Below are 144,179 nucleotides of genomic sequence, written 5' to 3' on the forward strand. Positions count from 1 at the left end.
CCAAACTCGGGAAGTCATATTCATTAGGAAAGCTTGGTTTGGGAAGATCATTGTTGTCTAAACCAGACATCAACAATGGGAGAAATTCATGTAAAGTTGATTTAAGTCCTTAAGATAACACCCAATATGATATATTAAGGCTAGGACTCAACAAACTATTTTATAACTTGGAAGAGGGATGTCGTAATCCAAGCTATAAAATATTTGAAGGTAGGTGAATGACGATTCACCAATTTCCACCAAGATAAACGAAATGTATTATTAGGTTTTAATTGGTTTTGAAAACTCATTTTTGATGCTTATCGTCTCTAAATTGACTTGCCCGTATCTACGGGCGTTACAATTATCTCCCCCTTAGGATGATTACGTCCCGGAATCATCAACGAAATAGGACTTGTATAATGATTCCATACGTTATCTCTTCATCCTAGGTAATAACTGTAAGTTCTATGTTTCCTCGAAAGAGTATCTAACTCTTGGACTTCTCGATAGTAGGTAGTGCTCAATCCTTCATCTGCTCTTCGTATTATGTTGTACTTTCAATCGTAACCTTCGAGTTACAAAATAAATCATTATTGAGGACTCCTTCTTCTTGTTAGGATAAGTACTTTCCTTTATCTATTGTAACAGACGGATGGGTCGTGTTATAATGACCTCTCATCGTATGATGCAACGCTTAGACTCAAGTCTCATAGAGTCAAATTCCAGAATGGAATATACCTTCCTTCATATTCTAATGTGATATAATCACATTTTTTTACATGTAGCATTTCTAGCTACAAGCTTCCTTAACAACGAGCGCGATGCTATCGATCGCATTGATTTCAATCTTCTGACTTGAGTCAGATGCTACCTCGAACTTGGTTCTATGAACCATGTAACAAACTCAACGTAGTCGGACACAATTTGATATGACCGCTAGGGTCAGAATATCAATCATCTTCTTAGTCACTACCGAAACAATGGTAACGACATACTTGAATAAAACGAGATCAATCACTAGCTTCTTGGTAACCTTGTGACTTTCCCTGATCCAAGTGTGAGTCATGTGCTTCCGGTAGTATATGCATCTACTACCTTTCACACCTACTCATACTCGTCCCAAGTATTGGCCCGGAGTCGACCAAGTCACCATACAAGAAAATCACACAATCATACAACACATCAGATAGCAAAACTAGGGTTTATATTATTTCTTGAAACGATTACACAAAGGTTCAAGTTCAACCTATACTACGCCTCTAATAGGCTACACTTCCTGATACAGACTTTATATATATATATATATATATATATATATATATATATATATATATATATATATATATATATATATATATATATATATATATATATATATATATATATATATATATATGAAGTCTTCATCCTTGAATCCTCGCGTTGTTTTCTGCTTCATCAAGGATCATGTGGAATGCCCTTGGCTTTGGCGGTGCTTCTAGCCTTGCTGCTTCATTTTTCTTTGGGCAGTCTCTAGACATGTGCCCCTTGCCTCCGCATCCGTAGCACACCATATCAGTGTGTGTACAGTTCTTGGAATAGTGGCCGATCCTTCCACATTTGTAACAGGTTACTTCTTCGTTGCATGTTCCAAAGTGCTTCTTCTTGCACTTTTCACACCACTTGGGTCCATACCTTTGGTCATCTAGGTTAGACTTTGCGAACTTTCCCTTATTATCAGGTCTTGAGGATCCTTCAAACTTCCTCTTTTCTTCAACTTCAACTTTATCTAGACCCTTCTCTTTTATCTGAGTCTCGACATTCTTAGCAGCTCTAAGGGCTGCCTTCAACGTACTTGCCATTTTGACCGTTGGGCCAAAGTCTGATGGCAATCCGTTAGCAAATTTCTCGATCTTGGAGAGCTCAGTCGACAGCAAGTATGGAAACAATTTCATCTTTTCGATAAACTCAGTAGCATAATCATCAATGCTAATTTTCCCCTTTTTCAAGTTTTGGAACTCATTGTTCAGATCAATCAGATCTATCTCTGAGCAGTACTGCATCTTTAACTGCTCCAGGAATGAATCCCAAGACATCCTCAGGGCTTCCCCTCGAGGCATCATATCTGCCAGTAACTTCCACCAGCTCAAGACTCTGGTCTTCAGTTGTCTAACTGCAAAGACAGTCTTCTGTTTGTTGCTATAGTCGCAACTCTCAAACACCATCTCCATTTTGGAGATCCAGTCGATATTCTCAACAGGCTTTGGACTTCCAGAAAGACTTGGCGGCTTAGCGCCCAAGAAATTTTTATGCATACGCCCATACCTGTTTCTTTCCCTTTCCGGGTCATTCCTTTCTGCCACTGGGGGTTCTGCTTGTCCAACAGTCCCACTGTAGTTACCTCCCTCCGAATGCCCTCCATTCAATTCAGGCTCTTCCACTTGAAGTGACAGTTCCTCACGATTCTGTTGGAGTAATCGCCTTGTCTCTTCCATTTGGTGATCCCACATCCTCTGCATCATCGCTTGCACCCCAGCCATCGTCATTGGCTCTGGTGCTGCTGCTACAGCTGGCACTTGCTCAATCACAGGTGGTTGATTCCTGTCTTCGTTCACATTTCCAACTCCACTTCTGGTTCTTACCAATTTTGATCTACACACAGAATATGGTGAATTCAGATCCTCAATCACGATTGATTTATCACTCCGAAACGTTTACATGCTAGTTCTAATATCGTAGTCGTACGCTTAGAATCCTAAACACATAAGGTTTTCCAGATCCGGTCGGCAACAGATCATAGATCCGAACAAGCAATATACTATGTAGCAAACATATAGCATTTAGCACATAAAAGCATTTTAGGCACCTTTCCTAAAATATACTAGTGCTCGTGTCTAAAATATGGTAGACACTCGTCTCACAATCATTGCTTAGCATTCTAAGTTTAAGTCTAGAAATTTCCTACAAGTTCCTAGTTCGCTTAAACTAATGCTCTGATACCAACTGTGACATCCCTAATTTCAAGGCCAGAAAAGACCGATTTGTTCCCAAAACAAAACATGATAAGCATTTATCAAAGCATTTCTTTAAAGAAATGTATTTTCATTATATAACAAAATCTCAGGATGTCTTGTTCAATACAGACCAAAAGCATAAACAGAACAACATAGACCTTACACAGATAATCATAACTACGGGCCTATAATCCTTATCTCTCGTTACGTCATCCAACTTATGCTCTTGTGCCACAACCTATAATACAAAGAAAACTGAGTGGGTCAGGCTTGGGAGCCTGGTGAGCATATATATATATTCAATCATCAAAGGATCATTCCAATTACCCATCCCCATTATCTTCCTTACTCTTAAGGGTCTACCCTAAGAGTCATCTATTCGTTCACTCCGTATTAGGCACAAGGACACTAGCTGCCAGGATTCTTTATTAGGCACTAAGACAATGGCTGCCAGGATTCTTTATTTGGCACTAAGACAATAGTTGCCAAGGTTCTTTCGTAAAGCACTAATTCCATAGCTACTATGGCTCATTCATCGGGTACTAAATCCATAGCTACCAGTGTAGGTACTAAGTCGATAGCTACCAACGTTTATCTAACAGGTACTAAGTCCATAACTATCATCGACTATCTAACAGTACTAAATCCATAGCTATCATCGTCTATCTATCAGTACTAAATCCATAGCTACCAGCGTTCGTCTATACGGTACTAAATCCATAGCTACCAAGGTTCATCTATACAGTACTAAATCCATAGCTACCGAGGTTTATCTTTATAGTACTAAATCCAGAGCTACCAGTGTAGGTAATAAGTCCATAGCTACCAACGTTTATCTAACAGGTACTAAGTCCATAGCTATCTTCGTCTATCTAACAGTACTAAATCCATAGCTATCATCGTCTATCTATCAGTACTAAATCCATAGCTACTAGCGTTCGTCTATACGGTACTAAATCCATAGCTACCAAGGTTCATCTATACAGTACTAAATCCATAGCTACCGAGGTTTATCTTTACAGTACTAAATCCAGTGCTACCAGTATAGGTACTAAGTTGTGACAAAGTCAACTTTGGGTCAAACCAAGTCAACAAGTCAACCAAGTCAACACGACTAGTATTAAGATTTTAGTATAAGCACTATGTTTTCTTAATGTTCCTAATGTACAACTTGCAATTATAATACAAAGTATCTATCTTTTTACCAATTATCAAATATAAACCCTAGTTAGGGTTAGTAACGTAAAAACTTGATAATTCAGCTATATACTATTTGGGAATAAATAATACTCGTAACACAATGTAGTAGGGTTCATAAACCTAACACTAGGGGGCAAAAATCATAGCAAAGGCTACAAACACAAACTTTTGGTAAATTCGTCACCAAATACGACAAAGTTTATACCCAGTTAAACACAAACTTTTAACGAACCAAAATTTTGAAATTCAACCTAACTTTCATATAATGTATTATTATTTTGATGATAATGCTTGTTATAATAGTTTGAATATTTATAATTCAAATTAAATATTTTATACGTCCTTTATACCATATTTATTTTATAAAACAGCACCATTTTTATAAAAATATCAAGAAATTATAAAGGGTTGACTTTTTTTTATAGAAAGTCACTAGTTAATACAATGTTCCCCCAACATAAACAAGACACATATAAGCACTTACACAAACCCTAAAAGTAGAACACCTTTAATTAAATCCATGTTCCCCCATTACCACCCCTCATAACTCATTTCACCCACCCCACCCAACCTCTTTCCCCCTTCCTTCTAATTCACGGCCAAAAAGGCCTCTCCTTTATTCATTTTCTTCATTTCAAGCTTCTCCTCCAAGATATTCACTCTTTCACCAAAAGCAAACATATCTCTCTCTCATTTCCTCTCTCTCAAAACTCGAGATTTCAAGGCTGATCTTGAACTTTTCCTCCACATTTGGTAAGTATCTTCCTCCTACACTTGAATATTTTACAATCTTTCACCGAAATCATGGAATTCTTATACCAACATCGTCATATTTGTTCCTAGATCTTCAAATCTTCAAACATCTTCCAAGTGTTCTTGACTTGGAAACTTCTTTTCTTCATCATCCATCCCAAGAAATCAGTCAAGGTGAGTTCATACCCCTACATTTTCATGTTTTCTTCAAGTTTTAGGGGGGAATACAAGTTAAAACTCCTTAATACAACTTAAACTCATGGTTCAGCTCTTCACAGAAGAGTTGGGTCTCATTCACGGACTGTTTTGAACATGTTAAACATTTGGTCTTTCAAAACTGTTTTACATGCAAATAGCTCAAACTTTTTCCTTTAAATGACTACTTGCACATCTCCATACGATTTTTCTACAATTTATGGTGATTTTTATGAAACAGCCTATCATTTCAAAAACAATTCGGACCAGTCTGTGAATTTAGACATTGTCACACAAGTTAGAGGTTACTAAAAATCATAATAAAAATTATGAACAAACTAGACACAATTTCTAAACTCTCAGAGTTTACGGATTTAGTTTTCGAGTCCGTATGATTTTCGTGTGATTTTTCCAAAACAGTGCAGAAAGGTTAAAAGTTTAGTTAACAGTTTACAATTCTATTAACACTTTGTAACATGTTGAGCAAAGTGTAAATCAATAAGTTTCTAAGTGTTGATTGTATTTAATGTTAGTTTAACATCCTAAACAGATGTGGTTATTCATGATAAGTATTGTATACTTTACAAACACATAAAATGAACTATAAGAGGCATAGTTATGGACTTCACATTATAAATACACCCAATGAACTATATTACGTATAGTTATGGTTTTTCACATTACAAACACATACATAAATGGGATTAATTTTTCTACTACACATAAAGTGTTTTATATACACACACACGTAAACTCGTTAACGTAAATTGTGAGACATTCTTCATAGTACTCCTAGAGTACGGGTTCAATTCCTGATAGTTATAACCAGAGTCTCTTGTAGGGAGAACGTGATAGTTTGTGTATAGATCTATATTGGCACTGACACCCCACACTCCAGCTGTTCACAACAGTCCAGTCGGCAGGCCAGGAGTGACAAATGTCATATCTTTCCGACGCCTAAAAAACGTCGTAGCAGGTTCAGTTAGTCATAGTATGGTTATAACGACTCACATAGGGAGTTAACGAAACATAAAGTTTACGGGGAAATACTACATTGAAAATGGGTTTTATTTATTTAAAACTACACATATCATTACTAGTACAAAACTTACACTTACATTCGGTCTTGGGATTTAAGACTACGTAACACTTTTTAAGGAAAATATTGGATTTTCTTGGTTATACAATACTATTACAAGCAAAGGCTTTTCAACTCTACTTTCAAAAGCTTATTAACTCACCAACTTAATTGTTGACACTTTTTCTAAAAAAAACTACTTGTATTCTCAGGAAATCAGTGAAACAGGTAATCAACGGCTTTTGGGGATGGGACGTTAAGACGTCAAACTTTTCATTTTTGTCATCATAATGTAATTGATTTTGAAACATGTAATCACATACTATGATGTAACTTTTTCAATTATATTGATGATGGTTGTATTTCCTTTGATCACTATTATACTTGTTGTTATGATACTACACATGTAGTCCGCCACCCCCGGACGTTTCCGCCATCCTTGGTTTGGGGGTGTGACATAAGTCCATAGCTACCAACGTTTGTCTATACGGTACTAAATCCATAGCTACCAAGGTTCGTCTTTCGTCTCATCCTCAAACTCATCCGTCATCACACACCAACTAATTCGTCTACCCATGTTCTACCCAACATATTTGTAGATATAACATACATATACAATTTAACTCATTTAAAACCTATATAAAACATCCATTCCACGCTTATCTCAAATAAACAACAATATATAAACACATAACACGTATTTCGTAGCAAATACTTAATACTTATATGTTAGAAGAAAGTAACTATACACTCACTCATAACATAGATATAATACATTCAACCAATACTTGTATTAAGATCGTGTTTATGAAAGGGACTATACACTCACTTTATCAGAAGATGATCGGACAGCACTACGGCTCCAAGAGTAGTAGCTCTTCGGTGAAACTAGAATATCTTCAAATACCTGGCTTCTCGCAGGCATAGCTTCAGCTCGGAAACTCCTTTATCCTCGGGATCTTCGGGGCTTCGGGACTCGCATTGGGTCTCGGGATGATATCGGGGCTTCGGGGGGGGGGGGGGGGGGGGTTAAAATAGGGCTTAGAGAGTGTATCGGGAGTGAGAGAGAAGAGACGGAGCAACCAAAATCAGCTAACCCTTGATTTCTATTTATAGGGTGAAATTTCTGCACTCACGTCGTGAGCACAGTAGGTCACTGCGTTCGTCACTCGTCCACTTGCTCTGGAGGCTCCAGAAGGCGTCAGAAGTCAGTTCACGTCGTGAACACTGTTTTCACGTCGTGAACCCTGACAGTTTTGGGGTTTCGCGCCCGAACTTCAGAAATTCATAACTTTCGCATACGAACTTCGTTTTTGACGTTCTTTATATCGAAGAGAAGGTGAGATTATGCTCTACAACTCTCATTTAGACTCCGTTGGCTAATTTTGACTTTAATTTTAATATATTATTAATATATTATTTTTAGTAGGTCGGGACAGGAAAACTCCATTCGAAATTCATAACTCCTTCATCTGAACTCCGTTTTCATCTGTCTTTTTATCGTTGGACTAATATTGATGAGATCTTAAATTCTCATTTAGAAAGTTTTGGCTAAATATCACTCGACCTCAATCTCGAGTTTCGGGCTGCATACTGCTAATGCTGAAACTTCGAAAAATCATAACTTCCTCATACGAAGTCAGATCGCTAAGGCCAAATATCGCTCTAACATATCACTCGGTTTGACGTATTCTACGACTTTCATTTAGATCGTTAAGGCCAAATATCGCTCTAACATAAATTCACTATTTACGTCGCGCTGTGTCGTGTCGGTTCTGTCGCGAAACTTCCACAGGTCATAACTTCTTCGTTATTACTCGAATTTCGGCGTTCTTTATATGTACGTAATCCTTGTAACATATAATACAACTTAGTTAAGATTACTCCTTCCAAATAATCTTCCATCAAAAAGTCATTTTTGATGCTTATTAGTTAAGATTACTCCTTCTTCGTTATAACTCGAATTTCGGCGTTCTTTATATGTACGTAATCCTTGTAACATATAATACAACTTAGTTAAGATTACTCCTTTTAAATAATCTTCCATCAAAAAGTCATTTTTGATGCTTATCGTCTCTAAATTGACTAGCCCGGATCTACGGGCGTTATAATATGGGTGCTATTCCTAGTTGCCTTGACGTATATATATGGGGGGGGGGACCATTGAGACGAAGCAACCATCGAGCACCAACAAGGCAAGCCCCAAGACCTGTGAAAGAGCCCACCCCCTAACACTTTGCCTTGATTGCTCGAACGACGACCCAAAAATTAGCACCGTTGCCTTGATTCCTCGATCATGTTGCCTAGATTTGTCGAATGAAGACCTTGAAACTAGCCCTGTTGCCTTGATTCCTTGAGCATGTTGCCTTGATTTTTTAACCGATGACCTGAAAACTATCCTAATGGGTTCTATTCCTCATTGCCTAGACGTATGTATTGGGGGGGGGGGGGGGGACCATAGAGACGAAACAACCATCGAGCACCAACAAGGCAAGCCCCAAGACCCGTGAAAGAGCCCACCCCCCAAACATGTTGCCTTGGTTTCTGTAACGACGACCCAAAAAATAGCCTCGTTTCCTTGATTCCACGAATATGTTGCCTTAGTTTGTCGAACGATGACCTGATGACTAGCATTGTTGCCGAGATTTGTCGAACGACGACCTTGAAACTAGCCATGTTGCCTTGATTCCTTGAGGATATTGCCTTGATTATTTGAACGATGACCTGAAAACTATCCTAATGGACAACCGGGGTGGTATCCTCATTGCCTTGACGTATAATATTTGGGGGACCATAGAGACGATGCAACCGTCGAGCACCGACATGGCAAGCCCCAAGACCCGTGAAGGAGCCCCCCCCCCAACACGTTGCCTTGATTGCTCGAACGACGACCTAAAAACTAGCCCTGTTGGCTTGATTCCTCGAACATGTTGCCTTGATTTTCGAACGATGACCTGATGACAAGCATTGTTGCCTAGATTTGTCGAAGACGACCTTGAGACTATCCCTGTTGCCTTGATTCGTTGACCATGTTGCCTTGATTTTTAGAACGATGGCCTGAAAAGTAGCCTCATGGCCTTGCATTCTAGAACATGTAGTCTTGATATCTTGAACAACAATCGGATAGCCATACCCATTGCCTTGGTGTAAACATTGGGGGACCGTAGAGACGAAGAAACCACCGAGCAGTTACAAGGCAAGCCCCAAGACCCGTGAAAGAAGCCCACGCCCAACATGTGGCCTTGGTTGCTCGAACAACGACCTGAAAACATGCCATGTATCCTTGATTCCTCTAACATGTTGCATTAATTTTAGGAACGATGACCTGATGACAAGCCTTGCTGCCTAGATTTGTTGAACGATGGCCTTGAAAGATGCCTACCCAAACACGTTGCCTTGTTAACTAATTCGCTGTTGCCTTGATTTCTCCAACATGTTGCCCTTATATGTTTAACAATATCCTGAAAAATAGCCCTGTTGCCTTGTTTTCTTGAACGGCGACCAGGAAACTAGCCTCGTTGCCTGGGCTGCTGGAACATGTTGCCTTCTTTTCTCTAACAACGACCAGAAAACTTGCATTGTTGCCTTTATTTTTAGAACGATGACCTGAAAACTAGCCTCGTGGCCTTGATTTCCTGAACATGTTTTCTTGATATCTTGAATGACGACCGGAGAGCAATGACTGTCGCCTTGATTTTTTGAAGGAAGACCCTAAAACCAGCCATGTTGCCTTGATATCTCGAACATGATGGATTGGCTTTTCGAATTATGGACTAAAAACTTGCCCCGTTGCCTTGATTTCTCGAACAATGCTTTGGTTTAAGTAAAATGTTGTCGGCTTTCCTCGGACGACGGCTGAAAGCTGGCATGCCTTGATCACACGAACGTTGTCCTAAAAGCGAGCCTCGTTGCCATGATTTCTAGAACATGTTGTCTTGAAATCTTAAACAACAACCTGAAAACTATCCCCGATGCCTTGATTTATCGAACGAAGACCAGAAAGCTAGCCTCGTTGCCTTGATGTGTTTTTATCGGAGGTTGCGTCACCGTTGTTGGTGAAATATGGCCCGGTCACCCGGTTTTATTATTGTAAGTTCCTTTATCCTTGTCCAATTCGTGCCAAACCGGAGTCATTTTGGCGTGTTATAGAGAATTAAAGCGTCTGAGATTTTTCGACTCGGCCAAGACTAGATACGCCCAAGTTTAACCGGTGACGAGATGACCCAGCCCGATGAAAACCTGGCCAAAATCATATTTTGCTCGGTAACTCGAAATCCGTGCTCATTTTCTCGATCACGAAAGAAAATTTACCAGGTAAATCAATGATTTCGAGCAACTTTCATTCAATGGGATTTTGCTAATTCGGAAGTACAATATCGTCCGGTGACCAAAGATGACACAACGCGGTGAAAGTTAGCCAAAATCGAATTTTGCTCGGTAACTCGAAATCCGTGCACATTTTCTCGATCAGGAAAGAAATTTTACCGTGTAAATCAAGGTTTCCGAGCAATTTTCATTCAATGGGTTTTTGCTAATTCGGAAGTACAAGACCATCCGGTGACTAAAGACGACCCAACCCGATGAAAGTTAGCCAAAATCACATCTTGCAAGGTAACACAAAATCCGTGCACATTTTCTCGATCACGAAACAACATTTACCAATTCGAAAGTTAAAGTTCGGTAGTGTGTGTGTACAAGTTTCGAAGCTTCGGTCCCCGGGTAATTACGAACAAAAAAAATATTTTTTTATTGAAACGTACATTATTTGTGTTAATAAAGAGCCACGCAAAATTTCGTCAAAATCGGAATTAATTTTGAGGGAGTTATGGAAGATTTTGCAAAATTATGCATCCCGGGGGAAATCAATGTCTGTTCCTATCACCAAGCTCTTTGGGCAATATGTATATATAGGGGAAGGGTGGGAGTGACGCCCCACAGGCGCCCCGAAGATGGGTGAGCGACCAGCGACGTCGAGGCTGTTACGAACAAGGGGAAGCCAAGGCAAGGCCATCGGCTAAGCTCACCGGTGATATCCAAGTTGCGATGTGCGTTTGCTCGGTGAAACCAGATCGCGACCAGCCACTCCTCGACGAGATCCTCGCAACCGACCCATTTTCACCGATGAAAATGTTGATCGCGACCAAAATTGCCCCACGTCATGCTTGTTCAAAAAAATTATGCATCATTTGGAAAATCAATGTCTGTTCCTGTCACCAAGCTCTTCGTACAATATGTATATATAGGGGGGACCATGGAGACCGAAGCGACGAACGAACATCGAAAAGGCAAGCCCCACCCCCCAACACGTTGCCTTGATTGCTCGAACGACGACCTAAAAACTAGCCCCGTTGCCTTGATTCCTCGATCATGTTGCCTTAATTTTTCGAACGATGACCTGATGACTAGCATTGTTGCCTTGATTTGTCGAACGACGACCTTGAAACTAGCCCTGTTGCCTTCATTCCTTGAGCATGTTGCCTTGATTTTTTGAACGATGACCTGAAAACTATCCTAATGGACAACATGGGTGCTATTCCTCATTTCCTTGACGTATATATTAGGGGTGACTGTAGATACGAAGCAACCATCGAGCACCAACAAGGCAAGCCCCAAGACCCGTGAAAAAGCCCACCCCCCAACACGTTGCCTTGATTGCTCGAACGACGACCCAAAAACTAGCCCCGTTGCCTTGATTCCTCGAACATGTTGCCTTAATTTGTCGAACGATGACCTGATGACTAGCATTGTTGCCTAGATTTGTCGAACGATGACCTTGAAACTAGCCCTGTTGCCTTGATTCCTTGAGCATGTTGCCTTGATTATTTGAACGATGACCTGAAAACTATCCTAATGGACAATATGGGTGCTATTCCTCATTGCCTTGACCTATATATTGGGGGGACCATTGAGACGAAGCAACCATCGAGCACCAACAAGCCAAGCCCCAAGACCCGTGAAAGAGTCCACCCCCCCCAAACACGTTGCCTTGGTTACTCTAACGACGACCCAAAAATTAGCCCCGTTGCCTTGATTCCTCGATCATGTTGCCTTAATTTGTCGAATGACGACCTGATGACTAGCATTGTTGCCTAGATTTGTCGAACGACGACCTTGAAACTAGCCCTGTTTGCCTTGATTCCTTGAGCATGTTGCCTTAATTTTTTGAACGATGACCTGAAAACTATCCTAATGGACAACATGGGTGCTATTCCTCATTGCCTTGACGTATATATTGGGGGCGGGGACTGTAGCGACGAAGCAACCATCGAGCACCAACAAGGCAAGCCCCAAGACTAGTGAAAGAGTCCACCCCCCAAACACATTGCCTTGGTTGCTCTAACGACGACCCAAAAACTAGCCCCGTTGCCTTGATTCCTCGAACATGTTGCCTTAGTTTGTCGAACGATGACCTAATGACTAGAATTGTTGCCTAGATTTGTCGAACGACGACCTTGAAACTAGTCCTGTTGCCTTGATTCCTTGAGCATGTTGCCTTGATTATTTAAATGATGACCTGAAAACTATCCTAATGGACAATATGGGTGCTATTCCTAGTTGCCTTGAAGTATATATTGGGGGGACCATTAAGACAAAGCAACCATCGAGAAACAACAAGGGAAGCCCCAAGACCTGTGAAAGAGCCCACCCCTAACACTTTGCCTTGATTGCTCGAACGTCGACCCAAAAATTAGCACCGTTGCGTTTCTCGATCATGTTGCCTAGATTTGTCGAACGACGACCTTGAAACTAGCCCTGTTGCCTTGATTCCTTAAGCATGTTGCCTTGATTTTTTGACCGATGACCAGAAAACTATCCTAATGAGTTCTATTCCGCATCCCCAAAATCACGGCCAGAAAAGACTAGTTTCATTTATGCTTTTACAATAATTTCAGAGTAAATCCTTTGATTTAAAAGAGTTGCGAAATTTGTTCCCAAAACAAAATATGATAAAATAAAGTTTATCAGAGCATTTCATCAAGAGATGCATTTTCATTATATAACAATATTCGGGATGTCATGTTCCGAAAAACAGACCAAAAGCATAAACAACAAAAGATAGACCATACAACAGTTACATATAACAACTGGTCTAATATCAAAAGATCTTGATAAGTCATCCAACTTATGCTCTCGCGCCACTACCTGTAATACAACAAAACGGAGTGGGTCAGGCTTGGGAGCCTGGTGAGCATATAGGGTTTTCAACCCACAATAAAGAATTATATTTAATTTCACCAACAATCCAACAATAACCCGATTACCTATTCCCGTTATCCTCACTTTACGTCCCTAAAACAACATCTATTATAAGGGACCTAATCTAGGAATTTCATCGGGACGGACATTACTGCAAAGGGGTTTCCTCAACAGTAGATGTCCTAAAGGCAACCATGAGGGGGATAGAGTACACCGGTGAACACATCGTTCACAACACCTACAGGTTATGAGCCTGCTAGCGTTCCACAAGACTGTCTAGAAAGAGTCTGTGGTCGTTATCCATACTCCGTTGAATAACTAGATCAACAACAACAACATCGAGGCGTCTCATCTGTTTATCACACATCAACTATCTACCCATGTTCTACCCAACATATTAGTAGATAAAAATATATATTTTTATACATAGTTTAAAACCTGTATATCATTCTCATTCAATACATATTCCAAACAATAGATGAGACACATACACATAACACGTATTTCATAGAGAATAAATCATATCTATGAGATAGAAGAAAGTGAATATACATTCACACATATAACGACAAAATATGCACATAACACGTATTTTGTATAAAATATTTCATAATTATGCGTTAGAAGAAAGTAACTACACACTCACTTGATCAGAAGGTGATCGGACAGCACTACGGCTTGTAGAAGTAGTATTCTTCGGTAGATCTGGAAGATCTTCACAAAAATTGGCTTCTCGCGGGCAGAGCTTCGGCTCGGGAATCTCACTTCTCGGGATCTTCGGGGCTTCGGGACTTGCTTCGGGGCTCGGGAATGATACCGGGGCTTCGGGGTATAAGTTGCACGCAAAATGGGGTAAAAACGTGAGAGGATGGAAGAATGGAGCAAAAGATCTCGGCTGCCCTCGCATGCCTTTTATAGAGGCTGAAGCCTCGCATTACGCTGGGCGTAATGCTCTACGCGGGGGGTAGGCTTCGGAAATCGTCACTGCATGTGTCATCGGAGCACTCGAGTGCGAGGCTGGTCATGCTTCGGTGTACGCTGGGCGTACTCAACTACGCTGGGCGTAGTTCGGATAAGATCGGTGACTCCTTCGGATATCCATCCGAATTAAAGATTAAATAATAAATATTAATTATTTAAAAACTTCATAAATTCATATCTTCTTCATACGAACTCCGTTTTCGACGTTCTTTATATCCATGCGTAGATGAGACTGCGCTCTACAACTTTCGTTTAGATCACTAAGGTTAAATATCGCTCTAACGTAAATTCACTTTTTACGTCATTCAACGTCGTGCCGGTTCTGTCGCGAAACTTCGACAGGTCATAACTTCTTCGTTATAACTCGGATTTCGGCATTGTTTATATATTCGGAAACCTCGTTTCAACTACTACAACATTATCCATAGATATCGGCTTTATCTAATATTTCATTTTGACGCTTATTTTTATTCTTAATTAAATTAAGACACACAATTAAGCACATAACACATAATACTCAAATAATACACTTCTATTATTTCAAAACGGGTTACAAAGGTTAACCTTGACTACTATATCAACATTAATGACAATCCCAGAAGCACAGGCGTTAGAATTCTCTCCACCTTAGAATGATTCTGTCCCCGGAATCACACACCAACAAACAAATGCGGATAGCGACCCATCATATCACTCTCCATATCCCAGGTGAGATTCGGCCCATTCGACCCATCATGTCACTCTCCATCTCCCAGGTGTGTTTCCATCGGACAAGCACTAACTCGACCATCTTGCGTCGCAACTTCTTAGTCTTTCGGTCAACGATTTCCTCTGGTTCTTCAATCAACCTTTTGTTCTCATCGATTCTCAACTCCGAAAGTGGAATCATGTCGAGAACTTCTCCCGTGAACTTCCTCAAATAACACACATGGAAAGTGTTATGAATTCCATTCAGTTCTTCTGGTAGTTCGAGCTTGTAAGCTTGGTTTCCAATCCTCTGAAGAACTTTAAACGGTCCAATAAACCTTGGACTTAATTTTCCCCTTTTACCAAATCTTAGAAGTCCCTTCCACGGCGAGACTTTAAGCAAAACCGAATCTCCAACTTCAAAAGTCATCGGTCTTTGCTTGTTGTCAGAATAGCTCTTTTGACGATCCTGAGCTGCTAACATTCTCTCCCTAATTATTTTCAACTTTTCAGCTGTTTGATGGACTATCTCTGGTCCTATAGACTGCTTTTCCCCAGCCTCAAGCCAACAAGACGGCGTACGACACTTCTGTCCGTACAAAGCTTGATAAGGTGCCATCTTAATGCTCGAGTGGAAAATATTATAGTAGGAAAATTCTACCAAAGGTAAATGTTCATCCCAATTACCTTGGAATTCCAGCGTACATGCTCTCAGCATATCTTCAAGCGTTTGTATCGTCTGTTCGCTCTGACCATCAGTCTGTGGATGGTAAGCTGTACTCAAACACAACTTGGTACCCAATTCCTCTTGTAGACTTTTCCAAAATCGTGAGGTGAAACGGCTGTCACGATCTGACATAATCATTAACGGAACACCATGAAGCCTTACAATTTCCTTCACGTAAGAATTCGCAAGCTTATCCATAGACCATTTCTCCTTGGCTGCTATGGAATGTGCACTCTTAGTGAATCGATCAACGACCACCCAAATCTTGTCGTGACCATTCTTTGTTCTGGGTAGTTTATTGACAAAATCCATAGCAATGTCTTCCCATTTACCCATTGGCACAGGTAAAGGTTCTAAACTCCCATATGGTTTCTGATGTTGTGTCTTGACTCTCGCACAAGTCACACACTCCGCCACGTACTTTGCAATATCAAGTTTCATCGTCGGCCACCAATAATAGGGTTTCAGGTCCCTATACATTTTAGTGCTGCCAGGATGAAATGAGTACATGGTTTTGTGAGCTTCTTCCATTAGAAGATCTCTTATTCCTCCTGACTTAGGTACCCAAATATGATCTTGGAATACCTTCAGTCCGTGACTGTTTACACCGAACACTAACGTTTTGCCCAAATGTTCTCCCTTTCGGTCATTCTTCTCAGAAGCTTCTTCTTGAGCTTTCTTTATACTTTCCACAATGGTCGAGACAACTTCTATTCTCAACGCTCTTGGCCTCTTTCTTTCAAGATTGACTTTCCGACTGAGAGCATCAGCAACAACATTAGCTTTACCGGGGTAGTAAAGTATCTCACAGTCGTAGTCCTTGACTAGTTCTAGCCAGCGTCGCTGCCTCATATTCAATTCTTTCTGATTAAAGAGATATTGGAGACTCATATGATCAGTGAAAAGTTTTTACTCCGTGCCATAGAGGTAATGCCTCCATATCTTTAGAGCGAAAACTACCGCCGCCAACTCCAAGTCATGAGTCGGGTAGTTCTTTTCATGCTCTTTCAATTGTCGAGACGCATATGCGATCACCTTTTCCCTTTGGGTCAAAAAACAACCCAACCCAACACCTAACGCATCGTTATAAACAACGAAGTCTTCAACTCCATCGGGTAGAGAAAGTATCGGTGCCTCGCATAGTTTCTTCTTTAGCTTCTCGAATGCTTCTTTATGCTTATCACTCCAAGCATAAGTAGCTCCTTTGTGGGTCAAAGCTGTTAATGGAGTAGTGATCGAAGAAAAGCCTTGGATAAACCCTCGGTAATATCCGGCTAATCGTAAAAAGCTTCGGATCTCCGTGGGACTTTTCGGTTGTTCCCACTTCATCACAGCTTCGATCTTTGCTGGATCAACCATTATCCCTTCTTGGTTGACCAAGTGACCCGAGAATTGGACTTCTCGAATCCAAAAGTCACATTTGGAGAACTTAGCATACAGCTTCTCCTTCTTCAAGACTTCTAACACTTCTCACAAGTGTTTGCCATGCTCCTCTTGGCTTTTCGAATAAATCAGAATGTCATCTATGAACACTATCACAGATTTATCTAGGAACGGATTACAAACCCTGTTCATTAAATCCATGAATGCTGCTGGAGCATTGGTTAGTCCAAACGACATAACCAAAAACTCGTAGTGTCCATATCGTGTTCTGAATGCAGTCTTCTCTATATCTTGCTCTCTTACTTTCAGCTGATGATATCCTGACCTAAGATCGATCTTCGAGAAATAGCTCGAACCTTGTAGTTGATCGAATAGGTCATCAATCCTCGGCAATGGATATCTATTCTTTATTGTTGCCTTATTCAGCTCTCTGTAGTCAATGCACATTCTCATGCTTCCATCTTTTTTCTTTACGAATAACACCGGAGGTCCCCCGAGTGATGAACTAGGTCTTATGAAACCTTTGTCCAATAACTCCTGAAGTTGCATCATAAGCTCCTTCATCTCCGTCGGTGCTAATCGGTAAGGTGCCTTTGCTATTGGCGTCGTCCCTGGTAGCAAGTCTATTCTAAACTCCACTTGTCTATCAGGCGGTAATCCGGGAAGATCTTCGGGAAATACTTTTGGATAATCACACACGACAGGAATGCTCTACATCTCCTTTTTCTCCTTCTTAGCATCGATCACGAATGCTAAATATGATGTACATCCTTTGGCCAAACATCTTCTGGCTTTCATTAGCGAAATGATTCCAGAATTTACTCTGCGTTTGTCCCCATATACCATAAATGACTCTTTCCCTGGCGGGTTTACTTTTACTATCTTCTTCTTGCATAAAATCTTAGCATCGTTGGCGCTAAGCCAATCCATTCCAAGCACGATGTCGAAATCGTTAAGTTCGATAGACAATAATTCCTCGTGGAACTTATTCCCATTTAGGTCGATTAAGATGTTTTTCGTACGATGGCTAACAGGTACAAACTTACCACTAGCAACTTCGACTAATAAAGCATTATCTAGTCTATCAATAGGCAAAGCTAGTTTTCTACTAAATTCATGCGAAATAAAGGAGTAGTTGGCTCCAGAATCAAATAAATTTTTGGGCAGGCAATTCGTTAACGAGAAAGGTACCTGAAGCGACATCAGCTTCATCTTTAGCAGCTTCCAGTGTCATCTGGAAGGCTCTCGCCTTCGGCTTTGGTGGAATTTTAGGTCTTGCTGCCTCCTTCTTTTTCGGGCAGTCCCTAGACATGTGTCCCTCCTCACCACAACCATAACAAACTTTCTTGGTGAGAGTTCATTCATTGGCATAGTGTCATGGCTTTCCACATTTAAAGCATGTGGCCACTACTTCACATTTTCCACGATGCTTCTTCTTACATTTGTCGCATCATTTGGCTTCGCTTCCTCCTCCTCCTCTCGAACTAGACTTCGAGAACTTGTTTTTCTTGTTGGACCCTGAAGGTCCATCGAACTTCCTTTTCTCACCAACCTCTATTCTCTCCAGACCCTTTTCCTTCTGCTGGGCCTCCATATTCTTAGCTGCTCGAACAACTATTTTCAGAGTAGTTGCCATCTTGACTGTCGGGCCAAAGTCGGGAGGCAGTCCATTAGCGAACCTCTCAATCTTGGAGAGTTCTGTTAGCACTAGGTACGGAAATAACTTCATTTTCTCAGTGAATGCAGTAGCATAGTCATCTATGCTCATCCTCCCCTTCTTCAAGTTTTGGAACTCATTGTTTAGATCAATCAGATCTATCTCTGAACAGTACTGCACCCTTAGTTGTTCCAAGAACTCCTCCCATGACATTTTCAGGGCTTCTCCTCATGGCATAGTATCTGCCAACAACTTCCACCAGCTCAAGACTCCGGTCTTCAGTTGTCTAACTGCAAAGACAGTCTTCTGTTTGTTGCTACAGTCGCAACTTTCAAATACCATCTCCATTTCGGAGATCCAATCCATAATCTCAACAGGCTTTGGGCTCCCAGAAAGACTTGGCGGCTTGGCGCCCAAGAAATTCTTCTACATTCGTCCATCCTTGTTGTTTCTCCTTTTCGGGTCGTTCCTTCATTCTCCTTGAGTCCCAACTTGACTCACAGTGCGAGTATTGTTTCCTTCCTCTGATTGTTCGGGAATCAGCTCAATGGGTATGATAGGTTCGTCCCTATTCCCATGCAACATCTGTCGCATTTCTTCCCTTTGTTCGGCTAACATAGCCCGAATCATGGCTTGCACTCCATCCATAGTGATCTGTTCTGATGCAGCAGCAACTACTTGTTCAATCACAGGCGGTCGATTCCTGTTTTCATCCGCGTTTCCAACACCACTCCTGGTTCTTACCCTTTTTGATCTATACAACGAATAAGGTGAAATTAGATCCTCATCCATGATAGATAATTAAATCATCCTTATCACTCCGAAACGTTTACATGCTAGTTCTAATACCGTCGTTATACGCTTAGAATCCTAAACACATAAGGTTTCCAGATCCGGTCGGCAACAGACCATAGATCCGAACAAATAATATCATATATGGCAACATATAACATTTAGCACATAAAAGCATTTTAGGAAGCTTCCTAAAATATACTAGTGATCGTGTCTATAATATAACAGACACACATCTCACAAGCTCCACTTAGCATTCTAAGTTTAAGTCTAGAAATCCTACAATTTCCTAGTTCGCTTAAACTAATGCTCTGATACCAACTGTGACATCCCCAAAATCACGGCCAGAAAAGACCGGTTTCATTTATGCTTTTAAAATAATTTCAGAGTAAATCCTTTGATTTAAAAGAGTTGCGGAATTTGTTCCCAAAACAAAATATGATAAAATAAAGTTTATCAGAGCATTTCATCAAGAGATGCATTTTCATTATATAACAATATTCGGGATGTCATGTTCCGATAAACAGACCAAAAGCATAAACAACAAAAGATAGACCATACAACACTTACATATAACAACTAGTATAATATCAAAAGATCTTGATAAGTCATCCAACTTATGCTCTCGCGCCACTACCTGTAATACAACAAAACTGAGTGGGTCAGGCTTGGGAGCCTGGTGAGCATATAGGGTTTTCAACCCACAATAAAGAATTATATTTAATTTCACCAATAATCCAACAATAACCCGATTACCCATTCCCGTTATCCTCACTTTATGTCCCTAAAACAACAACTATTATAAGGGACCTAATCTAGGAATTTCATCAGGACGGACATTACTGCAAAGGGGTTTCCTCAACAGTAGATGTCTTAAAGGCAACCATGAGGGGGATAGAGTACACCGGTGAACACATCGTTCACAACACCTACAGGTTATAAGCCTGCTAGCGTTCCACAGGGCTGTCTAGAAAGAGTCTGTGGTCGTTATCCATACTCCGCTGAATAACTAGATCAACAACAACAACATCGAGGTCTCTCATCTGTTTATCACACATCAACTATCTACCCATGTTCTACCCAACATATTAGTAGATAAAAATATATATTTTTATACATAGTTTAAAACCTTTATAGCATTCTCATTCGATACATATTCCAAACAACAGATGAGACACATACACATAACACCTATTTCATAGAGAATAAATCATATCTATGAGATAGAAGAAAGTGTATATACATTCACACATATAACAACAAAATATACACATAACACGTATTTTGTATAAAATACTTCATAATTATGCGTTAGAAGAAAGTAACTACACACTCACTTGATCAGAAGGTGATCGGACAGCACTACGACTTCTAGAAGTAGTATTCTTCGGTAGATCTGGAAGATCTTCACAAAAATTGGCTTCTCGCGGGCAGAGCTTCGGCTCGGGAATCTCACTTCTCGGGATCTTCGGGGCTTCGGGACTTGCTTCGGGGCTCGGGAATGATACCGGGGCTTCGGGGTATAAGTTGCACGCAAAACGGGGTAAAAACATGAGAGGAAGGAAGAATGGAGCAAAAGATCTCGGCTGGGCGTAATGCTCTACGCAGGGCATACGCTTCGGAAATCGTCACTGCATGCGTCATCGGAGCACTCGAGTGCGAGGCGGGTCATGCTTCGGTGTACGCTGGGCGTACTCAACTACGCTGGGCGTAGTTCGGATCAGATCGGTGACTCCTTCGGATATCCATCCGAATTAAAGATTAAATAATAAATATTAATTATTTAAAAACTTCAGAAATTCATATCTTCTTCATACGAACTCCGTTTTCGACGTTATTTATATCCACGCGTAGGTGAGACTACGCTCTACAAATTCTGTTTAGATCACTAAGGTTAAATATCGATCTAACATAAATTCGCTTTTTACGTCATTCAACGTCGTGCCGGTTCTGTCGCGAAACTTCGACAAGTCATAACTTCTTCGTTATAACTCGGATTTCGGCATTCTTTATATATTCGGAAACCTCGTTTCAACTACTACAACATTATCCATAGATATCGGCTTTATCTAATATTTCATTTTGACGCTTATTTTTATTCTTAATTAAATTAAGACACACAATTAAGCACATAACACATAATACTCAAATAATACACTTCTATTATTTTAAAACGGGTTACAAAGGTTAACCTAGACTACTATATCAACATTAATGACAAGCCCAGAAACACAGGCATTACAACTGTTGGGTTTTAGTATACTACAACATCCTATGGTGCACATACAACCCTAAATACCTTGGATCTATGTTTTCTCTATTATACATGCAAATATGAAGTTTCCAAGATATTACCCTATACTAGCATACAAATATCATATACTTGGGTAATAAAATAGATAGAATACATACCTTTTTTGATGTAACTTGTCTTCATGAAGCTTGAGTGCCTAGTGCCCCAAGTGTGACACCTCAAATGGTTCACACAACACCATGAACACTTGGAATAACCTTGAGAATAAGGATACTTTGGTTCTCTCTAGTGAAATCGGCTTTGCCCTTTTGTGTACACACACTAGTTCCAATTTCACCAACCAAGGACATCTTTATATAGTGTGGAGATTAGGGTTACAACTTAATACCCATGACCTTTCATTTCATATGATCCATGGGTTAAACACTCCATGGAATATCCATGAAAGCTTAGCCCAACCTAAATGAACTTGGCCCATCACACACATATATCTTAGAGTCCATATTTAATTAGTTCCTTTTGATCACTTAATTAATTATAAATTAATTCTTGATCAATACTAATTAAATAATATGATTATATATTAATATATTAGAACTTATAATATATTAATATAAATCACTAGTATCCTTTTTCCTCATCTTGTCTATCCAATTGTCCCGATGCCATGCAACCCAAATGGACAATGCCGGGTCGGGTCAAGTCTTACTAACTGTAGTTATGGACTTAGACATTAATCCAACAGTTTCCCACTTGGATAAGTCTAAAACTATTATTGAGTATGACTTCAAACCCCGACTAGCAATCATAGCTCTCAAAAGCTTATGTCGAACTCTGACCTTGCCGATGAACTCTGACCTTTTTCAATGACTTGTCCATTAGATAAGGGATCATATATTCCTCCATTCTAGATATCATATGGACTGAGACATGGATTATCAATCATTATCTCTGTCCATTTGTTGTTTCCCGATTTCCGATTTATGATGACTGACTGATTGAACAATTCAAATCAGTCCTGGCTTGGCCAAGCACTCACATGTGTCATCGCTAAATCATCGAGGGGACCACAAATATCGCTTTTATCCCGAAGGTAAAAGGAATGGATGAACTTCGACTCATATGGCTTGTTCTACTACTTGTTGAATCTTACACAAAGGCACATTTTATAACATCGAGTTACCAATGCGTTTTCGTGCAATCAATGTATAACCAACTCATAGTAACAACTCATATCTCTAGGTTTTAAGAATATAAGATATTATCGTCTCATGATCACTCGTGATAAAATCCATGAAGTGATTCAAATGAGCGTGGGTTGAATTCAATACTTAGAACTTATGAGCACTCATGAGTGTTGTAGCACCGCTTTGTCCAACATCTTAGACCTCTACAAGCCAACCCATGACAGTCTTGATTCATATCTACTTCCAACATATGACCGACTGTGGATAGTTTAAATAACTTATTCATTCAGGAAGAATGACCTAGTTTATTCTGGAAGTCAAAACATGCAAAATGAAACACAAGAATAAATGAATCAAATATGGTATCAAACCCTATGAATATAAATAGACCACTTTTATTTATCACCATACTGATTACTCATTATTTCATTGTTTCGGTTTTATCAACTTTATACCTGAATTAAAAACACTAGTTGTCCCATCTTCCAAGCATGTACACTATGTTTTTTTAAACAATAGCTTTTCCATACACCAATTATGCACTCTATGTTTGTCTATGATCCTTACTTTGTGAAATAAACCAATTGAACATAATTTCAATGATTCTAATTTCACACTCCCAAATCCTTATCGAAAAATGTGAGAATTTCAAATTCCTATCATTTATCGAAATCTGTTTAGATTTTGAACTTATATGCACTGACCCTCCTCTAATGAATATGTACAAAGTCACAAAGACTTGTGAACATTCATTATAAGATATTCCAATAGAGATCAACTCCATGGAAACTAAGTCTCATATTCAAAGTACATTGCTTTGGACATGCTCCTTGCATTAAGTTTTCTAATCTTACACAGATAACTTCCACCTATGGAGACAACTCCATATTCTCATTTTGACTATCACTTCTGAACAAGAGATGCCTCTTTTCAGAATATGTCAATATGGTCCTTCCAAAATTAGCACTATACTTCCAACTGTCCCTGAGCAACCAATCTTTGGTAAACCTCAGATTGTCCTCGACAATTGCTTAATCATTTTAGTCATATCCAATTCTAGACTTTTTCCCTTCTTAATGCCTCTGGGCATTTGGAAAAAATTAGAAATGACAAATATTATAGCACATGCAATCGATCCTGTACCCAAAGCAAATAGTACACGATTCATGATGTCTCACATAAAGGCATGATTCTAGACCGGTCTTTTGTTACAATATTTTTATTTGCCACGTTTTCAAAATTTCACTATGAAGAGGGATGCCGTAATCATAATCGAATTTTGAGAACGCAATATATAGAATTTCCTTAAGTTGAACCAATCCAACATGAAATTCATATATATATATATTCTTGACTAAAAATGATTAAGGTCTCAATCTAAGCCTTTAGAACTGAAATGAAGTATATCCTCTCGCTTAATTATAGCAAAACAACTTTTTCAATCCATGCAGCCTCACGAATTGAAACTTTTGTTTTCTATAATTAACATTGCTAACTTGCATCACTAACAATAATTATCATGTTCCCACTAACATGATGATTATTAGCATAACACTTATGCTCCCACTAGCTTTGACATGTACTCAGAAATCAGCTGGACTTCTAGAAATCAATACTTTATTGACTTTCTTACCAAAGTTCAGATTTCTGATACGAGATGCTTTGATAAAACTTTATCAAAATCATACACCTTTCCTTAGATAGCATGCATGTGTGTCTAAACAATTTCAGAACTATGAAAAGGGATGTCGTAATCATAGTCTCAATTGTTTAGACCTTTTGCCATCTGCTTCAAATCTACTTGGTGTAAGTGTTTCCTCACCATCATTTTCATGAATCGGAGAGAAACCTTATGACCCTTAGATTTTATGGTGTATGTGTTCTTATCCATGTGAATCGTCAAAACCATAGTCACAAGACAAGGATAATGACAAATCCAAACTCATATGGACTGAACTTATGCAATCTTAACTTCTTGCCACCTGGCAATACAGGGCCTGCCATTGCTTCCAAGTTGTTATGCAACCAATTGAGAACTTTCAGAACTCCTATGCAAAGCCAACTTTAACTGGAATGGGCACAGAATATGTCAACACGATAGGTTATAAACCTCAAGTCGTGTGCTAGTGAAGAACCTCAGGTTTTATTCTTGATTAGTTCTTGAAATTCTTTTTAGGATCTTTAAGACTCCCATTGTCCTCTTGACATATAAGACTATCTTGCCAAATATTCAAGATATAGTGCGGATTCTTTATCAAGACAAACACTTCACACAATTGGCCTTAGTTGGTCTTTGTTTTATCCAAAACATCACAACTTACCAATTTCAAATGTACAAGAGTAGGACACTTTTACTCTTACATTTGACAAGTGTTTTAAACCTTTCTTTAAGATATGTCACTCAAGTTACAATCTTGGAGTATGAATCTAAGAATTGTTTTGGAACGAATTATGACTCATCTTCCTGATCTAACCATTTCAACAATTCATGACTCCTCTTCTTAGTCATAAGAATGCACTAAGATGACCTTTAGAGGACTAATTGTGATATGATTTCTAAATCATTAAGATGATCACAAACATGATAATAAAGTACTCTCCCATCTTTTTAGATTTGAGAAACTTTTATCTTTCTGCCTAATTTGATTCTTCCCATTCGTTCTGCCATACATTGAGACTTTTCCAATGTTTCAGAATTATACTTAAACTTGTAAGTATAACCATATTTACTAAACTTTAGTAAATCAAATAGTCTTAACGAGCTTTATGGTGGACATGACCAGTGCACAAGAATGTGTACTCGATCCCTTTAGTCCTTCACTTGACTCACACATCCATGTGAACAAGTAATTAGTCTTGATTTTCCAATGCTTGAAAGTTCTCATTCATCGTACTATTCAACTTGCATGATTCCAAGTTTCGGTCCAATTGAAACTTGGGCGATGAGGAACTTTCCTGATTTCATAAATTTAGACACTACCACAAATGAAAGAATCAAATCCATTTTCCAATATTGCTGTCAGTGGAATCATATATGCAACAATTTTCCACAAATGCCATTGTAAGGATACTTCAAATAAATAAAATTAAACAATTTTCTTTTATTTTAAAACTTTGTGCAAAAACTTATCCTTACAATCCACATGTAAAATTGTTGTTATCTATTCCTTAGCAATATATCATAACTTCTTAAGCAACTGCTCAAAATTCTGATGCGATCGAAATCCACCTTCGCGATCAGAATCAGCATATACTTCCTTTAAGATTTCTCTCTATTCTTTGATTCTTAAAACATCAACATGTGACCCAGTCACATCATGTAATGAGGCTCTCAGAATAAAACTTAACAGAGTTAGATAATGGGCTATACCTGATGTAGAGTCTAACTTATTGACTTTAACATCCTTAGGTAAATTTGGCAGCTTTGCAATCAACGCCCCTTCCTTTGGCAAAATAAACAAATGGACCCTTTGGTAATGGGACTATCTCAGACTTAGCCTTTCTCTTTACCATTTGGTCAACCGGGTTGACTATGGCCAATCCCTTTCCATTGGGAAGAGAATGCTTTTTCTGGATTTCCAGTGTCACCATTGTCACTGTCCATAAAGTTATTCGGAAGTTGATCTTCTAATCAAATTTGCTTTACTATCCTTCCGAATCATTGCTGATTCAGCAGCACCAAGCAAATAGATATGATCATTAAGGTTCATGTCATAGTCTGTTTCATAGTAGTCCCAAAGGAACTCACTATGTGACTTAGAAAGTGATTGAACATCCAACTTTCTCAAGACTTTGACACCCAACTCTCCCGGCTTGTCAATAAGTGACTTCATCTCTAAGATGTGATCACACATAGACCTTGCTTTCCATTAGGGCTTGAGTGACCTTGAACTTGTGGGTTAGGGAGAATAATTGGAGGAGGTGGAGGAAGTAAAGTTCCAAGAGATTTGGGAAGATCATAGATGTCTGAACTAGACATCTTTTGGGAGATATTCAAGATAGTTGATCTAACGTCCTTAATATAACACCCATAAGGAAATATAAAGGCTAGGATCTAACAACCTGTTTATAACTGGAAGAGGGATGCCGTAATCCGAGTTATAAAATAGTTGAAGGTAGGTAAATGACGATTTACCAATTTCCACCATGAAAACGAAATAATTTAATTAGGTTTTTCTTGGATTTGAAACTCCTAGATCCTTTGAGATTCATTGAACTTTTCAATGGCATGTTTCAATCTCGAGTGTGCCTTCAGGTTTTGTGACTGGGATGCCGAGGATCACAAAACAAGGTGTGAAGTAACCATGCAAATATACTTGGTACCCTTAATATTTACCCCTGAATCGATGTGTCGGTTAACCACACGAGCTCCACCGATACTATGATAAATATTAAGTTACCCTTTGCCTACTTTGTTAAATCCAGGTTAGTGTGTCGGTTAACCACACATGCTCCACTAACGGTTTAAACAAAGTGCAAAGTGTAATTTCATGGATTAGCATCTTATTCACATTTTCCTAAGTAACTAAGATTGGGAATTTATAAGTGTTTAGTTACTTAGTATTTACCATTAATACTTTTAATGAAGGGAGAATTATAGTTCTTGTCCTACCTGTTCGGCTAACGACCCTCCACCTGTCAAGGAAGCGGTGGGTGAGAGTGGACACCCATTAAGCTGCCATTTTATAGGCAACAACCTTATACCCCCCTTATAGACTGGCTTCGTGAATGAGGCCTACTAATGGTAAGACTGACTTGCTCTTATACATATATATATATATATATATATATATATATATATATATATATATATATATATATATATATATATATATATATATATTAGTAAATTATAATATTATAAAGTATAAGGGTTGAATTTTAACTTTTAAAATTCTAAGGGCTTAACTTGGAATTAAAGTATTCATTGGAGATAACTTTTCAAATTCCAAAACTTGAGGGCAAGTTTTGAAACTATTCAAAACTCTTGGATTTTCATAACTTATGAGTTTTAAGTAAAGCTTTAAAACCTTTAATGAAGAGACTCTTGGACATCCATAACTTGAGGACAAGTTATGGAGCCATAAAAACTATTTATAAGAAAAGACTCTTCATTTTTTTTTTGTAACCTAAGGCATATTTATGAGTTTTTAAGATTCATAAATGTGAATTTTCATATAACTTGAGGACAAGTTACAAAAAAAAACACATTTTATGAACAACTTTTAGATTAATTAGGATTGAAAACAACTAAAACACAAATCTTTTTTCCATTAATCTAAACTAACTCATAAATCAAGGAAACATAGAACTTTTGTGTGACAACTGTCAATTCAGGTCATTCTCGGAGTCATGCATCTTTATAATAACCATTCATGCACATCATGCCATGGCCTAGTAGTATAAATTAGGTCAAAATCTTGCATAAACTAGGATCCATCTAAGACCTAGGACTAATATACTTGACACTTACGATTCTAGTAAGTTGCTTAACTACAATAGGAAATGCCAATGCTATAATTTGAATGAAACTTTCAAGCTTTGTTATAATTGAAAAAGGGTATAAAACCCTAAAAAATAAATTAAAATATTCTAATTATACTTCATTATGATGATGAATATCAAACAATATTCCAAAAACCCTAAGAGAGCTAAAAATCCAAATTTATAAATCATAAAGCTTAAAAACCTTATAAAATTTGGCTATAAACTTCCAAATATCAAATTTTATTAATCAAATTATGGATTATACCAATGAAATAGAAATATAAATTATCATGCATTAATCATAATTAATTAGTTAAAAACAAGATTTTTAAATAAATCAAAAATTGCTTAAAGAATCACTTTTATAAAAATTAGATTTTTATAAAAAATGAAGAGGGAAATTATTAATTTGAATTTTTGGAGAGAGAGGGCTCCTAATCCACTCAAAAACCGGCCATCTCCCCTCTCCCCATGCTCCCTCTTCCCAAAACTCAATCATTAGAACTTCTCCCTCACTCTACCTCTTCTCTCTTCACTCTCTCACACTCCACCCTCCTAACACACACAAACTCTCTTCCTCTCTCTCTCTAACTCACGAAAATCCTCCCATTCCTCTGCCAAATTTCGAGATTTAGAAGACCTTGAAGTGTTCTTACTTCCCTCAAGATCAAAACCAAGGTAAACAACAACATCTTCTTCCATAGTTTCATGATTCTACTTCCTTTTCTTCTTAGTTTTCTCTTCTTTTCGAATTCTATGCCTTTCCATGGCTAGAAATCTTTATTTTCCCCTTGTGGTTTGTAGATTCTCACCATAACACAATGCATGTGTTTGAAATGGTGAAAATCCGGGATCAAACCCATGCAAGGAGTGAAAATGATGCACATATGTTCATGTGACTTCAAAAACAAGTATTACATCTTCTTCTCCATTTCTTTTGTGTTCTTGCATGGTAAAAAGCATTTAAACCATTTCTAGTACATCTTGGATGCTCATTCACTCCATGCATGTGCTAGAAATTGGACCTTATTAAAGGCATGCATGATGTTCTTGTCAAAATGTCCTAAGGATGCACTCAAAGCAAACATGCAATCTGCCAGATTACTTTGTTCAACTTTGAACGACCATAACTCGGTCATTTCTTATCCAAATCATGATATTCTTTTTCTATTGGATAATTTCATGAGTTAACTTTCAAACCCAACTGGTCTCACTGTAAAATATTAAATATCCGATTTTTGGCAATTTTTACAAAATGGTTGCGCAAACAGCTCTTTTTCTATAATCATCATTTTTGCCTAGCATTATCGATGGCCTTAAACCCAACCATAAATCTGGGGAAAAATACTTTAGAAACTTAACATATGCAGTGAATGATGGTTGAAATTTTGTGGCTTAAAACCCCACAGAGTGTGCTTCACAAATTCATGAACTTCAGCCACATTTACATCTCATGCACCATTGCATGCAACATTTCTTATCTTGTTTGGGTTCAATACCCCTATTTCCCTTCTGAATAAATTTCGAACATTTTTCCTTTTGAAAGCCCTCACATGCATGTGATAATCTGTAAAATACCAAAAGCTTTTATTATTTCTTTGATTTATTAAAATTATTGCTAGAAACCAAGGGCATAAATCACATAAAATACTTCCAGAGGTCAATAAATCCGGAACAAATTCATGAATGACCCTTATGATGCATAATGACCCCTCACTAAATTTCATCAATTTTTGTTGCTGTTTGATATGATTTCCAATTTTCTTTTTGTTAGGATATAATAAATCACAAAACCACTTTCGAGAGTGTGAAATTTTATCTAACAATTTTCGCATACCTTACCTGTGATGGATGACTCAGAAAAATAATTTCAACATTTTTCATCATGCCTTGCTATTTTTCCCAATTTTTGGTAATTATAATGGTTTAAAAACAGGAAAAATAGTTCAGATTATCCAAAATTCATGAAAATTTACCAGAACATCATGTTTTACAGTAGGAGGTTACATAAAAATTTTAAGGATTTTTCTCCACTGTAAACTATTTTTCTCTTAATTTCTAAAGTTAATTACACTTAAATACACATAAATACCCAAAACCGGATTATATAATATGAAGACCACTTTTGGTATTTTTCCCAGGTTGCTTATACTGTAAACGATGTTACAAAAAATTTTGGTAATTTATTTTAACTGTTTAATATTATTTCTTCAATTAATGATTATTTAAAGGAATAAAAAAAGGAAAAATAGAAATACCCACTGAAAAATATCTTTTATATTTTTCCCAGCCTAGTTATGTATAATAACAGTCAAATAAAAAGTTTGGGTAATTTTGGAAACTGTTTTCTATTTATTTCAATTTTTATTGGAATAAATGCTCAAAAATTGTAAAATATAATTAAACAGCTTGGAAATCCATTTTTATATTTTTCCCAGCTTAGTAATGTGTAATAATAGTAAAATAAAAAGTTTGAGAATTTTTATCCTTTGAATGCGATTTTTCTTGAATTTATGTTGTTATGAAGGCTTAAAAAATTTGGAAAATAGTTAACCATATCAAAAATTCGAGGAAAATTTTCTGGAAAACCTCTATTGTATTTAGAATGAAAAATACAAGGTTTGTCAATTTTTGGAAACTATTTGATAATATCTTACATTTTTAGGAATTTAAAACACCTTTAAATGTGTTGAAACACCCTTAAATTTATATTACTAAATCTGGAAAATTAATATCCCAAAGTTGTATTTATTGTATTTATCGCATGACTTGTAGAATTTCATCATTTCAGAAAAAGTGTAACCAATTAATATAAAATCCAATATTAGAACATAAATTGGCATTTCACTATATGTAGAATTTAGTATATTAGCATTAGATTTCGACATGCAAACTCACTAGTGTGTGTTTGATGTCGTAGGATCCCGGTAGTAAGACGTTGGTGCATTCCGAAGTACCACTTGTACCTACTCGAAACGTTGTGAGTATTCACGCACTCCCCTATTTTCAGTTTTTATGATTTGGGGTGGAAAAGCATGTCCAGAAAAACTATTATTTGCATGTTGTATTTAAATTGAATTGTATCAAACACGATTGCTATTGTATTGCTATGTTTCTTTATGTATGTCTATGCAACACGGAACATGAGAACTTATCGTACTAAGGCCCTTCCCTTATCTCTAACCATTAACTCTTTGAGCCAATGGTATTTATGGATAGCGCTATTAGGAATTGACAACTCCTCACTCGCCCTATTGCTGGAGTGCATGATACCATATTCATCTATGGAACGATAAGCATAGTTCTCGATAGGGCTTCAGTCATAGGTTTGGTTGAGACTCATTGTTTGCTCATACACATACAAACTCGTTTCTCGTTATAGCAATAAACTTGTTATCAATCATAGCAATCAACTTTGTTTCTCATTAAAGCAATGTACTTGTATTTATGAAAAGCCTTATTCCAAATCTTGATTTTATAAACTTGTGAACTCACCAACTATTTTCATAGTTGACGCTCGTTTTACATGCTTTTTCAGGAAATAATTAGTAAGTGGATATAAAGATTCATCATCATAGAGCATGCTGCATCGTGTTGAAGTTATTTATGAAGTTATATTTTGAACAATGTTATTTTGGAAAAAAAAAACTTGTACTTGTTTCTATTAAGCTATGGGTTGTAAACTTTTGAATATTGCTATGGTGATGTATCTTTATCTTTTGCAATGAAACCGTTATCGCTGTCATATCTTGCGTTTCCGCTTTAGCGGGGTGTGACAGAAGTGGTATCAGAGCTAAAAGTTATAGAGAACATCAGTTTTCCTTTAAGAAAACACAACCTATAACCAAAACTTATAAAAATTCTTTTTACATCAAACATATTACTAATATAATTAGGTCGGGAATTGTATCGTTGGACCTCACTTAAACATAGCCTGATCACCTATGTTTAATTAAGGAAAGATTTATACAAAGCTTGAGCTAATTATAATGGGAATATGTTCAACAAAAATATTTGAGAAAACTTTATTTCAAAAATTCAAAAAGGTTAATTTTGGTGTGTGTAAGCATTGCATATTATAGGTATACATTGTTATTTATTTCATATCTCATTGAAATTATGTCTCAATCCACTATGTCAACATCGTCATCTTCCCACGCTGCCGCCTCAGTCGATGAGTCCGGCTACGTCACTATTATCCCTCGACGTAATCCCCCCGCCTCGATAGAAGAAGACCCCTCGGAAGACACAGAAGATACAGGAAACTCGGTGGAGATCAGCAATGACAGCGCCCCGAGTCAGCGACGCGAGGCATCGCCTACATCGGTGATGCCACAGCCACCACTTTATGGGCATCGCATTCGGAGGACGGCGAGGAAGAGTGTTCCCATTCCAGGAAGGATAGCCACCAGCACAGCAGGACTTGGCACGGCAGGACCTAGCAGGGTAGGACCCAGCATGGCAGGACCGAGAGCACCCCCACCTCAGCGAGTTATAGGGATACCTGTCAGGCAGTTAGGTATGACCCCGGAGGAGTCCCGGAGGATGCATTCGGTGACAGCGGGCCTACATCACAGTCTTGCTGTGATAGCTGAGCATCGGGAAGTTTTGGATGAAGTGTTAACAAGGATGGAAATCCTGTTTCAGCATTCGATGGAGACTGCTGACAATGCTAGTGCTGCTAGACGAGTGACATGTCGTGCGATGACCGCATATTATGTGCTTGTTGGGCTATTACTGATTGTGGTGTTGATGTTTCTTGTTGGGATAGCGATTAGTGTTTGGTTCTGATTTCAGTATTTTAATTTATTTTTTCATGAAATGAAAACCCATGTTGGGTGTCTTTTGGGAAAAACATTTGAAACTTTATTTTGGATTTGATGTATTGGTTTGGTTTTTAAAGACAATGTCAAATGGTAATGAAGAATTTTATTTTATGTTTGAAAACTTTTACTATGAGGTCAAACCCTAGAATTTATTTGGTAAATGGTCGAATAAAGAGATTTTTCTTTTCTTTTCTTTCTAAAATATATATGCCTAGTATTAATGCAAACCAATGATTTGACAACACTTACGGTTTTCAAAATAGTAGTGAACTAAATATTATACATTATTTTATGTATTTATACGTATTTCTTCTCCTGTGTAATAGAACCATGTCAGAAAGGCCTAATCGCGGGCGCCCACAAAACGAAACACCCAATGTTGCTCAAATTGTAGCACAACAACTCATGGAAGCAATCCCAAACATTGTTACTCAAGTAACTGCAGGACTTAATGCTAACCAAGGAAGTAGTGGAGGAAACCGGGGAAACAATGAAAGAGAATGTAACTACAAGTCCTTTATGGCCTGTAAACCTAAGGAATTCCATGGAAAGGAAGGTGCGGTCGGGTTGCTGAAATGGATTGACAGTATGGAGTCGGTGCTTCACATTAGCAAATGCCTCGAACGCAACAAAGTGGAGTATGCAACTTGTCTACTTCAGGATAGGGCATTGACCTGGTGGAATACTTTAGTGCAAACCCGAGGTCGTGCAGCGGCATATCAGCTAACTTGGGAAGACCTAAAGAAGCTGCTGATAGAGGAGTATTGTCCCAAGGATGAACTTCAGAAGCTTGAATCTGAATTCTGGAACCATTCTATGGTTGGAACACAAATAGAGAAGTACACAGTCCGATTTCATGAACTAGCAAAACTGGTACCTCACATGGTTACTCCTGAGGAGAAACGGATAGATCGTTACATCTGGGGTCTGGCACCAGAGATTCGGGGAATGGTTACCTCAGCAAACCCAACTACTATTCAAAGTGCAGTAAGCCTAGCAAATCGACTAACCAATGATGTGATAAGGATGGGAGCATCAACAAAGGAAAGCTCTAGTAGCAAGAGGAAGCCAGCAGATCAGGGAGAGAAGAAGTATGGAGGCAAGTCAGGGAGGAAGCAGAAAGTCTCAAGAAACTTTATGGTAAGAGCCCAGGAGCAAGAACCAGTGAAAACTCAGGAACAGAAAGTCATGGAAGTGCAGGAGCGAAAGCAGTACAAGGGACCGCACCCGAAGTGCAATAAGTGTAACTTCCATCACAAGGGAGCTTGCCCAGTGTGCCAAAACTGTAAACAGACAGGCCATTACCCGAAGTATTGTAAGCTGAATAAGGATGGAAAAAGGGCATGTTACGAGTGCGGGAGTACTGATCATCTACGTAGTGCTTGTCCCAAACTGAACAAGGGGCCTGGTAACAATGGACAAGGCCAAGCTAGGCAAAATTTCCAAGGAAATCAAGGTGGGCGGCCAAGAGGTGTAGCCTTTGTGATTGGTGCAGAAGAAGCTCGTCAGAACCCTGAAGTGATAACAGGTACGTTTCTCCTGAACAATCATTTTGCATCAGTAATATTCGATGCGGGAGCAGATAGGAGTTTTGTTTCTTTAACATTTAGACCGGTACTCGACTTGAAATCAAGAAAAATGAGGAATACTCATACTATTGAACTTGCTGATGGGTATGAAATTAGGGCTAATGAAATAATTCATGGTTGTACTTTGAATTTAGCTGATAAACTCTTTAGCATTGACCTAATTCCTATAGAGCTAGGTAGTTTTGATGTGATAGTAGGGATGGATTGGTTATCCAAACATAAAGCAGAAATTGGTTGTTACGAGAAAGTCATTAGAGTGCCTCTCCCTAATGGAGAAACCCTTATCATACACGGTGAGAAGCCAGGAAGAAGTTTAAACATAGTATCAAGCGTGAAGGTTCACAAGTACCTGAAAAAGAATTGTATTCCATTCATGGCCCACGTGCTAGAAAGAGAACCTGAAGCTAAGCAACTCGAGGAGATTCCAGTGGTTCAAAACTATCCCGAGGTGTTTCCGGAGGAATTGCCCGGTCTACCCCCTATCTATCATTTCTGATAGAGATAGTCGTTTTACATCTCGATTTTGGTGGATGTTACAGAAGGCACTAGGAACCAAGATAGATTTGAGCACAGCTTACCACCCTCAGACAGATGGGCAAACAGAGAGAACAATACAAACATTGGAAGACATGCTACGAGCGTGTGTCATTGAGTTCAAAGGAAATTGGGATACTCATTTGCCTCTAATTGAGTTTTCCTACAATAACAGTTACCACACGAGTATCCAATGTGCTCCATATGAAGCATTGTATGGACGCAAGTGTCGTTCGCCCTTATGCTGGACAGAAATCGGAGACAGACAGTTGACTAAAGTCGAACTTATCCAGGAAACATCTGACAAGATTGCTATCATCAAGGATAGACTTAAAGCTGCTAGAGATCGTCAGAAAAGTTATGCAGATAATCGTCGAAAAGCATTAGAATTCCAAGTAGGAGACAAGGTACTTTTAAAAGTGTCGCCTTGGAAAGGGCTTGTGCGTTTTGGTAAGAAAGGAAAACTAAGCCCGAGATATGTTGGACCCTTTGAAGTCATTGAAAGGATTGGTCCGGTAGCTTATAAACTCCAGTTGCCCCAAGAGTTAAGCGCCATTCATGACACATTCCACGTCTCCAATCTTAAGAAATGTCTAGCCAACGAAACATTGATAGTACCCCTGGAGGAAATTAAGATCAATGATAAGCTAAACTTCGTTGAGGAACCGATAGAAATCCTTGGCAGGGAGGTAAAACAACTTAAGCGGAGTAAGACCCCGATTGTGAAAGTTCGAGGGAACTCAAAACGCGGATCGGAGTACACCTGGGAGCGTGAGGACTTCATGAAGGAAAAGTATCCACAACTTTTCCCATACGATGACAAGCGATGACATAGAATGAATTTCGGGACGAAATTCTTTTTAAGTGGGGGATACTGTGACAACTGTCAATTCAGGTCATTCTCGGAATCATGCATCTTTATAATAACCATTCATGCACATCGTGCCATGGCCTAGTAGTATAAATTAGGTCAAAATCTTGCATAAACTAGGATCCATCTAAGACCTAGGACTAATACACTTGACACTTACGATTCTAGTAAGTTGCTTAACTACAATAGGAAATGCCAATGCTATAATTTGAATGAAACTTTCAAGCTTTGTTATAATTGAAAAATGGTATAAAACCCTAAAAAATAAATTAAAATATTCTAATTATACTTCATTATGATGATGAATATCAAACAATATTCCAAAAACCCTAAGAGAGCTAAAAATCTAAATTTATAAATCATAAAGCTTAAAAACCTTATAAAATTTGGCTATGAACTTCCAAATATCAAATTTTATTAATCAAATTATGGATTATACCAATGAAATAGAAATATAAATTATCATGCATTAATCATAATTAATTAGTTAAAAACAAGATTTTTAAATAAATCAAAAATTGCTTAAAGAATCACTTTTATAAAAATTAGATTTTTATAAAAAATGAAGAGGGAAATTATTAATTTGAATTTTTGGAGAGAGAGGGCTCCTAATCCACTCAAAAACCGGCCATCTCCCCTCTTCCCATGCTCCCTCTTCCCAAAACTCAATCATTAGAACTTCTCCCTCACTCTACCTCTTCTCTCTTCACTCTCTCACACTCCACCCTCCTAACACACACAAACTCTCTTACTCTCTCTCTCTCTCTAACTCACGAAAATCCTCCCATTCCTCTGCCAAATTTCGAGATTTAGAAGACCTTGAAGTGTTCTTACTTCCCTCAAGATCAAAACCAAGGTAAACAACAACATCTTCCTCCATAGTTTCATGATTCTACTTCCTTTTCTTCTTAGTTTTCTCTTCTTTTCGGATTCTATGCCTTTCCATGGCTAGAAATCTTTATTTTCCCCTTGTGGTTTGTAGATTCTCACCATAACACAATTCATGTGTTTGAAATGGTGAAAATCCGGGATCAAACCCATGCAAGGAGTGAAAATGATGCACATATGTTCATGTGACTTCAAAAACAAGTATTACATCTTCTTCTCCACTTCTTTTGTGTTCTTGCATGGTCAAAAGCATTTAAACCATTTATAGTACATCTTGGATGCTCATTCACTCCATGCATGTGCTAGAAATCGGACCTTATCAAAGGCATGCATGATGTTCTTGTCAAAATGTCCTAAGGATGCACTCAAAGCAAACATGCAATCTGCCAGATTACTTTGTTCAACTTTGAACGACCATAACTCGGTCATTTCTTAACCAAATCATGATATTCTTTTTGTATTGGATAATTTCATGAGTTAACTTTCAAACCCAACTGGTCTCACTGTAAAATATTAAATATCCGATTTTTGGCAATTTTTACAAAATGGTTGCGCAAACAGCTCTTTTTCTATGATCACCATTTTTGCCTAGCATTATCGATGGCCTTAAACCCAACCATAAATCTGGGGAAAAATACTTTAGAAACTTAACATATGCAGTTAATGATGGTTGAAATTTCGTGGCTTAAAACCCCACAGAGTGTGCTTCACAAATTCATGAACTTCAGCCACATTTACATCTCATGCACCATTGCATGCAACATTTCTTATCTTGTTTGGGTTCAATACCCCTATTTCCCTTCTGAATAAATTTCGAACATTTTTCCTTTTGAAAGCCCTCACATGCATGTGATAATCTGTAAAATACCAAAAGCTTTTATTATTTCTTTGATTTATTAAAATTATTGCTAGAAACCAAGGGCATAAATCACATAAAATACTTCCAGAGGTCAATAAATCCGGAACAAATTCATGAATGACCCTTATGATGGATAATGACCCCTCACTAAATTTCATCAATTTTTGTTGCTGTTTGGTATGATTTCCAATTTTCTTTTTGTTAGGATATAATAAATCACAAAACCACTTTGGAGAGTGTGAAAATTTTATCTAACAATTTTCGCATACCTTACCTGTGATGGGTGACTCAGAAAAATAATTTCAACATTTTTCATCATGGCTTGCTATTTTTCCCAATTTTTGGTAATTATAATGGTTTAAAAATAGGAAAAATAGTTCAGATTATCCAAAATTCATGAAAATTTACCAGAACATCATGTTTTACAGTAGGAGGTTACATAAAAATTTTAAGGATTTTTCTCCACTGTAAACTATTTTTCTCTTAATTTCTAAAGTTAATTACACTTAAATACACATAAATACCCAAAACCGGATTATATAATATGAAGACCACTTTTGGTATTTTTCCCAGGTTGCTTATACTGTAAATGATGGTATTTTGGTAATTTATTTTAACTGTTTAATATTATTTCTTCAATTAATGATTATTTAAAGGAATAAAACAAGGAAAAATAGAAATACCCACTGAAAAATATCTTTTATATTTTTCTCAGCCTAGTTATGTATAATAACAGTCAAATAAAAAGTTTGGGTAATTTTGGAAACTGTTTTCTTTTTATTTCAATTTTTATTGGAATAAATGCTCAAAAATCGTAAAATATAATTAAACAGCTTGGAAATCCATTTTTATATTTTTCCCAGCTTAGTAATGTGTAATAACAGTAAAATAAAAAGTTTGAGAATTTGTATCATTTGAATGCTATTTTTCGTGAATTTATGTTGTTATGAAGGCTTAAAAAATTTGGAAAATAGTTAACCATATCAAAAATTCGAGGAAAATTTTCTGGAAAACCTCTATTGTATTTAGAATGAAAAATACAAGGTTTGACAATTTTTGGAAACTATTTGATAATATCTTACATTTTTAGGAATTTAAAACACCTTTAAATGTGTTGAAACACCCTTAAATTTATATTACTAAATCTGGAAAATTAATATCCCAAAGTTGTATTTATCGCATGACTTGTAGAATTTCATCATTTCAGAAAAAGTGTAACCAATTAATATAAAATCCAATATTAGAACATAAATTGGCATTTCACTATATGTAGAATTTAGTATATTAGCATTAGATTTCGACATGGAAACTCACTAGTGTGTGTTTGATGTCGTAGGATCCCGGTAGTAAGACGTTGGTGCATTCCGAAGTACCACTTGTACCTACTCGAAACGTTGTGAGTATTCACGCATTCCCCTATTTTCAGTTTTTATGATTTGGGGTGGAAAAGCATGTCTAGAAAAACTATTATTTGCATGTTGTATTTAAATTGAATTGTATCAAACACGATTGCTATTGTATTGCTATGTTTCTTTATGTATGTCTATGCAACACGGAACATGAGAACTTATCGTACTAAGGCCCTTCCCTTATCTCTAACCATTAACTCTTTGAGCCAATGGTATTTATGGATAGCGCTATTAGGAATTGACAACTCCTCACTCGCCCTATTGCTGGAGTGCATGATACCATATTCATCTATGGAACGATAAGCATAGATCTCGATAGGGGTTCAGTCATAGGTTTGGTTGAGACTCATTGTTTGCTCATACACATACAAACTCGTTTCTCGTTATAGCAATAAACTTGTTATCAATCATAGCAATCAACTTTGTTTCTCATTAAAGCAATGTACTTGTATTTATGAAAAGCCTTATTCCAAATCTTGATTTTATAAACTTGTGAACTCACCAACTATTTTCATAGTTAACGCTCGTTTTACATGCTTTTTCAGGAAATAATTAGTAAGTGGATATAAAGATTCATCATCATAGAGCATGCTGCATCGTGTTGAAGTTATTTATGAAGTTATATTTTGAACAATGTTATTTTGGAAAAAAAAAAACTTGTACTTGTTTCTATTAAGCTATGGGTTGTAAACTTTTGAATATTGCTATGGTGATGTATCTTTATCTTTTGCAATGAAACCGTTATCGCTGTCATATCTTGCGTTTCCGCTTTAGCGGGGTGTGACATTTTGGTAATCCATAACTTATGGAGTTAAATGCTTGTTTTATGATGAAACTTTTCATGTTCCATAACTTAAAAATAAGTTATGGAATTCTTTAAAACATTAACACCAAATTTTGTAACTACATAAAAACTTTGAATCAGTTTTTTTTAAAACCTTTTCATATCCATAACTTATGGAGATTTCAAAACACATAAGATCACAACTTTAAAAAAAACTTTTTGAGCTCCAAAATTTTATGAGAAAATTTGTTACTCCTTAAAACATTTAGATCAAACTTTTAAAACTAATAAAATAATCATATCATTTTATCTTTTACTAAATTTGACCTAATTCAACTCATATAGCAAATGATCAAATTTTACAAATAATTAGTTTTTCACAAAACAAGTAATTATCTTAAAATTTGACAAAGTTCATGTTTTTTTTTCTTTTTTTTCAACTTTGAAAATCAAACATTTGCATGAATATAACAGAAAACAACCCATGGCTCTGATACCACTGTTGGGTTTTAGTATACTACAACATCCTATGGTGCACATACAACCCTAAATACCTTGGATCTATGTTTTCTCTATTATACATGCAAATATGAAGTTTCCAAGATATTACTCTATACTAGCATACAAATATCATATACTTAGGTAATAAAATAGATAGAATACATACCTTTTTTGATGTAACTTGTCTTCATGAAGCTTGAGTGCCTAGTGCCCCAAGTGTGACACCTCAAATGGTTCACACAACACCATGAACACTTGGAATAACCTTGAGAATAAGGATACTTTGGTTCTCTCTAGTGAAATCGGCCTTGCCCTTTTGTGTACACACAGTAGTTCCAATTTCACCAACCAAGGATATCTTTATATAGTGTGGAGATTAGGGTTACACCCTAATACCCATGACCTTTCATTTCATATGATCCATGGGTTAAACACTCCATGGACTATCCATGAAAGCTTAGCCCAACCTAAATGAACTTGGCCAATCACACACATATATCTTAGAGTCCATATTTAATTAGTTCCTTTTGATCACTTAATTAATTGTAAATTAATTCTTGATCAATACTAATTAAATAATATGATTATATATTAATACATTAGAACTTCAAATATATTAATATAAATCACTAGTATCCTTTTTCCTCATCTTGTCTATCCAATTGTCCCGATGCCATGCAACCCAAATGGACCATGCCGGGTCTGGTCAAGTCTTACCAATTATAGTTATGGACTTAGACATTAATCCAACAACAACCACAGAGAAGAAACAACCATCGAGCACCAACAAGGCAAGCCCCAAGACCCGTGAAAGAGCCCACCCTCCAAACATGTTGCCTTGGTTGCTCTAACGACGACCCAAAAACTAGCCCCGTTGCCTTGATTGCACGAACATGTTGCCTTAGTTTCTCGAACGATGACCTGATGACTAGCATTGTTGCCGAGATTTGTCGAACGACGACCTTGAAACTAGCCATGTTGCCTTGATTCCTTGAGGATGTTGCCTTGATTATTTGAACGATGAACTAAGCAGCCATCGAGCACCGACATGGCATGCCCCAAGACCCGTGAAGGAGCCCCCCCCCCCAACATGTTGCCTTGATTGCTCGAACGACGACCTAAAAACTAGCCCTGTTGCCTTGATTCCTCGAACATGTTGCCTTGATTTTTCGAACGATGACCTGATGACAAGCATTGTTGCCTAGATTTTTCGCACGACGACCTTGAAACTAGCCATGTTGCCTTGATTCCTTGAGGATGTTGCCTTGATTATTTGAACGATGACCTGAAAACTATCCTAATGGACAACCGGGGTGCTATCCTCATTGCTTTGACGTGTAATATTTGGGGGACCATAGAGACGAAGCAACCATCGAGCACCGACATGGCAAGCCCCAAGACCTGTGAAGGAGCTGTTGGATTAATGTCTAAGTCCATAACTATAATTGGTAAGACTTGACCCGACCCAGCATGGTCCATTTGGGTTGCATGGCATCATGAATTTGGATAGACTATAATGAGAGAAGTAACACTTAAGGTTGGTTAATATATTATAAGTTCTAATATATTAATAAGGTTATTTAATTAGTATTGATCAAGAATTAATTTGGAATTAATTAAGTGATCAAAAGGAGACTAATTAAATATATGGGTTGATTTTGTAAATCATTCATTCTTATATATGTGGGCTTGTGATCCAAGATTCCTTATGTTGGACTAAGTCCATGGGGTGACCCATGGATACTCCATGGAGGTTAAAATCCATGGAGCATAAGGAATGGGTAAAGTTATGAGTTACATGGTGTAACCCTAATAGCCACCATATAAAAGAATCCCATGGCTCAAGAAATCGTGCACTAATGTGTGAGTGTGAGGGCTAGACGATTTCAAGGAGTGTTCAAGTTTCTCTCAAGTTATTCCAAGTGTATTTGGTGTTGTGTGAACCATTTGAGGTGTCACACTTGGGGCACTAGGCACTCAAGCTTCATGAAGACATTCTACATCAAAGAGGTATGTATTCTATCTTGTTATATTTATTATTTTGTATGCTAGATTAGGATAATACCTTGGATGTTCATAATTGTATGTATAATAGAGAAAACATAGATCCAAGGTATTTAGGGTTGCATGTACACTTAGGAGTGTTAGAATGCTCATAACCCAACAGGAGCCACCCCCCCCCCCCCCAAGACGTTGCCTTGATTTCTCGAACGACGACCTAAAAACTAGCCTTGTTGCCTTGATTCCTTGAACATGTTGCCTTGATTTTTCGAACGATGACCTGATGACAAGCATGGTTGCCTAGATTTGTCGAATGACGACCTTGAGACTATCCCTGTTGCCTTGATTCATTGAGCATGTTGCCTTGATTTTTAGAACGATGGCCTGAAAAGTAGCATCGTGGCCTTGCATTCTAGAACATGTAGTCTTGATATCTCGAACTACAATCGGATAGCCATACCCATTGCCTTGGTGTAAACATTGGGGAACCGTAGAGACGAAGAAACCACCGAGCAGTGACAAGGCAAGCCCCAAGACCCGTGAAAGAAGCCCACCCCCAACATGTGGCCTTGGTTGCTTGAACGACGACCTAAAAACATGCCATGTATCCTTGATTCCTCTAACATGTTGCATTAATTTTATGAACGATGACCTGATGACAAGCCTTGCTGCCTAGATTTGTTGAACGATGGCCTTGAAAGATGCCTACCCAAACACGTTGCCTTGTTAACTAGTTCCATGTTGCCTTGATTTCACCAAACACGTTGCCTTGAAAGATAGCCCTGTTGCCTTGTTTTCTTGAACGGCGACCAGGAAACTAGCCTCGTTGCGTGGGCTGCTGGAACATGTTGCCTTCTTTTCTCTAAAGACGACCAGAAAACTTGCATTGTTGCCTTTATTTTTAGAACGATGACCTGAAAAGTAGCCTCGTGGCCTTGATTTCCTGAACATTTTTTCTTGATATCTCGAATGACGACCAGAGAGCAATGACTGTCGCCTTGATTTTTCGAAGGAAGACCTGAAAACCCTGCCATGTTGCCTTGATATCTCGAACATGATGGATTGGCTTTTCGAATTATGGACTAAAAACTTGCCCCGTTGCCTTGATTTCTCGAACAATGCTTTGGTTTAAGTAAAATGATGTCGGCTTTCCTCGGACGACGGCTGAAAGCTGGCATGCCTTGATCACACGAACGTTGTCCTAAAAGCGAGCCTCGTTGCCATGATTTCTAGAACATGTTGTCTTGAAATCTTAAACAACAACCTGAAAACTATCCCCGATGCTTTGATTTATCGAACGAAGACCAGAAAGCTAGCCTCGTTGCCGTATGTGTTTTTATCGAAGGTTGCGTCACCGTTGTTGGTGAAATACGGCCCGGTCACCCGGTTTTATTATTGTAAGTTCCTTTATCCTTGTATAATTCGTGCAAAACCATATTCATTTTGGCGTGTTATAGAGAATTATAGTGTCTGAAATTTTTCGACTCGGCCAAGACTAGATACGCCCAAGGTTAACCGGTGACGAAATGACCCAGTCCGATGAAAACCTGGCCAAAATCATATTTTGCTCGGTAACTCGAAATCTGTGCTCATTTTCTCGATCACGAAAGAAAATTTACTAGGTAAATCAATGATTTCGAGTAACTTTCATTCAATGGTTTTTTGCTAATTCGGAAATACAAGATCGCCCGGTGACCAAAGATGACACAACGCGATGAAAGTTAGCCAAAACCTCATTTTTCTCGGTAACTCGAAATCCGTGCACATTTTCTCGATCAGGAAAGAAATTTTACCGTGTAAATCAAGGTTTCCGAGCAACTTTCATTCAATGGGTTTTTGCTAATTCGGAAGTACAAGACCACCCGGTGACCAAAGACGACCCTGTTGGGTTATGAGCATTCTAACACTCCTAAGTGTACATGCAACCCTAAATACCTTGGATCTATGTTTTCTCTATTATACATACAATTATGAACATCCAAGGTATTATCCTAATCTAGCATACAAAATAATAAATATAACAAGATAGAATACATACCTCTTTGATGTAGAATGTCTTCATAAAGCTTGAGTGCCTAGTGGCCCAAGTGTGACACCTCAAATGGTTCACACAACACCAAATACACTTGGAATAACTTGAGAGAAACTTGAACACTCCTTGAAATCGTCTAGCCCTCACACTCACACATTAGTGCACGATTTCTTGAGCCATGGGATTCTTTTATATGGTGGCTATTAAGGTTACACCATGTAACTCATAACTTTACCCATTCCTTATGCTCCATGGATTTTAACCTCCATGGAGTATCCATGGGTCACCCCATGGACTTAGTCCAACATAAGGAATCTTGGATCACAAGCCCACATATATAAGAATGAATGATTTACACAATCAACCCATATATTTAATTAGTCTCCTTTTGATCACTTAATTAATTCCAAATTAATTCTTGATCAATACTAATTAAATAACCTTATTAATATATTAGAACTTATAATATATTAACCAACCTTAAGTGTTATTTCTCTCATTATAGTCTATCCAAATGCATGATGCCATGCAACCCAAATGGACCATGCCGGGTCGGGTCAAGTCTTACCAATTATAGTTATGGACTTAGACATTAATCCAACAGTCTCCCACTTGGATAAGTCTAAAACTATTATTGCGTATGACTTCAGGAACCGATCAGCAATCGTAGCTCTCAAAAGCTTCTGTCGAACTCTGACCTTGTCGATGAACTCTGACCTTTGTCAATGACTTGTCCATTAGATAAGGGATCATATATTCCTCCATTCTAGATATCATATGGACTGAGACATGGATTATCAATCATTCTCTCTGTCCATTTGTTGTTTCCCGATTTCCGATTCATGATGACTGACTGATTGAACAAATCAAATCAGTCCTGGCTTGGCCACGCACTCACATGTATCATCTTTAAATCATCGAGGGGCCCACATATATCGCTTTTATCCCGAAGGTAAAAGGAATGGATAAACTTCGACTCATATGGCTTGTTCTACTACTTGTTGAATCATGCACAAATGCACGTTTTATAACATCGAGTTACCGAATGCGTTTTCGTGCAATCAATGTACAACCAACTCATAGTAACAACTCATATCTCTAGGTTTGAAGAATATAAGATATTATCGTCTCATGATCACTCGTGATAAAATCCATGAAGTGATTCAAATGAGCGTGGGTTGAATCCAATACTCAGAACTTATGAGCACTCATGAGTGTTGTAGCACCACTTTGTCCACCAACTTGGACCTCTACAAACCAACCCATGACAGTCTTGATTCATATCTACTTCCAACATATGACCGACTGTGGATGGTTTGAATAACTTAATCATTCAGGAAGAGCGACTTAGTTATTCTGGAAGTCAAAACATGCAAAGTGAAACACAAGAATAAATGAATCAAATATGGTACCAAACCCTATGAATATAAATAAACACTTTTATTTATCACCATACTGATTACTCCTTATTCATTGTTTCGGTTTTATCAACTTTATACTTGAATTAAAAACACTAGTTGTCCCATGCTCCAAGCATGTACACTATGTTTTTCTTAAACAATTAGTTTGCCATACACCAAGTATGCACTCTATGTTTGTCTATGTTCCTTACTTTGTGAAATAAACCAATTGAACATAATTTCAATGATTCTAATTTCACACTCCCAAATCCTTATCGAAAAATGTGAGAATTTCAAATTCCTATCATTTATCGAAATCTGTTTAGATTTTTAAACTTATATGCACTGACCCTCCTGTAATGAATATGTACAAAGTCACAAAGACTTGTCAACAGTCATTATAAGGTATTCCAATGGAGATCAACTCCATGGAAACTAAGTCTCATATTCAAAGTACATTGCTTTGGACATGCTTCTTGCATTAAGTTTTCTAACCTTACACAGATAACTTCCACCTATGGAGACAACTCCATATTCTCATTTTGACTATCACTTCTGAATAAGCGATGCCTCTTTTCAGAATATGTCAATATGGTCCTTCCAAAATTAGCACTATACTTCCAACTGTCACTGAGCAACCAATCTTTGGTAAACCTCAGATTGTCCTCAACAATTGCTTAATCATTTTAGTCATATCCAATTCTAGACCTTTTCCCTTCTTAATGCCTCTGGGCATTTGGAAAAATTTAGAAATGACAAATATTATAGCACATGCAATCGATCCTGTACCCAAAGCAAATGCTACACGATTCATGATGTCTCACATAAAGACATGATTCTAGACCAGTCTTTTGCTACAATATTTTTATTTGCCATGTTTTCAAAATTTGACTATGAAGAGGGATGTCGTAATCATAATCGAATTTTGAGAACGCAATATATAGAATTTCCTTAAGTTGAACCAATCCAACATGAAATTCATATATATATTCTTGACTAAAGATGATTAAGGTCTCAATCTAAGCCTTTAGAACTGAAATGAAGTATATCCTCTCCCTTAATTATAGCAAAACAACTTTTTCAATCCCTGCAGCCTCACGAATTGAAACTTTTGTTTTCTATTATTAACATTGCTAACTTGCAACACTAACAATAATTATCATGCTCCCACTAACATGATGATTATTAGCATAACACTTATGCTCCCACTAGCTTTGACATGTATCCAGAAAACAGCTGGACCTCTAGAAGTCAATACTTTATTGACATTCTTACCAAAGTTCAGATTTCTGATACTAGATTGCTTTGATAAAACTTTATCAAAATCATACACCTTTCCTTAGATAGCATGCATGTGTGTCTAAACAATTTCAGAACTATGAAAAGGGATGTCGTAATCATAGTCTTAATCGTTTAGACATTTTGCCATCTGCTTCAAATCTACTTGGTGGAAGTGTTTCCTCACCATCATTTTCATGAATCGGAGAGAAACCTTATGACCCTTAGATTTTATGGTGTATGTGTTCGTATCCATGTGAATCGTCAAAACCATAGTCACAAGACAAGGATAATGACAAATCCAAACACATATGGACTGAACTTATGCAATCTTAACTTCTTGCCACCTGGCAGTACATGGCCTTCCATTGCTTCCAAGTTGTTATGCAACCAATTGAGAACTTTCAGAACTCCTATGCAAAGCCAACTTTAACTCGAATGGGCACATAATATGTCAACACGATAGGTTATAAACCTCAAGTCGTGTGCTAGTGAAGAATCTCAGGTTTATTCTTGATTAGTTCTTGAGACTTTCAAGACCTTTAAGACTCCCACTGTCCTCTTGACATATAAGACTCTCTTGTCAAATATTCAAGGGATAGTGTGGATTCTTTATCAAGACAAACACTTCACACAATTGGCCTTAGTTGGTCTTTGTTTAATCCAAAACATCACAGCTTACCAACTTCAAATGTACAAGAGTAGGACACTTTTACTCTTACATATGACAAGTGTTATAAACATTTCTTTAAGATATGTCACTCAACTTACAGTCTTGGAGTATAACTCTAAGCCTTTTTTTGAAACGAAGTATGACTCATCTTCTTGATTTAACCATTTCAACAATTCATGACTCCTCTTCTTAGTCATAAGAATGCACTAAGATGTCCTTAGAAGACCAATTGTGATGTGGTTCTTTAATCAATAAGATGATCACAAAACATGATACTAAAGTACTCTCCCATTTTTTCAGATTTGAGAAAACTTTTATCTTTCTGCCTAATTTGATTCTTCTCATTCGTTCTGCCATACATTGAGACTTTTCCAATGTTTCAGAATTATATTTAAACTTGTAAGTATAACCATATTTACTAAACTTTAGTAAATCAAATAGTCTTAACGAGCTTTGTGGTGGACATGACCAGTGCACAAGAATGTGTACTCGATCCCTTTAGTCCTTCACTTGACTCACACATCCATGTGAACAAGTAATTAGTCTTGATTTTCCAATGCTTGAAAGTTCTCATTCATCATACTATTCAACATGCATGATTCCAAGTTTCGGTCCAATTGAAACTTGGGCGATGAGGAACTTTTCTGATTTGGTAAATTTAGACACTACCACAAGTGAAAGAATCAAATCCATTTTCCAATATTGCTGTCAGTGGAATCATATAAGCAACAATTTTCCACAAATGCCATTGTAAGGATACTTCAAATAAATAAAATTAAACAATTTTCTTTTATTTTAAAACTTTGCGGAAAAACTTATCCTTACAATCCACATGGAAAATTGTTGTTATCTATTCCTTAGCAATATATCGTAACTTTTTAAGCAACTGCTCAAAATTCTGATGCGATCGAAATCCACCTTCGCGATCAGAATCAACATATACTTAATAGAGTTAGACAATGGACTTTACCTGAAGTAGAGCCAAACTTATTGACTTTAACATCCTTAGGTAAATTTGGCAGCTTTGTAACAAATGCCCCTTCCTTTGGCAATAGTTACCTATGGACCCTTGATAATGAGACTATCTCAGACATCGCCTCTCTCTTTACCATTGGGTCAACCGAGTTGACTATGGCCGATCCCTTTCCATTGGGAAGAGAGAGCTTTACTGGATATCCAATGTCATCATTGTCAATGTCCATAGCGTTTTAGGAAGTTGATCTTAGCAAATAGATAAGATCATTAAGGGTCTTGTCTTAGTCTGTTTCATAGGATTCCCAAAAGAACTCACTATGTGACTTAGAAAGTAGTTGAGCCACCAACTTTCTCAAGACTTTGACACCCAACTCTCCCGGCTTGTCAATATGTGACTACATCTCCAAGATGTGATCACACCTAGACCTTGCCTTGCCAATAAGGCTTGAGTGACCTTAAACTTTTTAGGAACTTGTGGGTTAGGGAGAATAATTGGAGGAGGTGAAAGAAGTATGATATCCATGGGACATCATCTTCATTTAGGAAAGCTTGTTTCAAGAGATTTGGGAAGATCATAAATGTCTAGACCAGACATCTTTTTGGGAGATATTCAAGATAGTTGATTTAAAGTCCTTAATATGACACCCAATATGAAATATTAAGGCTAGGACCCAACAAACTATTTTATAACTTAGAAGAGGGATGCCATAATCGAAGCTATAAAATATTTGAAGGTAGGTGAATGACGATTCACCAATTTCCACCATGAAAAACGAAATAATTTATTAGGTTTTAATTGGATTTGAAAGTCCTAGATCTTTGAGATTCATTGAACTGTTCAAAGGCATGTTTCAATCTCGAGTGTGCCCTTCAGGTTTTGTGACTGGGATGCCGAGGATCACAAAACAAGGTGTGAATAACCATGCAAATATACTTGCTACCCTTAATATTTACCCCTTAATCAGTGTGCCGGTTAACCACACACGCTCCACCGATACTATGATAAATATTAAGTTACCCTTTGCCTACCTTGTTAAGTCCAGGTTAGTGTGCCGGTTAACCACACACGCTCCACTAACGACTTAAGCAAAGTGCAAAGTGTAATTTCATCGGTTAGCACCAAATTCACATTTTCCTAAGTAACTAAGATTGGGTATTAATAAGAGTTTAGTTACTTAGTATTTATCATTAATACTTTTAATGAAAGGAGAATTATAGTCTTTGTCTTACCTGTTCGGCTAACGACCCTCCAACAGTCAAGGAAGCCGTGGGTAAGAGTGGACACCCATTAAACTGCCATTTTATAGGCAGTAACCTTATACCCCCCTTATAGACCGGCTTCGTGAATGAGGCCTACTGTGACAACCCGAAATTTCTATTATGTACAACATGTCAATTCAATAGAAGTCAAATCAGTTATAGTTAAATTTTCAGACTTTTGGATTAAGTTTGACTATTTTAGGATTTACACTTTAGGAGATACCAGGAGAGAGGATGCCCTAGGGTAATAGTGCAACACTGTTATTCCTAAACTTCAAGAAATTGGAGTTTACTGCCGGAATAAAATAGTTTCAGCCAAAAACCCAGAAATTTGGAGTATATATATGACACTTGTCATTTATTGTCTTTTTTCCAAATTTCTCAAGAACAAAAGCAAATCCTCTCAAGTATCATCCCAGGATTTATTCCAGATCCCGATCTAGTAAGTGTTTTCAACCATTTCAAGTTAGTAGATCACATAATCTAGTGTTTTAACACCTTTCTAACCGTGAAATCATTCCAAAAGGTTGATTCTTCCATTTTCACCAAGAACACACACTAGTGTTCTTGGCATTTTGGCTCATTTCAAGCTTCCATATAGTAAGTACTTCTATCCTAGAGTGTGTTTAAGCTTGCTATACTTCATTATAACATAAAAACATCCAAGAAACATCAAGAAAATGGTGTTTACGGTCCAAGAACATTCTTGAACCGTAAACCCATTTTATGGGACCAAAATGTCCCTAGTCCCTTCCTAAGCCTAGGTAACTAACTTGGATCCTTACCTTGATGTGTTAAGGACTTGAAATCATCAAAATACCAACATCCATAAGGGTTTACGACCGTAAACCCAAAGGGATGTGGTCTTTGGGCCGTAAACTCCAAATAGGAGTGGAATGGTGCCCTAGCTTCTTCCTTAGGCTTATACTTCAAGTGGAAACACTTCAATGGACTTAGAAACCTTCAAATCAACAAATGGTCAAAAGAGGGGGAGTTCACGGCCGTAAACTCTAGGGTTTACGACCGTAAACCCATTGGGTTGAGGTCACAAAACCGTAAACTCAAGTTAGGGTTTCTTTTGAACCCTAAACCCTATAGCATTGTTCTACAACACTTAGATGCATTCCTTGAGACTTATAACACTTATATAAGGTGTTTAACTTGCCTTAGGATGTCTTCACTTTGCTAATTAGTTGTTTAAAGGCTAATTAGATACATATATGTTGTATTTATATGTTAAATAGGATCATTGTGTGTGTACAAGTCTTCACTTGACACCTAGCAATCCTATTTCTTCAGTTCATCCAAAGCACCAACTACAGGTGAGTTCGTACCCCTTAATTAACCTTTTAAATGTTTTTAAATGCTTTTATGGGGGGGGGGGGGAATACAAGTTGAACAATTATAGTTATTATATCAATCACATGTGATTAATAACTACCAAACAAATGGTTTTCTTACTTTTTAAACTGTTTATCAAACTGTTTTACCTCAAACTACTTTACAAACTCTTTTACTTATCAAATACTTTTACTTAAACTCTTTCAAACTGATATTCTGTGTATCTATATAGATATAATTATATAAGTAGGACTGAAAGGACTTAGGACTGCTAGTCTACCCTGCTTCCTGTTCTTGTTTGATTGTGGTCTTAGGGTATCAAGGTTAGTTGTCCGAGGGTCGTTTGAATCCTAGTTATATATTATGTATATGTATATAGATATAAAAGGTTTTCCGTCATTCAAGTCCATGCCCTTGGGTAGCAAGGGTATACAAACATGTTCATACATTGCTAGTAAGCTACCATAGGGGTAGTTTAGGAAGATACTATTACTAGAACGATGAAACATACAATGAGTCAGTTCATACATGAGTCAATACATACTATAATGAGAAACAAACATGAAACAGAGTGATGAGAAACAAACATACAGGCTAGACAGAGAAAGAACACACAATACAGCTAGCACACAATTCACATAACATTTACATTAATACATTTATGTGAGCCATTAAACATGGCATGGCACAGTGGGACTTGCAAGTCTACACCTTGCTGCTCGCTACAGTGGGACTTGCAAGTCTACGGGTGCCAAACGTCATTTTTGTGGCATCTTACATTGTCACTTTACTATTGAGTCGGTAGCAAGATACATGCCGATCACATGTTACCTTAAAATATACAATTGGCTTAAGGTAGTTAGTACAGCAGTAGTTTCATAATACTACATTAAAGTACTATAACACTTTCCCTTTACATTTTACTTTGTGATTTCACACAATAAACAATAATGCAAAAACTATATTTTTGGTTAATGGTAGTCGGATTTGGGAAAATACTCACTTTTACAAAGGATACACACACAGACACTAGATGCCTTGGTAGAAGGCTACTTTTAGTAGGAAACATAGGGTTTTCTAGGATAGTTCAAACAAATACAAAACTTTTACAAACACACAGTACATCTTACAAAACATCTTACAAATGCTTTCATACAAACACAGACACTAATATACTTATGAACTCACCAGCTCTAAAGTTGATAAACTCTTTCAAAATAACTTGTATTCTCAGGTCACCAGTAGACAGGTACCAGAGCCAGGTTTTGAGAAGATGGAGCTCGTTCAAGACTCATATTATATTTTTGATGTATATTGTTTTGGTGTCTTTAAAACTTAACGGAACACACTTGTATGAAATTATATTATTAATGCAATGGATGATGTTGTTGCTTGTTTACTACTTGCATTGTTGTGATACTGTACATGACGTCCTCCACCCCAGAACGTTTCCGCCGTTCATTTGGTTTTGAGGGTGTGACAGATTGGTATCAGAGCATTGTTTATAGTGAATCGAGTGTATCAACCCATAAAAGATATACGAACTATAAACACAAGCGGGATTTAAAATACTCTGATGAAGAGTTTATACTTTAAATAATAAAATATTTAATAAAGTATACATACCTGCATTCATACTAAAATCAGTGTCACTAGGACAGAACAAAAGTATTACGATTGGTGGACAGCATAAGCAGACTTAGAGACATATGGTCAACCCTGGGAAGATGTAGCCTGATCAACTACATTATCCGAGGAGTGATTAGCGTGTGCCTAAGTGTGGTTGTGAGGTTGCAACAAGTCTAAAAACTTACCAACACTTCTACAACAAGAACAGTAGAACAAACCATTAAACTTAAAATACTATAGGAGTATTTTGTGTTACTATAATTACTTATTCGAGAACTAAAGGTCTTTATTAGTATATCAATGGTTGTTTAGTGGATACACTAAAGTTATATGTACTAGGATGTCATAGACTTAGAATCTGTGATCTTTGCCTTACTTCCTGTTCCTTGTTTGGTTGTGGGCTTAGGGTTAGGGTTACTTATTCGAAGGTCTATCCCGTCTGCATGACATATAACTGGTATGCTTTAAAAAAGTATTGAGGCAACTGATAAAGATCATCTTATAATTATTTATTTAGTTAGTTAGTTTAAATTAGTTATTTCTTATATCCCTTTTCTCGCGTAGATTTAATGGCTGGATTTTATCTTCCCGGAGACCCGTACATTCCCAACCACGACAACGCAGAATGGCTGGAAGAAGAACCAGAAGATAATCACCCAATTCCTTTAGATGATTATGAAGCTGAAGGTTTTTCTGATGGTTCCGACTCGGAGCCAGAAGTCAACAACCAACCCCCAGCTGTTCAAAACCCAAACCCTCGTCCCGTATTTCAAGGACCCACACCTTTGTGGGCCATAAACTTGAATAAGTGGAGTCAGGAACAAGGTCAACCTTTTCCTTACAATGGAGACAGAAGCTTATACAACCTCACTGAGGGAGGTTCAGCTGATAGGGTCCTACCTATCATGGTTCGTAGGATTGCTCGGAACACCAAGCATGGTCGAGCGGCTATCGACCGGGTAGTAGAAGTTGATGCAAATTCTGGTGTTAATACTGTCCGCATTCGCCAGCTGGAGTCCGCTCATGAAAGGGCTCAGGTCGGTAATGCTCTGCTTCAAAGAGAACTTGCTGAGACCCGAGCCGAAGTCAGGGAACTTCGAGCTCAACAAGCAAGGACTGATAGGCGCGTAAGAGACATTGAACGTCTGCTTTCGGATTCAAGGGCTCACTCAAGCAGTTCTCGTCGTCGTTAGAATCGTACCGACTTCTCTTTTGGATATAACTTAGTTATGTAAAAACTTAAGTCTAATTTCCTATCCTTATAAATCTTAGACCTGCAAGGTTTTGATTAGGTAGTATACTGTCAAAATTTTCCCATCTTGGTTGATGTAAGACCTACTTCTAGGTCATTTTTCCCCAAACTCATTACATCTGTAATTCCAATATCTTTGACAGATATGAAAATCTAATGGAAATTATTATCCAAATGCTTTCATCTTCATTCAAGTATTCCATTTAATTATGCTGTTGGGCTATGGAGAGTTAGTCCATGAGTCATTCTCATCAATGTTCATGTCAAATTCTTATCAATATCTTATTCATTCTAAACTTTCAGCTAAAAGATGCCTCCACGTAAGTCAACAAGACGTAATCCTCCACCACCTATTCCTCAATTTGATACAGCAGCCCTCAATGCTGCTGTAGCTGCGGCTGTGGCAACAGCCATGGCTGAGTATCATTCTTCAAGTTCCACTGGAGGAGGGACTCCTATTCCAACAATACAGGTTGAAACCCCTGTGCGCTCGAGAGAGTGCTCCTACAAAGATTTTACAAACTACAAGCCATTATCCTTCAGAGGAACTGGCGGAGTCATTGTACTCTCGCAATGGTTTGAGAAAACCGAATCGGTTTTCGCAATCTGCTCCTGTCCAGAAGGGAGCAAGGTGAAGTTCGCTGCTTGCACCTTTGAAACGAGAGCCCTAACATGGTGGAATAGCCATGTTAAGTCACTATCTCTTTCAGTGGCTAATGATATGGGCTGGGATACTTTAAAAGACCTCATGATTGAGGAGTACTGCCCGAGGGGCGAGATCCAAAAGCTGGAGGAAGAACTTTGGCGCCTAACCATGAAAGGCACCGACATCGTAGCATATACCGCCAGGGTCTGTGAACTGGTGGCCCTCTGTCCCAACATGATTCATATAGAGGGAAAGAAGATCGAGAGGTATATATGGGGGCTGGTGCCACCATACCAGGGAAATGTATTGTCATCACGCCCCACTACATTTGATAGTGCCAAGCGATTGGCACAGCAGCTAGTTGACCACGGGGCCCGTACCCCGGCTGCAACAACCACCCTGGCCATCTCAGAAACCGCCAGAACTGCAGAGTCCAAGCGGAAATTCTGGGATGACAAGAAAAAGAAGAAGGCTGCGAAGAAACAGCAGACGGTGGCAGTTCATAGTGCGACAGCACCTGCCACTGCTGCTATTCCAATAAAGCCGTATTCTGGAAGTTTGCCTTTATGCAACAAGTGCAACTACCATCATATGGGAGCCTGTCGGGACATGCAGTGTGTAAACTGCAACAGGAAGGGGCATACAGCCCGTTTCTGTAAATCTCCGGTGAAGCCAATCACCCAAGTCCCCGGTGCTGGAGTGGGCCAATCTTGCTACAACTGTGGCGATGTGGGCCACTACAAGAGGAAATGCCCCAAGGCAGGGAATGTCGGTGGAGTAGGAAGAGTTCTGGCTATAGGCCATGAGGAGGCGGTTGCCGACCCCACCGTGGTCACTGGTACGTTTCTCCTCGACAACTCTTATGCTTGTATACTATTTGATAGTGGAGCGGAGAGAAGCTTCATGAATCAAAAATTTGCTCATTTACTTAAGCAAAAATCACGAGCACTCAAAGAACCGTTCACAGTAGAAATGGCTAATGGGAAGACAGAGAGCACTAGCTGCATATACATAGGGTGTACCTAAACTTTAGATAGCCATTCATTCTCGATCGATCTCATGCCAGTCTCAATTAAAAGTTTCGACGTCATCATTGGCATGGATTGGTTGAGTCTTCAGCGTGCCGACATCATGTGTTACGAAAAGGCAGTCCGCCTTAATCTTTCGTCTGGCGAAACCCTAGTAGTTTATGGCGACAAACCCGGCACAAACCTTCGTATCATCTCGAGCATTCAAGCTCAGAAATTCTTGCGAAAGGAATGTCGCGCATTCCTTGCTCATGTTGTCGATATGAGCCAAACAACTAAATCTATTCAGAATATTCCAGTAGTACACGACTTTCCCGACGTCTTTCCAGAAGAGCTACCAGGATTACCCCCGCAACGACAAGTCGAGTTCAGAATCGACTTAGTTCCAGGGGCTACCCCCGTAGGCAAATCGCCTTATCGTCTAGCACCTGCAGAGATGCAAGAACTATCCTGTCAACTTAACGAACTGCTCAGCAAGGGCTTTATAAGACCAAGCTTCTCACCTTGGGGAGCTCCAGTCTTGTTCGTCAAGAAGAAAGACGGATCTTTTCGTATGTGCATCGACTACAGGGAGCTCAACAAACTGACCGTCAAGAATCGTTATCCTTTGCCTAGGATAGACGATTTATTCGATCAACTTCAAGGGGCGAATTTCTTTTCTAAAATCGACTTAAGATCCGGATATCACCAGTTACGAGTGCTAGGGGAGGATGTTCCAAAGACAGCCTTCCGAACTCGTTATGGGCACTACGAATTCGTAGTGATGCCGTTCGGATTAACAAACGCGCCCGCTGTATTCATGGACTTAATGAATAGGGTGTGTCGTCCTTACTTGGATCAGTTCGTCATCGTCTTCATCGAGGACATACTTATCTACTCTCGTAATAAGGAAGAACATAGTCAACATCTGCGACAAGTCTTAGAAACCCTGCGCGCGGAGAAGCTTTATGCGAAGTTCTCGAAATGCGAATTTTGGATCCGCCGAGTCGAATTCTTAGGGCACGTGGTTAGCAAGGAAGGAATACACGTGGACCCTTCCAAAATTAAAGCCATTGAGAGCTGGTCAGCACCGAAGACACCTACAGAAATTCGTCAATTTCTAGGCCTTGCTGGCTAGTATCGCCGGTTCATTCAGAACTTCTCCCGCATTGTGAAGCCTCTTACAACACTTACCCAGAAGGGCGTATCCTTTAACTGGGAAGAAAAGCAGGAGAGAGCGTTCCAAACGCTCAAACGAGCCTTGTGCACTGCACTAATACTATCCCTCCCCGAAGGGATAGAAGACTTCGTTGTCTATTGCGATGCATCGAACCAAGCTCTCGGATGTGTTCTGATGCAGCGAGGTAAGGTCATCGCCTATGCCTCGAGGCAGCTGAAGACACATGAGGTCAACTATACGACGCACGATCTTGAACTAGGAGCAGTTGTTTTTGCTTTGAAGATCTGGAGACACTACCTGTACGGTACAAAGAGCACAATCTTTACGGACCACAAGAGCCTACAACACATATTCAATCAGAAGGAGCTCAACATGAGACAACGACGGTGGGTCGAGCTACTCAGTGACTACGAATGCGAAATTTGTTATCATCCCGGCAAGGCCAATGTAGTAGCTGACGCCCTAAGTCGGAAAGAATATTCTGGTCGTAGAGTCAAGTCATTGACTATGACTATCCATTCACACTTATCCACACAAATATAGGCGGCTCAGCTCGACGCTTTGAAGCCTGAAAATGTGACCAGTGAATCCCTGCGAGGGATGGATAAGAACTTGGAAGTTAAGGGTGGCGGAGCTTTTTATCTCATGGATCGGATCTGGACCCCGAAACTAGGTGGTTTCAGAGACTTGGTCATAAATGAGGCGCACAACACTCGTTATTCCGTTCACCCAGGTTCAGATAAGATGTATCTGGATCTTAAAAAGTTATACTGGTGGCCTAACATGAAAGCAGAGATTGCTACCTACGTGAGTAAATGCCTTACTTGCGCAAAGGTCAAGGTCGAGTACCAGAAACCCTCAGGTCTTCTTCAACAGCCTGAGATCCCAGAATGGAAGTGGGAGCGGATCACTATGGATTTCATAACCAAGTTGCCCAAAACAACGGGTGGACATGATAACATATGGGTCATCGTTGACAGATTGACCAAGTCCGCGCACTTCCTACCAATCAAGGAAACAGACAAGATGGAGAAACTTACCAGAACATACATAAGGGAAATTGTACGATTGCACGGTGTCCCTATATCCATTATCTCGGACAGAGATAGTAGGTTCACTTCTAGGTTCTGGCAATCGCTACAAGGTTCCTTAGGAACTAGGCTGGACATGAGTACAGCCTACCATCCGCAGACAGACGGGCAAAGTGAGAGGACTATCCAAACCTTAGAGGACATGTTGCGAGCCTGTGTGATCGACTTTCGGAAAACATGGGATACTCATTTACCCCTTGTAGAATTTTCCTACAACAACAGTTATCACACAAGCATAAAGGCTGCTCCATTCGAGGCCCTCTACGGCCGAAAGTGCAGATCCCCTATGTGCTGGGCTGAGGTGGGTGATACCCAGTTAGCTAAGGGACGAGTTCCTGAAAGCACTCTCACAGGTCCGGAAATCATATGGGAAACGACGGAGAAGATCGTTCAGATCCGTGAATGACTGAAAGCCTCCAGAGACCGACAGAAAAGCTACGCTGATAAACGAAGGAAACCGTTGGAATTCCAGGTGGGCGACCATGTTCTATTGAAGGTCTCACCCTGGAAGGGCTTGATACGCTTCGGAAAGCGTGGAAAGCTAAATCCAAGGTACATTGGGCCTTTCGAAATTCTTGCCAGAATCGGCCCTGTAGCTTACAAACTTAACTTACCGAGCGAACTCAGTAACGTACATTCTACCTTCCACGTCTCGAACCTGAAAAAGCGTCTGTCCGACGAGACTCTTGTAATCCCACTCGACGAGATCGAGATCAACGAGAGCCTCAACTTCGTGGAAGAACCAGTAGAGATCATGGACCGGGAGGTCAATCAAACGAAACAAAGCCGCATCCTGATAGTAAAGGTTCGCTGGAACGCCAAGCGAGGACCTGAATTCACTTGGGAGCGAGAGGATAAGATGAAACTGAAATATCCTCATCTTTTTACTTAGTTCCTTGTAACTACTTATTTGCTTAAATTCTAATTTCGGGACGAAATTCCTTCTAAGGAGGGGATGATGTGACAACCTGAAATTTCTATTCTGTACAACATGTCAATTCAATAGAAGTCAAATCAGTTACAGTTAAATTTTCAGACTTTTGGATTAAGTTTGATTATTTTAGGATTTACACTTTAGGAGATACCAGGAGAGAGGATGCCCTAGGGTTATAGTGCAACACTGTTATTCCTAAACTTCAAGAAATTGGAGTTTACTGCCGGAATAAAATAGTTTCAGCCAAAAACCCAGAAATTTGGAGTATATATATGACACTTGTCATTTATTGTCTTTTTTCCAAATTTATCAAGAACAAAAGCAAATCCTCTCAAGTATCATCCCAGGATTTATTCCAGATCCCGATCTAGTAAGTGTTTTCAACCATTTCAAGTTAGTAGATCACATAATCTAGTGTTTTAACACCTTTCTAACCGTGAAATCATTCCAAAAGGTTGATTCTTCCATTTTCACCAAGAACACGAAGAACACACACTAGTGTTCTTGGCATTTTGGCTCATTTCAAGCTTCCATATAGTAAGTACTTCTATCCTAGAGTGTGTTTAAGCTTGCTATACTTCATTATAACATAAAAACATCCAAGAAACATCAAGAAAATGGTGTTTACGGTCCAAGAACATTCTTGAACCGTAAACCCATTTTAAGGGACCAAAATGTCCCTAGTCCCTTCCTAAGCCTAGGTAACTAACTTGGATCCTTACCTTGATGTGTTAAGGACTTGAAATCATCAAAATACCAACATCCATAAGGGTTTACGACCGTAAACCCAAAGGGATGTGGTCTTTTGGCCGTAAACTCCAAATAGGAGTGGAATGGTGCCCTAGCTTCTTCCTTAGGCTTATACTTCAAGTGGAAACACTTCAATGGACTTAGAAACCTTCAAATCAACAAATGGTCAAAAGAGGGGGAGTTTACGGCCGTAAACTCTAGGGTTTACGACCGTAAACCCATTGGGTTGAGGTCACAAAACCGTAAACTCAAGTTAGGGTTTCTTTTGAACCCTAAACCCTATAGCATTGTTCTACAACACTTAGATGCATTCCTTGAGACTTATAACACTTATATACGGTGTTTAACTTGCCTTAGGATGTCTTAACTTTGCTAATTAGTTGTTTAAAGGCTAATTAGATACATATATGTTGTATTTATATGTTAAATAGGATCATTGTGTGTGTACAAGTCTTCACTTGACACCTAGCAATCCTATTTCTTCAGTTCGTCCAAACCACCAACTACAGGTGAGTTCGTACCCCTTAATTAACCTTTTAAATGTTTTCAAATGCTTTTATGGGGGGGAATACAAGTTGAACAATTATAGTTATTATATCAATCACATGTGATTAATAACTACCAAACAAATGGTTTTCTTACTTTTCAAACTGTTTTACCTCAAACTACTTTACAAACTCTTTTACTTATCAAATACTTTTACTTAAACTCTTTCAAACTTATATTCTGTGTATCTATATAGATATAGTTATATAAGTAGGATTGAAAGGACTTAGGACTGCTAGTTTACCCTGCTTCCTGTTCTTGTTTGATTGTGGTCTTAGGGTATCAAGGTTAGTTGTTCGAGGGTCGTTTGAATCCTAGTTATATATTATGTATATGTATATAGATATAAAAGGTTTTCCTTCATTCAAGTCCATGCCCTTGGGTAGCAAGGGTATACAAACATGTTCATACATTGCTAGTAAGCTACCATAGGGGTAGTTTAGGAAGATACTATTACTAGAACGATGAAACATACAATGAGTCAGTTCATACATGAGTCAATACATACTATAATGAGAAACAAACATGAAACAGAGTGATGAGAAACAAACATGAAACAGAGAAAGAACACACAATACAGCTAGCACACAATTCACATAACATTTACATTAATACATTTATGTGAGCCACTAAACAGGGCATGACACTACCTGCCATGACTGTTTTTGTATCAGAATCTCCTTAATTGGGGAGCGTATGAGTTTGTGTATAGATCTATACTGGATTGACTATCCTACACCTTGCTACGCGCTACAGTGGGACTTGCAAGTCTACGAGTGCCAAACGTCATTTTTGTGGCATCTTACATTGTCACTTTACTATTGAGTCGGTAGCAAGATACAGGCCGATCACATGTTACCTTAAAATATACAATTGGCTTAAGGTAGTTAGTACAACAGTAGTTTCATAATACTACATTAAAGTACTATAATACGTTCCCTTTACATTTTACTTTGTGATTTCACACAATAAACAATAATGCAAAAACTATATTTTTGGTTAATGGTAGTCGGATTTGGGAAAATACTCACTTTTACAAAGGATACACACACAGACACTAGATGCCTTGGTAGAAGGCTACTTTTAGTAGGAAACATAGGGTTTTCTAGGATAGGTCAAACAAATACAAAACTTTTACAAACACACAGTACATCTTACAAAACATCTTACAAATGCTTTCATACAAACACAAACACTAATATACTTATGAACTCACCAGCTCTAAAGCTGATAAACTCTTTCAAAATAACTTGTATTCTCAGGTCACCATTAGACAGGTACCGGAGCCAGGTTTTGAGAAGATGGAGCTCGTTCAAGACTCATCTTATATTTTTGATGTATATTGTTTTGGTGTCTTTAAAACTTAACGGAACACACTCGTATGAAATTATATTATTAATGCAATGGATGATGTTGTTGCTTGTTTACTACTTGCATTGTTGTGATACTGTACATGACGTCCTCCACCCTAGAACGTTTCCGCCGTTCATTTGGTTTTGAGGGTGTGACACCTACTAACGGTAAGACTGACTTTACTCTTATACATATATATAAATATTATTAACTTATAATATTATAAAGTATAAGGGTTGAATTTTAACTTTTAAAATTCTAAGGGCTAATTTGGAATTAAAGTATTCATAAGTGAAAACTTTTCAAATTCCAAAACTTGAGGGCAAGTTTTGAAACTATTCAAAACTAATTAATTCCATAACTTATGAGTTTAAAGTAGTTTTAATTAAAAAAAAAAAACTCTTCAAGTTCCATAACTTGAGGACAAGTTATGGAAGACTTTAAACTAATTAATAAAAAAATAACTTTTTTTTTATTGTAACTTATGGAACTAATTAAGGTTACACTTTTTTTTTTAATTTAATGAAGAGACTCTTGAACCTCCATAACTTGAGGACAATTTATCGAGTCATAAAACCATTTAATTAGAACTAGACTCTTCATTTTGTAACCTTTGCCAACTTTTATGAGTTTTATGATTCTTAAATGTGACTTTTCATATAACTTGAGCACAAGTTACAAAAACACACTTTGGAATCAACTCTTAGATTAAAATGGATTGAAAACAACTATTTCACACAACTTTTCTATTAATCTAAGAACCTCATAAGAACAAGATAATTCAAATCATCAATCTTCAAGAAATTAGCATGAACATACAAACTAATACAAATCTTGAAATTATGACAATTATCTTAGAAATTAGATTAGCATGAACATTACCACATCAAAAACAAGTTTATAAGTCCAAAAACATCTTAGGGTAATGTTCCTAGTCCAATTCCAGCCAAAACAATCGAATATATGCATCCAACTCGATTTTTCAGCTACTTTTGCAAGTATAACAAGAAAACAAGCATAGTCTCTGATACCACTGTTGGGTTATGAGCATTCTAACACTCCTAAGTGTACATGCAACCCTAAATACCTTGGATCTATGTTTTCTCTATTATATATACAATTATGAACATCCAAGGTATTATCCTAATCTAGCATACAAAATAATAAATATAACAAGATAGAATACATACCTCTTTGATGTAGAATGTCTTCATGAAGCTTGAGTGCCTAGTGCCCCAAGTGTGACACCTCAAATGGTTCACACAACACCAAATACACTTGGAATAACTTGAGAGAAACTTGAACACTCCTTGAAATCGTCTAGCCCTCACACTCACACATTAGTGCACGATTTCTTGAGCCATGGGATTCTTTTATATGGTGGCTATTAGGGTTACACCATGTAACTCATAACTTTACCCATTCCTTATGCTCCATGGATTTTAACCTCCATGGAGTATCCATGGGCCACCCCATGGACTTAGTCCAACATAAGGAATCTTGGATCACAAGCCCACATATATAAGAATGAATGATTTACACAATCAACCCATATATTTAATTAGTCTCCTTTTGATCACTTAATTAATTCCAAATTAATTCTTGATCAATACTAATTAAATAACCTTATTAATATATTAGAACTTATAATATATTAACCAACCTTAAGTGTTATTTCTCTCATTATAGTCTATCCAAATGCATGATGCCATGCAACCCAAATGGACCATGCCGGGTCGGGTCAAGTCTTACCAATTATAGTTATGGACTTAGACATTAATCCAACATACCCAACCCGATGAAAGTTAGCCAAAATCACATCTTGCAAGGTAACTCGAAATCCGTGCACATTTTCTCGATCACGAAAGAAAATTTACCAGGTAAATCAATGATTTCGAGCAACTTTCATTCAATGGGGTTTTGCCAATTCGAAAGTTAAAGTTCGGTAGTGTGTGTGTACAAGTGTCGAAGCTTCGGTCCCCGGGTAATTACGGACCAAAAAAATATTTTTTTTATTGAAACGTACATTATTTGTGTTAATAAAGAGCCATGCAAAATTTCGTCAAAATCGGACTTAATTTGCGGGAGTTATGGACGATTTTTCAAAATTATACATCCCGAGGGAAATCAATGTCTGTCCTGTCACCATGCTCTTTGTGCAATATGTATATATAGGGGAAGGGTGGGAGTGACGCCCCACAGGCGCCCCGAAGAAGGTTGAGCGACCAGCGACGTCGAGGCTGTTACGACCAAGGGGAAGCCAAGGCAAGGCCATCGGCTAAGCTCACCGGTGATATCCAAGTCGCGATGTGCGTTTGCTTGGTGAAACCAGATCGTGACCAGCCACTCCTCGACAAGATCCTCACAACCGATCCATTTTCACCGATGAAAATGCTGATCGCGACCAAAATTGCCCCACATCGTGCTTGTTCAAAAAAATTATGCATCATATGGAAAATCAATGTCTGTTCCTGTCACCAAGCTCTTTGTGCAATATGTACATATAGGGTGGACCATGGAGACCGAAGCCACGAACAAACATCGAAAAGGCAAGCCCCACCCCCAACACGTTGCCTTGATTGCTCGAACGACGACCCAAAAACTAGCCCTGTTGCCTTAATTTTTCGAACGATGACCTGATGACTACCATTGTTGCCTAGATTTGTCGAACGATGACCCTGAAACTAGCCCTGTTTCCTTGATTCCTTGAGCATGTTGCCTTGATTATTTGAACGATGACCTGAAAACTATCCTAATGGACAATATGGGTGATATTCCTCATTGCCTTGATGTATATATTGGGGGGGACCATTGAGACGAAACAACCATCGAGCACCAACAAGGCAAGCCCCAAGACCTGTGAAAGAGCCCACCCCTTAACACCTTGCCTTGATTGCTCGAACAATGACCCAAAAATTAGCCCCGTTGCCTCGATTCCTCGATCATGTTGCCTTAATTTGTCGAATGATGACCTGATGGCTAGCATTGTTGCCTAGATTTGTCGAACGACGACCTTGAAACTAGCCCTGTTTACCTTGATTCCTTGAGCATGTTGCCTTAATTTTTTGAACGATGACCTGAAAACTATCCTAATGGACAACATGGGTGTTATTCCTCATTTCCTTGACGTATATATTGGGGGGGGGGGGGGACTGTAGATACGAAGCAACCATCGAGCACCAACAAGGCAAGCCCCAAGACCCGTGAAAGAGTCCACCCCCCAAACAAGTTGCCTTGGTTGCTCTAACGACGACACAAAAACTAGCCCTGTTGCCCTGATTCCTCGAACATGTTGCCTTAGTTTGTCGAACGATGACCTGATGACTATAATTGTTGCCTAGATTTGTCGAACGATGACCTTGAAACTAGCCCTGTTGCCTTGATTCCTTGAGCATGTTGGCTTGATTATTTGAACGATGACCTGAAAACTATCCTAATGGACAATATAGGTGCTATTACTTGTTGCCTTGACGTATATATTGGGGGGGACCATGGAGACGAAGCAACCATCGAGCACCAACAAAGCAAGCCCCAAGACCTGTGAAAGATCCCACCCCCTAACACTTTGCCTTGATTGCTTGAACGACGACCCAAAAATTAGCACCGTTGCCTTGATTCCTCGATCATGTTGCCTAGATTTGTCGAACGACGACCTTGAAACTAGCCCTGTTGCCTTGATTCCTTGAGCATGTTGCCTTGATTTTTTGACCGATGACCTGAAAACTATCCAAATGGGTTCTGTTCCTCATTACCTAGACGTATGTATTGGGGGAGGACCATAGAGGAGAAACAACCATCGAGCACCAACAAGGCAAACCCCAAGACCTGTGAAAGAGCCCACCCCCCAAACATGTTGCCTTGATTGCTCTAACGACCACCCAAAAACTAGCCCCGTTGCCTTTGATTCCACGAACATGTTGCCTTAGTTTGTCGAACGATGATCTGGGTACTAGCATTGTTGCCGAGATTTGTCGAACGACGACCTTGAAACTAGCCATGTTGCCTTAATTCCTTGAGGATGTTGCCTTGATTATTTTAACGATGACCTGAAAACTATCCTAATGGACAACCGGGGTGCTATCCTCATTGCCTTGATTATTTTAACGATGACCTGAAAACCATCGAGCACCGACGTGGCAAGCCCCAAGACCCGTGAAGGACCCCCCCAACACGTTGCCTTGATTGCTCGAACAACGACGTAAAAACTAGCCCTGTTGCCTTGATTCCTCGAACATGTTGCCTTGATTTTTCGAACGATGACCTGATGACAAGCATTGTTGCCTAGATTTGTCGAATGACGACCTTGAGACTATCCCTATTGCCTTGATTCGTTGAGCATGTTGCCATGATTTTTAGAACGATGGCCTGAAAAGTAGCCTCGTGGCCTTGCATTCTAGAACATTGCCTTGGTGTAAACATTGGGGGACCGTAGAGACGAAGAAACCACCGAGCAGTGACAAGGCAAGCCCCAAGACCCGTGAAAGAAGCCCACCCCCAACATGTGGCCTTGGTTGCTCGAACGACGACCTGAAAACATGCCATGTATCCTTGATTCCTCTAACATGTTGCATTAATTTTATAAACGATGACCTGATGACAAGCCTTGCTGCCCTAGATTTGTTGAACGATGGCCTTGAAAGATGCCTACCCAAACACGTTGCCTTGTTAACTAGTTCCATGTTGCCTTGATTTCTCCAACATGTTGCCCTTATATGTTTAACAATTTCCTGAAAAATAACCATGTTGCCTTGTTTTCTTGAACGTCGACCAGGAAACTAGCCTCGTTGCGTGGGCTGCTGGAACATGTTGCCTTCTTTTCTCTAACGACGACCAGAAAACTTGTATTGTTGTCTTTATTTTTAGAACGATGACCTGAAAATTAGCCTCGTGGCCTTGATTTCCTGAACATGTTTTCTTGATATCTCGAATGACGACCGGAGATCAATGACTGTCGCCTTGATTTTTCGAAGGAAGACCTGAAAACCCTGCCATGTTGCCTTGATATCTCGAACATGATGGATTGGCTTTTCGAATTATGTACTAAAAACTTGCCCCGTTGCCTTGATTTCTCGAACAATGCTTTGGTTTAAGTAAAATGATGTCGGCTTTCCTCGGGACGACGGCTGAAAGCTGGCATGCCTTGATCAGACGAACATTGTCCTAAAAGCGAGCCTCGTTGCCATGATTTCTAGAACATGTTGTCTTGAAATCTTAAACAACAACCTGAAAACTATCCCCGATGCTTTGATTTATCGAACGAAGACCAGAAAGCTAGCCTCGTTGACGTATGTGTTTTTATCGGAGGTTGTGTCGCCGTTGTTGGTGAAATACGACCCGATCACCCGGTTTTATTATTGTAAGTTCCTTTATCCTTGTATAATTCGTGCCAAACCGGATTCATTTTGGCGTGTTATAGAGAGTTATAGCATATGAGATTTTTGACTCGGCCAAGACTAGATACGCCCAAGGTTAACCGGTGACGAGATGACCCACCCCGATGAAAACCTTGCCAAAATCATATTTTGCTCGGTAACTCGAAATTTGTGCTCATTTTCTCGATCACGAAAGAAAATTTACCAAGTAAATCAATGATTTCGAGCAACTTTCATTCAATGGTTTTTTGCTAATTCGGAAGTACAAGATCGCCCGGTGACCAAAGATGACACAACGCGATGAAAGTTAGCCAAAATCGCATTTTGCTCGGTAACTCGAAATCCGTGCACATTTTCTCGATCAGGAAAGAAATTTCATATTAATATAGTAGAACTTATAATATATTAATATGTCACAAATATCTTCTTCTCATTAAAAGGTCTATCCAATTGTTCTGATGCCATGCAACCCAAATAGACCATGCCGGGTCGGGTCAAGAATATACCAATTATAGTTATGGACTTAGATACGAAGCAACCATCGAGCACCAACAAGCCAACAAGCCAAGCCCCAAGACCCGTAAAAAAGCCCACCCCCCAACCCGTTGCCTTGATTGCTCGAACGACGAACTAAAAACTAGCCCTGTTGCCTTGATTCCTCGAACATGTTGCCTTAATTTGTCGAACGATGACCTGATGCCTAGCATTGTTGCCTAGATTTTTCGGACGATGACCTTGAAAATAGCCCTGTTGCCTTGATTCCTTGAGCATGTTGCCTTGATTATTTGAACGATGACCTGAAAACTATCCTAATGGACAATATGGGTGCTATTCCTCATTACCTTGACATATATATTGGGGGGGACCATTGAGACGAAGCAACCATCGAGCACCAACAAGGCAAGCCCCAAGACTTGTGAAAGATCCCACCCCTAACACCTTGCCTTGATTGCTCGAACGACGACCCAAAAATTAGCCCTGTTGCCTTGATTCCTCGATCATGTTGCCTTAATTTGTCGAATGATGACCTAATGACTGTTGGATTAATGTCTAAGTCGATAACTATAATTGGTAAGACTTAACCCGACCCGGCATGGTCCATTTGGGTTGCATGGCATCATGCATTTGGATAGACTATAATGAGATAAATAACACTTAAGGTTGGTTAATATATTATAAGTTCTAATATATTAATAAGGTTATTTAATTAGTATTGATCAAGAATTAATTTGGATTAATTATTGATCAAAAGGAGACTAATTAAATATATGGGTTGACTGTGTAAATCATTCATTCTTATATATGTAGGCTTGTGATCCAAGATTCCTTATGTTGGACTAAGTCCATGGGGTGACCCATGGATACTCCATGGAGGTTAAAATCCATGGAGCATAAGGAATGGGTAAAGTTATGAGTTACATGGTGTAACCCTAATAGCCACCATATAAAAGAATCCCATGGCTCAAGAAATCGTGCACTAATGTGTGAATATGAGGGCTAGACGATTTCAAGGAGTGTTCCATTTCTCTCAAGTCATTCCATGTGCATTTGGTGTTGTGTGAACCATTTGAGGTGTCACACTTGGCGCACTAGTCACTCAAGCTTCACGGAGACAAGCTACATCAAACAAAGGTATGTATTATATCCATTTGATTACCCAAGTATCAAGTATTGTATGCTAGATAGGGTAATGCCTTGGAAAGTTCATAATTGCATGTATAATAGAGAAAACATAGATCCAAGGTATTTAGGGTTGCATGTACACTTAGGAGTGTTAGAATGCGCAAAACTCAACAGTGGTATCGGAGCCTAGGCTTGTTTTCTTGTTATACTTGCAAAAGTAGCGGAAAAATCGAGTTGGATGCATATATTCGATTGTTTTGGCTGGAATTGGACTAGGAACATTACCCTAAGATGTTTTTGGACTTATAAACTTGTTTTTGATGTGGTAATGTTCATGCTAATCTAATTTCTAAGATAATTGTCATAATTTCAAGATTTGTATTAGTTTGTATGTTCATGCTAATTTCTTGAAGATTGATGATTTGAATTATCTTGTTCTTATGAGGTTCTTAGATTAATAGAAAAGTTGTGTGAAATAGTTGTTTTCAATCCATTTTAATCTAAGAGTTGATTCCAAAGTGTGTTTTTGTAAGTTGTCCTCAAGTTATATGAAAAGTCACATTTAAGAATCATAAAACTCATAAAAGTTGGCAAAGGTTACAAAATGAAGAGTCTAGTTCTAATTAAATGGTTTTATGACTCCATAACTTGTCCTCAAGTTATGGAGGTTCAAGAGTCTCTTCATTAAATTAAAAAAAAAGTGTAACCTTAATTAGTTCCATAAGGTACAATAAAAAAAAAGTTATTTTTTTTATTAATTAGTTTAAAGTCTTCCATAACTTGTCCTCAAGTTATGGAACTTGAAGAGTTTTTTTTTTTTAATTAAAACTACTTTAAACTCATAAGTTATGAAATTAATTAGTTTTGAATAGTTTCAAAACTTGCCCTCAAGTTTTGGAATTTGAAAAGTTTTCACTTATGAATACTTTAATTCCAAGTTAGCCCTTAGAATTTTAAAAGTTAAAATTCAACCCTTATACTTTATAATATTATAAGTTAATAATATTTATATATATGTATAAGAGTAAAGTCAGTCTTACCGTTAGTAGGCCTCATTCACGAAGCCGGTCTATAAGGGGGGTATAAGGTTACTGCCTATAAAATGGTAGTTTAATGGGTGTCCACTCTCACCCACCGCTTCCTTGACTGGTGGAGGGTCGTTAGTCGAACGGGTAGGACAAGGACTATAATTCTCCTTTCATTAAAAGTATTAATGATAAATACTAAGTAACTAAACTCTTATTAATACCCAATCTTAGTTACTTAGGAAAATGTGAATTTGGTGCTAACCCATGAAATTACACTTTGCACTTTGCTTAAGTCGTTAGTGGAGCGTGTGTGGTTAACCGGCACACTAACCTGGACTTAACAAGGTAGGCAAAGGGTAACTTAATATTTATCATATTATCGGTGGAGCGTGTGTGGTTAACCGGCACACTGATTAAGGGGTAAATATTAAGGGTACCAAGTATATTTGCATGGTTATTCACACCTTGTTTTGTGATCCTCGGCATCCCAGTCACAAAACCTGAAGGGCACACTCGAGATTGAAACATGCCTTTGAACAGTTCAATGAATCTCAAAGATCTAGGACTTTCAAATCCAATTAAAACCTAATAAATTATTTCGTTTTTCATGGTGGAAATTGGTGAATCGTCATTCACCTACCTTCAAATATATTATAGCTTGGATTACGGCATCCCTCTTCTAAGTTATAAAATAGTTTGTTGGGTCCTAGCCTTAATATTTCATATTGGGTGTCATATTAAGGACTTTAAATCAACTATCTTGAATATCTCCCAAAAAGATGTCTGGTCTAGACATTTATGATCTTCCCAAATCTCTTGAAACAAGCTTTCCTAAATGAAGATGATGTCCCATGGATATCATACTTCCTCCACCTCCTCCAATTATTCTCCCTAACCCACAAGTTCTTGAAAAGTTTAAGGTCACTCAAGCCCTATTGGCAAGCAAAGGTATATGTGTGATCACATCTTGGAGATGTAGTCACATATTGACAAGCCGGGAGAGTTGGGTGTCAAAGTCTTGAGAAAGTTGGTGGCTCAAATACTTTCTAAGTCAAATAGTGAGTTCCTTTGGGACTCCTATGAAACAGACTATGACAAGACCCTTAATGATCTTATCTATTTGCTAAGATCAACTTCCTAAAACTTTATGGACATTGACAATGATGACATTGGATATCCAGTAAAGCTCTCTCTTCCCAATGGAAAGCGATCGGCCATAGTCAACTCGGATGACCAAATGGTAAAGAGAGTGGCTAAGTCTTAGATAGTCCCATTATCAAGGGTCCATTGCCAAAGGAAGGGGCATTGGTTGCGAAGCTGCCAAATTTACCTCAGGATGTTAAAGTCAATAAGTTTGACTCTACTTCAGGTAAAGTCCACTGTCTAACTCTATTAAGTTCCTACTTGGAAATTCTTATTACATGATGTGACTGGGTCACATGTTGATGTTTGAAGAATCAAAGAAAAGTGAAGAAACTTAAAGATAGAATATGCTGAATCTGATTGTGTAGATGGATTTCTATCGCATAGTTTGAAGATCGGATTCTTGAGCTACTTCTTAGGAGTTATGATATATTGCTTAGGAATAGATAACAACAAAGTTTTCATGTGCTTTTGCACTGTAAGGATAGGTTTTTCCGCAAAGTTTTTAAAATAAAAGGAAAATTTTTGATTTTATTTATTTTAAAATATCCTTACAATGGCATTTGTGAAAATCTTTGTTGCTTATAAGATTCCATTAAGAGCAAGAGTGAAAAGATGAATTTGATTCTTTCATTTGTGGTAGTGTCCAAATTTACCAAATAAGGAAAGATTCTCATCACCCAAGTTTCAGTTGGATAGAAACTTGGAATCATGCAAGTTGTATAGTATGATGAGTGAGAATTTTCAACTTTGGAAAATTAAGACTAGTTCGTTGTTCACATGTATATGTGAGTCAAGTGAAGGACTAAGGGATCAAGTACACATTCTTGTGCACTGATCAAGTCCACCATAAAAGATCGATAAGACTATTCGTCATGATTTACTAAGGCTTAGTAAATATGATTATACTTACAAGCTTAAGTATAATTCTGAGACATTGGAAAAGTTTCAATGTATGACAGAACGAATGAGAAGAATCAAATTAGGCAGAAGGATAAAAGTTTCTCAAATCTGAAAAGATGGGAGAGTACTTTAGTATCATGTTTTAAGATCATCTTAATGATTTTGAGACCTTATCACAATTCATCCTCTAAGTGCATTCTGATAGTTAAGAAGAGGAGTTATGAATTGTTGAAGTGGTTAAATCAAGAAGACGATTCATACATCGTTCCAAAAACAATTCTTAGAGTTATACTCTAAGATTGTAACTTGAGTGACATGTCTTAAAAGATGTTTAAAAACACTTGTCAAATGTAAGAGTAAAAGTTTTCTACTCTTGTACATTTGAAATTGGTAATTTGTGATGTTTTGGATAAAACAAAGATCAACTAAGGCCAATTGTGTTAAGTGTCTGTCTTGATTAGAATCCACACTATCTCTTGCATATTTGGCAAGAAAGTCTTATAGGTCAAGGAGACAGTGGGAGTCTAAAAGATCCTGAAAGAATTTCAAGAACTAATCAAGAATAAAACCTGAGGTTCTTCACTAGCACACGACTTGAGGTTTGTAAACTATCATGTTGACATATTCTGTGCCCATTCCAGTTAAAGTTGGCTTTGCATAGGAGTTCTGAAAGTTCTCAATTGGTTGCATAACAACTTGGAAGCAATGGCAGGCCCTGTACTGCCAGGTGGCAAGAAGTTAAGATTGCATAAGTTCAGTCCATATGAGTTTGGATTTGTCATTATCCTTGTCTTGTGACTATGGTTTTGACGATTCACATGGATAAGAACACATACACCATAAAATCTAAGGGTCATAAGGTTTCTCTCCGATTCATGAAAATGATGGTGAGGAAACACTTCCACCAAGTAGATTTGAAGCAGATGGCAAAAGGACTAAATAATTGAGACTATGATTACGGCATCCCTTTTCATAGTTCTGAAATTGTTTAGACACACATGCATGCTATCTAAGGAAAGGTGTATGATTTTGATAAAGTTTTATCAAAGCATCTCGTATTAGAAATCTGAACTTTGGTAAGGAAGTCAATAAAGTATTGATTTCTAGAAGTCCAGCTGATTTCTGAGTACATGTCAAAGCTAGTGGGACCATAAGTGTTATGCTAATAATCATCATGTTAGTGGGAACATGATAATTATTGTTAGTGTTGCATGTTAGCAATGTTAATTATAGAAAACAAAAGTTTCAATTCGTGAGGCTGCAGGGATTGAAAAAGTTGTTTTGCTATAATTAAGGGAGAGGATATACTTCATTTCAGTTCTAAAGGCTTAGATTGAGACCTTAATCATCTTTAGTCAAGAATATATATATGAATTTCATGTTGGATTGGTTCAACTTAAGGAAATTCTATATATTGCGTTCTCAAAATTCGATTATGATTACGGCATCCCTCTTCATAGTCAAATTTTGAAAACATGGCAAATAAAAATATTGTAGCAAAAGACTGGTCTAGAATCATGTCTTTATGTGAGACATCATGAATCGTGTACCATTTGCTTTGGGTACAGGATCGATTGCATGTGCTATAATATTTGTCATTTCTAAATTTTTCCAAATGCCCAGAGGCATTAAGAAGGGAAAAGGTCTAGAATTGGATATGACTAAAATGATTAAGCAATTGTCGAGGACAATCTGAGGTTTACCAAAGATTGGTTGCTCAGGGACAGTTGGAAGTATAGTGCTAATTTTGGAAGGACCATATTGACATATTCTGAAAAGAGGCATCTCTTATTCAGAAGTGATAGTCAAAATGAGAATATGGAGTTGTCTCCATAGGTGGAAGTTATCTGTGTAAGATTAGAAAACTTAATGCAAGAAGCATGTCCAAAGCAATGTACTTTGAATATGAGACTTAGTTTCCATGGAGTTGATCTCCATTGGAATACCTTATAATGACTGTTGACAAGTCTTTGTGACTTTGTACATATTCATTACAGGAGGGTCAGTGCATATAAGTTTAAAATCTAAACAGATTTCGATAAATGATAGGAATTTGAAATTCTCACATTTTTCGATAAGGATTTGGGAGTGTGAAATTAGAATCATTGAAATTATGTTCAATTGGTTTATTTCACAAAGTAAGGATCATAGACAAACATAGAGTGCATACTTGGTGTATGGTAAAACTATTGTTTAAGAAAAACATAGTGTACATGCTTGGAGCATGGGACAACTAGTGTTGTTAATTCAGGTATAAAGTTGATAAAACCGAAACAATGAATAATGAGTAATCAGTATGGTGATAAATAAAAGTGTTTATTTATATTCATAGGGTTTGATACCATATTTGATTCATTTATTCTTGTGTTTCACTTTGCATGTTTTGACTTCCAGAATAACTAAGTCGCTCTTCCTGAATGATTAAGTTATTCAAACCATCCACAGTCGGTCATATGTTGGAAGTAGATATGAATCAAGACTGTCATGGGTTGGTTTGTAGAGGTCCAAGTTGGTGGACAAAGTGGTGCTACAACACTCATGAGTACTCATAAGTTCTGAGTATTGGATTCAACCCGCTCTCATTTGAATCACTTCATGGATTTTATCACGAGTGATCATGAGACGATAATATCTTATATTCTTCAAACCTAGGGATATGAGTTGTTACTATGAGTTGGTTATACATTGATTGCACGAAAACACATTGGTAACTCGATGTTATAAAACGTGCCTTTGTGTATGATTCAACAAGTAGTAGAACAAGCCATATGAGTCGAAGTTTATCCATTCCTTTTACCTTCGGGATAAAAGCGATATTTATGGGCCCCTCGATGATTTAAAGATGATACATGTGAGTGCTTGGCGAAGCCAGGACTGATTTGATTTGTTCAATCAGTCAGTCATCATGAATTGGAAATCGGGAAATAACAAATGGACAGAGAGAATAATTGATAATCCATGTCTCAGTCCATATGATATCTAGAATGGAGGAATATATGATCCCTTATCTAATGGACAAGTCATTGACAAAGGTCAGAGTTCATCGACAAGGTCAGAGTTCGACAGAAGCTTTTGAGAGCTACGATTGCTGATCGGTTCCTGAAGTCATACGCAATAATAGTTTTAGACTTATCCAAGTGGGAGACTGTTGGATTAATGTCTAAGTCCATAACTATAATTGGTAAGACTTGACCCGACCCGGCATGGTCCATTTGGGTTGCATGGCATCATGCATTTGGATAGACTATAATGAGAGAAATAACACTTAAGGTTGGTTAATATATTATAAGTTCTAATATATTAATAAGGTTATTTAATTAGTATTGATCAAGAATTAATTTGGAATTAATTAAGTGATCAAAAGGAGACTAATTAAATATATGGGTTGATTGTGTAAATCATTCATTCTTATATATGTGGGCTTGTGATCCAAGATTCCTTATGTTGGACTAAGTCCATGGGGTGACCCATGGATACTCCATGGAGGTTAAAATCCATGGAGCATAAGGAATGGGTAAAGTTATTGTTGGATAAGGTGTATAAGTCCATAACTATTTCTGGTATGTACTTGACCCGACCCGGCATGGTCTATTTGGGTTGCATGGCACCACGCAATTGGATAAACTAAAATTAGAGAAATAACACTTATGGTTTATTAATATATTATAAGTTCTAATATATTAATAATATTATTTAATTAGTTTGATCAAGAATTAATTTAGAATTAATTAAGTGATCAAAAGATAACTAATTAAATATATGGGTAGATTATGTAAATCTTCCATATCTTATATAGTGTGCTAAGAGGCTCCATGGATTATCAAGTTGGGTTCCACCCATAGGATGCTCCATGGAGGCTCCATGGGAGTTACAAACCCATGGGTCATGGAAATGAAGAGTCATGCCACATTAGGGTTTACATGGTGTAACCCTAGATGTGACACACTATATAAGCAACATGTTCTCCACCAAAATCGGACACACATAAGAAACAAGAGGGCTAGGCTGATTTTAGAAGTGTGTATTCTCTCTAAAGTCATTCCAAAAGCATTTGGTGTTGTGTGAAGCATTTGAGGCATCACACTTGGGGTGCTAGGCTCACAAGGTTTCAAGGATCATAAGCAACAACAAGGTAAATTATTCTATCTTTCATGCAAGTTAAAATTTGTTCCCCATGTATGCTAGATAGGAATATAACCTTGGAATTCAACTTTGCATGATAATTAGACAAATATAGATCCAAGGTTATTAGGGTTGCATGTACACTTAGGAAGTGTTAGAATGCTCAAAACCCATCAGTGGTATCAGAGACTGGTTCGTTTGTTGTTTTTTTTTTGTGTGCAAACAGCTTGAAAAAAAAATTGTTTTTCTGTTTTCTGCTCGTATGAAAGTTTGCACATTTTTTGCTAGAAATGGACTAGAAACATTCCCCTAAACTGTTTTGATGTTTTAAAGCTTGTTTTAGATGGTGTAATGTTTATGCTAATCCATTTACAATGGCAATTATTAAAATTACATGTTTTTTTTAAGTGTAATTTTTGATTCTTGAAAGTGTTCATATTCATGTTCTTGAACTTATGAAGATTAGATGATCATAGGAATTGTTTGTAACCTTCATGGTAGTTTAATTCATGATCATAATGTGTTTTAATGGAGTCCATAACTTGTCCTCAAGTTATGGAAAACCAAAAGTCTCACTTTTATTAAAGCCATTAAAAGAACACAAGAGTTATAAGAATGAAGAGTCTTCATTTTTATTACTCAATTAATTCATAAGTTATAAGAAATGAAAAGTTTTGGAAGTTTACAAAACTTGCCCTCAAGTTTTGGAACATGTAAAGTCTTGATTAAAACTTTAGTTCCAACCCTTAGCATTTTAAAAGTTAAAATTCAACCCTTATACTTTATAATATTATAAGTTACTTATATATATATATGTATAACGTCAAGTCGTCTTACCGCTAGTACGCCTCATTCACGAAGCCGGTCTATAAGGGGGTATAAGGTTGTTGCCTATAAAATGGCAACTTAATGGGTGTCCACTCTCACCCACCGCTTCCTTGATCGGTGGAGGGTCGTTAGCCGAACGGGTAAGACAAGGACTTATAAATTCTCATTAAAAGTATGATGAATATTATAAAGTAACTAAATGCTTTTATTAAATTCCCAATCTTAGTTACTTTAGGAAAATGTGAATAAGGTGCTAATCCATGAAATTACATTTTACACTTTGTTTAAGTCGTTGGTGGAGCGTGTGTGGTTAACCGGCACACTAACTTGGACTTAACAAGGTAGGTAAAGGGTGACTTAAGGTTTACCATAGCATCGGTGGAGCGTGTGTGGTTTACCGGCACATCGATTGAGTGATAAACCTTGAGGGTACCAAGTGATTTGCATGGTTACTTCACACCTCGTTTTGTGATCCTTGGTATCGCAGTCACAAAACTTGGAGGGCACACTCGAGATTGAAACATGCCTTTGAAAAGTTCATTGAAGCTCAAAAGAATCTAGGAATTTCTAAGAACCAATTAAAAACCTAATATTTATATTTCGTTTTTCATGGTGGAAATTGGTGAATCGTCATTCACCTACCTTTCAAATATGTTATAGCTTGGATTACGGCATACCTATTCTAAGTTATAATATATTGTGATTGGATCCTAGCCTTAATATTACATTTGGGTGTTTTATTAAGGACTCTCTTAATATCTAAACTAATCTTGTTCTCTTCTTTCAGATGTCTTCAAACAATGCTGCTTCTGGCTCTAAGCCTAATGGCTCCTTTACTCTTATGAACTTGTGTGGGAAAGTCACTTTTGATGGATCCAACTTCAATGAATGGATCAGAAACATCAGGATGATTACCCGCTACGAGGACAAAGAATATGTCCTTGACAAGGAGCTTAAGGATATTGATGAGACCACTGCAACTCCCCAGGAGATCGTTGACTTCCGGGCACATGAAAGGGATGCTACAAAAGTGGCATGCATCATGTTGGCCACCATGACAGCGGAACTCCAAAAGTCCTATGAGGACTTCTACCCTTTTGAAATGCACCAAGATCTGATGGAAAGATACCATCAAAGTGCACGACAAGAGAGGTATGAAATCATATGCTCTATCATAACAACCATGATGAAGGACGGGGAATCCGTCACGAGCCACATGCCGAAAATGCAAAGGTATATGGATCGGTTGTTGAAGCTTAATGTGAACTTCCCTGAGGAGCTTGCAATAGATATCATTTTGCACTCCTTACCATTGTTCTATGATCAATTCCACATGACATATCACATGAATAAGGAAGAGGTCACACTCAACAAACTTCAGGGACTCCTCAAGACCGCAGAAACAGGTCTTAAGGGTAAGTCGGTTGTTAACACTCCTACTCCAAACTCCGCCCCGGTTTTGGCAATCGGGAAAAGTAGAGGGAAGAAGAGGAAGAGCTCTTCGAAGGTTACCAAGGCTAGGACCCTTGATGGCTCTTCTTCAAGTGGAACCAAGAAAGGTTTTGTCACTCCTTCTTCTGACCCTAAAGAGGCTGAATACTTCTATTGCCATGAAAAGTCACATTGGAAGCGGAACTGCCCAAAGTACCAGCAAGATATGAAGGATGGGAAAGTTAAACCCAACCATGCAGGTATTTACACTATCTTATCTAATAACTCACCCCATTCTAACTCTTGGGTCCTTGATACCGGTTGTGGTATTCATATCTGTTCTGATTTGCAAGGACTAAGAAGAAGTGAGAATGTGGAGCATGGAAGAATAAACTTAATCATGGGGAATAGGAAAGCTTTACCTGTCACCAAGATTGGAGTTTATACTTTATCGCTAAATAGTGGGTTTAGTTTAGATTTGAATAAATGTTGTTAATCGCCAGAAATGGCAAGAAATATTATTTCCTTTCATGCATTGTATAAACAAGGTTTCACCTTTTCATTTGATAATGAAGTTGGTTCGATTAATGCTTTCTTTAATAATGTTCTTTATTTTAAAGCATTACCTTGTGATGGTGTGTATGAAACTGTATCTATGGTTGATAACTTAGGAAATAATGTATTGTGTATTGATTATGTTAATGATAATAACTTGGATAAAGCATCATTATGGCATTGTCGTCTTGGACATATAAGCAAGAAACGCATAGGCCAACTCCAAAAGGATGGAGTATTGGAGTCATTTGACCTAAAGTCAGATGATAGTTGCGAATCATGCTTACTTGGAAAAATGACAAAGTCACCCTTTACAGGTTCTTGTGAGAGGGGTGAAGGTTTGTTGGATCTTATACACACGGATGTGTGTGGGCCCTTCAAACATGCCACAAGGGATGCTAATAGTTATTATTTGACTTTTACTGATGATTACAGTAGATATGGATATATCTACTTAATCAAGCATAAGTCAGAGACTTTTGAGAGGTTTAAAGAGTTTAAACAGGAAGTCGAGAATCAATTGGGCAGGAACATTAAGATGCTTCGATCCGATCGAGGTGGTGAGTATCTTAGTTCACAGTTCCTCGAGTATCTTAGGGAATGTGGGATTGTCTCACAATTGACACCTCCCAGGACACCGTAGTTGAATGGTGTAGCTGAGAGGCGTAATCGAACCTTGTTGGATATGGTTCGTTCCATGATGAGTCGAGCTTCGCTACCAATCTCATTTTGGGGGTATGCCTTAGAGACTACCGCCTATATCCTTAATCTAGTTCCCACAAAGAAAGTTGCCACAACTCCTCATGAGATGTGGACTGGTAAAGTACCCAAACTAGACCACATTAATATTTGGGGTTGCGAGGCTTTCGTGAGATGCGAGAGTCATGATAAGCTCGAACCTCGAAGTGAGAGGTGTATTTTCATCGGCTACCAACAAAAATCCTTTGGTTACCTCTTCTACAGACCTAGTGAGAATGTGGTCTTTGTAGCTAGGAGGGATTTCTTTCGAGAGAGAGAGTTCATAATCCAATGAGACAGTGGGAGGCAAGTTGACCTTGAAGAAATTCAAGAGTCAAGTGGTGAAGGAACTTCAAATCCTAGCACTCAACTTGAGGAGGAAACTTCTGTTGAGCCAATTGACAAGTTTGTACCTTTGAGGCGTTCCACAAGGGTTAGGAATGCACCTGAGCATTACTATGGATTCCACTTTACTGCGGAAGGTGATACACTTATCAGTGATGAGACACTGATAGGTTTGGATGAACCTAACAGTTACGCGGAAGCCATGGCAGGCCCTGAGTCAGCCAAGTGGAAAGAGGCAATGGACAGCGAGATACAGTCCATGTATGACAATCAAGTTTGGAACTTGGTTGAGAATGTACCAGGTCGTAAGACTGTAGGGTGCAAATGGATCTTCAAGAAGAAGACCGACATGGATGGTAATGTACACACTTATAAGGCACGACTGGTTGCAAAGGGTTTCTCACAAACTCCGGGAGTTGATTATGATGAAACCTTTTCTCCAGTGGCCAAGATTAAGTCTATTAGGGTTCTATTAGCCATAGCCGCATTTCATGACTATGAAATATGGCAAATGGATGTCAAAACCGCTTTCCTTAATGGAAAGTTGGCTGAGGATGTTTACATGAGTCAGCCAGAGGGTTTTGTCAACACAGAGTACCCTAATAGAGTGTGTAAGCTTGAGAAATCCATTTATGGGTTAAAGCAAGCACCTCGCAGATGGAATCTTTGCTTTGATGAGAAAGTCAAGGAATTTGGCTTTTCTAGGAGTGAAGATGAATCTTGTGTATATGTAAAGGCTAGTGGGAGTATAGTTAGCTTTTTGGTATTGTATGTGGATGACATACTACTCATAGGAAATGACATCCCAACTCTGCAGGAAGTTAAGTCCTGGCTTGGGAAGTGTTTCTCTATGAAGGACCTAGGAGAAGCTGCCTATATTCTAGGGATAAGGATCTTGAGAGACCGGAGTAAAAGACTAATTGGACTTAGTCAGAGTACCTACTTGGATAAGGTGTTGAAGAGATTCTGCATGTAGGACTCCAAGAAGGGAGAGTTACCCATCCAGAGTAATGCCAGATTGAGTAAGACACAAAGCCCTAGTACTGAGGCTAAGATAGCAGAAATGAGTCGAATACCTTATGCTTCAGCTCTAGGATCGATCATGTATGCTATGACGTGTACTCGACCTGATGTAGCCTTTGCTTTGAGCATGGTTAGCAGGTATCAGGGGAACCCTGGCAAGGCACACTGGACTGCGGTAAAGAATATCCTCAAGTACCTACGGAGGACTAAGGACTGGGTCCTTACCCTCGGTGGGAGTGAAGATTTGAGAGTTGTAGGGTATAGTGATGCTAGCTTTCAGACTCATAGGGATAATTTCCGCTCTCAGTCAGGCTGGGTCTTTACCTTAAATGGAGGAGCAATTTCTTGGAAGAGTTCCAAGCAAGAGATAGTGGCTGATTCAACTTGCGAATCAGAGTATATAGCAGCTAGCGAGGCAGCAAAGGAGGCGATATGGCTGAAGAACTTCATTGGAGACCTTGGAGTTGTACCAGCTATTAAAGAGCAAATGGAAATTTTCTGTGATAATGAAAGTGCAGTTGCCTTAGCCAAGGAACCAAGGGATCACGGGAGATCCAGACACATCGACAGAAAATACCATTTCATCAGACATCGAATAGAAGAAGGACTCCTCGTGGCAAAGAGGGTATCATCGGATGAGAATCCAGCAGATCCCCTCACGAAGGGACTGACTCGGGTTAAGCATCTCCAGCATGCTCGGAGCATAGGGCTGAAGGATGATATTAGATTTAGTAGTTAGATAACCTTGAAATTTGTAAAGCGTAATTGACATTAGATGATGAATAAAAGGTGTTTTATTTATGAGTAAAGTGTTGCTATCTCTTGTCGATCGTTTACTATATTTCTTTTGCATGTTTTGACTTCCAGAATAATTATGTTTGGTATATCATATTATTCGAACCTCCACAGTCGGTCATATGTCGGAAGTAGGTATGAATCAAGACTGTCATGATTGGTTGCAGAGGTCTAAGTTGTTGGACATGGCTACAACACTCATGAGTGCTCATAAGTTCTGATCATTGGACACAACCCACGCTCACTGGAATCACTTCATGGAATTTATCTCGAGTGATCGTGAGACGGTAATATCATATAAGTCTTCAAACCTAGAGATATGATTTGTTACTTATGAGTTGGTTATGCATTGATTGTACGTTAACGCATTTGTAACTCGATGTTATAAAACGTGCTTTTGTGAATAATTCAATGAGTGGTAGAACAAACATATGAGTCGAAGTTTATCTGTTCCTTCTTGGATTAGAAGCTGATATCTAGGCCCCTCGATGATTTTGTTTTGACCTATGTACCGGGCCCGGTCAGAACTAAGTTGATGTGTTCAATTAAGTTCTTTGTCAAACAAATCAGAAATCGGGAAACAAACTGTTGGACAATAAGTAAGACATTGTTCCATGTATTTGTCTGGCTGATATCTAGAACAGAGGATTATATGATCACTTATCTTAAATGGCATATCATCATCTTCTCAGTTCCGAGAGACCTTGAAAGAGCTATGATTGCCGATCGGTTCCTGAAGTATTGTAGTTATAGTTATTAGACTTATCCAAGTGGGAGACTGTTGGATAAGGTGTATAAGTCCATAACTATTTCTGGTATGTACTTGACCCGACCCGGCATGGTCCATTTGGGTTGCATGGCACCACGCAATTGGATAAACTAAAATGAGAGAAATAACACTTATGGTTTATTAATATATTATAAGTTCTAATATATTAATAATATTATTTAATTAGTTTGATCAAGAATTAATTTAGAATTAATTAAGTGATCAAAAGATAACTAATTAAATATATGGGTACATTATGTAAATCTTCCATATCTTATATAGTGGGCTAAGAGGGTCCATGGATTATCAAGTTGGGTTCCACCCATAGGATGCTCCATGGAGGCTCCATGGGAGTTACAAACCCATGGGTCATGGAAATGAAGAGTCATGCCACATTAGGGTTTACATGGTGTAACCCTAGATGTGACACACTATATAAGCAACATGTTCTCCACCAAAATCGGACACACATAAGAAACAAGAGGGCTAGGCCGATTTTAGAAGTGTGTATTCTCTCTAAAGTCATTCCAAAAGCATTTGGTGTTGTGTGAAGCATTTGAGGCATCACACTTGGGGTGCTAGGCTCACAAGGTTTCAAGGATCATAAGCAACAACAAGGTAAGTTATTCTATCTTTCATGCAAGTTAAAATTTGTTCCCCATGTATGCTAGATAGGAATATAACCTTGGAATTCAACTTTGCATGATAATTAGACAAACATAGATCCAAGGTTATTAGGGTTGCATGTACACTTAGGAAGTGTTAGAATGCTCAAAACCCATCAGTTATGAGTTACATGGTGTAACCCTAATAGCCCCCATATAAAAGAATCCCATGGCTCAAGAAATCGTGCACTAATGTGTGAATATGAGGGCTAGACGATTTCAAGGAGTGTTCCATTTCTCTCAACTCATTCCATGTGCATTTGGTGTTGTCTGAACCATTTGAGGTGTCACACTTGGGGCACTAGGCACTCAAGCTTCATGGAGACAAGCTACATCAAACAAAGGTATGTATTCTATCCATTTGATTACCCAAGTATCAAGTATTGTATGCTAGATAGGGTAATGCCTTGGAAAGTTCATAATTGCATGTATAATAGAGAAAACATAGATCCAAGGTATCTAGGGTTGCATGTACACTTAGGAGTGTTAGAATGCGCAAAACCCAACAATGACTAGCATTGTTGCCTAGATTTGTCGAACGATGACCTTGAAACTAGCCCTGTTGCCTTGATTCCTTGAGCATGTTGCCTTGATTATTTGAACGATGACCTGAAAACTATCCTAATGGACAATATGGGTGCTATTCCTCATTGCCTTGACCTATATACTGGGGGGGGACCATTAAGACGAAGCAACCATCGAGCACGAACAAGGCAAGCCCCAAGACCCGTGAAAGAGTCCACCCCCAAACACGTTGCCTTGGTTGCTCTAACGACGACCCAATAACTAGCCCCGTTGCCTTGATTCCTCGAACATGTTGCCTTAGTTTGTCGAACGATGACCTGATGACTAGAATTGTTGCCTAGATTTGTCGAACGACGACCTTGAAACTAGCCCGGTTGCCTTGATTCCTTGAGCATGTTGCCTTGATTATTTGAACGATGACCTGAAAACTATCGTAATGGACAATATGCGTGCTATTCCTAGTTGCCTTTGACGTATATTTGAACGATGACCTGAAAACTATCCTAATGGGTTCTATTCCTCATTGCCTAGACGTATGTATTGGGGGGGGGGGACCATAGAGACGAAACTGTTGGATATAGTGTCTAAGTCCATAACTTTATTTGGTATGTACTTGACCCGACCCGGCATGGTCCATTTGGGTTGCATGACATTGCAATACTTGGATAGACTAAATGAGAGAATAAGGCACTTATGATTATTAATATATTATAAGTTCTAATATATTAATAATAGTATTATTTAATTAGTATTGATCAAGTATTAATCTAGTATTAATTTGGTGATCAAAGTGAGACTAATTAAATATATAGGGTTGATTATGACAATCATCAATTCTTTTATGGTGGATTAATGATCCATGGATTATGGGTTTGGTTATAACCATATGGAGCCCCATGGATAGTCCACGGGGGTTACAAACCCATGGGTCATGAGAAATCAAGAGTCATGACAATTAAGGGCATTCATGTGTAAACCCTAATTGTGACAACACTATAAAAGGAACCCTATGGCTAGCAAAATGGTGACCTAGTGGACCTAGTGTTACTAGAGAGGGCATAACCGATTTTGAGGCTAAGTGACATTCTCTCAAGTTATTCCAAGTCTTGTGGTGTTGTATGAAGCATTTGAGGCACAACATTTGGGGTGCTAGGCTCACAAAGTCTTGAAGGAATCCAAGCAACAACAAGGTATGTATTTCTACAAGTTTTATGTTTTATGTAATCCCCATGCCATGCTAGTTAGGAAATAACCTTGTAAAAGAAATTTGCATGTATATAGAGAAAACATAGATTCAAGGTTATTAGGGTTGCATGTACACTTAGGAAGTGTTAGAATGCTCAAAACCCATCAGTGGTATCAGAGCCTAGGATTGTTTTCTGTATACTTGATGCAAAACTGCTTAAAAATCGAAAATTCTGCATTCTGACGACTGGACTCGCCGAGTCCATGGGGAGGACTCGCCGAGTCCATGAACAAATTCATCCTACTCGACGAGTAGAATAATGCACTCGGCGAGTAGGAGCGTGTTGGGCAGTTTTTTCGAGTTTTGTTGCTGGAAATGGATTAAGATCATTATCCCAATCAGTTTTGGACTTGTAAACTCTGTTTTTCAAAATGATAATGATTATGTTAACCCATTTTACATGGCTTTTATCAGTTTTCAAGTATTGTATATAGTTATATGATTTCTTGAAATTGCTTGACATGAATTTGTGTTCTTATGAGTTTTTAGAAGGTCATAGGAATTATATGTAACCTCCATGTATGTTTAATTCATGATCTTAATGGCTATGATGGTGTCCATAACTTGTCCTCAAGTTATGGATAACCAAAAGTCACTTCTTTTAATTATGATTAAAGAACTAAAGAGGTTTCATAAAATGAAGAGTCTTCATTTTTATGAATCATTAAAACTCATAAGTTACAAATTGAAGAGACTTGGAATAGTTTCAAATCTTGCCCTCAAGTTTTGGAATTTGAAAAGTCTTACACTTTAATACTTTAATTCCAAATTAAACCTTAGTTTTTTAAAAGGTTTAAAAATCAACACTTATACTATTATTATAATTTTATTATATAGATATGTATAAGAATATGTCATTCTTACCGTTAGTAGGCCTCATTCACGAAGCCGGTCTATAAGGGGGGTATAAGGTTGTTGCCTATAAAATGGTGACTTAATGGGTGTCCACTCTCACCCACCGCTTCCTTGATCGGTGGAGGGTCGTTAGCCGAACGGGTAGGATACGACTTTAAATACTCGTTAAAAGTATAATGAATTATAAAGTAACTATACATTATAAATTCCCAATCTTAGTTACTTTAGGAAAATGTGAAATTGGTGCTAGCCCATAAAATTACACTCTGTACCTTACCAAGTCGTTAGTGGAGCGTGTGTGGTTAACCAGCACACTAACATGGACTAGTAAGAGTGGCAAAGGGTATTCATATTTGTACTGATTTGCAGGCACTAAGAAGAAGTGAGCAAGTGGAGCACGGGAAGATAAACTTAGTCATGGGCAACAGGAAAGCATCACCTGTTACCAAGATAGGAGTTTATTCTTTATTGCTTAATAATGGGTTAATGTTAGATTTGAATAAGTGTTGTTACTCGCCCGAAATGGCGAGAAATATTATTTCTTTTCATGGCTTGTACAAACAAGGTTTTTCATTTTCATTTGATAATAAAAATGGTGCTATTAATGTTTATTACAATGATGTACTTTACTTTAAAGCATTACCTTGTGATGGTGTATATGAAGCTGTGAATGTTGTAGACAATCTAGGAAATAATGTGTTGTATATTGATTCTTCAGATAGCTTGGATAAAGCATCCTTGTGGCATTGTCGTCTTGGACATGTTAACAAGAAGCGCATAGGCCAACTCCAAAAGGCTGGAGTCTTGGAATCATTTGACCTCAAGTCAGATGATACTTGCGAGTCTTGTTTACTTGGAAAAATGACAAAGTCACCCTTCACAGGTACTTGTGATAGGGGTGAAGGTTTGTTGGACCTTGTACACACGGATGTGTGTGGGCCCTTCAGAGTTGCTACAAGGGATGCTAATCGCTATTATGTGACTTTTACTGATGATTACAGTAGATATGGATATATTTACTTAATCGAGCATAAGTCAGAAACCTTTGAAAAGTTCAAAGAGTTTAAGCAGGAAGTGGAGAATCAATTGGGCAGGAACATCAAGATGCTCCGATCCGATCGGGGAGGAGAGTATCTTAGCATTGAGTTCCTTGACTATCTTAAGGAATGTGGGATTGTCTCACAATTGACACCTCCCAGAACACCATAGCTGAATGGTGTAGCTGAGAGGCGCAATCGAACCTTGCTGGATATGGTTCATTCCATGATGAGTCGAGCTTCGTTACCAATCTCTTTCTGGGGGTATGCCTTAGAGACTGCCGCCCATATCCTTAATCTCGTCCCTACTAAAAAGGTTGCCAAAACACCTCACGAGATGTGGACTGGGAAAGTTCCCAATTTGGACCACGTCAAGATTTGGGGTTGTGAAGCTTTCGTGAGGCGTGAGACTCATGATAAGCTTGAACCTCGAAGTGAGAGGTGTATTTTCATCGGCTACCCACAGAGATCCTTTGGTTACCTCTTCTACAGACCCAGTGATAATGTGGTCTTTGTAGCAAGAAGAGGAGTATTTCGTGAGAGAGAATTCATAAGCCAAGGGGACAGTGGGAGGCAAATTGACCTTGAAGAGCTTCAAGAGTCAAGTGGTGAAGGAACCTCAAATGCTATCGACCAACCTGAGGAGGAAACTCCTGTTTATCCGATAGATGAGTCTGTACCTCCAAGACGTTCCACTAGGGTGAGGAACACACCTGATTTTTATTATGGTAATCACATCACCACTGAAGGTGATACATTTATTAGTGATAGTACACTAATAGATTTGGATGAACCTAATAATTACAGGGAAGCCATGGCAGGCCCTGAGTCTGCTAAATGTAAGGAGGCTATGCACAGCGAGATTCAGTCCATGTATAACAATCAAGTTTGGAACTTGGTTGACAATGTACCAGGTCGTAAGACAGTTGGGTGCAAATGGATCTTCAAGAAGAAGACCGACATGGATGGGAAAGTACACACTTACAAAGCGCGACTGGTTGCGAAGGGCTTTACTCAAACTCCGGGAGTTGACTATGATGAGACCTTCTCACCAGTAGCTAAGATTAAGTCTATTAGAGTATTGTTAGCCATAGCTGCATTTCATGATTATGAAATATGGCAAATGGATGTCAAAACCGCTTTCCTTAATGGAAAGTTGGCTGAGGATGTTTACATGGCTCAACCAGAGGGTTTTGTCGATACAAGATACCCTAATAGATTGTGTAAGCTTGATAAATCCATTTATGGATTGAAACAAGCATCTCGCAGATGGAATCTTTGCTTTGATGAGAAAGTCAAAGAGTTTGGATTTTCTAGGAGTGAGGATGAGTCTTGTGTGTATGTCAGGGCTAGTGGGAGCATAGTTAGCTTCTTGGTGTTGTATGTGGATGACATACTTCTCATAGGAAACGACGTCCCAACCTTGCAGGAGGTTAAGTCCTGGCTTGGGAAGTGTTTCGCTATGAAGGACCTTGGGGAAGCTGCCTATATCCTAGGGATAAGGATATTGAGAGATAGGAGTAAGAGACTAATTGGACTTAGTCAAAGTACTTACTTGGATAAGGTGCTGAAGAGGTTCAGCATGCAAGAATCCAAGAAAGGAGAATTACCAATCCAGAGTAATGCCAAGCTGAGTACGACCCAGAGTCCGAGTACAGAGGCTGAGATAGCTGAAATGAGTCATATACCATATGCTTCCGCTGTGGGCTCGATCATGTATGCTATGACTTGTACTCGCCCTGATGTGGCCTTTGCTTTGAGCATGGTCAGTAGATATCAAGGGAACCCTGGCAAGGCACACTGGACAGCGGTAAAGAACATTCTCAAGTATCTGCGGAGGACTAAGGATTGGGTCCTTACCCTCGGAGGCAGTGATGACTTGAGAGTGGAAGGATATAGCGATGCTAGCTTCCAGACTGATAGGGATAATTTCCGCTCTCAGTCAGGCTGGGTCTTTATCCTAAATGGAGGGCCAATTACTTGGAAAAGTTCCAAGCAGGAGACAGTAGCTGATTCGACTTGTGAATCAGAGTACATAGCAGCAAGTGAAGCAGCTAAGGAGGCAATATGGCTAAAGAACTTCATCGGAGACCTTGGAGTTGTACCAGCTATAAAGGAGCCAATGGAAATTTTCTGTGACAGCGAAAGTGCAGTTGCTTTGGCTAAGGAACCGAGAGATCACGGGAGATCTACGCACATTGACAGAAAATACCATTTCATCAGACATCGAATAGAAGAAGGACTCCTCGTGGCTAAGAGGGTATCATCAGATGAGAACCCGGCAGATCCCCTCACGAAGGGACTGAGCAGGGTTAAGCATTTATAGCATGCGAGGCGCATTGGGCTGAAGGATGATATTAGTTTCAATAATTAGATTCCTGAAACTTGTAAAATGTAATTGACGTTTGATGATAAATAAAAGTTGTTATTTATTTATGAGTAAGGTGTTACTATCTTGTGTTGATTGTTTACTATGTTTCAATTTTGCATGTTTTTACTTCCAGAATAATTATGTTATTATTCAAACCATCCACAGTCAGTCAAACTTTGGAAGTAAGTATTGATTCAAGACTGTCATGAATTTGGCTTGTATGATTTGTCTAAAAGTGCTTTGGACAATGCAATGGTTGCTACAACATTCATGAGTACTCATAAGGGCTGAGTATTGGATCCAATCCACGCTCACTTGCATCACTTCATGGAATTTATCTCGACTGATCGTGAGACGGTAATATCATATAAATCTTCAAACCTAGAGATATGAGTTGTTGACTATGAGTTGGTTATTCATTGATTGTACGAAAACGCATTGGTAACTCGATGTTATAAAACGTGCCTTTGTGAATAATTCAACAAGTACTTAGTACAAGCATATCAGTCGAAGTTTATCTGTTCCTTCTATAAATAGAAGCGATATCTGGGCCCCTTGATGATTTGGTTTTGACCTATGTGCCGGGCCCGGTCAGAACCTAATTGATGTGTTCAATTTAGTTCTATGTCGAAACAAATCAGAGATCGAGAAACAAATGCTGGACAATAAGTAAGACCATGTTCCATGTGTTTGTCCGGCTGATATCATGAGAACAGAGGATTATATGATCACTTATCTTAAATGGCGTATCATCATCATCTCAGTTCCGAAAGACTTTGAAAGAGCTACGATTGCTAGTCGGATTTTGAAGTCATATTTGAAAATATAGTTATTAGACTTATCCAAGTGGGAGACTGTTGGATATAGTGTCTAAGTCCATAACTTTATTTGGTATGTACTTGACCCGACCCGGCATGGTCCATTTGGGTTGCATGGCATTGCAATACTTGGATAGACTAAATGAGAGAATAAGGCACTTATGATTATTAATATATTATAAGTTCTAATATATTAATAATAGTATTATTTAATTAGTATTGATCAAGTATTAATCTAGTATTAATTTGGTGATCAAAGTGAGACTAATTAAATATATAGGGTTGATTATGACAATCATCAATTCTTTTATGGTGGATTAATGATCCATGGTTTATGGGTTTGGTTATAACCATATGGAGCCCCATGGATAGTCCATGGGAGTTACAAACCCATGGGTCATGAGAAATCAAGATTCATGACAATTAAGGGCATTCATGTGTAAACCCTAATTGTGACAACACTATAAAAGGAACCCTATGGCTAGCAAAATGGTGACCTAGTGGAGCTAGTGTTACTAGAGAGGGCATAACCGATTTTGAGGCTAAGTGACATTCTCTCAAGTTATTCCAAGTCTTGTGGTGTTGTGTGAAGCATTTGAGGCACAACATTTGGGGTGTTAGGCTCACAAAGTCTTGAAGGAATCCAAGCAACAACAAGGTATGTATTTCTACTACTTTTATGTTTTATGTAATCCCCATGCCATGCTAGTTAGGAAATAACCTTGAATAAGAAATTTGCATGTATATAGATAAAACATAGATTCAAGGTTATTAGGGTTGCATGTACACTTAGGAAGTGTTAGAATGCTCAAAACCCATCAGAAACAACCATCGAGCACCAACAAGGCAAGCCCCAAGACCCGTGAAAGAGTCCACGCCCCAACATGTTGCCTTGGTTGCTCTAAAGACGACCCAAAAACTAGCCCTGTTGCCTTGATTCCACGAACATGTTGCCTTAGTTTGTCGAACGATGACCTGATGACTAGCATTGTTGCCGAGATTTGTCGAACGACGACCTTGAAACTAGCCATGTTGCCTTGATTCCTTGAGGATGTTGCCTTGATTATTTGAACGATGACCTGAAAACTATCCTAATGGACAAACGGGGTGCTATCCTCATTGCCTTGACGTATAATATTTGGGGACCATAGAGATGAAGCAACCATCGAGCACCGACATGGCAAGCCCCAAGACCCGTGAAGGAGCCCCCCCAACACGTTGCCTTGATTGCTCGAACGACGACCTAAAAACTAGCCCTGTTGGCTTGATTCCTCGAACATGTTGCCTTGATTTTTCGAACGATGACCTGATGACAAGCATTGTTGCCTAGATTTGTCTAATGACGACCTTGAGACTATCCCTGTTGCCTTGATTCGTTGAGCATGTTGCCTTGATTTTTAGAACGATGGCCTGAAAAGTAGCCTCGTGGCCTTGCATTCTAGAACATGTAGTCTTGATATCTCGAACAACAATCGGATAGCCGTATCCATTGCCTTGGTGTAAACATTGGGGGACCTTAGAGACGAAGAAACCACCGAGCAGTGAAAAGGCAAGCCCCAAGACCCGTGAAAGAAGCCCACCCCCAATGTGTGGCCTTGGTTGCTCGAACGACGACCTGAAAACATGCCATGTATCCTTGATTCCTTTAACATATTGCATTAATTTTATGAACGATGACCTGATGACAAGCCTTGCTGCCTAGATTTGTTGAACGATGGCCTTGAAAGATGCCTACCCAATCACGTTGCCTTGTTAACTAGGTCCATGTTGCCTTGATTTCTCCAACATGTTGCCCTTATATGTTTAACAATATCCGGAAAAATAGCCATGTTGCCTTGTTTTCTTGAACGACGACCAGGAAACTAGCCTCGTTGCATGGGCTGTTGGAACATGTTGCCTTCATTTCTCTAACGACGACCAGAAAACTTGCATTGTTGCCTTTATTTTTAGAACGATGACCTGAAAACTAGCATCGTGGCCTTGATTTCCTGAACATGTTTTCTTGATATCTCGAATGACGACCGGAGAGCAATGACTGTCGCCTTGATTTTTCGAAGGAAGACCTGAAAACCAGCCATGTTGCCTTGATATCTCGAACATGATGGATTGGCTTTTCGAATTATGGACTAAAAACTTGCCCCGTTGCCTTGATTTCTCGAACAATGCTTTGGTTTAAGTAAAATGTTGTCGGCTTTCCTCGGACAACGGCTGAAAGCTGGCATGCCTTGATCAGACGAACGTTGTCCTAAAAGCGAGCCTCGTTGCCATGATTTCTAGAACATGCTGTCTTGAAATCTTAAACAACAACCTGAAAACTATCCCCGATGCCTTGATTTATCGAACGATGATCAGAAAGCTAGCCTTGTTGCCTTGATGTGTTTTTATCGGAGGTTGTGTCACCGTTGTTGGTGAAATACGGCCCGGTCACCCGGTTTTATTATTGTAAGTTCCTTTATCCTTGTCCAATTCGTGCCAAACCGGATTCATTTTGGCGTGTTATAGAGAATTAAAGCGTCTGAGATTTTTCGACTCGGCCAAGACTAGATAAGCCCAAGGTTAACCGGTGACGAGATGACCCAGCCCGATGAAAACCTGGACAAAATCATATTTTGCTCGGTAACTCGAAATCCGTGCTCATTTTCTCGATCACGAAAGAAAATTTACCAGGTAAATCAATGATTTCGAGCAACTTTCATTCAATGGTGTTTTGCTAATTCGGAAGTACAAGATCGCCCGGTGACCAAATATGACACAACGCGATGAAAGTTAGCCAAAAACGCATTTTGCTCCGTAACTCGAAATCCGTGCACATTTTCTCCATCAGGAAAGAAATTTTACCGTGTAAATCAAGGTTTCCGAGCAACTTTCATTCAATGAGTTTTTGCTAATTCGTAAGTACAAGACCACACGGTGACCAAAGACGACCCAACCCGATGAAAGCTAGCCAAAATCACATCTTGCAAGGTAACTCGAAATTCGTGCACATTTTCTCGATCATGAAAGAAAATTTACCAGGTAAATCAATGATTTCGAGCAACTTTCATTCAATGGGTTTTTGTCAATTCGAAAGTTAAAGTTCGGTAGTGTATGTGTACAAGTGTCGAAGCTTCGGTCCCCGGGTAATTACGGACCAAAAAAATATTTTTTTTTATTGAAACGTACATTATTCGTGTTAATAAAGAGCCACGCAAAATTTCGTCAAAATCGGACTTAATTTGAGGGAGTTATGGACGATTTTGCAAAATTATTCATCCCAGGGGAAATCAATGTCTGTACCTGTCACCAAGATCTTTATGCAATATGTATATATAGGGGAACGGTGGGAGTGACGCCCCACAGGCGCCCCGAAGATGGCTGAGCGACCAGCGACGTCGAGGCTGTTACGACCAAGGGCAAACCAAGGCAAGGCCATCGGCTAAGCTCACCGGTGATATCCAAGTCGCGATTTGCGTTTGGTCGGTGAAACCATATCGCGACCAGCCACTCCTAGACGAGATCCTCGCAACCGACCTATTTTCACCGATGAAAATGCTGATCGCGACCAAAATTGCCCCACGTCGTGCTTGTTCAAAAAAATTTTCATCATATGGAAAATCAATGTCTATTCCTGTTACCAAGTTGTTTGTGCAATATGTATATATGGGGGGGACCATGGAGACCGAAGCCACGAACGAACATCGAAAAGGCAAGCCCCACCCCCCAACACGTTGCCTTGATTGCTCGAACGACGACCCAAAAACTAGCCCCGTTGCCTTGATTCCTCGATCATGTTGCCTTAATTTTTCGAGCGATGACCTGATGACTAGCATTGTTGCCTAGATTTGACGAACGACGACCTTGAAACTAGCCCTGTTGCCTTGATTCCTTGAGCATGTTGCCTTGATTTTTTGACCTATGACCTGAAAACTATCCTAATGGGTTCTATTCCTCATTGCCTACCTTGTCATATGAAGGTCTCACCCTGGAAGGACAAGATACGATTGAGAAAGCATGGAATACAAAATTCAAGGTACATAGGACCATTTGAGATTCTTACCAGAATCGGTCTTGTACTTTTAAACTTAAACTACCACAAAAACTTAATAACATTCATCCCATCTTTCACATGTCTAATCTAAAGAGGTGTTTATCCGATAAAACACTTGTTATTTCAGTCAATGAAACCAAGTTAAATAAAAGTCTACACTCTGTAGAAGAACCAATAAAAACCATGGATAGGGAAATCTAAAGAACCAAGCAAAGTCTTATTCCGTTAGTGAAGGTTCGCTGGATTACAAACCGGGGACCTGAATTCACTAGGGAAAGGAATATTAGACCTAGTCCATGAGTATCACTTTAGACTTAATTTCGGGACGAAATTCCCTCTAACTGGGGGATAATGTGACACCAGTCAAATTTTGGTCAAAAATAAATTGATCAATAATCGTAATTGGGATGAATCAAGTGGGGTAGAGTTTGTAACAAGGTTTCCAAAAACATAAACAACACTGAAATCCGAGTTATAACGAAGAAGTTATGACCAATCGAAAATCCGCGATAAAACCGACAAAACACTATTCAGTGTAAAAAGTGAATTTTCGATAAAAGGCTTTTTAGCCTTAACAATCTAAATGAAAGTTTTAGAATATGTTAAACCGAGAACGTTCATAAAAAGAACGTCAAAATCTGACTGCGTATGAGGAAGTTATGATTTTTCAAAGTTTCGGTATACCAGTAGACAGCTAAAAATTCGAAATATAAATCGATCGATATTTAGCTGACGCAACTTAAACGAGAATCGAAGGTCTCGTCAAAAGTAGCACAACGGTAACAAGACAGACGAAAACAGACGTCGGATGAAGAAGTTATGAATTTTTAACGGATATCCTGTTCTGGTCTGTTAAAAATAAAAATATTAAAAATAAGGTCAAAATCAGCCGACGAAGTCTAAATGAAAGTCATGGAGTATGATTTTACCTACGCGTGCATATAAAGAACGCTGAAAATGGAGCTCGTATGCGAAAGTTATGATTTTCGGAAGTTTTTGGCACAAAAATCAAGAAAATGTTGAAAACCGGTAAATTTCGCATGAGTCATCTTCGGACACGTCACCTCGCATGTGAGGCCTCCACGTGTTAGTTTCTCATTGGACCGCAGCCTCGCGTGGCATCTCCTGATAGGTCCGAAGTCGTCACCCTCTTTCCTCATTGGACCGAAGTCCGGTCCACTTAGAAGCCCCCACCTGTCCAAAGCACGTGCCTCGCACCGGGTCCGAATCCTTACCGCCTTCGCAGGAGCTGCCGCGTGTCCTGCTGACTCACCTCTTAGCCTCACCAGGTGGCTGCTGACTTGCCTTCGGACCGCACCCTCGCACCCCTATATAAAGGGTGCGAAACTTGCCTTCGGACCGCACCCCTCGACTTTCTCACGACCCCCCAAGGCCCCGGTATCGTGTCTAAAGCCTGAAGCAAGCCCCGGAGCCCCATAATTCTCGAGAAGTTATCCACTCCCTAGTCGAAACTCTGCCCGATTTGAGCCGGTTTCTCGTCACATAAACTCCTTCTGGGAAACGAAACGCTGCCCAAATCACCGCTTATCAAAGTGAGTTCATACCCCTATAATATACCTTTTTAAATGGTTTTATATGCTTTTTAGGAGGGGAATACAAGTTTAACACAATAATAAATTGTGTTAATAATTGTATGTGATAATAATCACACAAAGTGTTTCCGTATGCTTTTAAGAATTACCAAATACTTTCAAAATGACTTGAAGCCATGTTAAATCTTTAAAGTCATGTAAACTCCGTTAAATTCTTTGAAAAATGTTTTATAAGCTATTTCAAAGTATAAATGCCAAAATCATGTTTATATATGTATAAATATATAAATCAGATTTGAAGGGCTTAGGACTAATGAATTATCTTATTTCATTTTCCTTGTTTAGATGTGGAATTAAGGTTGTATTATTTGTCCGAACGTCGTTTCCTTCTTAATTATATATATATTATACATATATGAGTATAAAAGGTTACTCCTTTTAGTATCATTACCTTTGTATCAGGCTGGGCAAAGGTGTTAATCCATGAGAAATCATGCTAATCAGATAAAACATATAAACTATAATAGGTATAATTTATGATTCAAAACTAAATATACAAGTATGATTCACGACTGTATACTTTCCTAGGAAATTACCAAAATTCAATCAACTATACCAAGATATGTATAATACCTTTAATATACGAACAACATATTAAAGAAGTAAAGATACATCATTCCGGGTTTGCATTAGCAATGGTACTATACAGAGTACCAGAGTTAGCAAACACGAGGTAATAATACATCATTCCGGGTTTGCATTAGCAATGGTACTATACAGAGTACCAGAGTTAGCAAACACGAGGTAATAATACATCATTCCGGGTTTGCATTAGCAATGGTACTATACAGAGTAATAGAGTTAGCAAACACGAGGTAATAATACATCATACCGGGTTTGCATTAGCAATGGTACTATCCAGAGTACCAGAGTTAGCAAACACGAGGTAATAATACATCATACCGGGTTTGCATTAACCAAGGGTACGATACAAAGTACCATAGTTAGCATTCACAGGGTAATAACAATACATCGTAAATCTCGTTGAAACAATAAGTTTGTGAGACCCTTCACGGTGTACTTGTCTAAGTACGACTTTTAAGTCCTGACCTATTAGCCAGAATCTCTTGTATGGAGAGCGTGAATTTTTGGATAGATCTATATGGCACTGACAGTCCCGCACCTCTACTGTTCGCTATAGTTTGGCCGGAAGGCCTAGGGTGTCAAATATCATACCATTCTGACGCTTGAAGAACGTCGCCGCATGCATATCAGTCATATTAGTATGGTTAATAGAACTCACATGAATAAAACAACGAGTGAATTACCAAGTAATATACTTTTCTTAAAACAGTAAGAAAAGATAATTACATCCCGACCAAATGTACCTTCAATAGTTTTTACTTACAGTAAAATCTACGTATCATGAAATCAAGTATTGTACTTCTGGTTTTGAACATTTAAAACCACAAGGCAGTATTATGGATAATACAATATTTTCCAGAATTAATACTAAGGTTTTTACTATAGAATAGATATAACTAAGAACACTTTTACAAATGAAACGGTTTATGGGATTAAACCACTTTTACAAATGAAACGGTTGATGGGATTAAACCACTTATACAAAGGAAACGGTTTATGGGATTAAACGACTTATCAAATGAAACTTAGTTAATCAATCTCTGTAAACTAGTATAACATAAAATACCTTTAGTGGTTAATTCTATAATTCCTTACTTATTACATCAGAGTTGTACATAAGTAATATCCGATTGACAGTGAAATGTCTGACTTCCGCCTTACTTCCTGTTCCTTGTTTGGTTGTGGGCTTAGGGAAGATACACCCATTTGACTGTCCATTCGATATTGGGTTATATATAATCAGTATAAACTAAGTAATTACAGAGGGAAACTATTGAGGTTATCAATCTATCACCTCAGGAAAATATAGGATTTCCTGGAGAAACCAGTGAACTTATCCAAAGAACTTAGGGTATACTTAACGTAACTAAAATACTTATGAACTCACCAGCTTAAATGCTGATCTACTCTTTCCAAATAACTTGTATTCTCAGGAATCCAGTAGACAGGTACACTCCCGAAGCTTTTGAGAAGACTACCTAGTACCATACCATGACTCTTGTCTTCTACTGCATCTATCTTGGTGTTTGAATATGTAATGTTTAAACACTTATGTAAAACTTATACTTATTAATGCAATGGTTGTTTGTACTTTGATTACTATATTGCATGTGTTGTGATACTTACCTAAAGTCCTCCGCCCTCGAACGTTTCCGCCGTTCTGGTTTGTAACAACGTGAATTTTCAAAACAATTTTTCATTTTAAAACATACTTTCATTCGTATGATAATGATCAAAACATAATATGTCCACTGTAACAAACCAAAACATGTCCCAATATCTCATATACATAAATCCTGTCAGTGTATACGAATCATGCCGGCGCCTTCCCGCAATCCTTGCTAATACCTGAAACACATAACACAACAACTGTAAGCATAAATGCTTAGTGAGTTCCCCAAATACCACATACAACACATACGCCACTCGAGGCTATAATACGACCCTTCGGTCGATGTGTCTCAGCGGGACCCCCCCCCAAGTCCCGTAGCTCGTCGGACCCTCTGGTCCAGTCATAGCTCGTTGGACCCATCGGTCCGGTATGTATCGTTGGACCCTTCGGTCCGGTCTATATCGTTGGACCCTTCGGTCCGGTCTATATCGTTGGACCCTCCGGTCCGGTCTGTACAACATATAGCATACATATATCACAATGCACATAATCTCATACAACACATAGCACACAAGACCCTCCGGTCTACACATAGATACCACTCTAGGTGATGTATAGTGAGAAGACTCACCTCGTATGATGTCTAGTAACTCAGGTGCTCGATATCCCTGAATCTCGAAACAACGACCTAGCCCCGCCTAATCACATAAAGTAATTATTTCAAATCATTAATGGCTCTCAAGGCTAGACTACATCCCTTTTCTACAATCCCACAGAAGGGTAAAAGACCATTTTACCCCTCCCTGACCCAAAATTTAAATGTTGACCAAAACCCTAAAAGTCAACAAAAGTCAACTCTCCGGGTTACGCTGCACGTACCAACCCTATACGCTGGGCGTACCCAGCAACCTCACAGAATCGGGGAATGCAACACCTTACGCCGCGCGTACTGGGATTACGCCCAGCGTAATTCCCAGTTTCAGACTTCTTAGCTTTTAGGGTCTTAATCAGTTATGACTCACATCCAACTTCTAGATCTGACCTTTTCTAAACCTCTTAATCCATAAAGTTGGTGACTTTAAGCCTTTGCATGGCTGGACAAGTCACTAACACCCATAACATTTCATTTCCCAACTCTAGAAAGCTCATAACTCAAGCATGACTTCATAACAACGACCAAGATTGAAACTTTATTGATCTATAAGTCATATATCACTGAAAAGGGACAGATCTAGGTCTATGGAGTCCTTTATGCTCATAAAGTCTCCACCTTTGGGACTTTAACCCTAGAAATGGTCCATGAAGCACAAATCAAAATAACAAGGAAAGCTTTGAGCTTTATACCTCCAAGTGAAGCTCTTCCCTCTGTAGAACTCAGATCCAAGGCTTGCACTCCAACTTCTAGTCTTCACAAGAATCTCCTCTTCTTCCTTACTAACACACAAAGGCACTTTAGCTCCAAAAACACTCACACAAGCTTAGAACGAAGGTTGGCTCTCTTTTAGGGTTTCACTCACTCAAATAGTGGCTGAGGATAAGGCCATAACTTTCTTTATATAGGGCTCAAGTCTAAATTAGGGTTTTGCATCTGGGCCGGTTACGCTCAGCGTAACCTTGGTATGCCCAACGTACCTCTAAGGGTATGCGTCCATTTCAAGCGCATGAGTACGCGCAACATACTCTTGAGTACGCCCAGCGTACTCATTTGCTACAACTTTTCACTCAAGGGCTAACTTTGACAATTTGACAAAAGAGAAGGGTTAAATAGATGTACCTGAATTTTAGGATGTAACAATTCTCCCCCACTAGAACCAGACTTCGCCCTCGAAGTCTCATGCTGTAAACATCTCCGAATGTTGCTCTCGCATCTCTGACTCTGTCTCCCTAGTCAGCTCAGACCCCCTCTGATGTTGCCACTGAACCTGAACCAGGGGCACCTCTTTGTTCCTCAGAACCTTGATCTTTCGATCCACAATCGTGATTGGCCTCTCAGCATAATTTAGGCTCACATCCACCTGAATATCCTCCAGTGGCACCACCGCCGACTCGTCGGCTATACACTTCCTCAACTGCGACATGTGGAAGGTATCATGAATCTGACTCAACTCCGCAGGTAGCTCTAACCGATATGCTACCTTGCCCACCCTCGCGGTCACCCTGAACGGACCGATGTACCGGGGCCCCTACTTGCCCCTCTTCCTGAACCGGATCACTCCTTTCCAAGGAGATACCTTCAGGAGTACGAAATCTCCCACCTGGAACTCAAGCTCGAATCGTCGTCTATCCGCATAACTCTTCTGACAACTCTGAGCCGTCAGTAACCTCTGTCTAACCTGCTGTATTTGCTCTGTCGTCTGCAACACTATCTCAGTACTACCCATCACACGTTATCCTACCTCTCCCCAGCAGATGGGAGTCCGACACCTCCTTCTGTATAACAACTTGAAGGCAAGCATACCAATGCTAGAATGATGGCTGTTGTTGTAGGAAAATTCAGCCAACGGCAAGTACGTGTCCCAACTTCCTCCGAAGTCCAACACACATGCTCGAAGCATGTCCTCGACCATCTGAATCGTCCGCTCACTCTGTCCGTCAGTCTGGTGGTGGTAAGCGGTACTGAAATGCAACCTCGTGCCCAACTCCTCGTGAAACTTCTTCCAGAACCTGGAAGTGAAACGTACATCTCGATCTGACACAATCAAGATCGGCACCCCATGTCGTGATACCACCTCCCTCACATACAACTCTGCCAGCCTCTCCGCAGAAGAGCTCTCACTGATAGCAAGAAAATACGTGCTCTTCGTCATCCGGTCGACGATCACCCAAATTCCATCGACACCCCTCGCGGTCCTCGGCAATTTAGTGATGAAATCCATGGAAATCTGTTCCCACTTCCACTGGGGAACCTCAAGCGGGTGCAACTTGACATGCGGACGCTGGTGCTCGGCCTTAACCTGGCGACAGGTCAAGCACCTCTCGACAAACCACGCAACATCCCTCTTCATACATGGCCACTAATAATCTTTCTTCAGGTCCAAATACTTCTTCGTGGCCCCAGGATGGATCGAGAACCTCGATCTATGCGCCTCCTCCATCAGAATGGTACGTGCCCCTCCTGCATGCGGCACCCAAATCCGACCCTGAAAGGTCATCAGCCCTCGAATATCGATAACGAACTCGGACACATGTCCGATCACCCGCTCCCTTTTGTGGTTCTCCGGTATCACAGCCTCTGCCTGGGCCTCCCGGATGGTGTCCAAGATCGGGGTCATCACTGTCAATCTCATGCAAGTGCCTCGAATCGGGGCACTTTCCGCCCTACGGCTCATCGCATCAGCTACAACATTAGCTTTGCCCGGGTGGTACAGGATCTCACAATCGTAATCCTTCACCACGTCCAACCATCTCCTCTGACGCATATTCAGATTGGGTTGATCCATCAAATACTTCAAGCTCTTGTGGTCCGTGTATATGGTACACCGAACCCCATACAAATAGTGACGCCAAATCTTGAGGGCGAACACCACTGCCCCCAACTCCAGATCGTGGGTGGGATATCTCGTCTCATGAGGCTTCAGCTGCCTCGATGCATATGTTATCACATGCCCCCTCTGCATAAGTACTGCACCCAACCCCGATATCGATGCGTCACAATATACCACAAAATCCTCCATCCCTTCCAGGAGGGCTAACACAGGGGCTTCGCATAACTTCTGGCGAAGCGTCTCAAACGAGGTCTGCTGCTCCGGACCCCATGAAAAAGCAACACCCTTCCGGGTCAATCTGGTGAGAGGCACGACAATCTTGGAGAAATCCCTGATAAATCTCTGATAATAGCCGGCCAATCCTAGAAAACTCCTGATCTCGGTGGGAGATCTCGGCACCTCCCAACTCATCACTGTCTCGATCTTGGCCGGATCGGCCAATATCCCCTTCTGATTGACGAGATGCCCCAAGAACTGGACCTCTCGCAACCAGAAATCACACTTGGAGAATTTGTCATAAAGCCTCTCCGTCCTCAATACCCCGAGAATCTCTCTCAGATGCCCCTCGTGCTGCTCTCTAGATCTCGAATACACCAATATATCGTCGATGAACACGATCACCAAACGATCCAACATCGGTCTACACACCCTGTTCATGAGGTACATGAATGTTGCTGGTGCATTTGTTCGATTAATGTCTAAGTCCATAACTATATTTGGTATGTACTTGACCCGACTCGGAATGGTCCATAAGTTCTAATATATTAATATGGAATCATATTATTTAATTAGTATTGATCAAGAATTAATTTAGAATTAATTAAGTGATCAAAATGAACTAATTAAATATGGACTCTTATATATATATATATATATATATATATATATATATATATATATATATATATATATATATATATATATATATATATATATATATATATATATATATATATGGAATGGGCCAAGTTTATTTATGTTGGGCTAAACTATCATGGATAGTCCATGGAGTTTTAACCCATGGATCCTATGAAATGAAAGGTCATGGGTATTAGGGTTTACATGGATGTAACCCTAATCCTCCATACTATATAAAGAGGCCTTTGGAACAAGAAATGGCACTAGTGTGCGAGGACATAAGAGTGGGCCGATTTTAGTGTGCATACATATTCTCTCCAGTTCTTCCAAGGTGTTTTGGTGATTTGTGATTCCACTTGAGGCTTCCACACTATTGGGGCTAAGCTCTTAAAGCTTGAAGACATCAAGCTACATCAAAAGGTATGTCATCTAACTAGAACTTTGTAGTATAGGTCCTTCATAATATGCTAGTTAGGATGAAACCTTGGAATATTTAATATTTGAATGTATAATAGTGAAAACATAGATCCAAGGTTTATAGGGTTGCATGTACACCATAGGAGTGTTAGAGTGCTCAAAACCCAACAGAGGTATCAGAGCCTAGGTTTGTTTGTTGTTATACTTGCAAAATCTGCTTAAAAATCGATGTTTTTTTGCTGTCTGAACAGCAGACTCGCCAAGTCCATAAAGTGTTGGATTAGTTTCTAAGTGCATAACTATAATTGGTATGTACTTGACCCGACTCGGCATGGTCCATTTGGGTTGCATGGCATGGGAACATTTGGATAGACCATTTATGAGGAAAAGACATTTTGTGACATATTAATATATTATAAGTTCTAATATATTAATATGAAATCATGTTATTTAATTAGTATTGATCAAGAATTAATTTGGACTTAATTTAGTGATCAAAAAGAGACTAATTAAATATATGGGGATTGATTGTGTAAATCATTCATTCTTATATATGTGGGCTTATGATCCAAGATTCCTTTATGTTGGGTTTAACCCATGTGGTGATCCATGGATACTCCATGGAGGTTAAAACCCATGGAGCATAAGGAATGGGTAAAGTCATGAGTTACATGGTGTAACCCTAATAGCCACACTATATAAGAACCCCTTTAGTTCAAGAAATTAGCACTAGTGATACATATGTAAGAGTGCTAGCCAATTTGAACATGTATGTCTTCTTTTCATGGTTATTCCAAGAGTTCATGATGTTGTGTGAACCATTTGAGGTGTCACACTTGGGGCACTAGGCTCTCAAGCTTCATGGAGTCAAGCAACAACAACAAGGTATGTATTCTATCTATTTTAGTATCCTAGTATCAATGTTTTGATATGCTAGTTAGGATAATACCTTGGATAATCATATTTTCATGTATAATAGAGAAAACATAGATCCAAGGTATTTAGGGTTGCATGTACACTTAGGAGTGTTAGAATGCTCAAAACCCATCAGTGGTATCAGAGCCTAGGCTTGCTTTCAATTATACTTGATGCAAATTGCTGAAAAATGCTGAAAAAGTCGAATTTCGGGCATTCTGGGCACTGTACTCGCCGAGTCCACTGATGAACTCGCCGATTACATGAAGAAAATCATCCTACTCGGCGAGTAGGTTTATACACTCGACGAGTAGGAGCCCCAGACAGCATATTTTCGCGTTTTTTGGCTAGAAATGGACTAGAAACATTACCCTAAGATGTTTTTGAACTTATAAACTTGTTTTTGATGTGGTAATGTTCATACTAATCCAATTTCAAAGATAATTGTCAATAGATTCATGTTTTGTATTAGTTTAGTGATTAGGCTAATTACATGAAAAAGTTTGATTTGAATTATCTTGTTCTTATGAGTTGCTTAGATTAATAGAAAAGTTAATTGATTATGTGTTTTCAATCCATTTTAATCTAAGAGTTGATTCTAAAATGTGTTTTTGTAACTTGTCCTCAAGTTATATGAAAAGTAACATTTAAGTTTCATAAAACTCATAAAAGTTGGCAATGGTTACAAAAAATGAAGAGTCTTGTCATCAAGTTATGGAGGTTCAAGAGTCACTTCATTAAGTAATAAAATGTGTAACCTTAATTAATTCCATAAGTTATAAAATAAAGAAAAGTTACATTCTTTTATTAGTTTAAAGTCTTCCATAACTTGTCCTCAAGTTATGAAACTTGAAGAGTTTTTTAATTAAAACTAATTTAAACATATAAGTCATGGAATTAATAAGTTTTGAATAGTTTCAAAACTTTCCCTCAAGTTTTGGAATTAGAAATAGTTTCAAAACGGGTAGGACAAAGACTATAATTCTCCCTTCATTAAAAGTATTAATGATAAATACTAAGTAACTAAACATTTATAAATTCCCAATCATAGTTACTTAGGAAAATGTGAATTTGGTGCTAGCCCATAAAATTACACTTTGTACCTTACCAAGTCGTTAGTGGAGCGTGTGTGGTTAACCGGCACACTAACATGGACTAGTAAGAGTGGTAAAGGGTAACTTAACTTTATTATAGATCGGTGGAGCGTGTGTGGTTAACCGGCACATCGATTAGGTAATATTGTTGAGGGTACCAAGTCAATTTGTATGGTTATTCACACCTTGTTTGTGATCCTCGGCATCCCAGTCACAAACTTGAGAGGGCACAATCGAGATTCAAACATGCCATTGAAAGTTCAATGTATCTCAAAAGATCTAGGAGTTTCAAATCCAATTAAAACTTAATTATATTTCGTTTTTCATGGTGGAAATTGGTAAATCGTCATTTACCTACCTTCAACTATTTTATAACTTGGATTACGGCATCCCTCTTCCAGTTATAAATAGGTTGTTGGGTCCTAGCCTTAATATTTCATATTGGGTGTTATATTAAGGACTTTAAATCAACTTTCTTGAATATCTCCCAAAAGATGATCTTCCCAAATCTCTTGAAACAAGCTTTCCTAAATGAAGATGATGTCCCATGGTAATCATACTTCTTTCACCTCCTCCAATTATTCTCCCTAACCCACAAGTTCCTGAAAAGTTTAAGGTCACTCAAGCCCTATTGGCAAGCAAAGGTCTATGTGTGATCACATCTTGGAGATGTAGTCAGATATTGACAAGCCGGGAGAGTTGGGTGTCAAAGTCTTGAGAAAGTTGGTGACTCAACTATTTTCTAAGTCACATAGTGAGTTCCTTTGGGACTCCTATGAAACAGACTATGACAAGACCCTTAATGATCTTATCTATTTGCTAAGATCAACTTCCAAAAACTTTATGGACATTGACAATGATGACATTGGATATCCAGTAAAGCTCTCTCTTCCCAATGGAAAGGGATCGGCCATAGTCAACTCGGTTGACCAAATGGTAAAGAGAACGGCTAAGTCTGAGATAGTCCCATTATCAATGGTCCATTGCCAAAGAAAGGGGTATTGGTTGCGAAGCTGCCAAATTTACCTAAGGATATTAAAGTCAATAAGTTATAACTCTACTTCGGGAAAAGTCCACTATCTAACTCTGCTAAGTTTCTATTCTGAGATTCTTGATACATGATGTGACTGGGTCACATGTTGATTTTTTAATCAAAGAAAAAGTGAAGAAACTTAAAGAAAGAATATGCTGAATCTGATGGCATAGATGGATTTCTATCGCATAGTTTGAAGATCGGATTCTTGAGCTACTTCTTAAGAGTTATGATATATTGCTTAGGAATAAATAACAACAAAGTTTACATGCGCTTTTGCATTGTAAGGATAGTTTTTCCGCAAACTTTTTAAAAATAAAAGGAAAAATGATGATTTTATTTATTTATTTTAAAATATCCTGACAATGGCATTTGTGAAAACTTTTGTTGCCTATAAGATTCCATTAAGAGCAAGAGTGGAAATATGAATTTGATTCTTTCATTTGTGGTAGTGTCTAAATTTACCAAATAAGGAAAGATTCTCATCACCTAAGTTTCAGTTGGATAGAAACTTGGAATCATGCAAGTTGTATAGCATGATGAATAAGAACTTTCAAGCATTGGAAAAATTAAGACTAAGTACTTGTTCACATGGATGTGTGAGTCAAGTAAAGGATCGAGTACACATTCTTGTGCACTGATCAAGCCCACCACAAATAATCGTTAAGACTATTCGTCATTATTTACTAAAATTCAGTAAATATGGTTATACTTACAAGCTTAAGTGTAATTCTGAGACATTGGAAAAGGTTTCAATGTATGGCAGAGCGAATAAGAAGAATCAACTTAGGCAGAAAGATAAAAGTTTCTCGGATCTGAAAAGATGGGAGAGTACTTTAGTATCATGTTATATAATCATCTTAATAATTAAGAGACCTTATCGCAATTCATCCTCTAAGTGCATTCTGGTAGCTAAGAAGAGGAGCTATGAATTGTTGAAGTGGTTAAATCAAGAAGATGATTTATACTTCGTTCCAAAAACAATTCTTAGAGTTATACTCTAAGATTGTAACTTGAGTGACATGTCTTAAAGAAGGTTTAAAACACTTGTCAAATGTAAGAGTAAAAGTTTTCTACTCTTGTACATTTGAAATTGGTAAGTTGTGATGTTTTGGATAAAACAAAGACCAACTAAGGCCAATTGTGTGAAGTGTTTGTCTTGATTAGAATCCACACTATCTCTTGAATATCTGACAAGAAAGTCTTATATGTCAAGAGGACAGTGGGAGTCTTAAAGGTCTTGAAAGTCTCAAGAACTAATCAAGAGTAAAACCTAAAGTTCTTCACTAGCACACGACTTGAGGTTTATAACCTATCGTGTCGACATGTCTGTGCCTATTCAAGTTGGCTTTGCATAGGAGTTCTGAGAGTTCTCAATTGGTTGCACAGCTACTTGGAAGCAATGGCAGGCCCTTGAGCTGCCAAATGGCAAGAATTTAAGATTGCACAAGTTTAATCCATATAAGTGTGGATTTGTCAGTAACCTTGTCTTGTGATTATGGTTTTGACAAAATTCATATGGATAGGAACTCATACACCATAAAATCTAAGTGTCATAAGGTTTCTCTCCGATTCATGAAAATGATGGTGAGGAAACACTTTCACTAAGTAGATTTTGGCTAGATAGCAATTGTGATATTTGCATTCTCAAAGTCGTTAGTGGAGCGTGTGTGGTTAACCAACACACTAACATGGACTTGTGAGAAGCGGTAAAGGTCTAAACAATCGAGACTATGATTACGGCATCCCTTTTCATAGTTCTTAAAATTGTTTAGACACACCTGTGAGCTATCTAAGATAAGGTGTATGATATTGATAAAGTTTTATCAAAGCAATCTAGTATCAGAAATCTGAACTTTGGTAAGAAAGTCAATAAAGTATTGATTTCTAGAAGTCTAGCTGATTTCTAATTACATGTCAAAGCTAGTGGGAGCATAAGTGTTATGCTAATAATCATCATGTTAGTGGGAGCATGATAATTATGATAAAGGTTGCAAGTTAGCAATGTTAATTATAGAAAACAAAAGTTTCAATTCGTGAGGCTGCAGGGGTTGAAAAAGTTGTTTTGCTATAATTAAGGGAGAGAAAATTATACTTCATTTCAATTCTAAAAGCTTAGATTGAGATTTTAATCGTATTTAGTCAAGGATATATATATGAATTTCATGTTGGAATGGCTCAACATAAGGAAATTCTATATATGGGTCCATTTTTTGCGTTCTAAAATTCGATTATCCCTTTTCATAATCTGAATTATGAGAACTTGGAAAATAGAAAAGGAAATGTTATAGCAAAAGACTGGTTTAGTCTTTATGTGAGACATCATGACTCGTGTCCCATATGCTTCGGATATAGGATCGATTTCATGTGCTATATTCATCCTTTCTAAAATTTTCCAAATGCTTGGGGCATTAAGAAGGGAAAAGGTCTAGAACTGGATATGACTAAAAGGATTAAGCAATTGTCGAACACAATCTAAGGTTTACTAAAGATTGGTTGCTCAAGGACAGTTGGAAGTATAGTGTTAATTCTGGAAGGACCATATTGACATAATCTGTAAGGAGGCAACTCTTGTTCAGAAGTGATAGTCAAAATGGAATATGGAAATGTTTCAAAGTTGGAAATTATTCAATCTGTATAAGATTAGGAAACTTAATGCAAGAAGGATATTTCCAAGGAGCTGATCTCCTTTGCAATGCTCTGTAATGTTTGTTGTCAAGTCTATCTGACTTTGTGCATAATCATTACAGGAGGATCAATGCATATAAGTTTAGAATCTAACAGATTTCAGTAAATGGCATGAATTTGGAATTCTTGTATTTGCAGTAAGGATTTGGGAATGTGAAAGAGGATCATTGGAGTTATGTTCAATTGATCTAATTCACAAAGTGAAGATCATAGACAAACATAGTATGCATACTTGGTGTATGGCATGACTAGTGTTTAGAAAACATAGTGTACATGCTTGGAGCATGGGACAACTATTGTTTTAAATTCAAGAATAAAGTTGATAGCTGAAACAGTATACAATGAATAATGTGTAATCATATGGTAATAAATAAAAGGTGTTTTATTTATGTTCATAGGTTTTGATACCATATTAGATTCTATTATTATTGTGTTTCATTTTGCATGTTTTGACTTCCAGAATAACTAGGTCGTTCTTCCTGATTGACAAAGTTATTCAAACTATCCACAGTCGGTCATATGTTGGAAGTAGATATGAATCAAGACTGTCATGGGTTGGCTTGTAGAGGTCTAAGATGTTGGACAAGGGGCTACAACACTCATGAGTGCTCATAAGTTCTGAGTATTGGATTCAACCCGCGCTCATTGGAATCACTTCATGGATTTTATCACGAGTGATCATGAGACGATAATATCTTATATTCTTCAAACCTAGAGATATGAGTTGTTACTATGAGTTGGTTGTACATTGATTGCACGAAAACACATTCGGTAACTCGGTGTTATAAAATGTGCCTTTGTGTATGATTCAACAAGTAGTAGAACAAGCCATATGAGTCGAAGTTTATCCATTCCTTTTACCTTCGGGATAAAAGCGATATCTGTGGGCCCCTCGATGATTTGATGATGACAAATGGAAGTGCTCGGCCGAGCCAGGACTGATTTGATTTGTTCAATTAGTCAGTCGTCATAAATCGGAAATCGGGAAACAACAAATGGACAGAGAGAATGATTATAATCCATGTCTCAGTCTATATGATATCTAGAATGGAGGAATATATGATCCCTTATCTAATGGACAAGTCATTGACAAAGGTCAGAGTTCATCTACAAGGTGAGAGTTCGACAGCGGCTTTTGAGAGCTACGATTGCCAGTTGGTTCCTGAAGTCATACGCAATAATAGTTTTAGACTTATCCAAGTGGGAGACTGTTGGATTAGTGTCTAAGTGCATAACTATAATTGGTATGTACTTGACCCGACTCGGCATGGTCCATTTGGGTTGCATGGCATCGGAACATTTGGATAGACCATTTATGAGGAAAAGACATTTTGTGACATATTAATATATTATAAGTTCTAATATATTAATATGAAATCATGTTATTTAATTAGTATTGATCAAGAATTAATTTGGACTTAATTTACTGATCAAAAAGAGACTAATTAAATATATGGGGATTCATTGTGTAAATCATTCATTCTTATATATGTGGGCTTATGATCCAAGATTCCTTTATGTTGGGTTTAACCCATGTGGTGATCCATGGATACTCCATGGAGGTTAAAACCCATGGAGCATAAGGAATGGGTAAAGTCATGAGTTACATGGTGTAACCCTAATAGCCACACTATATAAGAACCCCTTTAGTTCAAGAAATTGGCACTAGTGATACATATCTAAGAGGGCTAGCCAATTTGAACATGTATGTCTTCTTTTCATGGTTATTCCAAGAGTTCATGATGTTGTGTGAACCATTTGAGGTGTCACACTTTGGGCACTAGGCTCTCAAGCTTCATGGAGTCAAGCAACAACAACAAGGTATGTATTCTATCTATTTTAGTATCCTAGTATCAATGTTTTGATATGCTAGTTAGGATAATACCTTGGATAATCATATTTGCATGTATAATAGAGAAAACATAGATCCAAGGTATTTAGGGTTGCATGTACACTTAGGAGTGTTAGAATGCTCAAAACCCATCATAAAGGGACTCGACGAGTCAATGCCTTAAAAGTGTTCAAAACGATCCAACTCGTCGACTTGGTTCATGCACTCGACGAGTTGGACCCCTTGACAGCATATCTTCGAGTTTTTTGGCTAGAAATGGACTAGGAACATTACTATAAGATGCTTTTTGAACCTATAAACCTGTTTTGATGTGGTAATGTTCATGCTAATCCAATTTCAAAGATAATTGTCAATAGATTCATGTTTTGTATTAGTTTAAAAGTAATGCTAATTACATGAAAAAGTTTGATTGTTGTTCATATGAGTTGCTTAGATTAATAGAAAAGTTAATTGATTATGTGTTTTCAATCCATTTTAATCTAAGAGTTGATTCTAAAATGTGTTTGTGTAACATGTCCTCAAGTTACATGAAAGGTCACATTTAAGTTTCTTAAAACTCATAAAAGTTGGCAAAGGTTACAAAATGAAGAGTCTTGTCCTCATTAAATGGTTTTATGACTCCATAACTTGTCCTCAAGTTATGGAGGTTCAAGAGTCACTTCATTAACTAATAAAAATGTGTAACCTTAATTAGTTCCATAAGTTACAAAATAAGAAGAGTTACATTCTTTAATAGTTTAAAGTCTTCCATAACTTGTCCTCAAGTTATGGAACTTGAAGAGTTTTAATTAAAACTACTTTAAACACATAAGTTATGGAATTAAATGGTTTTGAATATTTTCAAAAACTTTCCCTCAAGTTTTGGAATTTGTAAAGTGTCTCTCATGAATACTTTAATTCCAAGTTAAGCCCTTGGAATTTTAAAAGTTAAAATTCAACCCTTATACTTTATAATATTATAAGTTAATAATATATATATATATATATATATATATATATATATATATATATATATGTATAAGAGCAAGTAAGTCTTACCATTAGTAGGCCTCATTCACGAAGCCGGTCTATAAGGGGGGTATAAGGTTGTTGCCTACAAAATGGCAGCTTAATGGGTGTCCACTCTCACCCACCGCTTCCTTGACTAGTGGAGGGTCGTTAGCCAAACAGGTAGGACAAGGACTATAATTCTCCCTTCATTAAAAGTATAATGATAAATACTAAGTAACTAAACATTTATAAATTCCCAATCTTAGTTACTTAGGAAAATGTGAATAAGGTGCTAATCCATGAAATTACATTTTGCACTTTGTTTAAGCCGTTAGTGGAGCGTGTGTGGTTAGCAGCACACTAACCTGGATTTAACAAGGTAGGCAAAGGGTAACTTAATATTTATCATAGTATCGGTGGAGCGCGTGTGGTTAACCGGCACATCGATTGAGGGGTAAATATTAAGGGTACCAATTATATTTGCATGGTTACTTCACACCTTGTTTTGTGATCTTCGGCATCCCAGTCACAAAACCTGAAGGGCACACTCGAGATTGAAACATGCCATTGAACAGTTCAATGAATCTCAAAACATCTAGGAGTTTCAAATCCAAGTAAAACCTAATTAAATTATTTCGTTTTCATGGTGGAAATTGGTGAATCTTCATTCGCCTACCTTCAAATATTCTATAGCTTGGATTACGGCATCCCTCTTCCAAGTTATAAAATATTGTGTTGGGTCCTAGCCTTAATATTTCATATTGGGTGTTATATTAAGGACTTTAGATCAACTATCTTGAATATCTCCCAAAAAGATGTCTAGTTCAGACATCTATGATCTTCCCAAATCTCTTGGAACTTCACTTCCTCCACCTCCTTCAATTATTCTCCCTAACCCACAAGTTCAAGGTCACTCAAGCCCTATTGGCAAGCAAGGTCTATGTGTGGTCACATATTGACAAGCCGGGAGAGTTGGGTGTCAAAGTCTTAAGAAAGTTGGATGTTCAATCACTTTCTATGTTACATAGTGAGTTCCTTTGGGACTACTATGAAACAGACTATGACAAGAACCTTAATGATCTTATCTATTTGCTTGGTACTGATGAATCAGCAATGATTTAAAGCTTTGGTAAAGCAAATTTGATTAGTAGATCAACTTTCCAAACCTTCAATGGACATTGACAATGGTTACATTGGATACCCAGTTAAAGCTTTCTCTTCCCAATTGAAAGGGATTGGCCATAGTCAACTCGGTTGACCAAATGGTAAAGAGAAAGGCTAAGTCTGAGATTGTCCCATGTACCATTCCCAAAGGGTCCATATGGTTCTATTGCCAAAAGGAAAGGGCATTGGTTGCGAAGCTGTCAATTTTACCTGAAAGATCATAAGGCTAGTAAAGTCAATAAGTTTGACTCTACTTCAAGTAAAGTCCACTATCTAACTCGGTTAAGTTTCTATTCTGAGATTCTTATTACATGATGTGACTGGGTCACATGTTGATGTTTTAAGAATCAAAGGAAAAGTGAAGGAAACTTAAAGAAAGAGTATGATGAATCTGACCGCGAAGATGGATAAGATTGAAGATCGGATTCTTGAGCTACTCTTAGGAGTTATGAAAGATTGCTAGGAAACATATAATAGCATAGTTTTCATTTCAAGTTACATTGTAAGGAAAAAGTTTTTTCCACATTTTAAAATAAATAAAAGTTTCTTTTACTTTAATTTTATCTCCTCACAATGGCATTCATGAAAAACTTGATGTATGTATGTTTATAGCAATATTGGAAATATGAATTTGATTCTTTCATTTGTGGTAGTGTCTAAATTTACCAAATAAGGAAAGATTCTCATCACCCAAGTTTCAATTGGACCGAAACTTGGAATCATACAAGGTGTTTAGTGTGATGTATGAGAATTTTCAACTTGGGAAAATTAACACTAGTTCCGTGTTCACATGTATATGTGACTCAAGAGAAGGACTAAGGGATCAAGTACACTTTCTTGTGCACTTGTCAAAGTCCACCACAAAAGATGGATAAGACTATTCGTCATGATTTACTAAGGTTTAGTAAATATGATTATACTTACAAGCTTAAGTATAATTCTGTAGCATTGGAAAATTTTCAATGTATGGCAGAACGAATAAGAAGAATCAAATTAGGCAGAAGGATAAAAGTTTCACAAATCTGAAAAGATGGGAGAGTACTTTAGTATCATGTTTTAAGATCATCTTAATGATTTTGAGACCTTATCACAATTCATCCTCTAAGTGCATTCTGATAGTTAAGAAGAGGAGTTATGAAGTGTTGAAGTGGTTAAATCAAGAAGATGATTCATACTTCGTTCCAAAAACAATTCTTAGAGTTATACTCTAAGATTGTAACTTGAGTGACATGTCTTAAAGAAGGTTTAAAACACTTGTCAAATGTAAGAGTAAAAGTTGTCTACTCTTGTACATTTGAAATTGGTAAGTTGTGATGTTTTGGATAAAACAAAGACCAACTAAGGCCAATTGTGTTAAGTGTCTGTCTTGATCAGAATCCACACTATCTATTGAATATTTGGCAAGAAATTCTTATAGGTCAAGGAGACAGTGGGAGTCTAAAAGATCCTGAAAGGGTTTCAAGAAGTAATCAAGAATAAAACCTGTATTTCATCACTAGCACACAACTAGAGGTTTATAACCTATCGTGTTGACATTTATGTGCCCATTCCAGTTAAGTTGGCTATACATTTGAGTTCTACATGTTCTCAATTGTTTGCATAGCTACTTGGAAGCAATGGCAGGCCCTTGAGCTGCCAGGTGGCAAGAACTTAAGATTGCACAAGTTCAATCCATATGAGTTAGAATTTGTCACTAACCTAGTCTTGTGACTATGGTTTTGACAAATTCACGAGGATAAGAACACATACACCGTAAAATCTAAGTGTCATAAGGTTTCTCTCCGATTCATGAAAATGATGGTGAGGAAATTATTTCACTAAGTAGATTTTAAGTAGATAGCAATTCTGATATTTGCAGTTCTCGAAGTCGTTAGTGGAGCGTGCGTGGTTAACCCGCACACTAACATTGACTTATGAGAAATTGCAAAAAAGTCTAAACAATTGAGACTATAATTATGGTATCCCTTTTCATAGTTCTGAAATTGTTTAGACACACCTGTGAGATATCTAAGATAAGGTGTATGATTTTGATAAAATCTTATCAAAGCAATCTAGTATCAGAAATCTGAACTTTGGTAAGAAAGTCAATAAAGTATTGACTTCTAGAGGTCCAACTGTTTTCTGGATACATGTCAAAGCTAGTGGGAGCATAAGTGTTATGCTAATAATCATCATGTTATTGGGAGCATGGTAATTATGATAAGTATTGCAAGTTAGCAATGTTAATTATAGAAAACAAAAGTTTCAATTCGTGAGGTTGTAGGGGTTGATAAAGTTGTTTTGCTATAATTAAGGGAGAGGAAATTATACTTCATTTCAATTCTAAAAGGCTTAGATTGAGATTTTAATCATCTTAGTCAAAAATATATATATGAATTTTATGTTGGTTTGGTTCAACTTAAGAAAATTCTATATATTGCGTTGTCAAAATTCGATTATGATTACGGCATCCCTCTTCATAGTCAAATTTTGAAAACATGGCAAATAAAAAATATGGTAGCAAAAGACTAGTCCATAATCATGTCTTTATGTGAGACATCATGAATCATGTCCCATTTGCTTTGGGTACAGGATCGATTGCATGTGCTATAATATTTATCCTTTCTAAATTTTCCAAATGTCTGGGGCATTAAGAGGGGAAAATGTCTAGAATTGGATATGACTAAAATGATTAAGCAATTGTCGAGGACAATCTAAGGTTTACCAAAGATTGGTTGCTCAGGGACAGTTGGAAGTATAGTGTTAATTTTTGGAAGGACCATATTGACATATTCTGAAAAGAGGCAACTCTTGTTTAGAAGTGATAGTCAAAATGGTAATATGGAAATGATTCCATAGGTGGAAGTTATTCAATTTATGTAAGATTAGAAAACTTAATGCAAGAAGGATGTTTCCCATTGAATTGATCTCCAATGGAATACTATGTAATGTCTTTTGACAAGTCTTTGTGACTTTGTACAAAGTCATTACAAGAGGATTTGTGCATATAAGTTTAAAATCTAACAGATTTCGGTAAATGATAGGAATTTGGAATTCTTACATTTTCGATAAGGATTTGGGAGTGTGAAAAGAGAATCATTGAAATTATGTTCAATTGATCTAGTTCACAAAGACAAGGATCATAGACAAACATAGAGCTCATACTTGGTGTATGGCAAACCTATTGTTTAGAAAACATAGTGTACATGCTTGGATCATGGGACACCTAGTGTTTTAATTCAAGTATAAAGTTGATAAAACCGAAACAATGAATAATGAGTAATCAGTATGGTGATAAATAGAAAGTGTTTTATTTATATTCATAGGTTTGATACCATATTAGATTCATTTATTCTTGTGTTTCACTTTGCATGTTTTGACTTCCATAATAACTAGGTTATTCTTCCGGAATGACTAAGTTATTCAAACCATCCACAGTCGGTCATATGTTGGAAGTAGATATGAATCAAGACTGTCATGGGTTGGCTTGTAGATGTCAAGTTGGTGGACAAAGTTGTGCTACAACACTCATGAGTACTCATAAGTTCTGAGTATTGGATTCAACCCGTGCTCATTTGAATCACTTCATGGATTTTATCACGAGTGATCATGAGACGATAATATCTTATATTCTTAAAACCTAGAGATATGAGTTGTTACTATGAGTTGGCTGTACATTGATTGCACAAAAACGCATTCGGTAACTCGGTGTTATAAAACTTGCGTTTGTGTATGATTCAACAAGTAGCAGAATAAGCCATATGAGTCGAAGTTTATCCATTCCTTTTACCTTCGGGATAAAAACGATATTTGTGGGCCCCTCGATGATTTAATGATGATACTTGTGAGTGCTTGGCCAAGCCAAGACTGATTTGATTTGTTCAATCAGTCAGTCATCATAAATCGGAAATCGGGAAACAACAAATGGACAGAGAGAATGATTGATAATCCATGTCTCAGTCCATATGATATCTAGAATAGAGGAATATATGATCCCTTATCTAATGGACAAGTTCGTTGACAAGGTCAGAGTTTGACAGCGGCTTTAAGAGCTACGATTGCCAGTTAGGTTTTGAAGTCATACTCAATAATAGTTTTAGACTTATCCAAGTGGGAGACTGTTGGATTAATGTCTAAGTCCATAAGTATATTTGGTATGTACTTGACCCGACTCGGCATGGTCCATTTGGGTTGCACTTCACCGGCACAATTTATATGGATAGTCTTTTGAGAATAGTATATTTATGATTATATTAATATATTATAAGTTCTAATATATTAATATGAAATCATATTATTTAATTAGTATTGATCAAGAATTAATTTAGAATTAATTAAGTGATCAAAAGGAACTAATTAAATATGGACTCTTATATATATATATATATATATATATATATATATATATATATATATATATATATATATATATATATATATATGGAATGAGCCAAGTTCATTTAGGTTGGGCTAAACTATCATGGATAGTCCATGGAGTTTTAACCCATGGATCCTATGAAATGAAAGGTGATGGGTATTAGGGTTTACATGGATGTAACCCTAATCCTCCATACTATATAAAGAGGCCTTTGGCACAAGAAATGGCACTAGTATGTGAGGACATAAGAGTGGGCTGATTTTAGTGTGCATACATATTCTCTCAAGTTCTTCCAAGGTGTTTTGATGATTTGTGATTCCACTTGAGGCTTCCACACTATTGGGGCTAAGCTCTTAAAGCTTGAAGACATCAAGCTACATCAAAAGGTATGTCATCTAACTAGAACTTTGTAGTATAGGTGCTTCATAATATGCTAGTTAGGATGAAACCTTGGAATATTTAATATTTTCATGTATAATAGTGAAAACATAGATCCAAGGTTTATAGGGTTGCATGTACACCATAGGAGTGTTAGAATGCTCAAAACTCAACAGCATTGGTGAGCCCGAAAGGCATCACCACGAACTCGTAATGTCCATAACGAGTCATGAACGCCGTCTTCTGGATATCCTCTTCACGTACTCTCATCTGGTGATATCCAGACCTCAGATCAATCTTGGAGAACCAAGATGCTCCCTGCAACTGATCGAACAAATCGTCGATCCTCGGTAATGGGTAACGGTTCTTGACCGTCAACTTGTTCAACTCCCGGTAATCAATACACATCCGGTGTGAACCATCCTTTTTCTTGACAAAAAGGATCGGCGCTCCCCATGGTGAGCTACTCGGTCGAATAAACCCCTTCCCCAGCAGCTCCTAAGGCTGCGAGGATAACTCCTGCATCTCCGACGGCGCAAGGGGATAAGCTGCCTTGGCGATAGGCGCTGCCCGCAGAACCAAATCAATGCGGAACTCTACCTGCCTCTCGGGAGGCACTCCCGACAACTCCTCGGGAAAAACATCCGGGAACTCACGCACTATCGGAACGTCATCCATCGAACTTGGCCTCCCAGCGGCCTCTCGTGTATCCATCACATAAGCTACGGACCCTTTGCAGCCCTGTTGCAAACTCTGCCTCGCTCTGGCAGCCGAACAGAATGCTGACCCGCCTCGGGTTCCCTCGCCATAAACTGTCAGCACTCCCCCACTATGATCTCGAATCGTCACCAACTGTCACTCGCAGTCTATCACAACCCCAAATCAGCTCAGCCAATCCATACCCACGATAACACATACGTCCCCCATCGCAATCGGGACTAGATCTATCGGAAACTCGACACCGAAGATCTCGAGTACACATCCTCGAATCACGTCTGTGGCATACACCGCTCGCTCGTCCGCTATGGAAACCCGCAGAGGTCGACTCAACGCCTCTCGTCTGCTACTGATGTGCCGACTAAATGCTATCAACACAAATGACCTACTCGCACCCGAGTCAAATAACACTAAGGCAGGTACAGAACTCACAAGAAAAGTACCTACGCATATCATCATATAAGCACAATATCTCATAACTCAGCATAAATAAATGAAAGAATACCTACCAGCCACGACATCAGGCGCTGCGCGGACCTCCTCCGTTGTCAACTGGAAAGCTCTCCCACGAGCCTCGGTGTCTCGGCCTTCGCTGGCCGGGTCTCAGTAGCTCGAGCAGCTGGCGCACATCCCTGCGCTGATCCCTGCAGTAGTTGTGGGCACTCGGCCTTCCGATGGCCAGTCTGGTTGCAATGAAAGCAAACCATGAACCCCTTGGGGCAATCCCTCGCATAGTGCCCCTCCTTCCCGTATTTGTAACATACCTCAGCTCTACACACTCCCTCGTGGCTCTTGCCGCACTTCCCGCAAGTGCGGCCCTTCGGACCCCCAGATCTCGAATCAGCGGGCTTTGCCCGCTTGGCTGTCGGCTGCGCCTGTGCCGGTCGCCTGTCCCTCCTCTGAGACTCGGCCTCCTCCCTGACCTGAGTCTCCAGCTCGATCTCTCTCTTCCGGTCATTTGCCTGGAGCTCAGCAAATGTCCGGTACGACGAGTTCGCCACGAACTCACGGATATCCCTCCTCATAATGCTCAAGTACCGGCTCATACGTGCCTGCTCAGTCGACACGTGCTCAGGGCAAAACAACGCCCTCTCATGAAACATCCTCGTAATCACTGTCACAGACTCAGTTCTATGCTTGAGGGACAAGAACTACTGGGCTAGACATTCCCTCTCCACAGGGGGAACATACTCATCTCGAAACTGTTGGATTAATGTCTAAGTCCATAACTATATTTGGTATGTACTTGACCCGACCCGGCATGGTCCATTTGGGTTGCACTTCACCGACACAATTTATATGGATAGTCTTTTGAGAATAGTATATTTATGATTTATATTAATATACTATAAGTTCTAATATATTAATATATAATCATATTATTTAATTAGTATTGATCAAGAATTAATTTATAATTAATTAAGCGATCAAAAGGAACTAATTAAATATGGACTCTTAGATATATATATATATATATGTGTAGTGGGCCAAGTTCATTTAGGTTGGGCTAAGTCTTCATGGATAGTCCATGGAGCTTTAACCCTTGGATCCTAGGAAATGAAAGGTCATGGGTATTAGGTTTTAATCCTAATCCTCCACACTATATAAAGGGTCTTATGGTTCATGAAATTATGCTAGTGGCTAGTGTGGATACACTAAAGAGGGCAATAACCGATTTCATAGTATGAGCCAAGTATCCATATTCTCTAAAGGTTTTCCAAGGTGTTTTGGTGATTTGTGATTCCACTTGAGGCTTCCACACTATTGGGGCTAAGCTCTTAAAGCTTGAAGACATCAAGCTACATCAAAAGGTATGTCATCTAACTAGAACTTTGTAGTATAGGTGCTTCATAATATGCTAGTTAGGATGAAACCTTGGAATATTTAATATTTGCATGTATAATAGAGAAAACATAGATCCAAGGTTTATAGGGTTGCATGTACACCATAGGAGTGTTAGAATGCTCAAAACCCAACAGTGGTATCAGAGCCATGGGTTGTTTTCTATTATATTGATGCAAATGTTTTATTTTCAAAGTTAGAAAAAAAAAAAATACATGACGTTTGTCAAATTTTAAGATAATTACTTGTTTTTGTGAAAAACTAATTATTTGTAAAATTTGAATCATTTGCTATATGAGTTGAATTAGGTCAAATTTAGTAAAAGATAAAATGATATGATTATTTTATTAGTTTTAAAAGTTTGATCTAAAGAGTTTTTTGAAACCTCCATAAGTTATGGATATGAAAAGGTTTTCAAAAAATTGATTCAAAGTTTTTTATGAACTTACAAAACTTAGTCTTAATGTTTTAAAGAATTCCATAACTTGTTCTTAAGTTATGGAACATGAAAAGTTTCATCATAAAACAAGTATTTAACTCCATAAGTTATGGAATCCAAAAGTTTTCAAGAGTTACAAAACTTGCCCTCAAGTTTTGGAATTTGGAAAAAGTTTTTTTATGGTAAAAAAAAATTGAATTCTAAAACTCTTGGGTTCATAACTTAAACAATTAATTAAATGGTTTTAATTTTGAATTTAATAATTGGAATTATAATGTTTTTATTGAATAATTCAATTAACTCTTATGGACTTTATTAATAGATAATTAAAGTGTTTAATTAAAAGAGAATTAATAATTCCATAATGACATGGTTTAAATTTAATTAAATTAAGAGTATAGTTTAATTAATAGATTAAACCACCAAGTATTTTAAATGTCTAAAATACACCCTTATACTATTATAATATTAAAAGTTTAATATATTATATGTATAAGAACAAGTCGTCTTACCATTAGTAGGCCTCATTCACGAAGCCGGTCTATAAGGGGGGTATAAGGTTACTGCCTATAAAATTACAGTTTAATGGGTGTCCACTTTCACCCACCGCTTCCTTGACTGGTGGAGGGTCGTTAGCCGAGCAGGTAGGACAAGGACAAGGAGTTTCAAAACCAATTAAAACCTAATAATACATTTCGTTTATCTTGGTGGAAATTGGTGAATCGTCATTCACCTACCTTCAAATAATTTATAGCTTGGATTACGACATCCCTCTTCCAAGTTATAAAATATGTTGTTGGGTCCTAGCCTTAATATATCATATTGGGTGTTATATTAAGGACTTAAATCAACTTTACGTGAATTTCTCCCATTGTTGATGTCTGGTTTAGACAACAATGATCTTCCCAAACCAAGCTTTCCTAATGAATATAACTTCCCGAGTTTGGCTCATGGAAGTCATACTTCTCTTCCTCCACCTCCTCCAATTATTCTCCCTAACCCACAAGTTCAAGGTCACTCAAGCCCTAATGGCAAGCAAGGTCTATGTGTGATCACATCTTAGAGATGAAGTCACATATTGACAAGCCGGGAGAGTTGGGTGTCAAAGTCTTGACAAAGTTGGATGTTCAATCACTTTCTAAGTCACATAGTGAGTTCCTTTGGGACTACTATGAAACAGACCATGACATGAACCTCAATGATCATATCTATTTGCTTGGTGCTACTGAATCAGCAATGATTTGGAACGATAGTAAAGAAAATTTGATTAGAAGATCAACTTCCCAAAAACTTTATGGACAGTGACAATGGTGACACTGGAAATCCAGAAATAGCATTCTCTTCCCAAATGGTAAAGAGAAAGGCTAAGTCTGAGATAGTCCCATTACCTAAGGGTCCTTATGTTTATTTTGCCAAAGGAAGGGACGTTGATTGCAAAGCTGCCAAATTTACCTAAGGATGTTAAAGTCAATAAGTTTGACTCTACATCAGGTAGAGCCCATTATCTAACTCTTTTAAGTTCTATTCTGATATCCTCATTACATGATGTGACTGGGTCACATGTTGATGTTTTAAGAATCAAAGAATAGAGAGAAATCTTAAAGGAAGTATATGCTGATTCTGATCGCGAAGGTGGATTTCGATCACATCAGAATTTTGAGCAGTTGCTTAAGAAGTTATGATATATTGCTAAGGAATAGATAACAACAATTTTCCATGTGGATTGTAAGGATAAGTTTTTCCACAAAGTTTTAAAATAAAAGAAAATTGTTTAATTTTATTTATTTGAAGTATCCTTACAATGGCATTTGTGGAAAATTGTTGCATATATGATTCCACTGACAACAATATTGCAAAATGGATTTGATTCTTTCATTTGTGGTAGTGTCTAAATTTACCAAATCAGGAAAGTTCCTCATCGCCCAAGTTTCAATTGGACCGAAACTTGGAATCATGCAACTTGAATAATATGATGAATGAGAACTTTCAAGCATTGGAAAATCAAGACTAATTACTTGTTCACATGGATGTGTGAGTCAAGTGAAGGACTAAAGGGATCGAGTACACATTCTTGTGCACTGGTCATGTCCACCACAAAGCTCGTTAAGACTATTTGATTTACTAAAGTTTAGTAAATATGGTTATACTTACAAGTTTAAGTATAATTCTGAAACATTGGAAAAGTCTCAATGTATGGCAGAACGAATGGGAAGAATCAAAATAGGCAAAAAGATAAAAGTTTCTCAAATCTGAAAAGATGGGAGAGTACTTTAGTATCATGTTTGTGATCATCTTAATGATTTAGAAATCATATCACAATTAGTCCTCTAAAGGTCATCTTAGTGCATTATTATGACTAAGAAGAGGAGTCATGAATTGTTGAAATTGTTAGATCAGGAAGATGAGTCATACTTCGTTCCAAAACAATACTTAGAGTCATACTCCAAGATTGTAACTTGAGTGACATATCTTAAAGAAAGGTTTAAAACACTTGTCAAATGTAAGAGTAAAAGTGTCCTACTCTTGTACATTTAAAATTGGTAAGTTGTGATGTTTTGGATAAAACAAAGACCAACTAAGGCCAATTGTGTGAAGTGTTTGTCTTGATAAAGAATCTGCACTATCTCTTGAATATTTGCCAAGATAGTCTTATATGTCAAGAGGATAGTGGGAGTCTCAAAGATCCTAAAAAGAATTTCAAGAACTAATCAAGAATAAAACCTGAGGTTCTTCACTAGCAAAGGACTTGAGGTTTATAACCTATCGTGTTGACATATTCTGTGCCCATTCCAGTTAAAGTTGGCTTTGCATAGGAGTTCTGAAAGTTCTCAATTGGTTGCATAACAACTTGGAAGCAATGGCAGGCCCTGTACTGCTAGGTGGCAAGAAGTTAAGATTGCATAAGTTCAGTCCATATGAGTTTGGATTTGTCATTATCCTTGTCTTGTGACTATGGTTTTGACGATTCACATGGATAAGAACACATACACCATAAAATCTAAGGGTCATAAGGTTTCTCTCCGATTCATGAAAATGATGGTGAGGAAACACTTCCACCAAGTAGATTTGAAGCAGATGGCAAAAGGTCTAAACAATTGAGACTATGATTACAACATCCCTTTTTATAGTTCTGAAATTGTTTATACACACATGCATGCTATCTAAGGAAAGGTGTATGATTTTGATAAAGTTTTATCAAAGCATCTCATATCAGAAATCTGAACTTTGGTAAGAAAGTCAATAAAGTATTGATTTCTAGAAGTCCAGCTGATTTCTGAGTACATGTCAAAGCTAGTGGGAGCATAAGTGTTATGCTAATAATCATCATGTTAGTGGGAGCATGATATTTATTGTTAGTGTTGCAATTTAGCAATGTTAATTATAGAAAACAAAAGTTTCAATTCGTGAGGCTGCATGGATTGAAAAAGTTGTTTTGCTATAATTAAGGGAGAGGATATACTTCATTTCAGTTCTAAAGGCTTAGATTGAGACCTTAATCATCCTTAGTCAAGAATATATATATATGAATTTCATGTTGGATTGGTTCAACTTAAGGAAATTCTGTATATTGCGTTCTCAAAATTCGATTATGATTACGGCATCCCTCTTCATAGTCAAATTTTGAAAACATGGCAAATAAAAATATTGTAGCAAAAGACTAGTCTAGAATCATGTCTTTATGTGAGACATCATGAATCGAGTACCATTTGCTTTGGGTACAGGATCGATTGCATGTCCTATAATATTTGTCATTTCAAAATTTTTCCAAATGCCCAGAGGCATTAAGAAGGGAAAAGGTCTAGAATTGGATATGACTAAAATGATTAAGCAATTGTCGAGGACAATCTGAGGTTTACCAAAGATTGGTTGCTCAGGGACAGTTGGAAGTATAGTACTAATTTTGGAAGGACCATATTGAAATATTCTGAAAAGAGGCATCTCTTATTCAGAAGTGATAGTTAAAATGAGAATATCGAGTTGTCTCCATAGGTGGAAGTTATCTGTGTAAGATTAGAAAACTTAATGTAAGAAGCATGTCCAAAGCAATGTACTTTGAATATGAGACTTAGTTTCCATGGAGTTGATCTCCATTGGAATACCTTATAATGACTGTTGACAAGTCTTTGTGACTTTGTACATATTCATTACAGGAGGGTCAGTGCATATAAGTTTAAAATCTAAACAGATTTTGATAAATGATAGGAATTTGAAATTCTCACATTTTTCGATAAGGATTTGGGAGTGTGAAATTATAATCATTGAAATTATGTTCAATTGGTTTATTTCACAAAGTAAGGATCATAGACATAGAGTGCATACTTGGTGTATGGCAAAGCTATTGTTTAAGAAAAACATAGTGTACATGCTTGGAGCATGGGACAACTAGTGTTTTTAATTCAAGTATAAAGTTGATAAAACCGAAACAATTAATAATGAGTAATCAGTATGGTGATAAATAAAAGTGTTTATTTATATTCATAGGGTTTGATACCATATTTGATTCATTTATTCTTGTGTTTCACTTTGCATGTTTTGACTTCCAGAATAACTAAGTCACTCTTCCTGAATGATTAAGTTATTCAAACCATCCACAGTCGGTCATATGTTGGAAGTAGATATGAATAAAGACTGTCATGGGTTGGTTTGTAGAGGTCCAAGTTGGTGGACAAAGTGGTGCTACAACACTCATGAGTGCTCATAAGTTCTGAGTATTGGATTCAACCCGCACTCATTTGAATCGCTTCATGGATTTTATCACGAGTGATCATGAGACGATAATATCTTATATTCATCAAACCTAGAGATATGAGTTGTTACTATGAGTTGGTTATACATTGATTGCACGAAAACGCATTGGTAACTCGATGTTATAAAATGTGCCTTTGTGTATGATTCAACAAGTAGTAGAACAAGCCATATGAGTCGATGTTTATCCATTCCTTTTACCTTCGGGATAAAAGCGATATATGTGGGCCCCTCGATGATTTAGCGATGACACATGTGAGTTCTTGGCCAAGCCAGGACTGATTTGATTTGTTCAATCAGTTAGTCATCATAAATCGAAAATCGGATACTACAAATGGACAGAGAGAATGATTATAATCCATGTCTCAGTCCATATGATATCTAGAATGGAGGAATATATGATCCCTTATCTAATGGACAAGTCATTGACAAAGGTCAGAGTTCATTGACAAGATCAGAGTTCGACAGCGGCTTTAAGAGCTACGATTGCCAGTTGGTTTTTGAAGTCATACTCAATAATAGTTTTAGACTTATCCAAGTGGGAGACTGTTGGATTAATGTCTAAGTCCATAACTATATTTCGTATGTACTTGACCCGACCCGGCATGGTCCATTTGGGTTGCACTTCACCGACACAATTTATATGGATAGTCTTTTGAGAATAGTATATTTATGATTTATATTAATATATTATAAGTTCTAATATATTAATATATAATCATATTATTTAATTAGTATTGATCAAGAATTAATTTATAATTAATTAAGTGATCAAAAGGAACTAATTAAATATGGACTCTTAGATATATATATGTGTAGTGGGCCAAGTTCATTTAGGTTGGGCTAAGTCTTCATGGATAGTCCATGGAGCTTTAACCCATGGATCCTAGGAAATGAAAGGTCATGGGTATTAGGGTTTAACCCTAATCCTCCACACTATATAAAGGGTCTTATGGTTCATGAAATTATGCTAGTGGCTAGTGTAGATACACTAAAGAGGGCAATAACCGATTTCATAGTGTGAGCCAAGTATCCATATTCTCTAAAGGTTTTCCAAGGTGTTTTGGTGATTTGTGATTCCACTTGAGGCTTCCACACTATTGGGGCTAAGCTCTTAATGCTTGAAGACATCAAGCTACATCAAAAGGTATGCCATCTAACTAGAACTTTGTAGTATAGGTGCTTCATAATATGCTAGTTAGGATGAAACCTTGGAATATTTAATATTTGCATGTATAATAGAGAAAACATAGATCCAAGGTTTATAGGGTTGCATGTACACCATAGGAGTGTTAGAATTCTCAAAACCCAACAGAAACATCGTGGTGAACCTCTCCCAGGTCACCGCAGTCAGCTCTGCCGTAGTGAAGTCTACCGTCACAAACTTCCACCAGTCCTTCGCTCCCAAGCGAAGCTGGTTCGGCGCAAACCGAACCCTCAGATGCTCTGGACACGAGCAGGTGTAGAATCATCCCTCGATATCAGAAATCCACCTCATCGCAGCAATCGGGTCATGCGTCCCATCAAACTCTGGTGGCTTCGTGTTGCTGAACTCTCGGTACAGCAACGAGTCACCTCCCTGCGGCCTGGCAGCAGCAACAGTTGCAGTGGCCGCAGCAACAGCAGCCTCAGTAAGAGCGGCGTACCGCTCATCAAAAGTCTCGATCAACGTGGTCTTGATAGACCTGAACATCTCTGGTATCTCAGCCTGAATGGCCGCAGCCACCTTCTCATGAATCAACCTACGAATCTCCTCATCACTGGTACCACTGGTACCACTGCCTTCTGGGTGGTGGCGCGTGTTGGATTAATGTCTAAGTCCATAACTATATTTGGTATGTACTTGACCCGACCCGGCATGGTCCATTTGGGTTGCACTTCACCGGCACAATTTATATGGATAGTCTTTTGAGAATAGTATATTTATGATTTATATTAATATATTATAAGTTCTAATATATTAATATGGAATCATATTATTTAATTAGTATTGATCAAGAATTAATTTAGAATTAATTAAGTGATAAAAAAGAACTAACTAAATATGGACTCTTATATATATGGAATGGGCCAAGTTCATTTAGGTTGGGCTAAGCTTTCATGGATGGTCCATGGAGCTTTTAACCCATGGATTCTATGTAAATGAAAGGTCATGGGTATTAGGGTTTACATGGATGTAATCCTAATCCTCCATAATATATAAAGGGGTCCCTGGCTCACAAAATTGACACAAGTGTGTGAAAATAAGAATGGGCCGATTTTAGTGTGCATACATATTCTCTCAAGTTCTTCCAAGGTATTTTGGTGATTTGTGATTCCATTTGAGGCTTCCACACTATTGGGGGTAAGCTCTTAAAGCTTGAAGACATCAAGCTACATCAAAAGGTATGTCATCTAACTAGAACTTTGTAGTATAGGTGCTTCATAATATGCTAGTTAGGATGAAACCTTGGAATAGTTAATATTTGCATGTATAATAGAGAAAACCTAGATCCAAGGTTTATAGGGTTGCATGTACACCATAGGAGTGTTAGAATGCTCAAAACCCAACAGTGGTATCAGAGCCATGGGTTGTTTTCTGTTATATTGATGCAAATGTTTTATTTTCAAGTTAGAAAAAAAAGGAAAAAAAAACATGACGTTTGTCAAATTTTAAGATAAATACTTGTTTTGTGAAAAACGAATTATTTGTAAAATTTGAATCAGTTGTTATATGAGTTGAATTAGGTCAAATTTAGTAAAAGATAAAATGATATGATTATTTTATTAGTTTTAAAAGTTTGATCTAAATGTTTTAAGGAGTTACATATTTTGTCATAAAATTTTAGAGCTCAAAAGTTTTTTTTTAAAGTTGTGATCTTAAGGGTTTTTGAAATTTCCATAAGTTATGGATATGAAAGTTTTTTTAAAAAAAAATTGATTCAAAGTTTTATGGAGTTACAAAATTTGGTGTTAATGTTTTAAAGAAGTCCATAACTTGTTCTTAAGTTATGGAACATGGAAAGTTTCATCATAAAACACCATTAATTCCATAAGTTATGGAATCCAAAGGTTTTCAAGAATTACAAAACTTGCCCTCACGTTTTGGAATTTGAGAAAAGTTTTTTATGAAAAATAGAATTGAATTCTAAAACTCTTGGGTTCATAACTTAAACAATTAATTAAATGGTTTTAATTTTGAGTTTAATAATTGGAATTATGATGTTTTGTTGAATAGTTCAAATTAACTCTTATGGACTTTATTAATAGTTAATTAAAGCGTTTAATTAAAAGAGTATTATTAATCCATAAATATATGGTTTGAGTTTAATTAAATTAAAAGTCTAGTTTAATTAATAGATTAAACCACCAAGTATTTTAAATGTCTAAAATACACCCTTATACTATTATAATATTAAAAGTTTAATATATTATATGTATAAGAGCAAGTCGTCTTACCATTAGTAGGCCTCATTCACGAATCCGGTCTATAAGGGGGTATAAGGTTGTTGCCTATAAAATGGCAGCTTAATGGGTGTCCACTCTCACCCACCGCTTCCTTGACTGGTGGAGGGTCGTTAGCCGAACAGGTAGGACAAGGACTATAATTCTCCCTTCATTAAAAGTATTAATGATAAATACTAAGTAACTAAACACCTATAAATTCCCAATCTTAGTTACTTAGGAAAATGTGAATAAGGTGCTAATCCATGAAATTACACTTTGCACTTTGTTTAAGCTGTTAGTGGTGTTGGGTTATGAGCATTCTAACACTCCTAAGTGTACATGCAACCCTAAATACCTTGGATCTATGTTTTCTCTATTATACATACAATTATGAACATCCAAGGTATTATCCTAATCTAGCATACAAAATAATAAATATAACAAGATAGAATACATACCTCTTTGATGTAGAATGTCTTCATGAAGCTTGAGTGCCTAGTGCCCCAAGTGTGACACCTCAAATGGTTCACACAACACCAAATACACTTGGAATAACTTGAGAGAAACTTGAACACTCCTTGAAATCGTCTAGCCCTCATACTCACACATTAGTGCACGATTTCTTGAGCCATGGGATTCTTTTATATGGTGGCTATTAGGGTTACACCATGTAACTCATAACTTCACCCATTCCTTATGCTCCATGGATTTTAAGCTCCATGGAGTATCCATGGGTCACCCCATGGACTTAGTCCAACATAAGGAATCTTGGATCACAAGCCCACATATATAAGAATGAATGATTTACACAATCAACCCATATATTTAATTAGTCTCCTTTTGATCACTTAATTAATTCCAAATTAATTCTTGATCAATACTAATTAAATAACCTTATTAATATATTAGAACTTATAATATATTAACCAACCTTAAGTGTTATTTCTCTCATTATAGTCTATCCAAATGCATGATGCCATGCAACCCAAATGGACCATGCCGGGTCGGGTCAAGTCTTACCAATTATAGTTATGGACTTAGACATTAATCCAACAGTCTCCCACTTGGATAAGTCTAAAACTATTATTGCGTATGACTTCAGGAACCGATCAGCAATCGTAGCTCTCAAAAGCTTCTGTCGAACTCTGACCTTGTCGATGAACTCTGACCTTTGTCAATGACTTGTCCATTAGATAAGGGATCATATATTCCTCCATTCTATATATCATATGGACTGAGACATGGATTATCAATCATTCTCTCTGTCCATTTGTTGTTTCCCGATTTCCGATTCATGATGACTGACTAATTGAACAAATCAAATCAGTCCTGGCTTGGCCAAGCACTCACATGTATCATCTTTAAATCATCGAGGGGCCCACAGATATCGCTTTTATCCCGAAGGTAAAAGGAATGGATAAACTTCGACTCATATGGCTTGTTCTACTACTTGTTGAATCATACACAAAGGCACGTTTTATAACATCGAGTTACCAATGCGTTTTCGTGCAATCAATGTATAACCAACTCATAGTAACAACTCATATCTCTAGGTTTGAAGAATATAAGTTATTATCGTCTCATGATCACTCGTGATAAAATCCATGAAGTGATTCAAATGAGCGTGGGTTGAATCCAATACTCAGAACTTATGAGCACTCATGAGTGTTGTAGCACCACTTTGTCCACCAACTTGGACCTCTACAAACCAACCCATGACAGTCTTGATTCATATCTACTTCCAACATATGACCGACTGTGGATGGTTTGAATAACTTAATCATTCAGGAAGAGCGACTTAGTTATTCTGGAAGTCAAAACATGCAAAGTGAAACACAAGAATAAATGAATCAAATATGGTATCAAACCCTATGAATATAAATAAACACTTTTATTTATCACCATACTGATTACTCATTATTCATTGTTTCGGTTTTATCAACTTTATACTTGAATTTAAAACAATAGTTGTCCCATGCTCCAAGCATGTACACTGTGTTTTCTAAACACTAGTCATGCCATACACCAAGTATGCATACTATGTTTGTCTATGATCTTTACTTTGTAAAATAGATCAATTGAACATCACTCCAATGATCCTCTTTTCACAGTCCCAAATCCTTACTGCAAATGCAAGAATTCCAAATTCATGCCATTTACTGAAATCTGTTAGATTCTAAACTTATATGCATTGATCCTCTTAATGATTATGCACGAAGTCAGAAAGACTTGACAACAATCATTACAAAGCATTCCAAAGGAGATCAGCTCCTTGGAAACATCCTTCTTTCATTAAGTTTCCTAATCTTACACAGATTGAATAATTTCTAACTTTGAAACATTTCCATATTCCATTTTGACTATCACTTCTGAACAAGAGTTGCCTCCTTACAGATTATGTCAATATGGTCCTTCCAGAATTAACATTATACTTCCAACTGTCATTGAGCAACCAATCTCTGGTAAACCTTAGATTGTCCTCGACAATTGCTTAATCATTTTAGTCATATCCAATTCTAGACCTTTTCCCTTCATAATGCCCCAGGCATTTGGAAAATTTTAGAAAGGATGAATATAGCACATGTAATCGATCCTATATCCGAAGCATATGGGACACGATTCATGATGTCTCACATAAAGACTAAACCAGTCTTTTGCTATAATATTTCCATTTCAATTTGCCAAGTTCTCAAAATTCAGATTATGAAAAGGGATGCCGTATTCATAATCGAATTTTAGAACGCAAATAATGGACCCATATATAGAATTTCCTTATGTTGAGCCATTCCAACATGAAATTCATATATATATCCTTGATTAAATACGATTAAAATCTCAATCTAAGCTTTTAGAATTGAAATGAAGTATAATTTCCTCTCCCTTAATTATAGCAAAACAACTTTTTCAACCCCTGCAACCTCACGAATTGAAACTTTTGTTTTCTATAATTAACATTGCTAACTTGCAACCTTTGTCATAATTATCATGCTCCCACTAACATGATGATTATTAGCATAACACTTATGCTCCCACTAGCTTTGACATGTACTCAGAAATCAGCTGACTTTCTTACCAAAGTTCAGATTTCTGATACTGGATTGTTTTGATAAAACTTTATCAAAATCATATACCTCTCTTAGATAGCTCACATGTGTGTCTAAAAATTTTAGAACTATGAAAAGGGATGCCGTAATCATAGTCTCAATTGTTTAGACCTTTGCCATTTCTCACAAGTCCATGTTAGTGTGCCGGTTAACCACACACGCTCCACTAACGACTTTGAGAATGCAAATATCACAATTGCTATCTAGCTAAAATCTACTTAGTGAAAGTGTTTCCTCACCATCATTTTCATGAATCGGAGAGAAACCTTATGACACTTAGATTTAATAGTGTATGTGTTCTTATCCATGTGAATTTGTCAAAACCATAATCACAAGACAAGGTTAGTGACAAATCCAAACTCATATTTATTAAACTTGTGCAATCTTAAATTCTTGCCATTTGGCAGCTCAGGTCCCTGCCATTGCTTCCAAGTAGTTGTGCAACCAATTGAGAACTCTCAAAACTCCTATGCAAAGCCAACTTGAATAGGTACAAAAATTTCAACACGATAGGTTATAAACGTCAAGTCGTGTGCTAGTGAAGGACTTTAGGTTTTATTCTTGATTAAGTCTTGAAACTTTCAAGAGCTTTAAGACTCCCACTGTCCTCTTGACATATAAGACTCCCTTGTCAAATATTCAAGAGATAGTGCGGATTCTTTATCAAGACTAACACTTTACACAATTGGCCTAAGTTGGTCTCTGTTTTATCCAAAACATCACAACTTACCAATTTCAAATGTACAAGAGTAGATAACATTTTACTCTTACATTTGACTAGTGTTAACAAACCCTCTTTAAGATATGTCACTCAAGTTACAATCTTGGAGTATGACTCTAAGAATTGTTTTGGAACGAAGTATGACTCATCCTTTTGATTTAACCATTTCAACAATTCATGAGTCCTCTTCTTAGTCATAAGAATGCACTAAGATGACTTTAGAGGACCAGTTGTGATATGGTATCTTAATCATTAAGATGATCATAAACATGATACTAAAGTACTCTCCCATCTTTTCAGATTTGAGAAACTTTTATCTTTCTGCCATACTTTGATTCTTCTTATTCGTTCTGTCTCACATTGAAACTTCTCCAATGCTACAGACTTATACTTAAACTTATAAGTATAACCATATTTACTGAACTTAAGTAAATCATGACGAATAGTCTTCTTGATCTTTTGTGGTGGACTTGACCAGTGCACAAGAATGTGTACTCGATCCCTTAGTCCTTTCCTTATTCACATAAGGAATTAGTCTTAATTTTCCAAGCTGAAAGTTCTCATTCATCATACTATACAACTTGCATGATTCCAAGTTTTGGTCCAATTGAACCTTGGGTGATGAGAATCTTTCGTTATTTGGTAATATTAGACACTACCACAACCGAAAGAATCAAATCCATTTTTCAAATATTGCTATCAATGGAATCTTATAAGCAACAACTTTTCACAAATGCCATTGTAAGGATACTTAAAATAAATAAAATCAAAACCTTTTTCTTTTATTTTAAAACTTTGCGGAAAAACTTATCCTTACAATCCATATGAAAACCTTGTTATTATCTATTCCTAAGCAATATAAATATCATAACTCTTAAGTAATAGCCCAAAATTCTGATCACCGAACCATGCGATTGAAATCCATCTTCGCAATCAGAATCAGCATGTACTTAATAGAGTTAGACAATGGACTTTACCTGAAGTAGAGCTAAACTTATTGACTTTAACATCCTTAGGTAAATTTGGCAGCTTCGTAACCAATGCCCCTTCCTTTGGCAATAGTTACCTATGGACCCTTGATAATGGGACTATCTCAGACTTCGCCTCTCTCTTTACCATTGGGTCAACCGAGTTGACTATGGCCGATCCCTTTCCATTGGGAAGAGAGAGCTTTACTGGATATCCAATGTCATCATTGTCAATGTCCATAGCGTTTTAAGAAGTTGATCTTAGCAAATAGATAAGATCATTAAGGGTCTTGTCTTAGTCTGTTTCATAGGATTCCCAAAAGAACTCACTATGTGACTTAGAAAGTAGTTGAGCCACCAACTTTCTCAAGACTTTGACACCCAACTCTCCCGGCTTGTCAATATGTGACTACATATCCAAGATGTGATCACACCTAGACCTTGCCTTGCCAATAGGGCTTGAGTGACCTTAAAGTTTTTAGGAACTTGTGGGTTAGGGAGAATAATTGGAGGAGGTGAAAGAAGTATGATATCCATGGGACATCATCTTCATTTAGGAAAGCTTGTTTCAAGAGATTTGGGAAGATCATAAATGTCTAGACCAGACATCTTTTTGGGAGATATTCAAGATAGTTGATTTAAAGTCCTTAATATGACACCCAATATGAAATATTAAGGCTAGGACCCAACAAACTATTTTATAACTTAGAAGAGGGATGCCGTAATCCAAGCTATAAAATATTTCAAGGTAGGTGAATGACGATTCACCAATTTCCACCATGAAAAACGAAATAATTTATTAGGTTTTAATTGGATTTGAAAGTCCTAGATCTTTGAGATTCATTGAACTGTTCAAAGGCATGTTTCAATCTCGAGTGTGCCCTTCAGGTTTTGTGACTGGGATGCCGAGGATCACAAAACAAGGTGTGAATAACCATGCAAATATACTTGGTACCCTTAATATTTACCTCTTAATCAGTGTGCCGGTTAACCACACACGCTCCTCCGATACTATGATAAATATTAAGTTACCCTTTGCCTACCTTGTTAAGTCCAGGTTAGTGTGCCGGTTAACCACACACGCTCCACTAACGGTTTAAACAAAGTGCAAAGTGTAATTTCATGGATTAGCACCTTATTCACATTTTCCTAAGTAACTAAGATTGGGAATTTATAAGTGTTTAGTTACTTAGTATTTATCATTAATACTTTTAATGAAGGGAGAATTATAGTCCTTGTCCTACCTGTTCGGCTAACGACCCTCCACCAGTCAAGGAAGCGGTGGGTGAGAGTGGACACCCATTAAACTGCCATTTTATAGGCAGTAACCTTATACCCCCCTTATAGACCGGCTTCGTGAATGAGGCCTACTAACGGTAAGACTGACTTTACTCTTATACATATATATCAATATTATTAACTTATAATATTATAAAGTATAAGGGTTGAATTTTAACTTTTAAAATTCTAAGGGCTAACTTGGAATTAAAGTATTCATAAGTGAAAACTTTTTCAAATTCCAAAACTTGAGGGCAAGTTTTGAAACTATTCAAAACTAATTAATTCCATAACTTATGTGTTTAAAGTAGTTTTAATTAAAAAAACTCTTCAAGTTCCATAACTTGAGGACAAGTTATGGAAGACTTTAAACTAATAAAAGAATGTAAGTTTTCTTTATTTTTGTAACTTATGGAACTAATTAAGGTTACACATTTTATCATTTAATGAAGTGACTCTTGAACCTCCATAACTTGAGGACAAGTTACGGAGTCATAAAACCATTTAATGAGGACAAGACTCTTCATTTTTGTAACCTTTGCCAACTTTTATGAGTTTTATGATTCTTAAATGTGACTTTTCATATAACTTGAGGACAAGTTACAAAAACACACTTTGGAATCAACTCTTAGATTAAAATGGATTGAAAACAACTATTTCACACAACTTTTCTATTAATCTAAGAACCTCATAAGAACAAGATAATTCAAATCATCAATCTTCAAGAAATTAGCATGAACATACAAACTAATACAAATCTTGAAATTATGATAATTATCTTAGAAATTGGATTAGCATGAACATTACCACATCAAAAACAAGTTTATAAGTCCAAAAACATCTTAGGGTAATGTTCCTAGTCCAATTCCAGCCAAAACAATCGAATATATGCATCCAACTCGATTTTTCAGCTACTTTTGCAAGTATAACAAGAAAACAAGCCTAGGCTTTGATACCACTGTTGGGTTATGAGCATTCTAACACTCCTAAGTGTACATGCAACCCTAAATACCTTGGATCTATGTTTTCTCTATTATACATACAATTATGAACATCCAAGGTATTATCCTAATCTAGCATACAAAATAATAAATATAACAAGATAGAATACATACCTCTTTGATGTAGAATGTCTTCATGAAGCTTGAGTGCCTAGTGCCCCAAGTGTGACACCTCAAATGGTTCACACAACACCAAATACACTTGGAATAACTTGAGAGAAACTTGAACACTCCTTGAAATCGTCTAGCCCTCATACTCACACATTAGTTCACGATTTCTTGAGCCATGGGATTCTTTTATATGGTGGCTACTAGGGTTACACCATGTAACTCATAACATTACCCATTTCTTATGCTCCATGGATTTTAAGCTCCATGGAGTATCCATGGGTCACCCCATGTACTTAGTCCAACATAAGGAATCTTGGATCACAAGCCCACATATATAAGAATGAATGATTTACACAATCAACCCATATATTTAATTAGTCTCCTTTTGATCACTTAATTAATTCCAAATTAATTCTTGATCAAAACTAATTAAATAACCTTATTAATATATTAGAACTTATAATATATTAACCAACCTTAAGTGTTATTTCTCTCATTATAGTCTATCCAAATGCATGATGTCATGCAACCCAAATGGACCATGCCGGGTCGGGTCAAGTCTTACCAATTATAGTTATGGACTCAGACATTAATCCAACAAGTGGAGCGTGTGTGGTTAACCGGTACACTAACCTGGACTTAACAAGGTAGGCAAAGGGTAACATAATGTTTATCATAGTATCGTTGGAGCGTGTGTGGTTAACCGGCACATCGATTGAGGGGTAAATATTAAGGGTACCAAGTATATTTGCATGGTTACTTCACACCTTATTTTGTGATCCTCAGCATCCCAGTCACAAAACCTGAAGGGCACACTCGAGATTGAAACATGCCATTGAAAAGTTCAATGAATCTGAAAAGAATCTAGGAATTTCAAAACCAATTAAAACCTAATAATACATTTCGTTTATCTTGGTGGAAATTGGTGAATCGTCATTCAACTACCTTCAAATATTTTATAGTTTGGATTACGGCATCCCTCTTCCAAGTTATAAAATAGTTTGTTGGCTCCTAGCCTTAATATATCATATTGGGTGTTATATTAAGGACTTAAATCAACTTTACGTGAATTTCTCCCATTGTTGATGTCTGGTTTAGACAACAATGATCTTCCCAAACCAAGCTTTCCTAATGAATATGACTTCCCGAGTTTGGCTCATGGAAGTCATACTTCTCTTCCTCCACCTCCTCCAATTATTCTCCCTAACCCACAAGTTCAAGGTCAGCCAAGCCCTAATGGCAAGCAAGGTCTATGTTTGATCACATCTTAGAGATGAAGTCACATATTGACAAGCCGGGAGAGTTGGGTGTCAAAGTCTTGAGAAAGTTGGATGTTCAATCACTTTCTAAGTCACATAGTGAGTTCCTTTGGGACTACTATGAAACAGACTATCACATGAACCTTAATGATCATATCTATTTCCTTGGTGCTGCTCAATCAGCAATGATTTGGAACGATAGTAAAGCAAATTTGATTAGAAGATCAACTTCCCAAAAACTTTATGGACAGTGACACTGGAAATCCAGAAAAAGCATTCTCTTCCCAATGGAAAGGGATTGGCCATAGTCAACCCGGTTGACCAAATGGTAAAGAGAAAGGCTAAGTCTGAGATAGTCCAATTACCAAAGGGTCCATATGTTTATTTTGCCAAAGGAAGGGGCGTTGATTGCAAAGCTGCCAAATTTACCTAAGAATGTTAAACTCAATAAGTTTGACTCTACATCAGGTAGAGCCCATTATCTAACTCTGTTAAGTTCTATTCTGAGATCCTCATTACATGATGTGACTGGGTCACATGTTGATGTTTTAAGAATCAAAGAATAGAGAGAAATCTTAAAGGAAGTATATGCTGATTCTTATCGCGAAGGTGGATTTCAATCGCATCAGAATTTTGAGCAGTTGCTTAAGAAGTTATGATATATTGCTAAGGAATAGATAACAACAATTTTCCATGTGGATTGTAAGGATATGTTTTTCCGCAAAGTTTTAAAATAAAAGAAAATTGGTTAATTTTATTTATTTGAAGTATCCTTACAATGACATTTGTGGAAAATTGTTGCTTATATGATTCCACTGACAGCAATATTGGAAAATGGATTTGATTCTTTCATTTGTGGCAGTGTCTAAATTTACCAAATCAGGAAAGTTCCTCATCACCCAAGTTTCAATTGGACCGAAACTTGGAATCATGCAAGTTGAATAGTATGATGAATGAGAACTTTCAAGCATTGGAAAATCAAGACTAATTACTTGTTCACATGGATGTGTGAGTCAAGTGAAGGACTAAAGGGATCGAGTAGACATTCTGGTGCACTGGTCATGTCCACCACGAAGCTCGTTAAGACTATTTGATTTACTAAAGTTTAGTAAATATGGTTATACGTACAAGTTTAAGTATAATTCTGAAACATTGGAAAAGTCTCAATGTATGGCAGAACGAATGGGAAGAATCAAATTAGGCAGAAAGATAAAAATTTCTCAAATCTGAAAAGATGGGAGAGTACTTTAGTATCATGTTTGTGATCATCTTAATGATTTAGAAATCATATCACAATTAGTCCTCTAAAGGTCATCTTAGTACATTCTTATGACTAAGAAGTGGAGTCATGAATTGTTGAAATGGTTAGATCAGGAAGATGAGTCATACTTCGTTCCAAAAGAATTCTTAGAGTCATACTCCAAGATTGTAACTTGAGTGACATATCTTAAAGAAAGGTTTAAAACACTTGTGAAATGTAAGAGTAAAAGTGTCCTACTCTTGTACATTTGAAATTGGTAAGTTGTGATGTTTTGGATAAAACAAAGACCAACTAAGGCCAATTGTGTGAAGTGTTTGTCTTGATAAAGAATCCGCACTATCTCTTGAATATTTGGCAAGATAGTCTTATATGTCAAGAGGATATTGGGAGTCTTAAAGATCCTAAAAAGAATTTCAAGAACTAATCAAGAATAAAACATGAGGTTCTTCACTAACACACGACTTAAGGTTTATAACCTATCGTGTTGCATTTTCTGTGCCCATTCCAGTTAAAGTTGGCTTTGCATAGGAGTTTTGAAAGTTCTCAATTGGTTGCATAACAACTTGGAAGCAATGGCAGGTCCTGTACTGCCAGGTGGCAAGAAGTTAAGATTGCATAAGTTCAGTCCATATGAGTTTGGATTTGTCATTATCCTTGTCTTGTGACTATGGTTTTGACGATTCACATGGATAAGAACACATACACCATAAAATCTAAGGGTCATAAGTTTTCTCGCCGATTCATGAAAATGATGGTGAGGAAACACTTCCACCAAGTAGATTTGAAGTAGATGGCAAAAGGTCTAAACAATTGAGACTATGATTACGGCATCCCTTTTCATAGTTCCGAAATTGTTTAGACACACATGCATGTTATCTAAGGAAAGGTGTATGATTTTGATAAAGTCTTATCAAAGCATCTCGTATCAGAAATCTGAACTTTGGTAAGAAAGTCAATAAAGTATTGATTTCTAGAAGTCCAGCTAATTTCTGAGTACATGTCAAAGCTAGTGGGAGCATAAGTGTTATGCTAATAATCATCATGTTAGTGGGAGCATGATAATTATTGTTAGTGTTGCAAGTCAGCAATGTTAATTATAGAAAACAAAAGTTTCAATTCGTGAGGCTGCAGGGATTGAAAAAGTTGTTTTGCTATAATTAAGGGAGAGGATATACTTCATTTCAGTTCTAATGGCTTAGAGTGAGACCTTAATCATCTTTAGTCAAGAATATATATACGAATTTCATGTTGGATTGGTTCAACTGAAGGAAATTCTATATATTGCGTTCTTAAAATTCGATTATGATTACGGCATCCCTCTTCACAGTCAAATTATGATTACGGCATCCCTCTTTATGTGAGACATCATGAATCGTGTACCATTTGCTTTGGGTACAGGATCGATTGCATGTGCTATAATATTTGTCATTTCAAAATTTTTCCAAATGCCCAGAGGCATTAAGAAGGGAAAAGGTCTAGAATTGGATATGACTAAAATGATTAAGCAATTGTCGAGGACAATCTGAGGTTTACCAAAGATTGGTTGCTCAGGGACAGTTGGAAGTATAGTGCTAATTTTGGAAGGACCATATTGACATATTCTGAAAAGAGGCATCTCTTATTCAGAAGTGATAGTCAAAATGAGAATATGGAGTTGTCTCCATAGGTGGAAGTTATCTGTGTAAGATTAGAAAACTTAATGCAAGAAGCATGTCCAAAGCAATGTACTTTGAATATGAGACTTAGTTTCCATGGAGTTGATCTCGAATGGAATACCTTATAATGACTGTTGACAAGTCTTTGTGACTTTGTACATATTCATTACAGGAGGGTCAGTGCATATAAGTTTAAAATCTAAACAGATTTCGATAAATGATAGGAATTTGAAATTCTCACATTTTTCGATAAGGATTTGGGAGTGTGAAATTAGAATCATTGAAATTATGTTCAATTGGTTTATTTCACAAAGTAAGGATCATAGACAAACATAAAGTGCATACTTGGTGTATGGCAAAGTTATTATTTAAGAAAAACGTAGTGTACATGCTTGGAGCATGGGACAACTAGTGTTTTTAATTCAAGTATAAAGTTGATAAAACCGAAACAATGAATAATGAGTAATCAGTATGGTGATAAATAAAAGTGTTTATTTATTTTCATAGGGTTTGATACCATATTTGATTCATTTATTCTCGTGTTTCACTTTGCATGTTTTGACTTCCAGAATAACTAAGTCGCTCTTCCTGAATGATTAAGTTATTCAAACCATCCACAGTCGGTCATATGTTGGAAGTAGATATGAATCAAGACTGTTATGGGTTGGTTTGTAGATGTCCAAGTTGGTGGACAAAGTGGTGCTACAACACTCATGAGTGCTCATAAGTTCTGAGTATTGGATTCAACCCGTGCTCATTTGAATCACTTCATGGATTTTATCACGAGTGATCATGAGACGATAATATCTGATATTCTTCAAACCTAGAGGTATGAGTTGTTACTCTGAGTTGGTTATACATTGATTGCACAAAAACACATTGGTAACTCGATTTTATAAAGCGTACCTTTGTGTATGATTCAACAAGTAGTAGAACAAGCCATATGAGTCGAAGTTTATCCATTCCTTTTACCTTTAGGATAAAAGCGATATCTGTGGGCCCCTCGATGATTTAGCGATGACACATGTGAGTGCTTGGCCAAGCCAGGACTGATTTGATTTGTTCAATCAGTCAGTCATCATAAATCGAAAATTGGGAAACAACAAATGGATAGAGAGAATGATTATAATCCATGTCTCAGTCCATATGATATCTAGAATGGAGGAATATATGATCCCTTATCTAATGGACAAGTCATTGACAAGGTCAGAGTTCGACAGCGGCTTTAAGAGCTATGATTGCCAGTTAGGTTTTGAAGTCATACTCAATAATAGTTTTAGACTTATCCAAGTGGGAGACTGTTGGATTAATGTCTAAGTCCATAACTATATCTGGTATGTACTTGACCCGACCCAGCATGGTCCATTTGGGTTGCACTTCACCGGCACAATTTATGTGGATAGTGTTTTGAGAATAGTATATTTATGATTTATATTAATATATTATAAGTTCTAATATATTAATATGGAATCATATTCTTTAAATAGTATTGATCAAGAATTAATTTAGAATTAATTAAGTGATAAAAAGAACTAATTAAATATGGACTCTTATATATAATGAATGGGCCAAGTTCATTTAGGTTGGGCTAAGCTTTCATGGATGGTCCATGGAGCTTTTAACCCATGGATCCTATGTAAATGAAAGGTCTGATGGGTTTTGAGCATTCTAACACTTCCTAAGTGTACATGCAACCCTAATAACCTTGGATCTATGTTTGTCTAATTATCATGCAAAGTTGAATTCCAAGGTTATATTCCTATCTAGCATACATGGGGAACAAATTTTAACTTGCATGAAAGATAGAATAACTTACCTTGTTGTTGCTTATGATCCTTGAAACCTTGTGAGCCTAGCACCCCAAGTGTGATGCCTCAAATGCTTCACACAACACCAAATGCTTTTGGAATGACTTTAGAGAGAATACACACTTCTAAAATCGGCCTAGTCCTCTTGTTTCTTATGTGTAGCCGATTTTGGTGGAGAATGGGTTTCTTATATAGTGTTGACACATCTAGGGTTACACCATGTAAACCCTAATGTGTCATGACTCTTCATTTCCATGACCCATAGGTTTGTAACTCCCATGGAGCATCCATGGAGCATCCTATGGGTGGAACCCAACTTGATAATCCATGGAGCCTCTTAGCCCTCTATATAAGATATGGAAGATTTACATAATCTACCCATATATTTAATTAGTTATCTTTTGATCACTTAATTAATTCTAAATTAATTCTTGATCAAACTAATTAAATAATATTATTAATATATTAGTACTTATAATATATTAATAAACCATAAGTGTTATTTCTCTCATTTTAGTTTATCCAATTGCATGGTGCCATGCAACCCAAATGGACCATGCTGGGTCGGGTCAAGTACATACCAGAAATAGTTATGGACTTAGACACCTTGTCCAACAGTCTCCCACTTGGATAAGTCTAATAACTATAACTGCAATACTTCAGGAACCGATCGGCAATCGTAGCTCTTTCAAGGTCTCTCGGAACTGAGAAGATGATGATACGCCATTTAAGATAAGTGATCATATAATCCTCTGTTCTAGATATCAGCCGGACAAATACATGGAACAATGTCTTACTTATTGTCCAGCAGTTTGTTTCCCGATTTCCGATTTGTTTGACAAAGAACTTAATTGAACACATCAACTTAGTTCTGACCGGGCCCGGTACATAGGTCAAAACAAAATCATCGAGGGGCCCAGATATCAGCTTCTAATCCAAGAAGGAACAGATAAACTTCGACTTATATGTTTGTTCTACCACTCATTGAATTATACACAAGAGCACGTTTTATAACATCGAGTTACCAATGTGTTTTCGTACAATCAATGCATAACCAACTCATAAGTAACAAATCATATATCTAGGTTTGAAGACTTATATTATATTACCGTCTCACGATCACTCGAGATAAATTCCATGAAGTGATTCCAGTGAGCGTGGGTTGAGTCCAATGCTCATAACTTATGAGTACTCATGAGTGTTGTAGCCATGTCCAACAACTTAGACCTCTGCAACCAATCATGACAGTCTTGATTCATACCTACTTCCGACATATGACCGAGTGTGGAGGTTCGAATAATATGATATACCAAACATAATTATTCTGGAAGTCAAAACATGCAAAAGAAATATAGTAAACGATCGACAAGAGATAGCAACACTTTACTCATAAATAAAACACCTTTTATTCATCATCTAATGTCAATTACACTTGACAAATTTCAAGGTTATCTAACTACTAAACCTAATATCATCCTTCAGCCCTATGCTCCGAGCATGCTGGAGATGCTTAACCCGAGTCAGTCCCTTCGTGAGGGGATCTGCTGGATTCTCATCCGATGATACCCTCTTTGCCACAAGGAGTCCTTCTTCTATTTGATGTCTGATGAAATGGTATTTTCTGTCGATGTGTCTGGATCTCCTGTGATCCCTTGGTTCCTTGGCTAAGGCAACTGCACTTTCACTATCACTAAAAATTTCCATTGGCTCTTTAATAGCTGGTACAACTCCAAGGTCTCCAATGAAGTTCTTCAGCCATATCGCCACCTTTGCTGCCTCGCTAGCTGCTATATACTCTGATTCGCAAGTTGAATCAGCCACTGTCTCTTGCTTGGAACTCTTCCAAGAAATTGCTCCTCCATTTAAGGTAAAGACCCAGCCTGACTGAGAGCAGAAATTATCCCTATCAGTCTGAAAGCTAGCATCACTATACCCTACAACTCTCAAGTCTTCACTCCCACCGAGGGTAAGGACCCAGTCCTTAGTCCTCCGTAGGTACTTGAGGATATTCTTTACCGCAGTCCAGTGTGCCTTGCCAGGGTTCCCTTGATACCTGCCAACCATGCTCAAAGCAAAGGCTACATCAGGTCGAGTACACGTCATAGCATACATGATCGATCCTACAGCCGAAGCATAAGGTATTCGACTCAATTCTGTTATCTCAGCCTCAGTACTAGGGCTTTGTGTCTTACTCAATCTGGCATTACTCTGGATGGGTAACTCTCCATTATTGGAGTCATGCATGCCGAATCTCTTCAACACCTTATCCAAGTAAGTACTCTGACTAAGTCCAATTAGTCTTTTACTCCGGTCTCTCAAGATCCTTATCCCTAGAATATAGGCAGCTTCTCCTAGGTCCTTCATAGAGAAACACTTCCCAAGCCAGGACTTAACTTCCTGCAGAGTTGGGATGTCATTTCC

This window comes from Lactuca virosa, chromosome 3 (assembly GCF_052849685.1).
Source record: "Lactuca virosa cultivar CGN04683 chromosome 3, Lactuca_virosa_CGN04683_v6, whole genome shotgun sequence".
Taxonomy (NCBI): domain Eukaryota; kingdom Viridiplantae; phylum Streptophyta; class Magnoliopsida; order Asterales; family Asteraceae; genus Lactuca; species Lactuca virosa.